The sequence below is a fragment of the Rosa rugosa genome, chromosome 3 (assembly GCF_958449725.1).
Source record: "Rosa rugosa chromosome 3, drRosRugo1.1, whole genome shotgun sequence".
Classification (NCBI taxonomy): Eukaryota; Viridiplantae; Streptophyta; class Magnoliopsida; order Rosales; family Rosaceae; genus Rosa; species Rosa rugosa.
Window position 1 is genome coordinate 47,826,545 of NC_084822.1, and position 140,371 is coordinate 47,966,915.

A 140,371-nucleotide genomic window follows, 5' to 3' on the forward strand; every position below is an offset into this window, starting at 1 on the left:
TTTTGTGCTTTTCCACATTTATTCCTTTTAAGAAACCCGATGCATGCAACATTTAAGAAAAACACATTTATCAACAAATCCAAGATTCTTGTAAAAACACACTAGCCCCGCTGGTTACGATAACATCGAAATCCAAAATTCTCGTGAAAACACACCAGCCCCGCTGGTTACGAAAATAACGGACTAGCCCCGCTAGTCAAGTCACGAAAAAGTATGGGGAAGAAGTTATCACCATACGAGAAGGGAGCCTCCCAGGCTCGGGTCGGAGTGTCCCACACTCTGGAGCATCCCATGCTCTGCTCTTACTCACCCACAAACACATAGTAAGCAGGGAGGAGTACTAATAGGCTAGCTAGCAATAAATATGACGACCCAGGTATGGCGGGTAAAAACCATTAAAATCCAGTAAATCTATAAGGCTTCCCCATGTCCCACGAATAAAGAAAACACGGGTACGATTCCCAACCGTACCCGAAAATTCTCGTAAAAGTCGTATAAAGCAACAGCGTGTCCCACACGCTAAAAGAATAACTAGATTAACAATAAGGCATTCCCAATGCCAAAATCGAAAGTTAATAAATAACAAGAAATATAATTCCATCGAAATCCCATTTCGAAAAATATTCCAGAAACCTCAATATCGACGAATAAAATATATTAATAAATTCCGGAAATCACCTCGGAAAATAATTCGTCGAAAATGACTTAAATCACAAGTTCAAATCCGAGCGAATAAAACTCACGTTCCAAAAATCATGATGGAAAATCCAAGCAATATTCCAAAACCGAAATCATATCCGAAACTAAAATAATATGATAATTAATAAAACATTAATTCGAAAAATAAATGCATGCATCAATATTCAAAAACAAACGTCCACTCACAGTATACGGCTAGCGTGGTATCCAAGTGTAAGGATCCTCGTCGAGCGATGAGTCAGTATCTCGTCCTGTACACAATTGTATTCCGTAAACAACAATTCGATAAAACAATACGATTCTATATTGAATCCCGAAAACCCCTCGTAAACTAGCAACTCCAACTCCAACTCCTTTCAACTTCAAGCCAAACTTCACCATTTATATCAATCCGTCGATTAAGGTATTCCATGACGGAATAAGGGAAATCCGAAGGCCGGATTCCCACAAATCAACAACCGAAACTCCACACTTTCAAAATTCACAAACAATTCCAAACTCCTCCAAAAATTACCAAACTTCATAAACAAGCTCTACTCAAATTATAGGATTTAATGGGCTAAAAATTGGAATTAAATGTCAGCCCTACGCGCCACCACGCGCCACCCACAGTGGCGGCGAGTGGGGCCCACGCGCCGGCGGCCACCACCTCCGATGGCCACCAAATTTGGACAGTAGCTTCTACTCAACAAGCCTAATCTCTTTCTCAACTACAACGTAATCCAATTTTACCTTGAAACAGTCGAAATCAACCGGTGAAGAAAACCCAGAAATTCAAGAACCCTAGGTTGTCAATTCGGCCTCTACACTTCAAATCGTGGTTCGAGGCTAGGGGAAAAATGATCTCCGTGGAAAACCCAAGCTTCGACGGCAAGATGGTGACCGGAGGTGGCCGGAATCGCCGGAGATCGGCAAAAATAGTTAACTGCCACCGTAGCTTCCTCCGCTCCAAATCGAGCTTCTCCAGCCAAATCGTCGTAAAATACCTCCACAGACGTGACAAGGGGAAGAAACCGAGCTTGGGGGTGGCCGGATTACGTCCTGGGTCGGCCGGAGGAGGAAGAAATCGGAAGGGGAAGAGATCGGGCCGAGAGGGGAGAAAGAGTCGGGGAGAGAGAGAAAGGAGAGTTACCCGGTTGGGTAGGTTTCCAAAAATAAAAATCTACCATCAGTAAATTCCCATATATATACAACTTACCATGAACAGTAAATTCTACATTTTTGGCCATAACTCTCGCATACTAAGTCCGATTTTTACGCACCACACATGCACGCGCTCGGTTTAACGTCCCCTACAACTTTCATGAAGAACATTTTCTCAAATTTTGACCCAAACAAAAAGTCAACTTTTGGGGCCACTAAAAGTGCTGAAACGACAGTCAAAGTGAAAGTAGTTGTCGTTTACCGTCCAAATGACCAGTAAACGGGTGAATTTGGGTTCGGGACGTAACAGCCTCTATATATAGGCTCTGCAGCTTCTCATTCCAAATAGGAATGCAATACTATATTTTAGGCCACAGTTATTGGCCTTGAATCAAATCAAAACACTTAATAGTTTTGATAGCTATTGTAAGCAATAAGAGATTGACTCTGTCATAGCAATCTTCTAGGTAAGATTAATTACCTTTTAGAGTCCTGGACGTAATCTTCATCTTGGATGCGGTAGGATATGCACGTATCTTAATTGCCTTCGCGACGACTCCCGTAGCTCGCGGCATGCAATTAACTTGTATATATATATCTTCTTATTGACGTTCACGAGCAAACTTGATTGTATAGCACCATGACTCCTTGCATCTTATTGGCAGCGAACAGTTGATGGGCCATCCTCCCTTAATTGCAATATGTGAGTAGCCTTGATTCTTGCATGGCTCATGTACGTCCATGATCCTTTCCTTAATTAACCCACCATGCCAAAGCAATTATATATATGATATGTATTCCTTGGTGACCACAATCTAAGGTGGTTGATTCCTTCCATATGTTGCACGTCCATCCTTAATTGCATGGGCAATTATATATATATATATATATATATATATATATATATATATATATATATATATATATATATATATATCTCCCTTGATAATCGCTTGATTAAGGTGGTTGATTCCTTCCTAAGCTTGTTCGCGTCCTTGCAGAGTCTTGACAATCAAGCAAACAAATTACTATTAACTATCAAATACTTGATAATTAATAATAAATCAATGAATATCCAGATTTGCTTCACAATTGCTTGGCCTCCAAGTAGGCTTTACTTAGTCTCTAAACAATATATTCCGAACTTGTCGAAAATATATAGCTTGGGCCACAGATATTGGCCCGGTTTCCTTCGAATCCCCTTTGTCGGGAAAAAATGTTATTTTGGGTTCAAACACGAAAAAAAAAAAAAAAAAAAAACTATAGCACAACTAAAATAAAAAAGAGAGAATAAAGCAAAACAGAAATTTATTTCATTATTTGCATGAGTATGATTCATACATAATTGATTTTCGTTTATTTCCACGGTATTTTTATTGTTGAAGTATACAAATGTGCTTGTTACCACAACAATCATTGAAACCTAATCACACCACTTTCACCGTGATTGTGTACATGCAATTGAATTATACATCATTGTTTATGTACAAGTCCTCCTCTGAAAATAAATGTGTAACTTGAAATGTTGGAGAAAACTAATGTAGCTAGACTCATATAATAGATAATTCTAATGTATTGAATGCAGTGGCGGAGCCAGAAAATTATATTTACTGGGGCACAAAAAAAATATTGATAATATCAAAGTATAAAAAAAATAGGGAAATGAGGGAAAAGGTCACATTAGATAGTGAAATGATAAAAAGGTCAGCTAGTTTCCCACTTGATAAAAAGGTCCATAATGAATTGTCAATAATATTAATTTAGTCCTTATGAATAATGAGGTGATGTTAAAAAAGGTCAATTTTTAATTTTTTTGATTCCGATTATGCCCTTAAAGGTAACAAACGTTTATAACTGTTCAATCAAAATTTTAGATCTCAAATTTTCTCTCTCTTTTGATCAGAAAGCTTGATTCGATTTGATCGGAGATTCTCTCTCCGCCGCCAGCTTCCGATTGCGCTTTGTCTATCTACGACGATATGTAATCTCGGTTTTGGAGCTTCAATCCACAGCTTTGTTCTCTTTTTCTCGATCTCTGGCTTCGTCGCTCTTCGCCTTAATCACGTCACTTCTTCTTCTTCGTCTTCCGCCGCGATCAAGCCGAAACACGTCGTCATCGGCAAGAATGGAAGGATTGAAATTGCAGGGATCAGATTCTGAATAAGGCAGGGTCCTACTGGTTCAGCCAGAAGGCCACCAAGGAGATCTCTTCCGGCGATGACATCAACGTAAGCTCGCTTCTCTCTTCAATTTGATTCAACTTGTTTGATCTGGTTTCGCGATCCTGAATTATTGTGTTTCGGATCAGAAGTTTGAATTCTTTAGCTGCTTAATTGAGTCATTACATTAATCATTCATTTAATTGTTGTTTAATTGAATCTTAGGATGATTGATTTCCTTGTTATATGTGTTAAGATGATTGAATCTTAGCTATAACGCATGAAAATTGTATGGTCTTGCTTCCCTTGTGGATGGGATTTTTGTTATAATTTATCAACAAGTTTCTTTGTATTGGCATGCTCTGCCTCTTGGTTACTGTCTGAGATTGTGGCTTTGAAACTGTGTAAACCATAGATGGAATGGAAAGCCCGTATTTGATGCTGCCAGATATGTCATTTATTTAACTCATTGTGGCTTGAGTACTCTTTCTCCTTCAAGCGAAAACCAATTTGAAAATTAATAGGGTTCTTATCATGTGTAGTATCTTGGAATTCAGACCACCAGACTATTTCATCCCTGAACTTGCAAATCATCAAATTGGTACCCAGACTCAAAAAACACTAGAAACAAGTACCTCCGTCGGTCTAACTTCCCAATACATATTTGGAAGGATTGGAAGCTTTTCCTTTTTTGCGGAGGGAATAATATCTACTTTCTATTCTCTTATCAACTATTGTAGCATGTAAGAAGACCTTAAATAATACTGTAGCTTGAGGGAAGACCTACATGGTTCTTAAGGATGGAGGTTACTTTATGATAAGGTTCTTAGAAAACTGAAAAAGTTAAGAGGCTGGTGGAAAGGCTAAATGTTACTTTGAGGTCATAAACTGTGTACTTTATCTCTTGCTGTTTTTTGCCTTATAGTGTTGCTCTGCTACGTGTATTCCATTATCAGGTATCAATGAAAACTGAAATCACCTGGATCCGGGATATGCTTAGAGGTGATGATGCATTCGAGTTGCAAGTTAAACTCCTGAAGCAAGTTCCGGAGGAGTACCCGTACAAAGATGATGAGTAATATGTTTGCTATATGTACACAGTTATGATATTTGGTCCTCTTCTTTCCTTGAAAATCAAATGTTACAGTTGTTTCCTCTTTTTCGTACACATCCATGTAGAACATTAAATAGATAACTTCGTGTTGTTAGTCACTACAATTTTTATGCTTTATTGATTCTGAGTCTTTCTTTGTTGTCTACACTTGGTAATTAGTACTTAGAACAAGACTGTATGTTCTTGTGTTGGCCCAAACAAATGCTTAACATGCAGTTTTCTGGGCACACTAAGTAACTGACTATGTCACTAACCAAGTAACTGTCAGTAGCCAAGTCACAAGTTAATAGCCAAGTCACTGTTAATCACATGTCACTAACTAAGTAACTGACCATGTCACTAACCAAGTAACTGTCAGTAGCCAAGTCACAAGTTAATAGCCAAGTCACTGTTAATCACATGTCACTAACTAAGTAACTGACCATGTCACTAACCAAGTAACTGTCAGTTGCCAAGTCACAAGTTAATAGCCAAGTCACTGTTAATCACATGTCACTAACTAAGTAACTGACCATGTCACTAACCAAGTAACTGTCAGTAGCCAAGTCACAAGTTAATCCCATGTCACTAAGTAACTGACCATGTCACTAACCAAGTAACTGTCAGTAGCCAAGTCACTGTTAATCACATGTCACTAATTAAGTAACTGACCATGTCACTAACCAAGTAACTGTCAGTAGCCAAGTCACAAGTTAATAGCCAAGTCACTGTTAATCACATGTCACTAACTAAGTAACTGACCATGTCACATTACATGTCACTGACAATGTCACTAACCAAGTAACTGTCAGAAGCCAAGTCACTGTTAATCACGTCACTAATTAAGTAACTGACCATGTCACTAACCAAGTAACTGTCAGTAGCCTAATCTCTCCTTGAGCTAATCCTTCCTTGAGGGAATCTGCCGCAACCTAATCTCTCCTTGAACTAATTCTTCCTTGAGGGAATCCGCCCTAACCTAATCTCTCCTTGAGCTAATCCTTCCTTGAGGGAATCCGCCCTAGCCGAATCTCTCCTTGAGCTAATTCCTCCTTGAGGGATTCCGCCGTAACCGAATCCCTCCTCGAGCTAATTCCTTCTTGAGGGATTCCGCCATAACCGAATTCCTCCTTGAGAGGTTTTCGCCATAACCAAATCTCTCTCGGCGGGATATTTCTTCCTTAGCTAGATATTTATTCTCTTGATGAGATACTCGTCCTTGCTCCTTCCCGGATCTTATTCTCGAAATTTTCACCCCCACAGCATGTAAAAAAACCAAAACAAAAAAGAAAACCAACTACAGCATATTTAATCTCACAATTTGAACAAAACTACCCCTTACTGGTTTCCAAATGTCCTACTTTTCACAGATTGTGGGATGAAAACAAGCAAACAGACACGGATATATTTCAAGAGAATCCATTACCAAACCATAAACACAACAAAAAAAAAACTATTGATCTGGCTAGTGAAGTCACAGGCCATGTCACTGACAACGTCAGTTACATGGTCAGTCACATACATTGTAAGTGACATGATCAGTTACATAATCAGTTACATGTTCAGTTACATGGTCAGTCACATACATTGTAAGTGACATGGTCAGTTACATAATCAGTTACATGGTCAGTTACATGTTCAGTTACATGGTCAGTTACATACATTGTAAGTGACATGGTCAGTGACGTGTATAACAATGACATGGAAAGTGACATGCAACTTGGCTAGTGACATGGTCAGTGACTTTGTCGGTGATTTAAGGCTAATAGTAACTTGACCAATGACATAGTTAGTGACATGTGGCCAGTAACTTGGCTAGGAATTGACAGCGACGTCACAGGCCAGCTAGTGATCTGGCCAGTGAAGTCACAGGCCATGTCACTGACAACGTCAGTTACATGGTCAGTCACATACATTGTAAGTGACATGATCAGTTACATGTTCAGTTACATGGTCAGTTACATACATTGAAAAATTAGTCTATAAACAGTATATGTAATTTCACGTTGCATTGACTGAAAAATTCCAAGTGATGTACATGCAACTTTCTCATCTCAACATTACATTCTTTCTTGTTACACAAAGCCACGAGGACAATTAAATACTCCATCATCTGGAAATTGGACCTAACAGGCATACCAGCTGCCTTCTTCACATTCCTAATGTGCATAATCCTATCGGCTCTCAGGGAATTTAGTCTCACAGATATGAGGCAACTGCATGAATGAAGTAATTTTTATCAGAGAGAATATGGAGCAATATCAACAGTCTACCAACAGCCGTGATGACATGAAATTACCATGAAAGTCGCTGTGATCATCTTCCAGCAAACCATCTTCCATGGAGAACTTGTCGAGCATTTATTGCAGCTTATGTGTTCTCAAATCTCTCAAGTACACAAAACCAGCGGTATTCCTGCTCATTAAACTGATAGCTTATTAGGATGTACTCAAGTTACTTGATTATCAAACCCAATCAGAAAAGTTGCTATCTGAGGCAGGATACATTGCCGAGTTTGACTATTAACATCCTAGTACAACTAGTATCATTTAGCCCATCCTTTACGTTTCTATGATTTCACAAAGGTCCACCTGCACTCTCCTAGTGATCCATCAGTCTAAGTTACAGAGAAAAAGAGGAAATAAGAGTTGCATGGCAGTGGTATTGAATATGAAAATATAACCTTTGTCTTCATCCTCATCTTTCTGAACAGTTGGAGATTGTTGAGCGGCTTCTCCATTACCATTGCCATTCGAAGATTCTACAGTCCCATTTTCCTCGCAAGGAATATTTTCATCCAACTTCTCCCCTGCCATACCTAATTAAATGGAAAAAGCTTTTTAAGTTTGAATTCATACAAATCAAAAGAACACCGTATTTAGTGGCGGAACCGAGAGTTAAAGCCTAGCTGGGCTAACTCTCAAACTAGGAAAAATATATATATATATATATTGTAAACCTTGATGGTAGGAGAAAAATTTATCAACCGAAGAGAAAAATAGCAAAACAATAGCAACCCAATTCCTTCGCTGCTGCTTTGATATTTGAATTTGAGTTACTGAAAACGATTTCAGGAAACTTAATTAAGACAAAAGAAAAACAATAATAGAGAAGATGATCGGTGACGAAGATGAGCGGTATAAGAGAATTGAGGAATTCAGATCTGAGAAAGAGAGATATTGGAGCTGAAGAAACGCACCGTTTGGAGGGAATCGAATCTCTCTCGTCCCATTCAATCAAACTACGAAATGCTGAGGAGAGGTCTTGGAGGCTCCGGCGTCGGCCTTAGACTCGAAGTGGTGCTCCTCGTCGGACATGGCTGGCTCCGATCTCACAGAGAGAGATTTCTTTTTTAAGGGTCGAGAGTCCGAATAGGTAAGGGTTCAGACGGGCTTGGGTAACGGGAGGGAGAGAGAGCTGTCAGTGGCAGTTTTTGTAATTAAATTGAACTATAGTGGTAGGTTGTGAACAAGTGACCTTAATTATCATGGGGACATTTGTGGTGTTTGAATTATAATAAGGCACTTCAAAATGACCTCTTTTATCATTATCCCAAAAAAAATTGTATATGTAATTTTTATCTAACAACGGTAATTATCCTCAACTTTCATAATAGTCCCATCATCTACACTAGTAAAAATATCGTTCTCATTCGACTGCGGCAATACATGGGTAATTAATTTTTTTTTATCATTTCCGCATTGGATTGAGAAATTTGTAAATAAGAAGGAAATACAAATCTTTAATTGTAATCAATTCTATGATTGATGTCAAAAAGGTTTGGGAATGAAAGATATTATATAATAATATTATATTATATTATATAGGATATCAAAACCTGTTTTCCATTCTAGATATTGATATATTAAATAATTTTTGATAAGATGAGAATTGATATAATAAATATATATATATATATATATATATAAGAAAAAAGAAGAAAAAAGTATATAGAAAAGAAAAGACAAAAAGAAGCAAAAACTAATAAAAAGAAAAGAAAAGAAAAGAAAAAGCCCAATTGGTAGGTTAGGGCCCTGGTTTCCACTTTCCACAATAAGACCGAACAAGAAGTTCCAAACTTCTTTCCTTCCTCACATACCTGCTCTCTTTGCTTGCATGGCAGCCAGCCTTGCTGCACTGAACTTGTTCTTTGTCCTGGTCATATATATATAAATCAACTTTTGCCAAGAAACATGACTGGGGCACGTGACCCAGGGTGCCCCTTCATCCCTCCGCCCCTGATTGAATGGAATTGTACATCATTGTTTATGTACAAGTCCTCCTCTAAAAATAAATGTGTAATTGGAAATGTTGGAGAAAACTAATGTAGCTAGACTCATATAATAGATAATTCTAATGTATTGAATGGTGTATCATGTATTGAGGAAACGAGGAGCTACGCAATTTATTGGAGGGAACTCAATGCATCGAATATTACATAGGAAGAAAGAGGAGTACGTTGTCCAATTTAATCGAGTGGATGAAACTCACACATATCGAAGATTGACACTCCTATTTTGAGTTCGATGCTCTTTGCACTGAATTTGAGGCCATTTGCATATAGAATGAGGCAGACCTTAAAGTTATGAGTAGGCGAGGAATGAATTTGATGAGGAACATACTTATCATGCTATACATTATATACTCAGCTGCATGATTCTAAAGAAAAAAAATAAATGAGTAACTATAGCAAACTCTACTCTCAGTACATGATCGAAGCTTGTAGAGGCGTCTATGAACTATGACAAGTATGAGCAGTTCTTCTTAAGGTCCAAATGGTATTTTGAGTATCTGAGGTCCCTTATTGTCATTTATCAAAAAAGTCATTACATTCTTTTGAATATTTATTGTCAACCAACTAAGAGTCATTTTTTAAAAGAACGACCAATAGTTTTTCAGTTCATTGACAACAAATTCTCGATTCGTTGACAATAGCTTTTTCGGCTCATTAAAACTTTGTACTTTGTATGTATAAATAAAGGACACGACAAACAGATAAGTTGAGTTCAGAACTCAACCAGCTTGTTCTTTTTCCAGAAGGCTTCTCCATTCTAACTCTTCTCTTTTCCCAGCAATTACCCTATCCTTGGCAAGACTGATTTTCTCCATCTACCTTCCTATAGAAACCATTCCTAGTGACAGTGAATGGACCTCACGGCTCTGTTGTGGTAACCATATGCGACACCTTTTTGAAGAAGGCCTTTGACACATCGGGGATGTGCCTCACGAGATCTGAGCGAGATGGAGATCGGTCTCCTTCGCCTACCGGAAGAAACCATCAAGTTCATGTTCCATCAAAAAGGCACATCGTTTGATTCATCGGATTACAGAGTTTGGCTAGATGCCCACGAAACAGAGAAGAAATCTAAAAAAAAAAAAAGAGGTGGAGGCTGACGAAGTTTGGGTGAGATCGGGAGAAGAGATCTCGAAAAGAAGAAGCACAGGCTGTGAAGCTAAGAGGCTATGAATCTGGCTAACCCGTAGCCGTCTGATTACACTTGAGCAATGCGCAACCGTTCAACTACGTTTGCACAACGCGCAACTAGCTGATACTGAGAGGAAGCTCTGAGTCCTCCGATTATATCCGAGCACACCTGGAGCCATCCTACCTGATCGCTAAATTAGGAGACCAAGTTTGGGCTTACTTTATGGTATAGCTAGGTTGCGTGTATGCAAGTTGTATTGAGCCCAAAGAACAAAATGGACTACAGTTTGAGAGTGTGATTTTTGGTGAGCCAATAAGCAGTGGCAAATTCAGGATCTGAAGGTAGGATAGGCTAATTTTAAGTGGATAGCTTAAATATGAGGCCGCTTGTACTATCATTTGTATTTTGTGAAAGAAGATGAATTATATAATGCATCTCCAAGCATCAAAGAAGAAAAGCACTCTTCTGAATACCAAATTGACTACTTTTGACTTTTGAGCATAATTTATTTAGCAAACTACTCATTAATGTCTTTCTGAAACTTATATTATCAATTAAGCCACTATATGTTTTTATCTCTCATAAAGCCACCAAAATATAAGACATCAATATTTACAACAACAAAAAAAAAAAAGTTTTTTTTTTTCTCAAAAAATAAATTTACAAAAATGTCACCTCACTGCATCCAAACAACTATCATTATAAATTAAAAAGCGACTATCAACGATCGAAAAAGCTATTGTCAACGAATCAAAAATTTACTATTAATGAACTGCAAATCTATTGTAGTTCCTTAGAAATTGTTAATTAGTTGACAATAAATATTTGAAAGAACGTAGTGACTTTTTTGATGAATGACAATAAGGGACCTCCGATCCTCAAAAATACCATTTGGACCTTAATAATTACTGGTCATACTCGTCATAGTAGGACCGGTAATCTTGGATGAGTTTCCTATGTTGTTCATAGACGGCTCTGCAAGCATCCATTATGTACTGAGAGTAGAGTTTTCTATAGTTAAAGTCTATCCGGCACTCATAAAATTTTTCATTAAACTCATTCAGCTGAGTATAGTAATTTGCAGCATGATCCAAGAAAGACTTACGTTCCTCATCAAATTCATTCCTCGCTGACTCATAAACTTTCAGGTTTGCCTCATGATGTATGCGAATGGCTCAAATTCAGTGCAAAGGGCATCGAACTCAAAATAAAGGTCCTCAAATTTAGTTTGACGAGCCTTGACATCCCTATTGAACCTCTCAAATGCATGTCAATTATGAAATGCAATACATAAAGGATAAAAACTCTCAATATCAAGTATTATGCACTATGACAAATATAATCCATGTAAATTATAGGAAGAACTCTCTGAGTTCTCCTCAAATTTAGTTTCATGAGCCTCGACATCTCTATTGAACTTCTCATATGCCTATCAATTTTGAAATGAAAAACGGACGGCTATGGGTTAGTCAGATCCACAACCTCTCAGCCTCTGCTTCTTCTTTTGATATTTCTTTTCACGATCTCAGCCAAACTCTGTCAGCCTCTGCCTATTCTTTTCTTGATTTCTTCTCCATCTTGTGGGCATATGGCCAAACCTGACGAGATGGAGAAGAAATCGAGAAAAAAAAGAGGCGGAGGCTGACGTTTTCTTGACAGTTTGGATAAAGAGATGAGAATCTGACGAATCAAAGGGTGCAGTTCCTCGACGGACGGTATCTTTCGGTAGGCAAAGGAGACCAGTCTCGCTCAAATCTCATGGTCCACATTGCCGACGGTTGCCACAACAGAGCCATGAGGTCCTTCTACCGTTGCCGAGAACGATTTCTACAGGGAGGTAGACGGAGGACACCGGTCTCGCCATGGAGAAGGTGATTGCTGGAAATAAAAGAGATTAAATGGAGGAGCCTTGTGGAAAAGAAAAAACTGGTTGAGTTTTGAACTCAACTTCATCCGTTTCTCGTGTCCTTTCTTTATACATACAAAGTAAAAGGTTTTAATGGACCTAAACAACATTTTACTAGGTCTAAACAAACATTTTATAAAATAGACCATAGACCATACCTTGCCCAACATTTTAATGTGACAAAAGTCCCCAAGAAGTTGCACAAAAAAGCTATCATCGAATTACCAAAAAGCTACTATCGACGCATCGAAAAACTAGTGTCAATTTTCAGAAAATTTATTATCATTCATCAGAAACATCACTACATTCTTTTGAATAGTTATTATCAACTAAGAACTAACTAACGGTCATCTTTCTGAAGAACGACAGCAGATTTTTAGTTTATTGACTGTAATTTTTCGATTCGTTGACAGTAGCTTTTCAATTAATAACAACAGTTGTTTAGATGCAGTGCAGTGGTATTTTTGTAAATATTAATATTTTTTTTATATTTTGTTGCTTTATGAGGGATAAAAACATATGGTGGCTTAATTGATAGTATTATGTTTCAGAAAGACACTTACGGTTATTTGCTAAATAAACTATACTCAAAAGTCGAAACTAGTCAATTTAGGATTCAGAAGATTGTTTTTCTTGTTTGGTGCTTGGAGATGCATGCACGTGCATAATTCATCTTATTTCATGAAGTACAAATTATAGTACAAGCGACCTCATATTTATTCTATGCACTTAAAATTAGCCCATCTTATTTTCAGATCCTGGATCCGTCATTGCTTATTATGTAATGACTTGGATTTTCGTATTAATTTCTTGTATTTTTCGTGAAACTAATCAAGGTCCAAGTTAGTACAAATTATGGTTTCGGTGCCTAGCTTGTTCCTTTGTTCTTATGAGAAATAGAATTGTTTCGGACAATTATTCGTCTAAAATGCTTCAATTCAAGGGTTGACTTTTTATACGTTAGGATTCTGTAAAAATGTCCTTCATGAAAGTAGTAGAGCGTGTCGATACGAGTTCGTGGACATGCAGAACGCGGAAATCGGAGTTTGTATGAAGAAGTTATGGCCATCGAAAAAAGTTTCAATTTTTAGATAAATAGAAAAATTTGAAGAAAAAAAATCAGAAAAATACCTAGTTTCTATTTTGGGAAACTTGGGCTTCATTTTCTCTCTCAACGCTGCGACCAGACCCGATTTCTTCTTCCAGCACGTTCTCCTCCGTCCGGCCACCGTTGGCCACGCCGCCAGTCCTAATCGCTTCGTCTCTCCTCACTCTTCAAGTCTGTGGCACGATTTGAGCTGTAGAAAGCGCAGCAAGGTGGAGAAGAGAGGTGGCGGTGTTGCTTCGGGGTCACGTTGGAACTCACGATTCCGGCCACCTCAGGCGCCAATTCTTGGGGGCTTTTCAAGCCCAGGAGATATACATGCTTCTTATCAAGCGACTTGAAGCGATTTGAAATGTGGAGGTCGAATTGAGGATTTGAAATTCTAGGGTTTCACCGATTCCCTGGATTTTCGAGGTAAATTTCGGCCAAATGACTTTGATTCAGACTTTGCGCTAGTTGTGAAAGTTGTTGTACATGTTGAGATAGATGAACATTTTGACATAAGTTTGATGACCCAATTTGGGGGTTGCCGGCGGCCCATGGAGCCGATGCTCAGCCACTGCCGGCGTGAGAGTTACATGTGTCAATTCGTGATGGGTATTAAGGTGTGAAAACAATATTTTGGTTGCAGTCAATTATATAGTTTTGATTTGGTTTTAGATTGTAAAACCGGTTATTGTAAAGAGTACAATTTTGTTATGGCGTCCATTAATGGTTATGTGTCCTGATTTTCGAGGGAAGAAAATATACTTTGAGAATGTTGATTTACATTGTTTTGAAGGGTATTTGGAATTGTGGTGTAACATTTTAGGTCGAGTAGTGGGACCTCTTTAAATGTTTTGGTCTTCATACCGAGAGAATCTCTTATAGAGATTGGTGTAACATTTTTGGGTCGAGTGAGACCTTTTTAAATGTTCTGTTATGAGGGTCGAAAGGCCTAAGGCCCGGAGGTTTCAGTTTAATCAACGACTTACCAACACATGAAAATTACAAAGATCAATTATATGAATTATAGAGAGAATCCACAAATCCAACCAAATCAAAAACTCAGACCTCCTAATTGTGCACAAATGTCGGAGCTTCAATCACCAATTGCAACCCTACAAATCCCAAATAGCCAACAAACCAAATCAGAAAACCAGCCCAACAGTAGATAAAAAATGTCACAAATTGAAAACAAACATAAACCTTAAAAAGAAAAAATTCATATCCGATACCACAGAAATAACAACAAAGCAAAAAACATGAACCATAATCAAATCCTCAGATACATACTAACACATGCATGAAACAATTTGCTGCCTTCCACTCTGTTGAAGGCCAAACATTCCCACAGAAACCACCTCAAACATAGGCCAAATGCAAACCCACCTTCACATGCACGACCGAAAATTACATGCACCCAAACCCAAAACAAATCAACCAAATAGAAAATTTACCTGAAACTCAAAATCTCAAAGACACCTGAGTGCTCAACCGAACCCTTTGATTTAATCAAAAAGTTGCCACCCCAATCGAAACTGGTAGGTGAAAGCGATAGGCCTGCCTGAATCACGATCAAGAAATTTGACCAATATTTGAGAGAGTTGAGATTCAAGAGAGCAGAAAAGGGAGGGAGAGAGAGAGAGAGAGAGGAACGCGAGAGAAACGAAAGCAGGTCGGGCGCAGGCTAAAGAGGCCTTTTATACCTAGGGCTGAAACGAAGGGAAAAACGGTCATTTCACAGTACCGGCTCGGCTCGAGCCGACACTGTTACTAAGCCGATGAAAAGTTAACTGAGAATTAGTATATAGTAAATGTTTTTCTCCTCACTCGTCGCCATTGCTAGTTCGCTAGCTACTGTGACCTTCACAGTTCTAGAGCAGTTGTGCGATGTGGATTTGATCTCCCCATTTTCTTCTTGACATGCATAATAGAATTTTCTATTGCACTGTTACACATACCACTTGTTTCGATTAATAATTGAATCTGTTTTCATATTGGTGAGCACGTTTCAACTTTTTGAGGGTTCATCTTCTAATTTTGTTAGCTATAGTGTACTGGGTTTTGTTATCTCAATCAACTAGACAAGATGTCTATAACTCTATATATGCCTATCTGCCTAGTAACTAGTTAATTGGTCATACTTTCGATTTTCTTTATATTTACATGTTGTGTTCTCAGCTTTGTGTTCTCTATTTCTTGATTCGATTACATGAGGACCTGAACTTCCTCTAGAATTATACAATGAGAAATTATGACATGGAGTTCCTCACAGGTTATGCAATTAACGAGGGCCAGAAGATCCTCGATGTTATACAAAAGTATATGAAATCACATGTTTCTTGATCAGCGATTATATGAGGGCCTGCAGTCCCTCAACTTCTTCGTTATGTGAAAATTTGGCATAACCAATTGGGTTCCTCCTCCTTGTCACTATGTGAATTTGAAGTTCAATTTTGAACACTTGGCTAAAGCTAGAAGCTACATTCTCCACAAGATAAAATTATGTTCTTGTGTGATTAGAGGAGAGAAAAAAGATTATCATTTTGTGAAGTTAAGCAGACTAGAAGTTCTGTGTAATTTCTTCATTAATGGAACCAGAAGTTTCCACAGTTAATTTTATTGCATAGTTTATCTATTTATTTTTCTTCCCTGCAATTTTCCTATTTTGTTATGTATTTTCATTACAGTACTTATCTTTTAAATTAATTTTTTTTGTTACTCATACGGACCAACAGTCCTATACCTCGAACATATGAATTTCGAATGTAATATTTTTGAATATTTATTATCAACTAACTAAGAGTCATTTTTTAAAGGAACGACCAACAGTTTTTCAGTTCATTACTTCATTGACAACAAATTCTCGATTCGTTGACAATAGCTTTTTCGGCCCATTAAAACTTTGTACTTTGTATGTATAAATGAAGGACACGACAAACAGATAAGTTGAGTTCAGAACTCAACCAGCTTGTTCTTTTTCCAGAAGGCTTCTCCATTCTATCTCTTCTCTTTTCCCAGTAATTACCCTATCCTTGGCAAGACTGATTTTCTCCATCTATCTTCCTATACACTTCCTGCTTGTCCGTTCTTTGGACTCAATACTACTCGCATACACTTCCTGCTTGTCCGACATTGGGGACGGATAGTAAATTTTCAAATTTCAAACATGACATTTCATCTTAGCTGGGGCAAGGAGCCTTTTACTTTCAGTGGTGATGGTGTCTGGAGAAGGCCCTAATTAATTATGCAGGACTGAATCATCCCAAAAATTGGAGATTGTTTGCTGCTAGTTTGTTATATAATTTTGTTGCTATTGCTTCTTGATAATAAACTACAAACCTATCATAGGTCCAAAAATGTCAAGAAGGATACAGATCAAATTTGTTTGATACAATCACATTACTAGAAAAAGTACTATCACACATAGATTAGAATCTGTGTGAAATCATAGTATTGCATACAAAATTCCTGTATATTCGTTAATACACACGATATGGTTTGTGTGAATTACTAGCGTTGCAAATACTACTTGCACACTTGATTGTATATCCGTGTGAATATTTGGTGGATCCCACTTACATCACAACCACTGATCACAACTCTTGCAGCTTTGCATAAATTTTTACATGGACGTCTGTGTATCACCATAATTCATATGGTTGTCCGTGTAAGTTTCTTCACATTTTAGAATATATTTCACATAGAAGACTGTGAATATAATTTTCACACAAACATGTGTGTATTGCAATGTTTCTCATACATAATCCTCTATGTGTGAATATCTTGTGATCCTCGTCTGAGTGGGTTGGCTAGATTTTTAAGTATGATCAGCATATCTATAATCAATTACTAATTCCACACGCAGCCTCATCTCAATTGATTAGCGAAGCAAAGACTACAATTCAAGAATAGTTCATTAGACAACAGTGCATCACCAAATCCCCACTGTACTTGGTTTGATTATAATCAAATATGTCTAGAGAAATAAGACCATAATCACAAATCAACAATAACAATGTGATTAATATTCTAAATTGAAATGTGTGATGTTGAATAGACAATAACTTTGTGAACTTTCGATTAATTTTTAACTCGATCAATTGATATATCTCACCACAAAAATCTAGTCTAGATCTCTATACATTTGAATGTGCTTGAGAGAATTCTTAGTCCTCTTACATGAAAAGCATATCCTATTCCAAGATCATAGGATTCTCATCTCTTCCCATTTCAATAATGGAAGTACATAAACGAGAAATCATGTGATTTTTAATTGTAGCAATAACTCCTACTGTGAACTTATGCTTTTGCCAAGGTCCAAATTAATTAGCTTTACATCTTATTTTAAAGTTTTCGTTGTGATAAATTGGAAATTATGTTTTCATTTGTTGAGTTTGTGGGATCACTTTAACAATAACAACGTGATAAATATTTTAAAATTGAAATGTGTGAAGTTGAACAAATAATAATTTTGTGAACTTTCAATTATCATTAGCGGTTTTGGCTTGGGTTGAAAGGAGTTTGGAAGACTCTACTCTCCAAGCTTCGATGGACAGTTGGTGATGGCGCTTCGGTCAGGCTCTGGAAAGACAATTGGATGGGAGAGATATTGGGGGAAGCATTTCATTTGAGCTCCCAGGAATTAGCTAATCTTGACAATACTATTAGTGAGTTCATTGTTGCGGGTAAGTGGGTACTTCCTGATATTTTTGCTCAAGTGTTTCCTGAGATAGCTGCGTCTCTTACTTCCATTACACTACCTTTAGTGCCAACTAATGATCAAGTGGTTTGGTCTGAATCTTCTTCTGGTACTTTGACATCAAGGGAGGCTTACTTGACTTTGGTCTCTTCATCTCCCCCATGCATTAGCTTGGGGCTCTCTAATTTGGCATGCAGCGATCCAACCACGGAAGAGTATTTGCTCTTGGAAAATTTTACATAAGAAAATTCTTACAGATGCGAGGCTTCAGAGACTGGGTGTTTCCCTTTGTTCTAGGTGTAGTCTTTGTGGGGCAGGATTTGAAAATTGGTGTCACTTGTTTTTGGGATGCCCAGCAGTGTTAGAGGTTTGGAAGTGGTGTTTTGGCATGTTTAATATTGCATTCCATCAGCCGGCCTCCTTGCATGATATAATTAATATAGATTTCATCTCACACCTCTCCACTTCTTCCAAGCTTCTTTGGCGCATAGCGGTGTGCAATGTTTTGTGGTGTGTTTGGTCAGAGAGAAATCGCTTGCGGCATGATGGCGGTATGTTTATCTGGAGTAATTTCATGCATTTTCTAACCTCAGCTTTACGGGAGTCGGCTAGCTTGGCCTTTGCATCATCCAACTCTCAATCTGGGCCTCCTATTTTTGGTCTCCTGCATCTTTCGCCTCTGAGGCCTTGTGCCCCTAAGTTTACTATGGTCACTTGGCTGCCTCCGCCATCTCCATGGATAAAAGTCAATGTCGATGGGTCGTTCAGATGTCAAGACCAGGCAGGCTTTGGCGGCATAGCCCGGGATCATGACGGTGCTTTCATCTTTGCCTTCGCTTCACGTGTGTGTGTTCCCAGTTCTCTCGATGCTGAGGTACTGGCCTTTATTGAAGCTATAAAGGTGGCCATGTTGCAGGAATGGCAGTATGTGTGGGTCGAAACGGACTCAGCAGTTCTCCTGAGGTATTTTGTTTCTCCAAATCTGATTCCTTGGCGGCTGCGTGTACAATGGTTCAATTGTCTAGCTCTTGCTCAACAGTTGCATCTGCATGTTTCTCACATCTTTAGGGAAGGAAATTCTCCTGCTGATACGTTGGCTAATTACGGAGCGTCGCATGTGGGAAGGAGTACGTGGTCTTCTTTACCTTCATTCTTGGCAGTTGACTATGGGCGTGACTTCTCATCTAGGCCAATCTATAGGTTCTCTTGACGTTCCCAGGGTATTCCTTTTCTCTCTGTGCTAACTTGACTTTTGCTTTGTTTGCTTTGTTTTGTATTGGTACGGAACTTTCTAGAATGTTCCTAGTTTGTATTGGTCTTCTTTGCTCCTTTGATTGGGGCTGGCTTTGGTAAAGTCCTCCACCCCATGTATTGTTTCTTCAGTTATCAATAAATTTCCGAGAGAGGACGTTGAGCTTGTCCTCCTCTCGTTTAAAAAAAAAAAAAAAAAAAAAAAAAATTATCATTAGCGGTGATTGTTTTGCTTCGTTTTTGGAATTGCTAGTTAAATTTTATTTAACCCCCTTTATAAAACTTAACTAGAACATAAAGCTTAGTAATTTTATTTTTCATTTTTAAGTGATGAGCAATCCCATTAGCCTTACCACCATTGTGCCTATGAATGACAACAAACTACAACTAATTCCCATGAGAGTGAAAGAAAATATCCTTCCAAGATTTAGTATTCTGGTAGGAAAGGCTTAATATATCTTTATAATTTAAAGGGAAAAATTCACCAACGGTGTCTGGACACTTAGGGGACTTTCAGAATGATACCTGAACTTACAAAGTTATCAATGTGATACCTGGACTCATTTTTTCGTATCAACGTCGTACCTATGACTAATTTCTGTAACGGCTCCGTGACGGAAATTGGCCGTAGGTATCACATTGATACGAAAAAATGAGTCCAGGTATCACATTGATAACTTTGTAAGTTCAGGTATCATTCTGAAAGTCCCTAAGTGTCCAGACACCGTTGGTGAATTTTTCCCAATTTTGCACGTGCGATGCACGTGAGTCACTTAATGAAGACAAAAGGACCGATTTACCCTCAAATTCTTTCTTTCTTTTCTTTTCTTTTTTTTCTTTATTCTTCTTTCTTTCTTTCTTTCTTTCTTTCTTTCTTTCTTTCTTTCTTTCTTTCTTCTTCTTCTTATTTTCTGGTTTCTTCTTCCCCTGATTTGAATCATCAAGATTCAAATCATCTTGCTCGTCCGATTCCCACCGCGGATCGCCGATCAAACACCACCGCTGCGTCTCAATCCACCTTCATGCACCACAGATGTTTCTGGTTCCCCCAACTTCAAATCCTATAGCAAATTGAAATTGTGCATTGAGGCTTCACCTCTCACTCCGAGTTCATCCCCGCCGCCGTCGCCAATGACTTGACCACAACAACCTCCACCACCGCACAACAACTTCGTCCTCCGCTGCTTCTCGATTGGGTTTGGGGATAAGGACTGCTTCTTCCTCCACCGCTAGCGAAATCATGGAGGCTCAAGGCCACATTCTAAGGGCCACCGGCCGGAAGGACCACCACAGCAAGGTTTGCACCACCAAAGGCCCCAGGGACCGCAGCATCAGGCTCGTCGCCCACACCGCCATTCAATTCTACGACATGCAGGACCGGCTTGGATACGACCAGCCTAGCAAGGTCGTCGATTGGCTAATCAAGAAAGCCAAGGCCGCAATCAACAAGCTCGACTAGCTGCCACCGTGGAACCCAAACTAAATTTATGTTCATACAACATTTTCTCCGACGATGCCGATATTCGCCGCGCAGGACACGCAGAACGTGAGCCTCAATTTCTCGATGGTGGAGGCTCCGAGTTCTTTGTCTACTAATCGGTGAGGCACAATGGTGGGTAGCAGCGGAGTGGCGAAGCTGGTGAATAAGAACAGCTCGAATTTTCTGCAGGTGAGGATGGTGTGGAGGCCGAAGTTGTTAATCTTTGTCTGCCTAAAATTGCCTCTGATCGAAGTTGGGCTAGAGGCCGAAGTTGTCGGCTAAACCGATAAAGTTGCAGGTGAGGATGGTGTGGAGGTGGTGTTGCATGTCGGGAACGAAGGAGAGGATGGAGGGGTGGGATTAGAGCTGTGATTTGAGAGTGGAGGGCTGGCGGGGTCTGAGTTTCTGATTAATGGTGTATAAAAGGGGGTCGGAGGAGAGAACGAGAGTGGTGGTGGTCAAGTCATTGGCGGCGGCGGCGGGGATGAACTCGGAGTGAGCGGTGAAGCCTCAATGCACAATTTCAATTTGCTATAGGATTTGAAGTTGGGGGAACCAGAAACATCTGTGGTGCATGAAGGTGGATTGAGACGCAGCGGCGGTGTTTGATCGGCGATCGGCGGTGGGAATCGAACGAGCAAGATGATTTGAATCTTGATGATTCAAATCAGGGGAAGAAGAAACCAGAAAAGAAGAAGAAGAAAGAAAGAAGAATAAAGAAAAAAAGAAAAGAAAAGAAAAGAAAGAAAGAATTTGAGGGTAAATCGGTCCTTTTGTCTTCATTAAGTGACTCACGTGCAAAATTGGGAAAAATTCACCAACGGTGTCTGGACACTTAGGAGACTTTCAGAATGATACCTGAATTTACAAAGTTATCAATGTGATACCTGGACTCATTTTTTCGTATCAATGTGATACCTACGGCCAATTTCCGTCACTGAGCCGTTACGGAAATTGGTCATAGGTACGATGTTGATACGAAAAAATGAGTCCATGTATCACATTGATAACTTTGTAAGTTCAGGTATCATTCTGAAAATCCCCTAAGTGTCCAGACACCGTTGGTGAATTTTTCCCTAATTTAAATGATACCTAGAAATAGACTTGGATCCATTTCTTAACCACTACATTTTTTGACCTGCTAGACAATTGCGTAGCCATTAGGGACTCCTCTTACTAATTTATCAAATAAGTGAGATCGAAGAGAATGTACTCGTTTTTTTTTTTTTTTTGACAAGAGAATGTACTCGTTTCGATAACCATTCTTTCCAATTAAAGGCTGGAATCACGTAGATTGGAATTGAGAAAAGAGGTGACTGTTAGATGGCTTTGGCAGCAGCACAATCACATAAAATATGATCGACCAATGGATTCATACGGAGCTGAGCAAAGAACACAATTCAAATCACCGATATAACCTTTGGTACTTAAAGCTGCTCGAGTTGGAAGGATGTTATGACAAGCCCTCTTAACCAAACAGAGCTACTTTACTAGGCACTTTAGCACTCCAAAGAGCCTTCTAGATAGGCGCATAGGGGTCTACAGAAGAGGTAGAGGCAGAATAGTTTCCCATAGACAATTCTCTAACCACCTTCAATTTATGTAACGCGTTGGTTTTGCATTTGGGAAAGTTATCAATTTGAGTAATTTACAGCTCAAATTGAGTTTTGTCCAGATAAGGGAGTTTGTTGTATTGGGATAAGGGATATTACAAGCAATCCTGAATGGGAAAAAGCTTAACAGTATGAGATACCTGTTTTGGCTAGAGTGCTATCTGATGTCACTGAGGTTAGTTTCAAGTTTCAACTTCAATTTATTGTAATGTTGGTTTTGCATTTGGGAAAGTCATCAATTTGAGTAACTTACAGCTCTAGTGTTAAGCCTAGACAGATTTCTACACTTTATGATTGCACTTTTGATCAATCTCTGAACCATGTTAGAAAAATAATGTTTACTCCACGTAATATCTTATTTTGTATATCCAATACATCACGCGTCTTTCTATTTGAATTGCATTATGCATCAAAATATTTAGAGTAGCTTGTTCTTTTCTTAAATTAGATGAATTGTAAACCATGTTAGATGACTTGTGAATCATATTAGATGAGTCATAAACAAGTCACGTATATTCTAGCGTAGTTACTAGAAAACCCCTAAACCCAAAACCTTTTATACCACCTCTCGTGTGATGAATAACAGATCTGAAACTTTCCCAATATTGTTGTTTAGCATAGTGAAGTTGTCCTTCAGTGTCCAAGAAATGTCCATCAAAGGTGATGAACCACCCCCTGAATACATTGTTAAAGAAAGCAAGTTTGGAGCTATAGAGTCTTCCCCAGAATTGGGTCGAATCCCCATCATTGATGTCAGTCTCTTCTCCCCACCATCAATTGATACTAAGGAAGCAGAGATTGAACTAAACAAACTCAGAGCAGCTCTCAGCTCATCAGGCTGCTTCCAGGTTATATATAATTTTACCTAAGTTTTACTGTAGTGTTCATCAAGTGACTAGGTGAGCATTTTAGATATATTACTATATCATAAGTAATATTTTATCTTTCTTTGTGCATTGTCTTAATTTGTTGCACTTGTTTTTCTCCTTTTTGGGTTTTCAGGTAATAGGTCATGGGATTTCAAGTTCCTTTTTGGACAAGGTACGCGAAGCTGCAAAACAATTCTTTGACCTTCCAGTGGAAGAGAAGCAAAGATACTCTAGAGAAATTTATGGTGGCCGTGAAGGATATGGGGAGGATGCCATTGTCTCAGAGAAGCAAATTCGTGATTGGTCCTACCGCCTAATTCTTCGTGTATTTCCTGAAGATCAAAGAAGGCTCAATCTCTGGCCAGAAAATCCAAATGATTTTGGGTACATTAACTTCAAACATTGTCCACATAATGCATACATAATTTTCTTTTATTGAAGTCATTGACTACTAAGAATATTTTTGTGCAGAGAAGTTGTACATGATTATGCAACAAAGGTGAAGTTTATGATGGATGTTCTGTTTAAGGCCATGGCCATATCTTTGAATTTGCAAGAGAACAGCTTTTCGGATAAGCTGTTTGGAGAGCAAGCTCAGATGATAGCAAGATTCAACTTCTTTCCGCGGTGTTCAAGGCCTGATCAGGTGTTTGGTGTGAAGCCACATACAGATGGGACAGGATTAACTGTTCTGTTGCAGGACAAAGAAGTAGAGGGTCTTCAAGTTTTGGTGGATGGTAAATGGGTTAGAGTCCCCATTGTGACACATGCCATTTTTGTTAATCTTGGTGCTCAAATGCAAGTAAAAAAAGTTTACTTATCACTCTAATGTGTTTCGTTGCTTTCAAAGGTCTAAAATTTGGTAGTAATTTTTGATAGTGTGTGAATTCATGCTGCAGATTATGAGTAATGACATATTCAAGAGCCCACTGCACAGGGTGGTGACAAATCCAGAAAGAATGAGGCTATCTGTGGCCTTGCTTAATGTACCAGATCCTGAAACCGAGATTGGTCCAGTGGAGAAACTGATAGATGAGACAAGGCCAAGGATATACAAAAATGTCAAGAACTATTCCAGTATTAACTATAAGTGCTTTCAGAGAGGAGAAGTAGCACTTGAAACATTAAAAATCTAAATTTCACTTCTCTGTACCTTTATGATACAGAAGTAGATTGTGTAAGCACTATGAAACTTTTTAAATAAGACCAATCCCTTTGATCATAATCATAGGATGACTTCCCTTGTTTGCTCGGGTCACATTTTGAACAGGATGTGAACCAAGACATTTGCTATCCTGACAGGTTGACCCTTATATCTCAAAATAACAGAAAAACAGAAATAATTAACTAAACTTGGCCTGATGACCCTGGATTTGATTTGCTCTCCTGATGGTTCATATCCGTTGAATTGACAAAAAAGGATGACATTAGTACATAATGCAACTCGAAATCTATAATAAGCTACACAAAGATAATATAAGCCAATCAATTTGTTGATATAATGCCATCAGAAAACGGTAAATTTCTTTTTCTATCTCGAAACACTTCTTGTACTCGAGAAACTTCTTCTCATAATCTCGGTACTTCCTTTATATGGTTCAAAATGGATCTCATGAGCTTTATGAACCTCTCGGCTAACCTCCAAGAATTCATCATGTTGTCAATACTCGAATTCCCTACGAACCTGAAATTTCTAGGTAGAAATGGAGTACGTACAAAGTCTGTCGAGCAATAAGGATGTGCTGATCGTATGCTAGAAAGTGGCTCTGATGATCCGAATACTTCATTTCATAAGCGAGAAATAGCATCTCATATTCCTCATATTATGAGTTCAGAGGGTTCTAATCTCTTCTGGAAACCCCCAATTTCACAAATAGGAAATAAATAAATGAGAAATTAAGTAATTTTTAACTGTAGTGATAACTCCTATGACGAACTTATGGTTTGCCAAGGTCCAAATTAGCTTTACATCTTATTGTAAAGCCATATTGTGATTGCTATGTGATTACTTCAACAATAACAACGTGATAAATATTCTAAAATTGAAATGTGTGATATTGAGTACATGATAATTTTATGAACTCTTTTTTTTTTTTACTCGATCAAGTGATAAACCTTGCCACAAAAAATTGATTTTATCCTTGCAAGATTTAGTACTTTGGTAGGAAAGGCTAACTATATCTTTAAGATTTAGATGATATACCTAGGAATAGGCCTGAGGGACTTGGAGGACAGGTATGTTTTCAAATAAAAAACCCCTCTTCTAGGCTTGATTAGGGAATGCTTTGCTTCCCTTATTTGCGCGGTTCATATGATTTGAACCAAAATACTTGAGACACTTGCTATTCTGATTGATTGACCCTAATATTTGAAAATAGCAGTCAAGATGCCCTCAACTGGGCTACAATCCAACATGCCAACATTTCTTAACTTGTCTTACATATAACTTTCCTCTTAATGTAGCACGGGGTTCAGGTTTTACGTCCCTCCCGTTGCAAAATAAATTTCCTCTTAATGGAGAGGGGCACATCGAATCGCGGGCTAAATAAGATTTAGCTGACAGGTCCAGTCTCCAGATGAGTCCGGCCCAGGCCCCTAAACGAGTCATAGAAATGGGCCTACAGTATTTTGCAAAGGGCATCACGGCGGCACCATGGCCATTGCAGGTGCAGCAGCGACAATGGCTCTGGCCAGAGCGACCTCGACTGCTGCTCTGCTAACAACAACAACAACACACAGGGCCAACTGGGTCTTCACTCCTTTCGCTGTTTCTTATTCTTCTTCAAAACCTTCAAGAGCTCTCATTCTCTACTCCAAGCCGGGCTGCTGTTTGTGCGATGGCCTCAAAGAAAAGCTTCAGGCCGCCTTCTTACTCTCCGGCCCTGATTCCATTCACGATGTGGATTTACAGGTAACCCAGCTCAGTCTCTGAATTTCAAGCTCCAAGCTTTAAGCTTTGTCTCTGCTTTTAATGGAGTTTGTTGTGTTCAGATAAGGGATATTACAAGCAATCCTGAGTGGGAAAGAGCTTACCAGTATGAGATACCTGTTTTGGCTAGAGTGCTATCTGATGGCACTGAGGTTAGTTTCAACTTCAATTTTTGTAATGCACTGGTTTTGCATTTCGGAAAGTTCTCAATTTGAGTAATTTACAGCTCTAGAGTTAAGCTTAGACAGATTTCTAAGCTTTATGAGTGCCCTTTTGATCCATATTTCATACTGAAGTTCATGTGTCATTGTAGGACTCTTGAAACCGTTAGGCTTAGCATTCCTGGAATAACCATCTAATTTGTTGAGATAAGGCCAGGATGATGTTCCTGTTTTATCCAAGAAATTGCGACCTAAAACTTGTGAATTGTGATCTAGTTTTCAGTAACAATACTATATATAGGACATGCCTTTGTCCAATTTTAATAAGGTATTTCCTCACCCAATATCTCTAGGGATGCAAATTGGGCTAGCTATCCTGCCAAAGCCTAGTTTGGACCCTGGTTGGAATCTTACAACGTTGTGCTGAGTTTGGTTTGAATAATCCCTGCTAGAATTAGTCTGGGCTGAACTGGGGATAAGTAAGCCTGATAGATAACCAAACATTAAGTCTAGTTCCAAAACCCAAATGAATGACATTTTCTTATATTATATTGCTTTCACTTAATTGTAAAATCCTATTGAACAATGATTGTATGCTTTTTTTTTCTTTTCTTTTTTGGTTATTTGACTTGTTTGTGATCCTTGTTCATTTTATCTTTATTTCCCAATACAATGAAAAGTTTTCAAGCTAGAAATATAAAATCTCTTTCAATAATTGATAGTGCTACATTTTATTGGACTGATCATTATCCTTTCTATTAAATTTTGCTCTGTCAGCATTGTCCAATTTGACATCCTTTTATTTAAAGTGATTATCTGGTTTGAATCTTTGAAGAAGAATCTATTTTATTGGTGGGCTCTATAGTGCAGTTAAATGAGAGACAATAAAGAAGCCATCAGTAAGATGATGCTTGTCTCTGGATGTTGGCATTGAATGGTTATGATGTGATAAATCAAAATAAAATAGGTCTTATGTATCCTAGGACTTGCGCATTTTTAGAAATCACAGTAAACACTAGATCCCATTAAATTTTACTGTAAAGTTACTAGGTAAACAATGTCCAACAGTGTGTCATGACTTGTGATTGTGAACACTGAGCTAGTTCTAATAATTGATGCAAGGGCTTCAGAGAGTCTGTTGATGTTTGGCTGAGTAGTGGGTAAATGTAAACGCTTCCTACGATTCTTTCTTTTTGTTCTGGTACATGGATCTAATTAACTGGTTTGGTTATCATTGCATTCAATCAAAGAAGATTAATTAGATACTGAAACCAGTTATCCATTGTTGAGATTGATTGGAATATTACCTGACTAATATAAATGTTCCATTATCCTCTGATATTTGGCTGACGTTTGAATCAATGCGTTTATGCCTTCACGTTTCCAACTTGGTTATGGTTGGAGGCCCCAGACTATGTATTACCTTTTCTTATTAATTCTAATGGAATCCTTTTCGAATTCCATGGTTCTTCATTAATTTCTGTTTTGCTTTTTTCCTGCTGATGTGACCTATCTTCTGTAGATTTATGATTCTTACTCCTGAGTGCTTGCTGATGGATGCAGAACCTCTTTGCATATCTAATGTTTCAGTCATTTGTTAGTTTTATAATATCCATGATTAATTTTCCAAGTCATACATCTCTGATTGAGTTTACTTTTTTTTTCTTTTCTTTTTTCCTGTGCATGATTGCAAGGATATGGATTTAGTTGCTAGTCTGTTTAGAAAAAAAAATAAAAAATGCTTCGTTGCATTGCCAAGTATCAAGAAAACATTTTGCATTAGATGGTGGAATTATAGTTCCATACTCAGATCAACAGCCAACTTGAAGCATTTCAAGTTTTCTGATCCTTTTTGTTCTCTTTATTAAGACTGGAGTTCTTTGTAGATTATAGATAGTATGGTACTTGCACTCATTGCTGACCCTGCAATTTTATTAGCATGTTATAAAACATTCTTTTAGTATAGGCCAGAATTAAGATTTTATTGTTTTCTTGGGTCACATTTGTAGTTTCATCTAATGCAAATGTCAATGTCTGGTCCAGGAAACTCTACCTAGATTATCTCCTCGTCTTGGAGTGGAAATGGTTCAGAAGAAAATAGCTGCAGCCTTGAAACATTAGTGGGTTCTGGCTTTCCTTGTAATCAAAGTTAAGTATTCTTCTCTGTAATGTAGGTCTTCAATTGTAAGAAATTATATTTTGGAATATTCAGATCAACTTTTGTAGCCAATACTTTAATTGAATGGTCAGACAAATTGTTTTGACTTGTTCTCCCGATGCCTTTTGTTCTTCTGCATTTTGTTTGCTTTACATTGAAAGGAGTTTCTTCAATGAAAATTCTGGCTAATTTCCATATCTGCTTATGCAAGACAAACACTCTTCCTATACAGATTCCAAAAGTCCTTAACCTTTATTGAAAGTTGAAATAGACGGCTCTGTAGTTATGGTGCTCTTCTTTCCATGATAAAACATATCAATTACAGGTCTTCCTTGCGTGCTTTTTAGCAACAATTATCTCACTTTGAACTACCACTTCTAAGCATTATTGAAAAACTACAAATCTACAATACATATAAAGTTTACTCCACTTTAGTCTTTGTTCTTGCTTGCTTTGTCGTAAGAAGACAGATTTTCCACACTTTATTTTTTCCTTGATATTTCCCTTTTATATAATATGTATCTTTTTCTACAGCATTACAAGGATCATATTGTCATCATCTTCAATCAGCTATCGATTTAAAGTTCATTCTTTTTCAGTGGATAAATAAAGTAGAATTTCAGTACATACTACTCCAATAATTTGACATAAAAAACTTGCAAAGAAATTATTTATATTAAAAAATGAGGAAAATTTTTTGGACAAAAGTTGTTGCTAAAGTTTTGAAAATTCTTTACCCTCAAAAGCTTCATTACTTGTTCTACTTGTGCAGGCATGCATATTCATAGTTTGAATCATTTGTATATTGCTATAAGCAATTGATATACAGAAATCAGACAGATTTGATTGTATAGATCTCAACCAATGCTAAGTTTCTAGCATGAATAATCAATAATGGTACTTGCACATACAATTGGCCAGTGCCCCAACTGGGCTGGCTGTACAACAAGAGCATTATGTTTATTTCAAAGGAAGAACTAAAGGAATCAATCATTGATTTCATTGCATAATAGTAGCTGATTGATCAACTCTACTTTGCCATCAGCACGTCAAAAAGATGAGAAAAAGGGGATTGATTACACAGAAAGGTGCTTTTTCTTGTGTATTATGCAGGCCAGGAAGGTTGCATGGTCTAAGTTTTAAATCACTTCACCTTCAAAACCAAAAGTAATGGAACATGATATTTCTTTGACCAAGTACTTTTTCATGAACTGTCTATAATTGTAATGTATACTTTCTTTAATCACTCACTTTTTCCTGAAGTTGATGAGGATGATTTGTTGATCTCAATAATTCACAGGGTAGCTATAACCAGGGGGATATCTGATTCCATAGCATGTAGTCTAAGATTCTGATTTCCCTTTCTCCGTCTTTAAACATGATAGCTCAATGTGTTTTGATCGCTTTTAGTTCTTGCACACTTCGATTTGAGATCTGCCAAAATTTTCGATAGATGTATCCATCGTACTTTTGTAAAGATTATGTAGCACTAATCTGAATGCATGCATCCAAAATTTAGTGAGTGTACGTACTTGATTTGTTTCGTTCATCAAAAAACGTTTAAAAGTTGGAGATGTTGAAGTATAAGCTTAGAGCATCTCCAACAGTGATACTTATATTCATAGCTAAAAGTAGCTAAAAGTGAAATATAGCTAGTTAACTATTGAGTTATGCTCCAGCAGAATACCTAAATCCTAAGTTAAATTTAGGTTTTAGTTAAATTCTCTCTCATCTCTAGCTAAATATAGCTAGAAAATTTAGCAAAAGTTAAATTTAACTTTTGTTTAGGTATTCTGCTGGAGTAGAATTTTAGTCTAAAATTAGCTAAATATTTAATTTATTTTGAAATAAGTAGTCTGTTGGAGATGCCTTTAGTTCCAATTGATTTTCACAAATCCATATGATCTATTTAACAAAATATTGATAGAAATCTCAAGTTTGAATCCTTCCTCGTTTGTTATTGGGAAAAAAAAAAATCCTATTTCTAATATTGGACGGAGTCATATGACATGCAGAGGAGGTAGTTAGGTTATCACAGGAAGAAAAGTGGCAATAACACGTCAAAATCAAGTTGAAGGATCAAATTTGATTAAAATTACAATTGAGGTTAAGTGAAATAACTTTTTTCAACTATAACAGAGGTATGGTCATTAGCATTCATAAAATGCTCTCAACACTATAATATTAGTCCACAAACTATGCTCTCTCCTTTTTTGGCATTGTACAATACAATGTTACGTTACACGACACTTATATTTACAGATATTATTGATTGATAGTAACATTCTACTAAAAAAAAATTGTGTTCCTATTTGTTCTTACCGAAAATTACTTTTGTTGTAATTTATGTAGAAAACACCCCAAGTTTAATCCCCAATGAAGTTATGAGGGAGGTTGCTTTACCGAACTCCCATTTTGATAATAAGGCAGAATCCCCCAAATAAAGAAAGTGTTCCCTTTGCATCTTCGCCAAACCATGCCTTCTTCATTAACATAAAGCAAACTCCCATTTTGATAATAAGGCAGAATCCCCCAAATAAAGAAAGTGTTCCCTTTTGCATCTTCGCCAAACCATGCCTTCTTCATTAACAAAAATAATGTGGAGTTCTCTAATTGTTGATATAAATTCACTAGTTTGTGTAATATGATTATATAACTGGTACTTCTGGTTCTTTTATAAAAGGGATTTCAAGCCTTAGAAAAGTATGCAGAATCATAATTATATATCCAAATAATGCTACTCTTAAAAGGCTCAATTGGTTAATCAAGGAGCATGCACTAGAGAGCTGCCCTAATCATGCTTGCTGAATGGGAAGCAACTATATATTTGCACAGAAAAATTATATTTGTGAACGATCCATGGGTTTTTAGCAGAGCCATCAGTTGGAAAAACTTATAAAATTAAGAGTTAAAGTCTGTTTAGTCCCTGTACTATGTCTCTCTCATCGTTTCAGTCCCTGACATTCCAATTTAATCTGAAAAGTCCCTGAGGTCTCAATTTCCGTCTAATAGGTCCTTTCCGCGGGAAATTAGCAATTGGCCTTGGGTGAAATGTCCAATATACCCCTCAGTTATTTCTTTTTTCTTTTTTTTCCTTTTTAATTTATTTTTTTCTTTTTTTCTTTTTTTCTTTTTTCTTTTTCCTTTTTAATTTCATTTTTCCTTTTTTTATTTTTATTTTTTTCCTTTTTCCATTTTAATTTCTTTTTTCTTTTTCCTTTTTAATTTCTTTTTTTCCTTTTTTCTTTTTCTTTTTCATTTCTTTTTTGCTTTTTAATTTCTTTTTTTCCTTTTTTATTTTTCCTTTTTAATTTCTTTTTTGCTATTTCTTCTTTTTTTCTTTTTCGTTTTGCCTACTTTCTACTTCCTCAACCCACCAATCCCATTCCGATCAAACTCCACAACCCATCTGTTTCCCAATCAGTTCGGAAATTCGCCGCTAAACCACTCCCCTCTTGTTTTCACAGCCTACTTCTCTCTCTCCCACTCAAATCCCACTTTCTCTCTCCACATCAAGCCTCAATTTAGAAACTTTTCACTGAAAATTACCATTTTTTAACTTTTCACTGAAAACTACCATTTTTTCAAATTCTGAAGTTTTTGGGTGTTGCTCAAAATGGTGATTTGGATTTTGAGTTTGGTTGAAATGGTGGTTTTTGATGGCCAAGTTGACAAAAACCAGAAGTGAAGAAGAAGAATAGTGATGGAAAAGAAAAATGGCCGCTGGCGTGGAGAACAAGAATTGGGGTTTCGGATCGATCTGGATTGGTTCGCCGACGTGGCGCTACTGATGCAGCAGAATACGATGGTCATTAAAAAGGAAAAAGAAAAAAGAAAAAAAAAAAAGGAAAAAAGAAATTAAAAAGGAAAAAAGAAAAATAAAAAAAGGAAAAAAGAAATTAAAATGGAAAAAGGAAAAAAATAAAAATAAAAGGAAAAAGAAAAAAAAAGAAATTAAAAAGGAAAAAGAAAAAAGAAACAAGAAAAAAATGAAATTAAAAAGGAAAAAGAAAAAAGAAACAAGCAAAAAAAGAAATTAAAAAGGAAAAAGAAAAAAGAAAAAAAAAGAAATTAAAATGGAAAAAGGAAAAAAATAAAAATAAAAAAGGAAAAAGAAAAAAGAAAAAAAAGAAATTAAAAAGGAAAAAGAAAAAAAGGAAAAAAAATAAATTTAAAAAAAAAAAAAAAAAAAATAACTGAGGGGTATATTGGACATTTCACCCAAGGCCAATTCCTAATTTCCCGCGGTAAGGACCTATTAGACGGAAATTGAGACCTCAGGGACTTTTCAGATTAAATTGGAATGTCAGGGACTGAAACGATGAGAGAGGCATAGTACAGGGACTAAACAGACTTTAGCCCTAAAATTAAGTTAGCTCAAGATTGTTATCCAAGTCATAGTTTAAACCCCATACGTAGGGGTGTACTCAATTCCAAACTTAAATTATCTTGATCCATTTTAGCAAACCGTGTCGTAGTAAATTGACTACCATATGGTGTCGTGCTATGTACTAGGAATTGCAGCCACATGATTTTGTTTTCCTTTCCCTTTACATTATAAAAACTATCGTAGGTGGGGTCTGAACTTTTTCGACCGGACAGAATAGTACCTGGATTTTTAAAGTGATCAAATAGGTACCTGAACTTCCAAAACCACATCAATAAGGTACTTTTGTCTATATTGTGTTATTCCTCCGTTAAGTGCAGAGGCAAATCAGACATTTTACTCAAATTGACCACTAAAATGACTGTCATAAACCCAACACTATTCATGTGATGTTTACCTCCAATTATTGTTTCCCGATAAATAATAACGGTAATCATTTCAGCATCGTGTTTTCTTAAATAATTTTTATTGTTCCCTTTCAAAAATTATTGCAATTAATTTTTACAAAGTAAAATTAAGGAACAAAAAGTGATTATACAACAAATTATTTATTAATCTTTATTATAATACTGTTTTTATATATAAGAATTTGGTATGTCTATTTGTGTTAAGATAATCACTTGGTTGAGTTACCGTAATTTTTGTAATTTTATTATTTTATTGTCAGTTAATATGCATGCTTGTCTATTAAGGTCATTATGCTTCATTTTTTCATAATATTTTGTTGTATAATCACTTTTTTTTTGTTTCTAAATTTACTTTGTAAAAATTAATTACAATTCTGGCTAATTTTTGAAGAACAATAAAAATTGTTCAAGAAAACATGATGCTGGAATATTGGATATTGTTATTATTTATCGGGAGACAATAATTGGAGGTAAAATATAATGGAAAGTTTCACATGAATAGTGTGGGGGAAAGGGTAAATTATTTTTGGAGGAAAAATAAGATCAAAAGGATGAAAATGTGTTTATCACGTAAGATGAGGTTATGATAGTCATTTTAGTGGTTAATTTGAGTGAAATTTCTGATTTGCCCCTGAAATGGAGGAATAACGGAATATAGACGGAAGCACCCTTATTGATGTGGTTTTGGAAGTTTAGGTACCTATTTGATCACTTTGACCATTCTGTCCGGTCTGAAAAAGTTCAGACCCCACCTATCAGGGGCGGAGCCACGTGGGCATGCCCCACTCACATTTATATTCTTTTTTACTTTCTGTACATGAAACAAGAATAACTTGGTTAGACATCGTATATTTCATTGACAACCAACTTAGCATGGTGGAAAGGCATGCAAATATTTTTCAACTGGTCCCAGGTTTGACTCAGCAAGATGAGAGGATGGGTTTCTAAATATTTTTGGTTCTTTTTAGGGACATTACACACTTTTCCTTTATAGTTTTAAAAGTTAAAAATAAATTATGTCTCTATGAAGAAAATTGTCTAATATCTGACGCTATAAATTTTACTAATAAAATATGTAATGTTAAGAAAAATATTAATCTTACCGCAAATTTTATTCTAATTTTTTATTTTTTATTAAAGTGTTGGTATATATTTTAAATTTAATTTAAATTTTTTTTTTCTAAAACTTCTGAGTGCCCCACTTGATATGAAATTTTGGCTCCGCCACTGCCACCTATGATAAAAACTCTAAAAACTAAAGTAAAACAAACAATTAATATAAGACTCCATGAGAATTTGTAACTCCAGTAGTTAATAGTATTTCATTACGTCCGTATTTAGGGTATGAATTTCAACTCCCGCTTACCTATATCTATCATTAACAAAGAATAACCAGACAATAGAGATAGATCAAGAAAAGGAAGAACAACATATACTACTCATGATCAATTTTCTCTATTTCAATATAGACAATATACTATCCATTCCAATTAAAATCCTTAACAATGGAGATCTCTCTCTCTCTTACCAAATTGTGCATGCGTAAGGAAAAAATTTCAGTGTAGCCGTCAAACCCTACATCCACCCAATCCCATAAACTAGATACCTCCTAAATATCGTTCTGAACCAAATTGAGTCGTCAAAAACATGTGAAACTCCTATATTGGTGTAACTATATTGGCTATTGCATTTTGAACGGTTGAACCAATCAACAAGAGCACATGAATCAACAACATGGTTTGTTTGGGTTTGTTTGGGCTGCAGTTCCTACTTAAGAAATGAGCACGAAATACTTCACCTCATGATGTTTCTCATTGTGATATTAATGGAACAATACAAGGAAAAAAGAAATTCCTAAAAGCAAGCACCGCAGCAACGTATACGTTTGCTGATTAATGACCAAAGCAAGCACAAATTAAACAACTGCATATATTATTCTCTCCAATCTCTATTGCAAGAAGATAAGAAACTTTATGTTGAAGTGGGTTTTATCTCATCACACTGAACTTTTTAGCTTTCTTTGATCCCTATATATAAGAGAGCTATTGCATTGCACCACTCAATTAGTTTCATCCCCAAACAGTACTAGCTAGCTAGCACTTCCAGTATTTCTGATCACCTTCACACTTTACACTCTCAGAGACACAGAAATGTCGAGTAATATGTGGAAGAAGGCGAAACCCTATTTGCTGACGATAGGTTTGCAATTCGGAAGTGCAGGGATGTACATCATAAGCGCTGCGACTCTCAACCACGGCATGAATCGATATGTTCTTATTGTGTATCGCAATGCTATTGCAGCTCTTGTCCTCGCTCCTTTTGCTTTGGTTCTTGAAAGGTCGGTACATACTCTAAAAATGAATAGAAATGATTGCTTTTGTATATTCATTTTAAGTTTTTTGTTCTGATAAACATATTTCTATTTGCTTTTTTTTTTTTACAGGAAAACGAGGCCCAAAATGACGCTTTCAATCTTTTTCCACATAATGGTGCTGGGATTTCTAGAGTAAACATCTATCACTTACTACAAATTTTATTGATCGCTTATCTTCTCATATATATAAAATTGAAACCCGGGCATAAGAGAACATGACCAGTAAATACCTATGGTAGAATAGTTTTACCTGTGCAAATTGTGATTTCATGACTGCAAGGAGTAAACAGAAATAGGAGATTGAAGGACAAGTAGAAACATATTATATCCTAATTAATTAATAGCTATTAGAAGAATGGCCCTAATTAACTAGACCATTCATAACATTTACTTTTGTGTTCAGGCCGGTCCTTGATCAGGGCTTTGCTTACTTGGGAATGAAATATACTTCGGCATCATTTACTTCTGCCATCATGAATGCCGTTCCCTCTGTTACCTTTGTAATTTCCGTCATTTTCCGGTAAGAATTATCATTAGTCAAATCTTCTTTTGTATGTCGATCATGTTGCAAGACTGATAAATTTGAACAGTTTTCTAGGTAAGACTCTGAATCTAACATGTCAGATACCTTCTAACAACTTAAGTCCTAATTAACATCTTCAGACTGAAAAAGATATCATTAAGCCTCTGCTGGGACATGAGGAAAGTGAAAAGGGTATCCTAATACCTGGAACTAACTAAGTAAACAAGACCGCGCAAGTACCAAAAAGTCCAGTAGTCTCACTTTTACACGTCCGAAATTGAAAGAGCTAATTGGAGTATACGGTTTATACCATACTTTGCTTTTGGTGATCTGCATTAAAAGAAACTAAGAAAGTGAAAATGACTTCATCATCTAATGGCGACATCAGTTAATTCCAATAAGCAGATACTAATTCTATATTATGCCAAAGTAGTGTGTTTGATGTTTGGCAAGCAGTAGCATATATACCCATTAATAGTATTTGAAAATTGAAGATTCGGTTCTACTTTCTAGTTATAGTGAAAACCACGTAATACTTATCTGTTAAAAGGGTTTAGTTATTAATTGTTGAACTAATGCTAAGTTGTATGAGCTAATTAATCTTAATCTTATCTTATGATATATTACAGGATAGAGCATGTAAACATTAAGGAAGTCCGGAGTCAAGCGAAGGTGATAGGAACCCTAGTGACCTTTGGGGGAGCTTTGTTGATGGCAATGTACAAAGGCCCTGCCATTAACATAGTAGGCTCACATGATGACGGAGGCCACCATGAAAGTAGCAGCCGCACCTCGAGCACACACTGGGCAATGGGGACGCTCTTTATCCTCATAGGTTGTGTGGCTTGGTCCTGCTTCTACGTGTTACAAGTAAGCAAACCCGTCGTCCTTTAAAAGCTTAAGTTGAAAGGTGTGAGCAACCAACTGGTTTATATTAATCTAGTAACATCCATGCAGTCTGTAACACTGAAGAAATACCCGGCAAACATATCCCTTTCCTGCTGGATTTGCTCGATGGGCGCAATGCAAGGTGCAGCAGTAGCGTTTGTTGCAGAGCGCCATCCTAGTGCTTGGGCCGTCGGCTGGGATACGAGGCTCCTAGCACCTCTCTATACAGTTAGTAACACGCACATTAAGAATATATATGGAACGTCACAACAATTAGTTTTGTGTGACATCTTTGCTCGTTCACGTACAATGAGTTTTGTGTATAAGGTTTTATTTATTTTATGAGGCCTATCATTTCTTCTTTAATTAAATTAAGTTGTATTTTCAATGATGCAGGGAATAGTTAGCTCTGGAATTACATACTATGTGCAAGGGTTGGTAATGAAAACTAGAGGACCAGTATTTGTAACAGCTTTTAACCCTCTCTGCATGATCCTCGTCGCAATTCTGGCTTCGTTCGTTCTAGCTGAGAAACTCCACCTGGGCAGGTAAAAAACACAGGCATCTAGTTATATATCTCATCAAAGTAACTTTCAGAATTCAGATTATGTCTTTTGGACATACTTTACGTTAAATAGCACATATCTTATGAGGAAAAAATACTTGATATATATATATATATATATATATATATATATCTAACTTTCTTTTGGTTACTAATTTACCTTGATTCATATTCAGTATCATTGGAGGCTTTATAATCGCCATCGGCCTTTACGCTGTGGTGTGGGGTAAAAGCAAGGACTATAGTACTAGTACTAGCCCAACCAATGATCCCACTGATCTCAAGGATGAGAATGAAGCTCACAAATTACCAATTACTACAACCAATGGGACTAAACTGACCATTATTGGCGGCAAAAATAGCAGCAACCAGCCAGCAGAGATGCAATTTATGACGGTCCAAAAATAAAGCTTCCCATTGGAAAACCCTAGCTTTTCTTTCGGGACAGCTCTACTATCAAGTTGTGAAATGAACTGTTATCAATCAACGAAGCCAGAATAAGATCGAGTATATGTTGTGGTTCTTCTTTTCTCAATGAAATATGTATGTACGTATAGCGGTATCCTGCACAAAGTTCTGCAGTCGGGTCTCCTTTTGTCTTTCACAGTTTTGTGGGTACAAAAATTAGTCATATTTATCTTTGAACGTACAATAGATCGGTCGATCTTGAATAATATTATTGTACATATCAGATTTTGTAACCACATTATTGGCAAATTATTTATCTCTAACAAAGTTAGGGTTCGCTTGCAGATAAGTAGATCTCTCATACATAAGTACCCTACCCTTTGCATTATGAGGAGTTGATTGCAAATTTAGTCGATATGAACATCCTCCTAAAGAAAAGCCAGAAAAGTAATGATATTACCATTTCAAAGAGTGTAGCTTGTCAACTTTAGGTGAAAGGTATTCTAAACGCCCAAGCAAAGTAAGGCATGTATATATCGATCTCTTTACACTGAGACTACATCTAACTAAGGCATGCATAAACCGATAGTTGATAGATCCAAATACAAAGTACCAAACTATATATCAATATCGCACATTCGCACATGCCCATGCCATACAAGAATAATTTGATTTGTAAAATATATCTCTCCATTAATTCTGCCGTTTATGGTTACAATTATATTCTTTTACATCCCACAATTCGTGACTTATGGAGTTCGCATCTAAAACCAATTGGCAATGGATGAAGTGGCCTAAACCCTTATAAATCCATAAGCAAAGTTATATTTTTCCAATGTGGGAGTTATATTTATACACATTCTCAACATGCCCCCGCACGTGTGGCGATTTCTCAAGCCATACACGTGGACAAGTTATAGTGGGTGACGGTGAGCACGTGTGGCCATCGCTGAAACCAAACACGTGGGTAACCCGCTCTAATTATCTGGAGTTCGCATCCAAAACCAATTGACAATGGATGGAGTGGCTCAAACCCTTACAAATCCATAAGCAAAGTTATATTTTTCAATGGTGGAAGTTATATTTATACACATTCTCAACAACTTATTCAGAAGAATATTAATAAAGCCTTTTGCAAGAAACAGGGAAAAAAAAAACTTTATCCACATGCACACTGATTGTACTTGAAGATTTGATTTGATGAAATGACCCAAGTGAATTATCTCTTGCTCTTTTGAACCCCAAGTCATATTCTTTAATTCATACATAGTCCGTAGATCTATAGCCCCACGCTTTCTTTAGTTAACTGAAGTGATTAGGTAAAAGACATAAATCCGATCAAAATCATGACCTATTTTGATCGTAATTTATTTAACTAGCAACCATCTCAGGTCTACTGTTACCTTAGGGGACAATTCTTAACCTTGTCTACACCATTACAATTGAAAGTTATGACACAGCAACGACACCAAACAACACTACAAAAAGTCGACCAATGAATTTCTTCTCCATTTTTTCTCAATTTGCAATAATATTGTAACCACGTTAAAATCTCTTTTTAGAGACAGTATCCGGGATTGTAAGGTGAGATTCCACCAAACCCTGATTTAATTTGTTCTATTGGAATCCCAATACGAAACCACAAACTTTATATGTTTGGACTTTGTCACCCCAAGTGTTCTATACTCATCCAGAAAATAAAATTAATACTGTTAGTTCGTATTAGTTATACTAGCAGGGCCTACCCACTATGTGTGTGGAGATAAATTAAAGGTAGTGGAAAAACTTTCCGTACAACTACCACATTTTATGTTTTTTTTTTTTAATTTTTAATTTTATTTTACAATTTATCATATTATCCTTATTGATTAATTATATTTCATAGTTTTTTAATATATAACGGTTAAATTGGTTAAAAATTTCAGTTTTGGAGAGCAAGCTCTCTTCTCTTAATAATAGTATAGATGTATCTAGCTCTCACATGATCTCTTATATGTTGGACATGATTGGTCATTTTATTCTTTTATATTATGAACCTTTCTTCTTCTTCTTTTTGTGGCTGATTTTGGATTACGAACTTGTGGTGCATCATTTCTGATTGATGCCTAGTAAGAAAGTCTCATCAATCAAGTATCTCAATTAAGAGCTAGCTATGATTGTACGTTATTGCATGAATACGTAGGAAGCATATTTAACATATTGCAAAAAGAAGAATTTAGCATAAAATGATGGGACACCCTAACATAGTAACATGGATCATTTTGTTAGATATACTTAATATTTCCTGAACTTTTCCATGGTCACTATTCCAAAAAGGAAATGACATCAAACAATATATTAGATCTCTCATACAAAAGCCATGGAACAAATTAGTTATATATTTTAAGTGAGGGAAGAGTAAACTAAAATATCTCAATGTAAAAGGGTTTTGGATGATATGCCTTAATTTAATTTCTGTTTGATTTAAATATAAGAATCATTAATGGCTCGTTCATTGGCAAAGTTATAATTAAAGTAGAATGCATGATTACTTAAAGCCTAACCACGTGGTGTGGTGTGTTGGTCGAACGGCCTAGTCTGGAACCCCCAGGTCTAGCGTTCGAATCCCAGCTCCATCCCGTGGCCAGCAGATTTGAGGGATCCTTTGGATTCGTGCGTCTGCGGTGCAGTGGATTAGTCTGGCTTTGCCTGGCTTTCGCCGCAATGTCGGTGCAGGTGTCCTGACGCTGGGATACCACTGCATGGGTGTGTGAGTTACTAACAACTAACTACCTAATCAAAAAAAAAAAAATGATTACTTAAAGCCTAGCTATGAGCTATGAAATTAACCTAAGCTAGCTTAACCATGTTTTTATTTTTATTTTATTTTTTATATATATATTTGGGTACCTGCTAGCTAGCTTTACACATGATTGATATGATAAACATAATATCAGGGCACTGGTTAATGTACCAGACCTTGACAACATTAAGTTGATCGACTTCCTTAGAACCTTATTTTCTTTACTACTAATGTAATATCCAATATTGGGGTGGACTTAATTCCAGCACCGATAAACTGAAACGTCCCGAATCGCACCACCAATTTTGGCTATGTTTGGTCTTTAGACTATCCAAATATTGGCCGGATTATTGTTTATGTGTAAAACCATTTGATGTTTCGAGGATTTTGATTATGTAAATGTGAAAGACCTTGACAACACTTACCATCCACGTAAATTGCACTAACAAAATGATGAATGGGGTCATAAATAGAAGTTAGTCGCATAAAGAGTCCCAAACCAAAACGGTAGTGATGGATGGAATTACCTATCGGCCCTATGTCTTAAAAGTGGTGTCCACTCTTCATAGCACCGAACTCCGCCTAAACACCACATACGCCTTGCATGAATCATGCTAAGGCACTCAACCTAAATTTCATTTGGTGGTCAATGAATCAAATCCCCACTTCCCCTATAAAATAAGTTAAAGAAAGGAAAGGGGAAGCATTATTTTCATAGAGATCCACTTAATTACTACTCTTCCCCCTCTCTATCTCTCTCTCTCTCTCTCTCAATCTTTTTTGTTTTTGTTTGATTCTCTCTCCATCTCATGCCTTTGCAAGTGAGCTAGCTAAGATTAATTATTTGTAGTTGCTTAAGTTTTTGGTTAATGGATAAGAGAATCCATATCCAAGAGTGACAGAAAGAGAGAGAGTGAGTGGCTTTGGACATGTACGTATGGTTTTGAAATATTGGCCGAGCTACTATTCCAATTTTTAGCTTTTTTATGCTTATAAGAGGGGCATTTCTCAGTTTAGTGTTGCCAAGCAGCAGCCTAGTCCATAATACAAGTATTAACTTCAATACTTGTGTTATAGTGTGTGAGTGCTAAGGTAGCTAGAGGTAACGTGGTACTAGCTAGTACTAACACTAGATAGAAAGATGGGAGACCAAAGTCCATCTGGGTCTAAGTTGAGTGTGTTTCTCAAGAAGATCAAACCTTATTTGGCTATGGTCTCCCTGCAGTTTGGGTATGCAGGCATGTACATCATAAGCATGGTCTCGTTTAAGCATGGCATGAGTCACTTTGTCTTGTCGGTGTACCGTCACGTTGTTGCCTTCTGTGTCATTGCACCCTTCGCGTTGGTTCTTGAAAGGTTCGGATACGTTCTTAACATATTAGGTTGTCATACTGTCAAACTTTTTATCGTACATTAAGCAAACGTTGATAGGAGATGTTAAATTATTTAACAAGGAAAGACTTGCGTTAGAACTAATAATTAGTCTCCTTTTTCCGTAGCTACTAAATTGATTGCATTGTTTATATATCTTTTTACAGGAAAATAAGGCCAAGAATGACTCTCCCCATATTCCTCAGAATAGTGTTGCTTGGATTTCTTGAGTAATGCTCTAAGAAGCTCTCTCTTATTAATTTTTTTTCCCTCCTTTATCGTTAAGAACGAGTTGAAGTTAGCAATAAATTGAAGTAATCAGCACCATGGAAGGACTTAATTGTTAATGCTATTACCATTGCTTTACAGGCCAGTTCTTGACCAGAACTTATACTTTCTGGGAATGAAGTACACCTCAGCAACATTTGCATCTGCAACTGTTAATGTCCTTCCTGCCATAACCTTTATACTGGCACTTTGCTTCAGGTATATATTTAAGTTGATAACCTTTTAGATTTTTAATGATGAACAAGCATTTTCTATAGTGTTTTAGTGCGCTTATGCAAGCAAATGAAAAGGTTAATGTATGCTTATCAGCCAACACCTCGGAAAGCATTACGGAAATTGGGCAGAGACATCATACTCTTGATTTTCTTATTTTGTTTTTGATATCATGGTCGGCATATATTGATACGAGGATACTTTCAATTAATTTCTGTAGAAAAATGACGTAAGAGAATTTAGTACGTCTCATTTTTATTTTTTGTTTGTCCTAGGATTAGGATGATATCATATATAAATTAAGCTAACCACTGCAAGTGGCCTAATGGTTCTTGCCTAGTTGGGTGTGCTCCCCAACCTAGGTTCGAATCTCGAAGTTGTCAAAGTGGCCAAACACTGTGCTGCAATGCATAGTTGAAGCATTTTACATGCGCTGAAGGGGTTTATTTTGGGCCTAGGAAGCCTTTGAGTTTCCCTTGACAAAGTAAAAAATATATATAAATATATATATATATATATATATATATATATATATATATATATATATATATATATATATATATAATTAAGATGAAATTAACAAAAAAAAAAGAAAAAAGAATAGCTCCTTACATTAAATGAGGAGGAATGGAGGATCAAATTAGTATTTGATCATCCGAGTGACATAAGATGCTGGTTCTCATATTACATGAATCAATTATCTTCTAGGTCTTGACCTAATGATCGATACCGTATTTGGTATTTGATTAATCGTCAGGTTAGAGACTGTGAACGTCAAGAAGCTACATAGCCTAGCCAAGGTCATCGGAACGTTGGTCACCTTGTCTGGAGCAATGATCATGACTTTGTACAAAGGCCCCATTATCGATGTTTTTCGGGGACACTCAAACAGCACCCAAACTAGTAGCACCGAGTCAAGCGATCAGCATTGGATCGCTGGCCCCTTGATGCTCATAGCCAGCTGCGGCGGTTGGGCAAGTTTCTTTATCTTACAAGTGAGTCATCTTACATACATTTATATGATATTTCATATTGATAGTCTGACAACATATATCACATGTGAATATTTATACGTGTAAACTAAATGTTTGTAATTGTCGCTCTATTTCAGTCGTTCACATTGAAGAAGTACCCAGCACAGTTGTCTCTCACAGCCTGGATATGTGTAATGGGTGTGCTGGAAGGTGGAGTAGTGACACTTGTGATGGAACGCAAAATGAGTGTGTGGGTTATAGGTTGGGACTCAAGGCTTCTTGCTTCTGTTTACTCTGTGAGTACTCGATCAATTCCAACCATTTTAATTACAAGCCTAATTAATTTGTAGCAAAAATTAATAATTGCAAAGCATCAATTTGACACCTACGATTTTGTCTATCGTTAGGGAGTGATTTGTTCTGGACTTGCATATTATGTGCAAGGTGTTGTGAATAGAGAACGAGGCCCCGTTTTCGTGACATCTTTCAGCCCTCTTTGCATGATCATCACCGCCGTTCTAGGTGCCATCGTTTTAGCTGAGCAAGTCCACCTCGGAAGGTTTGAACGCTTAGACTCAACTCATACATTTATTTATCAAATGATGTTTCAGCATACATGTCACCGTTACTGGAACGACTATGAGCAGGAAATGTACGCGGGTTTTACAAAGAGAGCCATGTACATTGACGGCCGATAAGTCTTCTCAATATATGAAGTCGTGGTTTGCAGCGCAAGGAACTTATGTATTGTTCTTTACCTTTTTTGTGCTTTTTTTCAGTATACTTGGAGCTATTCTCATTGTGTTCGGACTCTACACCGTGGTTTGGGGCAAAAGCAAAGACCCTGTGGCCTTGGACGAGCCATTGAAAGATGAGAAAGGTGTTAACCACGAACTGCCAGTCACTGCTGCAAATAATAGCATCAAGGGAAGTACCTGATCAGAAGCTTCCATTTTCAAGATCGATTCGAATCAGAAGCACAGGAATATATCATGAAAGATATAAATATGTGTCTGTTCTGATTCGAGATTCCTAGCTAGCACTGAGTCATCTTGCATTACCTACATGGGAAGATTATGTCGAAAATAATCTTTCTGGGAATGAAATGCAGTTCCTTATGTCAGATTGCACTTAACTACATGCATGTAATTTTTGACTTTTCGATAATGAATTATGTACTATCACTTGTGTTTGTCTACGTTTCTCTCTCTATATATTCTTCCTCTTTTTTCGTGTTCTTTCTTCTTTCCGGCCTGTTTTATTTGTTTGATCGAACAATTTGCATGTGCTATTCTTACCTGTGCAATATATATACCTGAAAAGCAAGCATCGAATATTCCAGTTTTCAGAAGTAAAAAGAATTTTGTTTCAAATCCCAGAATAACACTGGCTGCATGCATGCCTAACTGTTTAGGTCCCACGTACCAACATCAGGATCGATGCCTATTGTTCATAATAGCATTTCTGGCCGGCCTAGTTAGTCGCATAATTGCAACGTATGTGGTTGAACGGCCTTTTGAGTAATTTTTGTGAACATTTACCGTAACTTTACAAATCGACGTATAAGATATGAAGCTCTTTCATGCCTGACCAAAAAACAATTGGCATGGCAAACCTTGTCTATGCTCACCCTCTTCCGAATTTGCCTTTGTATATATGGAAATAATTATACGCTTGAGTAAAGTTAAATAAATTATTTGAAGAAAACAAGTAACCAATTATTTATCTTCCGATTGCTTATAAGATGACTTCAAAAAAAAAAAAAAAAAACTTAGCCCACCACTCCCTTACATATATCATCTTCCGATTTCTAAGATGACTTAATTTGGAAAAGGTTTGGATTTAGCTAAAATAACTCGAATCTTCCCAGAAGGAAATTTTGGTTTAGTTGAAAATGAGAACTGAAACACCCACTATCGGTGAGTCGGTGACATACTGACATACATTTTTTTTTTCATCCCAAATTAAAAATACGGTGACATACATGATAAAAGAATGATGCAACGGCTGGTTGGTGCGGCAGCAATGGTGACAACTAATAGGTGGTGGGATCGATGTGTTGCTTACTTGCTCATACGCATAACGACATCATTCATGTAAAGTTGATCGAGGAGTTGTACTCGTGGTGGTGGTGAGGTTGGCTGCACATCATAGTGGCAACCCATAACAGTAGGAGCCGGGCCGCTGTTCGTTGATAATGATAGATCAAATTTGTAGTGGTGGCAATGGTGGTAGTCACTGGTAGAGAATAGAGAGTAGGCAATGTGGAGACTAGAGAGTACGTTCATTCGTGAAGTTGGAAATAGTGATAGTAAGGGTGGTGGTCAATTTTTGGCCGGGCAGAGACGCACAGTATGTAGTGCGCCGATAATGTCGCCGATCCGTCGGCAATGACAAGGAGTACGGCGGTGCAGACTAATTAATTAAGAGTTTTTTTTTTTTTTAAACATTTCTCAATTGAAAATTCATATTTATCTTGTTGTAAATATTATTATCTATGTGGATGTCCATGTAAATACTCATTAGTTATGTACTTTGATGTAAACCCTACCTCTATATAAGGGAGGCTAATGAGACTGAATGATAACACTTCTACTTCCTCCTAACTATTCTCTTTTTATCTTCTCACTACTTTATAACACGTTATCAGCACGCTTGCTCTATTTTTTAGACTCCATGATGATCTAAGACGTCTTCGTGCAACGTTTGTTGTTTTTGACCATGATTCATGATCTATGAGATTTAATTCGTCATTCGATTTGATTATTCGAAACCCATAATAATATGCATCATTCTTAATTCAAAAGCGTTTATAATTTTTTCTTTCATTGTGCGATGTGGATTTCTATGAGACCCAAACCGCACCGTTTGCTCTGAATGTCTTCGGCCAGTTTTTGGTGGCCAGTTATAGAGCTCCTTAAAGGTTGTTCCCTTCTTTAGTATTAATGTTTTTCTCCTCACTCGTCGCCATTGCTAGTTCGCTAGCTACTGTGACCTTCACAGTTCTAGAGCAGTTGTGCGATGTGGATTTGATCTCCCCATTTTCTTCTTGACATGCATAATAGAATTTTCTATTGCACTGTTACACATACCACTTGTTTCGATTAATAATTGAATATGTTTTCATATTGGTGAGCACGTTTCAACTTTTTGAGGGTTCATCTTCTAATTTTGTTAGCTATAGTGTACTGGGTTTTGTTATCTCAATCAACTAGACAAGATGTCTATAACTCTATATATGCCTATCTGCCTAGTAACTAGTTAATTGGTCATACTTTCGATTTTCTTTATATTTACATGTTGGGTTCTCAGCTTTGTGTTCTCTATTTCTTGATTCGATTACATGAGGACCTGAAGTTCCTCTAGAATTATACAATGAGAAATTATGACATGGAGTTCCTCACAGGTTATGCAATTAACGAGGGCCAGAAGATCCTCGATGTTATACAAAAGTATATGAAATCACATGTTTCTTGATCAGCGATTATATGAGGGCCTGCAGTCCCTCAACTTCTTGGTTATGTGAAAATTTGGCATAACCAATTGGGTTCCTCCTCCTTGTCACTATGTGAATTTGAAGTTCAATTTTGAACACTTGGCTAAGCTAGAAGCTACATTCTCCACAAGATAAAATTATGTTCTTGTGTGATTAAAGGAGAGAAAAAAGATTATCATTTTGTGAAGTTAAGCAGACCAGAAGTTCTGTGTAATTTCTTCATTAATGGAACCAGAAGTTTCCACAGTTAATTTTATTGCATAGTTTATCTATTTATTTTTCTTCCCTGCAATTTTCCTATTTTGTTATGTACTTTCATTACAGTACTTATCTTTTAAATTAATTTTTTTTGTTACTCATACGGACCAACAGTCCTATACCTCGAACATATGAATTTCGAATGTAATATTTTTGAACCAGAAGTTCAAAATTTCATAGTAGAACCTGAAGTTCTAATAGTAAAACTCAAACCTGAAGCTTTGAGTATAAAAGTGAACTTGAAGCTTCACTTTAGTCACCTCGAGCCTGAATTTTCGAAGACCAAATTTATTTGAACCCGAAGTTCAAATTACGAAATCTTAGAACTTGCAGTTCGTAGAAAAATTCGAACCTGAAGCTTCGATTACACATATGATTCATTCATAATTTATTTGACTTTATGTCAACTCGAACTGGAAGTTGAATTTTCGTATGTCGATTGATACATTTTTTTTATGCTTACTTAAAGCATTCTTATTGTTTTCTTACATTAATTACTATACCATAAGTTCACTCCACCTTAGAACCTGAAGTTCTAATTGTGCAGACTCGAGCCTTAATTTCGAGCATATGGACAACTGATCGAACAACTTTGATTTGGGTCAACCTCAAACCTGAAGCTTTGAGGGGATTATTTTGACACCAATATAAAAGTAAGCAGATATTTAACCGTTGGTTTATGACAAACGAGTATGAGTATACCCCAAATTTGTTATCGTGGATTTTGTAATTAAAAGAGATCAGAACCTGTAGTTCCTTGATCCTTAATTACATGTGGACCTGAAGTTCCCCAATGATCATACTAACTAGATGACCATCTAAAGTCCTTCACTCATTTTGGTCATGAAGTTTAAACTCGACATTTCGAGTATATTATTTTGGCCAGAAGTTCAAAATACATTTGATGTTAATCTACATCAAACAACAATATAATAATTGAACATCATGTTTCAACTGTATAACACGGACCAGAAGCTTCGTGTATATCCTATGAGATCCACCGTTCAATTCTTACAAATTTGATTTGTGTCATCTTCAAACTTATGTTTTGAGTGATTTTCAGGCAATGCAATTTTATACATGGTGTCCAGAAAACATTATTAAAGCTTATGCTTATGGGGCTAATATAACAAATCATCTCAGATCTTACATATCTGATTGATGGCTCCAGAAGAGCACATATTATTGTCTCTTTGCATCATGTGCCTCCAATATTACCAGAGATGTATAACCTCTCCCTCTCATGGATCTCATTGATAAGAAAGTCGATTGACATGGCTATACCATGAAATACCACCAGAAGTGGATCATGGCAAGAGAGAAATCAAGAGTCAATGTAAATACTATCCTAACATCCACATATGTGAGAAAATTGTTAATTGGGTGTGTGTCGCCTATGATACACTATATGGTGGATGATTATCAAGCCACTTTCGAAAGGGCACTGGTCAAATTAAATTGCATTGACAAATAAGAACATTGAGATTCATCTCACATGCCTGACGTCTTTTACTTACAATAAGCAACTTGAAAGCACTATTGTGTTATTCCACAGATTTATTGTAACCTCTTGAGTTTTCATTGAAACTAAATGTTTCTAAATCCGATTATCTAGGAACCTGATGTTCCTTAAGAGGTTGTTATAAATTGAAACAAATTGAAACCTCAATTATATAAGGGCCTGAAGTCCCTCCTCTTTATGACTACAGATTTATATGTGACGCGGAACTTGAGGTTCTCCACATGATAAAGTTACTTGTTCTTATGGATTGTAGTCTCTAACTCGAAATTTTGAGTATATCATTCTGGCCAGCAGTTCAAAATGAATTTGATTCATTCCAATTATCAGTATTTCACAATAAATGATTACTAAAGCTAAGATAACACTCATATCAAGAGTTGTAGATCTTGATCTATGACTCCAAATGAGCTACTATCATGTTACCAAATTTGAAATATTGATGTACAAAGTACCTTAAATATGGTTGGAGAAGATTTTTTTTGCTATCTGATATATACCGTGTCAATTATACAGTAAATTTAGGCATATAATGTCATGAACCAGAAGTTTATTGGACCAAATACACTCTTTTGGCTTGACCGGTTACGTCATCTTTGTTGACCATGTTGCATGGAATCACTTACAAGTTTTCATGACTGCTAACCTTACTCACAAGCAAATTGTTTATTTACTGCATATTTGCGAGTTGTCACTTTAATGAGATAATCCTCCTGCAATGAGGGGGAGAAATATTGTTCCTGAAGAACGATATGAATTTGTGTGAGATATTTATCCACCGTCTCATTTTGATTTTGAGAAATACCTAAGTTAGTGAATTGATAAAACAAAGTGACAACTATATGCTTAATGCAAAGGCATATGCATGCTTGGGTTAAAGTCCCTAAAACCAACCATATTAACACAAACAATCTAGACCCCATTTGATTTGTGGGATGCATGTATATCCAAGTGACATGGTTCTACGGAAGAGAATGTCATTAAACAATATCAAAGCTCCTAATATGGCTACACATACAAAGGGTGTAAGAACGCCATTAGGAAATGATGTCTTAGTGATACAATAATAAATCAATATGGTTGATGCTAATGGACAAAATATTTTTGACCTAAAATTTGGTTTGGGTTCACCACCAACCAATGAAGATCTTCACTCCAAAGAAAGTGATAGATATTTAAACACATCTTTTGCGCATGGTCATAATAAGACAGTCTTCCCGCCGTTAGGGGGAGGAAATAGTACTTTCATTTGAATAACGGCGTGAATTTGTGTGGAATGTATACAAGCCCTATAATGCTCTACATGAGATTATAAGTAAAAAGATTCACATTCTCTACGTAATTCACCTATGAGAGATGATTGTCCTAGAAGTGACAATATATGCCCCGGAAATGGCATGGGTACCCAATATCAATAAGCTTCTTACAGCTAATGCATACATATAAGAATGTGTGGGATCTATGATTAATGATCATCGATGATAATTTACATATGGTAGCTACCAAAAATGATTAAGGACTGTATGGACGCTATACCACGTTTCATTATGAATGTCGACAAAGTATATTATTGGCCAAATTGGAAAGAGGCAATTCCAATGAAATTGAATATTTGAAACGTGATGAAATACTTGGACCTTTAACCCTACATGTACAAAAGGGTATTTATCAAAAGTGAAGATAAATCACTATGACACAATGTCTATTTATAGAGACATGAGATTGTGAACATCTTCCCTTATACGAATGACAATTTTCTATAAGTACAGTGTTACATATAGCTGTTATATTGACGAGAGATTTATGGCACATTGTCATCAAATATTATGAAGATCTTAAAGATATATTGCTAAAAGAAAAATCTCAAAAGTAAAGTGTCATTATAAGCCCATTGCTTATCAAATCCTTGAAGGATTCAAATACATGAATGATTCAAGTTCATGAAAGGTTGAAAGAGCCTGAAGCTCACTCATGGAATCAAAGAGTCTAAGCTAGCTCATATGTACTCATTTCGTTATAGTCAACGAGATCTAAATTGCCTTAATGAGTACTATGACAAGACTACTATCGAATTCAAATTATGATTATAATGTTGCAACATATTCTAACTTTCACAAAGTTATGAATTACTTAGAGCTCTTGAAGAGCTTATATGAGACATATCAGTACACAAAGATATTGATGTGTATGGCTAGGTATGCCATGATGATTTTTCAATGTTTTAAACTATACAAAGTTAAATGTGTCAATTTTTTTATATTGTTTAGCTATTACTTTGTGTATGATTTTGAGCATATGAGATTGTTTTCTAACCTTATCATATGAGGTAAGGCTTATTGAAAATCGTCTAGCTTTGTTAGTATTGCTTTAACTTTGCAGGTATGAATTTTTTTGATGAGCCTCTATATGCAAAGCATACATGGTCTCACTTCAGTGATAGACACATCAAACCACTATACATGTTACATGTAGCTTATCACATACATAATCGAGGCTTGCAACAATCAGGGGGGAGACTCTCATCAGGGGGAGCATCCGGAAGTATGCTACCTAGGACATATGCGCGTTGTGCTCTTTTTGTCCTTCGACCAGGGTTATTTTTGTCCCACTGGGTTTTTGTTACCTGACAAGGTTTTTAATGAGTCAACAATAAGCGCGTCCAATACCATCTTTCATTGGTGGACATCCAAGGGGGAGTGTTGTAAATATTATTATCTATGTGGATGTCCATGTAAATACTTATTAGTTATGTACTTTGATGTAAACTCTACCTTTATATAAAGGAGGCTAATGAGACTGAATGATAACACTTCTACTTCCTCCTAACTATTCTCTCTTTATCTTCCCCCTACTTTATAACATATCTCACTATATTTCAACCCATACTATTTTTTTTTTTTTTAATGTAAGATACTAGAAGCAATTAAATAGAACGAAAGTGAACGTCCATGATGTTCATCTGTAATACGTTGGACTCAGCTATTACCAATTTAACCAATGCATAACAACTACCTTTGTCAATATACCTAACCAACATTGACTAGTGTAAGTTGTTGTCTAATTAACAACTTATTAGGGGAGTAACTATTTTTCCAACCGGTTAATACCCTCTTCTTCTTTTTTTTAATCTAGAATTTACTCGAATTGGGATATTCGGCTCCACACCTGATTTTATTTTAGTAGAGATAAAATTATTCATCGAGTAAACCAATTAATACATATTACTTATTAGAGAGATTAAGACTATATTTATTTTACATGACTGAAGAACATGGATGCAAATTTTCTGCTCACATTCTCATGCGTTTGCAACTAGTAGTTTTAAATTTAATTCAAAGAAAAGAACTACCTAGCCCATTGAGAATCAATTAGAATTTGACTAGAATTTCCAGAAATCCAATTGATGATTAGCAAATCTCCTATATCCATCTACATTTGAATGACAAGAATTAAGATTCAGCCCTTATAGGTTGAGAAAGTCTCTAAATTTTTATTAACAACTAGAAACCCATCAAAAATTCATTCATACTTGGTCATGAGTCTAACATATATACAGTCTCATATTCCACGAACAAAAACAAAACCAAAGAAAAAAGGCATACAAAACCGCCTTGCCAGAATTCTCTAGCAGAAAATGGAGCTCTGACTGTCAAAACGAGCTTCAACCAATGGACCGCTCATAATGAGAGCCGACTAATTTCTCTCCACCGCAGCTCCCATTGTGTGCCTATATATTCAACCCACATCTGCAAATTGCAATGACCATCTCTTCCATTCCATTCAGCTTCATGTCTTTGGTCGAGGAACAACCCTTTGATTCACAGTGAGATTGGAAAAAGCGCCAGGTTTTGCTTCGCACGTATGGGGAGACCGGTGAAATCTAGCTAGTTAACCTTTATAAATTGTCGCCACGTGCCGTGCACGTGGCTCTTTACAAATTGTCACCACATGCCGTGCACGTGGCTATATAATCAATCTGCATATTATGCAGATATGCGTAGTAGACGAATCCATTACAATAATTAGTATTCCGTGAGTCGAACTCACAACTTCTCACTTATAAAAGAAAGATTTATGTCATTTGACCAAATGGTACGGGACTGCAACTCAATATTGTTATCATGCCAAAATATTATATAATAAGATAATTATTGATTTCTAGAAGAAAAAATACCCTGATATGAATCAATTCTTGATAGTTCCTCGCTTCCTCCGACGAAGACCAATTCTTTTCTTTCATAACTTGATGAAATTTTTTTTTTTCCCAAGATATATATCTAGAAAGAGAGAGATGGAGCTAATAACAAGATTCTCCTTCAAGCTCAGAATTGGTTGCGACTTGCGACTTGCGACGCGACCAAAACTATATACACTGGGCCTAACAATTGGCAGGTATTGGCCAGTTACGTACCTAGCCTTCCTACCCAGTTAACTTTGATATTAGGCCCAGCAAAGCCTCATGTAGCCCAGCTACATCACCAGAGTTCTAATTCTAAAGAACTTCTTTGTTAGATCGGAGAGAACTTTATTGGAGCTGCTAGTTAACTTAATCATGTAGCTCTCGTAACTAATTAACACGCTTATATTAAGTGGAACAGATTAATTAAATGTTCGTATACGCATAGATCTGATCTTAATTACGTCTCATATTGGTATAATAATGAAATTAAAGTGAAGTTAGTTCCATCATATGAACAATAATAAAACATGTACATGTAATCTGTTCGTCAGTCTCACAATAACATTAGTACATTACACACTTTAATTACCAGATTTAATTAGATCGTGCTTATGACTCATCAATGAGAATGATGTCGACTGCCTAAACAAGTTATCTAGTAGCAGAACATTGGAAGAGCTTCTATACAATTCTAATGTCTTGATGTTGTGAACTCGTTAGAGTACTATATCAATGTTAAGAATGTCAGCAAATTATTCTAACGTATCAATACTGCAAATCAAACTAACAGTTTAACGAGATAATTAACATATCGATGCAAGACCCTAAAAGATATTGTCATGAATAAACGTTGGAAGCGAATTGAACATATGCTCATGTGCAAAAGCACCAAGTTGCAAAGTTGAAGGGAACATAACGTGAATGTGGATACTGATGCCATAACTTTTGTCTTCATTGGCTGGCTTGCAGTTGGCTCCTTATTATCTACAGTAGAAAGATCATCTTCTTCTTGAGTTCCAGCTCTGTGATATTCTGAACGTTTTTCACACACTATCCATATCCAACTATTATAAGGAAAGAGTAGGTATCTTTCGCTTTGCATATATATAGTGGAAGAATTAATTATCATTATATGGGGTGTATAATTTTGCCTTTTTCGTCTTATATGAAGAAATTAAATCATTTTCCACGAATGGTAGGTAACCTAGCTAACTAAGGAAGCATCCACTTAATAGAGAAATCAATTAGTTTGTACTTTGTAGTCTAGTTATAATTTGTTGGTAAATAGGCAAAATCACGTATCTCAAATTCTTAATATGTATTATTTAATCTAGATATAGCTAGTGGATTACCTGGCGCAGTGAAAAATCACAAACTGGATATAATTAACCAAAGTTTAGAACAGAAGTATACTAATATAATTAGAGCGAAACCCTGCCTCTTCTAGGGTTTCGAGTTCACAGCGGCGGCGCCATCCTCCCGGATCCCGACCTGCATAGCGACGCTTGCCGTCGAGTACCTTCCCCTGACCTTTTTCTTCAAGGGTTGCGGTGTTGGCTGGCCGGATTTGGTTGAAGTCCGACAGGTGTAACAGATCGAGGTCGAGGTTAGATCGAGACTTTGGTGTAGCAGATCGGCGCTGGGATCACGTGTTAGCGTTCCATTTCTGTTTGGGTTGGTGTGAAGATCCAGCCGCTGGGTTTGGATCGGAATTGATCATCAGTTGGTGGTGATCGGAAGATTCTTGGTTTCCGGTCTCAGTTGTGGTGGATCATGCCGTGGAAAGGGAGGCCGCCGGAGATGATGATTGCAGTTTGGCAACGGAGGCGTAAGGGTGCTCTTGCCAGCTTCGTTGCCTGGGTTTGGGCCTTAGGGTCTGGGCCTGGGCAATGTGGGTTCAGTCTCTGGGCCCGTTTGGTTAGTTCTGATTATCTTCATAATTTGGCCAGGATGGAGAGTGTTTTGACACCCTCATCCATTACTTAGTGCTTTATGCTGGCTTGACCCGAGAGTTTGATCTCCTTGGGTGTTGTTGGGCTTTATGGTATTTAAAGTGTCAGTCGTAATTCAGATCATGGTTCTACGGAATTGGTAATTATCTCGAGTTGGACTGGAAAGAGCGGCTTATGGATGAGGAATTGACTCCTATTTGTTTGCTGGGAAGTAGCTTTCTATTTCGTACCACAATTGCGTGATTGGCGGATGGTTGGCTAGAAGATGATTTTGCCTCAGAAGACACGGAGTTGTTCTTTGTTTATGAGTCCGCTTTAAAAGTGGGCTCCATTTGACTTGTAATGAGTTTGCAGTACTTAGATAGGAGATTGGTTGTTACCCCGCCATTTTTCTGTCTTTTAAGGGTATGTAGACTCTGACTTTTTAGCTGATCATCTATGAAATGAACCTTCTATTTCAAAAAAAAAAAAAAAACGTATACTAATATAATTAGTACTCCAGTCACTAATTATGTAATCGACATAATATATGACTAATCAAGCAAAGCACGTCATCATAATGATGTAGCCATTGTAGCGTGTACAATTTCGCTAGAACATTAAGTTTGTATTTTTAACTTCTAATGTCATAAAAAAAAACATTAATTATTCTAAAAAAAAGTTAATCATTAATTTATGATAAAGGTTCAAGCTAGATAACTAGCTAGCTTGGAACTTTACCAGTGCAAAATATGTATCGGATAGGATCTCCTTGCGGTATATTGCATGTTTCTATGCTTTTGTCTAAAAAAAATTTCTCAATCATTTCAAACTTCGATGAATACGAATACTCAATTGTCCTCAGTAATGATATATCGAACAAATCATGAACGACCTTATTTGAGAAAGCACTTACCCTCACGTACGTACACCTCAGCTTGATCTCGTCCACTTTCTTTGGTTTACCTAATTTAATCATCCATATCTTCGATTACAATTTTCATATCTAACTAGTTTACCACAAATCCTAACTCATCATCAAAGGACTTTTTATGTATCTGGATATGATATTTGGAGGTGATCATAAATTTAGGAAGAAGACAAAGGAGGCGCTCACCTAAGCAAACACTTAATTCCATGATCCATCCATCACTTGCATGCTTCCACTTCTGCACTCATGAGAATGCAGAACAACAACTTTCACAAACAGTAGTAGGTAGCACAAATTAGAAAAGCAAGGGCCATCCTTATGTTGCTCCGCGTAGGCAAAGTGAGATTAGGTCATTTCTTTAATCACATAATTAATCAAATCCCTCCTGTAATAAACTACAGATTAACTTGTATATTTAGGGTTTACGACAGCGATTCCGTGCTTATCAACCCACTGAACATAGCCGACCTCATCCGGCATTACCGCAACGCGGCAACATCTCCATCGCTGATTCCCTTTACTTTTCCGCAGATCTGGCGACTCCCTGCATCAGGTGTTCCGTGTTCCGCGTTCCGTACGATCTGTTTCAGACCAGAAAGTACTGGTACGTACACCTGAAGACTTCTGCAGCAGCTGCCTGATGACCTAGCTAACTAAGCTAGTCAGCTTCTATGTCTGTTCATTATTTGTCCGTACGATTTTTATATACTTGAGTAGTTGGAGGCCTCATATTCCATTCTGTGAGGTAAGATCGCACCAATCTGAGTTCTTGTTGGGATCCAAGTACGAAAGCACCCAAATCCCCAGTTGTTATTTTGTTCGGTCTTTGTTTCCTTACCCCATTTAGTTTCTTCCATGGTAGTGATCAATATTAGTCCTGCATTAACCACAACATGTCATCCACGAGTTTATCATTATTGATTAATTGCTTTAATATGAGATTTTCTGTTTTGATAAAACTTCACACTCGCCCACCCACCCACCTATAATAGTACGTAAGAGGATGAGTATACGTAACACTAGAAACTCGGATATTTTAATTAGGTTCCAACTGGTAGGGATACGATACTGAACCTTTCGAATTTACTTGATTTGTGAAGTTGCTTTACATGGTAAGTTTTGTATGCATTTATTTTTCGAGTTGAAATGAGTTGTTAGAATTACGTAAAGACACCAATTGATGTGACTTTTATCATGATTATAACTCAATGTCGAGAACCTAAACAAATAACCATCACTCTAGTAGTTTTCTTAAAAAAAAAATATAAAAAAAAGATTGAAAATACAACGAGAGGACATTTTACCAGAGACGGAACTAGAATTGAAACACTGGGTGGGCTGCAAATTAAAGTTAATTTTACGTGAAAATTGCTACTAAAATTTAAACCAAAGTTCTTTAATTTAGAGCCATTTTCTTAATTGATGACTAAAAATTAGATAAAAATGAACTGAAAAATAGGGACAGAGGCTAAAATAAGAGGATGGGAGGAGATTTTTGACTTTATATATAGAGGCTACACCCTATATAATACCTATATTTAAAATACTTTTTCCACAAAAATAGGTGGGCTGCAGCTCAATCCAGCCCCCCTCTAGTTCCGTGCCTGCATATTACCAGTCAATATCTAGCTATGGATAATGAAGCCTTGCACCAAACCAAACATACCAACTGATGTGAGATAATGGGATTTATATTGTACTATACCTTTTTTGTTGAATAATTTACCCTTAGTGATGGTGAAGCTATTTATATAACAGCAAGAATATACCAGACACAAGACACAATCTTGCTCACCTAATTAAGGTATAGTTTTAAGGGACTATGAGGGACAAATGTATCTCAACCACTTATATTATATTTAAAATCTAAAATGATAATAACCTCAAACTGTGTATTTGTTTTCAGCCATCAGATTTACTTGTTCCTCACAATTTCTTAAAAGCTGTTCCTTAAATAAACAGACCTCATACTAGACATGTCTTATCATCCAGTTCAGAAAGCCATTCAAAGAGCTCCTCCTATATGGTTGTCATCGATCCAAGATGAATAGCTAGGCAGCGCACACAACACTTTGCCAATATAAGGAAGCTAACTTTGCATTTTAATGATGGACAATGGATAAGATATAATATCAATGAACGTAAGACTATCTACATTTCCTAGAGACCCAAAAGTGCTTAACGTTCCTTAAATCACAAGATCTGTAATCTAGATCTCTCTTAGTTAATGCAGAAAACAGTAGTCGATTAATTTATGGGTATCATGCATAGTCAGTCCTCCACTGAGCATACCAAGTTACATTCACACTGCCTAACTATATATGTTAACTCCCAATAAAAATTAAACAGTGAGTCCCTCTTGCCCTCTTGGCCATGTTTTCCCAGTGGTGGCCACTCTTACTAGCACCAATATCCATATAAACACCAACCACACATATATAAGCCTCTGCATACATCATATATCATGCAAAAGAGCACTTATTCTATGTTTCGTTTGATGGGTCAATCAATTCCCCACTTATAATTCTCAAGAAACAATGAAAAGGAAAGTAAGGACAATTCCATATGCCAATGCGTACTCATGAACTCATGAGTCACATTGTGAATGTTGACAATGGAACTCTCAGTTGTAAAATCAAGCTAGCTAGCCCATTAAACCTAAAATTAAACTTATTAGATACACAAAATAGTGATATCATTCTAATTAAAGTGATTTAAATGCTTTTAACTTCATACATTTTCTCAGTAATATTGGTTCATTATCATTGATTTGATCTAAATTATTATTATTATTTTTTGATAAAATTTGATCTAAATTTACAATTAAATTTGTATATAAGTAGAGACAATAGAAACAACCCCTTACAATTTCACATATATATCTGACCCACAGATTAATTCTAGCTAGTCATGGTAATCTTAAACCCTACCAGCTCCCATGGAGTTAGGAAGTGAATCCCAAATATTCACCAAAAAAAGGAAGTGACTCCCAAATTGATAACGTAGGCAACCTTTTCCAGTCGAGGATCCAAATAATTGCTCTTTGGCAGGTAGGCCCCCAATGAAAAGCCAGAGGCCTTATTTCGTAGGAATCCACATTCTTATCAACAGTAATTACTTGGAATAGTTTTGTTTAATATTGTTAATGGGATAAGATAATGCAAGATGAGTAGTGCCTGTATATGCAAAAAGTTGAAACAGCTAACTAATGTCATTGCTCTTAATTAATTTTGTTTTTCTTCTGCTTTTTGGGGCTATAAGAAGGCCCTCTCTCATTTTAGAGTAGGCAAGCATAGACCGAGCAGTGGCTAGTAACTTGTTTGAGAGTAATAGCATTGTGAGCTAGTTAGGTATAGCAAACAGAGGGTGCTTTTATCACATCTGATTTAAGATGGCAAACAAAGGTTCATATGAAAGACTGAGTCCGTTTCTTAACAAGATAAAGCCTTACTTGGCTATGGTGTCCCTGCAATTTGGATATGCTGGGATGTATATTATAAGCATGGTTGGTTTAAAGCGCGGTATGAACCACTTCGTCCTGGCTACCTATAGGCATTTCATTGCCTTTGCTGTGATCGCACCCTTCGCACTTGTCCTCGAAAGGTTTGGCTCCCGTCTTTCTCTTCTATCGCACATTATCATGCATGAATGCATATTGTTTACTAGGTCAATATCACTTGTTAGGTATCTAGCACATTATATTGTTAAACTATATATCAGTTTCAACCAATCATATACACATGAACTAATAGTATCGTTGTTTTTTTTTTTTTCAGGAAAATAAGGCCAAAACTGACTCTCCCCATCTTCCTAAGAATAATGGTGCTTGGTTTTCTCGAGTAAGTCACTCATTAGATTAACCGGCAGATGATCATCCTATTGTTTGAATTGAACGGCATTAATTTGACTATACATATGCTATTGCATGCAGGCCTGTGCTAGCTCAAAACTTATACTTCGTGGGAATGACATACACCTCAGCAACATTTGCTTCTGCCACTGCTAATATCCTCCCTGCCATTACCTTCATTTTCGCACTTATTTTCAGGTAATTAAAGGTTGATATACAAATAATCACTATTTTTTCACCATATATATAGTTGGTGGGTTTATTCATCGATCATCATGTCATTTATAGGTTGGAGAAAATCAATTTGAAGAAGATCCCTAGCGTAGCAAAGGTGATCGGAACTGTAATCACCGTCAGTGGAGCAATGCTCATGACGTTTTACAAAGGCCCGATCGTTGAATTTATAAGTGCACAAGCTAACCACCATGCAACCACTGCTGCCGCCACCGACAAGCATTGGGTTCTCGGCACTGTCATGCTCCTAGCTCGTTGCTGTGGTTGGTCCGGTTTCTTCATTCTCCAAGTAAGTTACACCCAGCTAGCTAGGGTTTTATTGTATACACGATTTTTTTCTGGTGTCTGTTACGTTGAGCTAATCGATTACTACTATACTTTGCGTTTCAGTCGTTTACTTTGAAGGTGTACCCAGCAGAGCTCTCTCTCACTGCTTTGATCTGCTTCATGGGTGCTTTGGAAGGTGCCGTAGCTACACTAGTTATCGAACACAACATGAGTGTTTGGGTTATAGGCTGGGACTCTAGGCTCCTTGCTGCAGCTTACTCTGTGAGTTATCATTTCATATAACTAATTCTGAAGAGATTAATATGATAAAATAAGTGTCTGACACGATGACTCTCTTTGATTGTGATCAGGGGATAGTTTGCTCTGGAATTGCATTTTATGTTCAAGGGATTGTGATGAAGGAACAAGGCCCTGTGTTCGTCACAGCTTTCAGCCCACTGGCCATGATCATCACCGCCGCTCTAGCCGCCATTATTTTAGCTGAGCAAGTCCGCCTTGGAAGGTATACATTAATACGCATGTTAACTACTGTACCACACTTAATGAACCACTTTAAAGACCACATCTCTAATTTTCACTAACTTTTGGTGCAACTATATTATGTTTCTATGACTTAATGGTGCATTTTTGTGTCATCTTTCAGTGTAATTGGGACCATTCTCATAGTCATTGGCCTCTATGCTGTTGTGTGGGGTAAAAGTAAAGAACGTTCAGCCTCAATGAAAGATGTGAAAACTATTGATCATGAATTGCCAATCACTCATGATACTGCAAGATCATCAACAACTGTTGATAGCAAGAATGATACTACTGGACTCGAGGAGAATGTTGTCAAAGTTCCAATTAACCCACAAGAATCATGAGAATTCTGTCCATGATTCCAATTGAGGTTTAATTTACAATTTTCAAATCACATTATGTGAGATCGTTTTTTTTTTTTTAGGATATATTACATAAGGCAATTTAAGGGTATAAATTGGGTTTAAACACCTTATTTGGTTACGGGTTTAAACACCTTTGTAACAACAAGAGAAGGTGGATTTCCTATCAACCATCTCATCACAAGGAGATGACAAATTAATGTATGTACTTTTTGACCATATCTTGAGAATGTGGGAAATATATGTAATACTATGTTTGGCTTTGTTTATGTTCTTTGGTTTCCTTTTTTCTTTTATTCGTTGAGTGAGGAAGATGAAACTAGAATCACCATAAGATCGAGGACAACGGGGTAAAGAATCACTACAAATGGTGAAGAAAATCATAATATGAGAACGGAAAAGGCTGAAAAGTGAATTTGAGATAAAATCTCTTACTTCAATCTAATCCTTAGAGCAAATATTTTGATACTATAATTTTCCAAATGTACGTTTTGTTCCAAAAGGTTTGTGCAAAAGTGTACTCTAATTTCAAATTGAACATATATTACTAATAGTATTGTATTTGTCACTTAGTGATTATGTTGTAACTTGTAATTTTCACCTTCTAATATTTTTGTAACTATTATAACTTTGTCGTCAAATGCATTAGTTTTGTCATTGTACATGCATGTCTAAGTAACTGTATTTATGGTATAAACATGTGTTAGTAAATACGTACGTCAACATGTGTTAGTAAATATGTGCGTCAACTATTAACATCAATAATTAATGTGTTTGGTAAATGTATATATTAGATATTAGTGTCAAGAATAAAATGTTTTAAATAAAAATTTAAGAATGAAGTTTGTTTATATATATATATATATATATATATATATGAAAATAAAATATCTTCTAATTGTTGTAGAGAAACTGAAATTGAGAGGAATTTGCTGTGTATTCTCATTGATAATAGGGGCCTCTTTATATAGAGGATTACAATGCATAAAATCTCAATCATACAAGGAAAGGAATTCTACATTGATTAGGATTCTAGATCCTTCTAATTAAATCCTATTACCACTAAGTCAAGTAACCTAGAGTTTGGGCCAAACACATAAAAGAGAGATTTCCTTAAACACTCCCCCTTGTGTTGCCCAAACGCGGTGCTTCTCTCGTTGCCTCGTTAAAAACCTTGCCGAGTAACAAAAACCCAGTGGGACAAAAATAACCTCGGTCGAAGGGGAAAAAGAGCACAACACACCCTTCACGTTTCGAGACCATACATGTAGACATCTCCCCCTGATGTCTGCATCTCCCCCTGATGACTACGGTCATGGGAGTTCGGATAACTTCCGTAAACGATGCTACCAACATGTTTCTCGAAAGTGGAATTTAGGCAATGACTTAGTGAGCAAGTCTGCCACACTGTCCTCAGATTGAACCTAGTTCACTTTGATCTTGAGGAGAGTCTGTTGTTGCTGATTATGCTTGGCATCGTCGCTTTTGATGTAGCCTTACTTCATTTGTTCAAAACAAGCTGCATTATCCTAAATGCTCGTAGGCTCATTTGTGGTAGACTTCAAACCACAATTGTTCGAACATGCGTAATTATGGATCCAATCCATATACATTCAAGAATCTCTTCGTGAAGAGCAATGATTTCTGCATTGTTCGAAGATATAGCGACTAGGGTCTATTTCTGTAGACATTCAAGATATCACAGTCTTTACCCATGGTGAACACTTAACCATTTTGGGAATGACCTTTGTGTGGGTCAGAGAGATACCCAGCATCAGCAAAACCTTCCAAAACGCTAACTTCGTTTTGGGATGGGGAGAGGGGACGCAGGCCAGTGTTGGCGGCGTTCCTGGTGTGTGATGGGTCCGAATCCATCATCTCTCTGTAGGGATAGAACAAGCCCATATCAATCGTACATCTCAAGTATCGAAAGATATCTTTTACACCAATCCAATGGCGTCGCGTTGGCGCAGAGCTATATCTAGCTAAGAAGTTCACAATATATGAGATGTCCGGTCTTGTGCATGGAGCTAAGTACAATAATGCGCATATTGTACTTAACTAGGGCATTTCTGCCCCTAACGCATCTTCGTCATCATCCTTTGAACGAAGAGGATCCTTTTAAGGATCAAGACTACGGACGATCATGGGGGTGCTTGAAGGTTTGACCTTGTCAAAATGCCTAAGCATCTATCAACACGATGCTCAAGTTCCAAACCGAGACATAATCGTGTTCTCCCAAAATCCTTCATCTCAAACTCGGATTTCTAGTGTTCAGCGGTTTCCCTTAACTCTTTAAGGGCTTCTAATGAAGATCATGTCCAACATGAACCGCGATAGAATCCGAAACTTGTTATGGAAACGCGTGGGCATATCCCTTCCCAATCAAGTAGTCACTTTAGTGAGCGTTTCAACCTCTTTGTAACGCGCTCCGTGGTCTAGAGCCACTTGACTTGGGTAAATGAAGTTCACCATGAACCTTCATGTATATTCCGTATCTAGATCCCCATAGAGATACGTAGTGACCACATTTGTAAGCTGCATGTTCAGTTATTCGAAAACTACCAAACTGACAAGGTAGTGGAGTGCAATGACATCCATTACGAGAGAATATGTCTCATCGTAGTCGATTCTAGGGCGTTTTGTGAGAAGCCTTGCGCCATAAGGCGAGATTGCCATCTCTTTTTCTCATCACGCTTTCTAACGAAGACCCATTAGTCAATAGGTTTTATGTCAGGAGGTGTTGGCATCACTAGCTCAGAAAACCTTCCTCTTCGTTAGAGAATCCATCTTAACCTGGATCGCATCTTTCCATTTGGGCCAAATCTCTCTACGTTGGCATTCATTCATCAACGGAGCGTGGTTCGATATCATCAGACTCAACAAACTCATGCGCATGCGCAACTACATCATCATTATGATGGAGTTTCTATCCCACGTCTCATGTACACTAGTGTAATTTTCATAGAGCTCTATATTCTCAGGAATAGGGTTCTAACGTTGAGGCGTCCCCCAACGATAACCATAACCCGGAAGATTCTCATGAGACGGATTATGAGTGTCGATGATCAAAGGATTGGAATGTGCCAAAGTATCCTTCGAACCCACGGGCCTCCCATGCATCCTAGCTGGGGCCATGGCCTGTAACGCCAGAGTGCCACTCTCTATGGCGTTGGCGCCATGCCTACCTCTGTGTAGGGTGGTGCTACGTCCTCTCGTAGGGACGTCCATCCTTGCAGGCATGTTTGCAGCATATTTGTGTGATCTCGTCACTTTAACAGGGATCGAGATGAGACATAGTGGGGACAGACTACGACAATTCCTGTCGTTCCTGTTGAACATTCGTGTTCTTATCTCCCCCTAACGACGGGAAGACTGTCTCATCAAAGTGACATCCGCAAATCTAACGGTAAGGAGATCGCCATGCAAGGGCATTAAGTGGCGGACGATTGTTGGAGTCTCAAATCCAACTGAGTTGCCCATTCGTCTGTAAGGACCCATCATAGAGCGTTGTGGCTGCGCAATTGGCACATAAATGGCTCACTTAAATACGCGTAAGTACGATATTTGTACCCAGTCACTAGCTGTAACGCAGAGAGACATTGAGTGGCGGTAGGTCGTAGACGAATTAGTATTGCTGCATGCGATATTGCATCGCCCCAAGCGAATATAAGGCGGTTGGTGCGCATTACTAATGTCCGGACTACCATCGTAGTCATTTCCGCGAGACCATTTGGGTGTGCTCATGGAAATATGATATCCAACATCAGTCCCAAATGCAATAACTATCGAAAGTCTTCGATGTAAACTCACTAGCATAGTCAAATCCAATTGACTGAATAGGATGATCTGGGGAGTGAGCCCGTTGTCATATGATATGTGCTAGGAGTGGAGCATAAGCAGCATTACAAGTGGACAATGGCACAACACGTGACCAGCGTGTTTGCATATCAACCAACATCATGAGATATTTAAACGTTCGCAAGTTGGTTGAATCAGTCCACAGAATCCCTATGGATTCTATGTAAGAACATAATGAGTATTTTCATATCCTTTGCATAGGACGGTCTCAGTCCTAATTTTCCTAAGGAAGTGGCTTTGTAAAATGAGCGAGAGGCCTTAGAAGCAACCAAGGAGAGTTTTGGTTGGGCCTGAGCGTTTGAAACGCATATTGAAGCAAAGTTTGTGACTACATCACCCATCATGGTGTCATGACCATGGGAAGTGGCATCCATGGCGTTATAACCATGGGGATTGACATCCATGGCGTCATGGCCATGGGTAGCGCCAAATATGGCGTTGTCACAAGGGACTTGGGCGGCCATATGGCGCTCCAAGACAGCTGCAGCGCCAGATGCTGCAATTGTTGCGGTCTTGCTAAGTCCAGGAATCAATTTTTGGTTCTTACTTCATTTCGCTCGAGGGTGTCCATGTGAAGTCTTTAGTAGACGGATCACCATATCATGACCAGGGTGACTTATCCTGTCGAGACAAAGCCAATATGTGTCTAAATCCAAGAGATCTTCTCTCATAACTTTATTGGATTTAATAGCTCGAATAGTGACATAGAGTCCACTAGAGAGACACATAAACTTCTCTAAGATGCGCCATCATTCGCAATCATTAGAGGCATTGCAAAGGAACTCATTTTTGTTCTCTACATGTGTTTTCGCATGGAATCCGTTGGCTATCCATAGGTGTGAGTTGCCCTAGGAGCGTAGAGAGTTTCTGTGACATTAATCAAGGTGCCATTTGGCAAAGAGAACTTGGGCTATTCCATGTCCTTGAATTAATACTGATGGCCCAGCCATCGTAGTCACAAGGTAACATGCTCATGAATCAAAATGGAGTCATAATGAAAAGAACTCAAAATTTTATTCATAAGCCAACGGAGTACATCATTGTCTCTTAACCATTAGGAGAATCTAATCCAAATGCTTAGCTAATGCAAAACAATGGTAGTCGTCTAACTTCTTTCGGTAATTCCAACGCAAATGTGACCAGGTGAGTAGGGAGATGTCGGTGGAGCAAAGCTCGCTTAATTACCACTTATCTCAAAACCTTCCTAGACATCACATTTACATTGAGTACGCCTACTTTGAAGAAAGACTAAACCATAGGCATCTACTACAAAAATAATATGGCAATTGCCTACATCTCTTGGAAAATAAAGACTTAAACAGAATTGGCGATCTATTGATCCCAGCCAGATTCGTAGTCTTCAACCCTTCACTCTAGATCATCTTCTTGATCTTTTTGTTCTACATAGTGAGCTTCTCTTGCTTCACAAATATGTTTTGTAGGCGGTGACAAGTTCTTCACGAGCTCTACAAATGTGTGCCCAATGATCAGATACTCCACATTGAGAACATACATCTCTTTGCTCAAACTCCATTGATTGAGGCGCTATGAAAGCGTCATTTAGATGGCTCTTAGTGTTGGTGGCGCCACCAACATGGCCAGAGGCGTTGCCTCCCTCTCTCTTTCCACGTTTACCTCTTCGGTTCCGTGTTCGCCTATTTTGGCAGTTACCTTCCCAAGTAGAGCGATTATATGGACCAGAACGTCCAAAAGTATCCCTAAGATTAGGGTTTCGCTCTTGGCGCCTTCTCTTTGGGGCGCGACTATAATTAGATTCCGGAATATGCTCTGTTCCCACGGATCTCGAATTATAGTTCTTCACAAGGATGTTGTCATGTTTTTCAACGACATTCATAGCTCCAATGAGCTCATGAAACCTTGTGATCCGTCCTGCAGTAACATCGATTCGATAGTTCTTAGCAACCATTAATGCAGAGACGGGGAAGGTAGAGAGTCTTCTCAATCAACATCGCATCTGTGATCTCTTTACCACAGAATTTCATTAAGGATTCAATGCGAAGTGCTTCCGAGTTGTAGTCAAGAACTGACTTGAAATCACAGAAGCGGAGGCTATGCCATCTCACTTCTAGGTCAGGAAGCAGGGAGTCACGGACGTTGTCAAATCTTTATTCGAGTGAAAACCCACAGCTTTCTGGGGTCTTCTTCATTCATACACTCGTACTGGAGCGAATCATCCATATGATGAGTCATTAGGATGATGGCTTTCGCCTTATTTGCCTCTAAGGCTGCTCTATTTGCTTCCAAAGCTTGAGCTTGCTCAACAGTTAGCACGTCCTGGCTAGGCTCGAGAATCGTATTCAGGATTCCATCGGCCTTGAGATGCTGGCGGACATCACGAACCCACCTGTGATATTCAGAGCCAGTTGTTCCCAATGGAGCAAAGTCCAATTTGTTCAGGTTACTCATCCTGAAAGAGAACAAGGAATTAGGGTTAGTTTCGGAGCGTGTAAGGCTACCACGAAAACATATAAAATTTCTAAGCGTAGTCGCTTCCAAGAAATTCGATTCCAAGAGGGATTGGATTAGATCGAAACAATGATGTAAGTGGTCGATCATAGATTCTCTACAAACTCTAAGTTTGGAGATCTCAACAAGCTCCAAGCTTGGAGTGAGCACGAACCCCCACAGTTCGGCTATTGGTCTCCCCTATGAAGAAGAAAGGGGGGTAGAAGAAGGGAGGTTGCAAGTCCCCGAGAAAAGAAGAAGAAAAGTAATAAAAACTTCAAAAACGGGAACTTTTAGAAAAGTTTACCTTAAAAGATGGCCGGAAAAATGTTGTCCGGAAAAGATGTTGGTTGGGCTGTGCAGTGATACTGCAGGGTCGCTGCGAGGATGTCGCGAGGACGCTACGGAGATGTCGCGAGGACTGTTGCGGGGCCGCTGCGGGGATGTCGCGAGGCCGCGAGGATAGTTGCGGGGATGCTGTGGAGATGCCGCGAGGCCGCTAGTGAGTTGCGGTCGCGAGGGCAGGCGAGCGCGCGCGAAGGTAGAAGGCAAGCAGTGCTTGCGGGCGCTACAGGGGCAGCGAGGCTAACCTGGTAGGGTTAGCGATGAGTTGCGACGCGGGGGCTGCAGGGGCAGTAGTAGCGTAGGCAAGGAAAATCTGGTGGAGCTTGATCAATTTCTGGGGTTTTGGTTTCTAAAGCTAGGGTTAGGGCTCGTGCTGATAACGTGTTGTAGAGAAACTGAAATTGAGAGGAATTTGCTGTGTATTCTCATTGATAATAGGGGCCTCTTTATATAGATGATTACAATGCATAGAATCTCAATCATACAAGGAAAGGAATTCTACATTGATTAGGATTCTAGATCCTTCTAATTAAATCCTATTACCACTAGGTCAAGTAACCTAGAGTTTGGGCCAAACACATAAAAGAGAGATTTCCTTAAACACTAATAATATTATAATTTTATATTTTGATATAATAAAAAAGTTAATGTAAAAGAATAAAAAATTATCGGTGAGCCGTGACTTGTTGGTTAGCTAGTTTAACTAACACCGTAGAAGTCACGGGTTCAAATCTCACTGACATCAGGGATGAGATGAGGAATTACATTATAAAAAAAAAAAAAAAAAATTATTGATACAAACTGAAAGTATAGAAGATCATCATCTTAATATATAAAAAGAGGTTATATGTTAAATTGCATGCTATATGAACAATTTATAAACTTAGATTATTGAAAGTCTCTTTTTGTTAATATGTTTTGATAAGATTGTAATTTTGGTATGTGAGCGAGTTGTGACTTGTTGGTACGTTGTAATTCCAACATTATAAAGGTCATGAGTTCAATTCTCACGGACATATGTAAGGTTAAGGTGAACTAATAATTTAAAAAAAAAAAAAAAAAATTATAATTTTGGTCCTGTATTTTGACATACAGTAAGACAGTTTTACCATCAGATACATTGTAGGCACTTTTTTTTTTTTTTTTTGAAATAAGACTGGTGCGGCTGCCCTCAAGTTTTGATTAATGAAATTGTAGAATACAAGAGTGGGACATAGAGCATGAACCCCAGAATTTTAGGAATAGAATGCCAAATTGTCCATTTGAATTTTGAAGACATCCGATAAAATTAGAACGATACAGGAAATAAAATGCCAAATTTCCATCGGAAGCTATAGCTAGAAATGAGATGGCAAAGTAGACAAATAGTAGTAGCATCGTGTCGCTTAGTAATTGGTTATTTGGGATGCACTTGCGCTTATATCATTGAACCAAGTCACCAAACACAATGTTCGGGCCCCTCTCCTTCGTCATCGCCCCTCAGCTTTCCGACAGAAACTCATTGCTGAAAAAGCTGTAAGATTCTGATTGGGGAAAAAATGGTCATGTGGGTATTTGGTTATGGTTCTTTGATATGGAAAGCCGGCTTTAACTTCGATGAACGCGTCGTCGGATTCATCAAAGACTATCGCCGTGTCTTCTACCAAGGTCTCTCTCTCTCTCTCCCTCTGTGTGTTTTAGTTATGATTTCTTCAATACATTCATGTTTGCTGATATGGGTGTGTTCTTATTAGGCAGTACTGACCATAGAGGGACTCCTGAGTTTCCAGGAAGAACAGTCACATTGGAACCTGCAGAGGGGGAAGTCTGTGTAAGTTGTTTCAATAACTTCAATCGCCCATTTACAGATTCAGTTTGGTGTTTTGTATTAGTCAAACATATTTATCGTCGTAGAAATCATAGTGCTTGGTTCTCATGTCTCATATTTGTTCTGTGTAACTTGGTACTCAAACATAAAACATGTTAATGTCATTGATTTTTTGATGAGAAATGTAATGCTGTTTCTTCAATATACCAGGAAAGATAACAACTTCTAATTAGTGGATGTATGTTACATTTAGTTTCTAGTTTTTAGTGGCGGTGTGATGATTTCGTTGTGAATTTCAAATTATTAGCAAATTAGACCAGGATACAACTTCAATGATTGTTTTTACTTTTGTAAGTTTAGTGGGGAGCTGCCTACAAGATCTCAAAGAAGGAAGATCAAGAGATTGCTTTAGAGGTAGACTCTTATCTTAAGGTTAATCTTCATTGTAAACTAGTTCATGTTTTCTAGCTACAAAAGCTGCTATCTTTCTGTTGTAAACATGTTTTTGTGCTTGTGCGCTTGCGTGCCTGCATTTGCTATACTAAAATTCTTCTACATAACACCTATAGGTAACCAAATTTAACAAAACCCACTTACATCTTAAACCAGCACATATTGAGTCACATATTCGGTTGACATCTACGGCAACCTTAAATATTTATCAAAGCTGTGTCAAGGTTATCTTTGTTACTTGAAGCTTGATAACATCAAATGGTCCAAATCCTTCTGGTGACTTTGATCACTAGAAATCTTGCAATGATTTATCAATTTGTGCTTGTTACTGTTGTTTTGCTATTTCTTCTTGTGGGAGTTTGAGAATGGTGATTTGACTGATTTCCAATGCATAATTTTTCATTCCGTCACTCACAATTATGGTCTCCTTACCCAACTTGATTTCTATGGCATTATTACTCAGCACTTAGAAGTGAGGGAGAAGCAGTATGACAAGAAGGCTTATCTTGATTTCTTTACTGTAAGTCTAATAGTCAAGAACCCCTTATGATCACACCGTGTGTACTCTAGCATTTTGACCATTTACATAAGTTGGATTATTGAAATTTCTTCCAGGAGCCGACGGCTACGACTCCAGCTCTTTCAGGAGTAATGGTGTAAGTACCGAAAGTCACCAAAAACTTAAACATGTTTTTGATTTGCTTTATTCAAACCATAAGGGAACTGACACTGTTACATTTAGATACATTGCCTCTCCAGATAAAAAGCTTAATGTGAACTATTTGGGTCCTGCATCCATTGAAGATATTGCCAAGTATGTAAATTTCATCTACCAAGCTGTTATTTGGTTAAATATTAATCCAAGTATTCAAAACCTAAATGAAGTAAGGAGCATTTTGCTTCTCCAAATCTAGCTTACATTAGAAATTGAGACTTCATATTATGATGGATAGTTATTTGAAATTTGCTTGTTGATGGATGATCAGATACCATCAATCTTATTTGGGTCACTGTGATGTTGATTAATTAAGTAATCCATAGCCTGAGTTTTAATCAGTTGCCAATCATAAGCTAAACACTGGCTTTAACTATAATTCATCCTTTCCAGTAATTTGGTGTTTCCTTCACTCTGGAAGTCTGGAGTATGAGCCTCAGATATAGATCATTCTTGATATTCTTAGTTTTCCTATTCTGCAGACAGATTGTTCAGGCGAAAGGTCCCTCAGGACCTAATAGAGAGTATCTTTTTAAACTTGAAGAGGCCCTTCTTCAATTTGGTACTGTTAATTTGGTGCCCCATGAATTTATCTTAGTTGTGTATGCTACATTAGAACAACTTCTTTTCCTTTGATTTTTTCTTGCCACAGAATGCAAAGACAAACATGTATCGGATCTTGCAAACGAAGTGAGGCGGATCATTTCAGAGAGGGAGCTCACTGCTTCATGAGGCCGGGAACAAATGGGAACGATGATTTTTACAGGCCATCACCCAACAGAGCAATTGTTCATGTATAATTCTTATATAAAGTGTGGTTAGAGTCTTGGAGAAAACAATATCTGTGGTTATGTGTAGCCTTTCGATTACTTATGATGGCACTGTGATTATCTGTGGTTATGTGTAGCCTTTCGATTACTTATGATGGCACTGTGATATTCATAACCATCATTCTTGAATTCTTGTTCATGTTGAATTGTTATGCATGTAACAAGAGTCATCCCATCAGTATAAAACTATAAATGTATAATAACAGTTGGCTGAAAAGAGTCACCATCTCAATTCCACACTATGTTGCAGGGGCACATTGTCTTTTCGGCTTTTCACGTAGATTACTTTTTACTTTGGTATTGAATGTAAATTACGTCCTTTTTTCGGAAGGCTTTCTCTAAAGACCTCTCCAAGTCATACGCTTGATGATTCTTCACAAAAAAAAAAAAAAAATAGGCTTCTTCTTTGGTGTGCAAAATCTTCAAGACCCTGCTAGATGGAACCTATCTGTGCTTTAATTTTACGTTTTGAGATGTAATGCAAGCCAAGGACTAGTGTTAGGAAAAAGTCAGAGAAGAAAATTAAGCAAGGGTGGCAAGAGAAGGTGTAGAGGGGAGGCAGAGTTGTGAATCAAACTCTGGTCCACCGTCCATGATGTATCATACTTTGATTTGAAACTTCAGGCAACCAATACCAAATACCACAAGACCCAAGTACAACCGGGGAAATTGTTTATAGACTCATTACAATTTACTACACAAAAGTAAAAGATCAAATTGAGTTTTTTTGTTTTTTTTAGGAGAAACAAGAACACTTTTCATTACTTCGACCAACAAAGTTACAAAGGAACCTGCCACGTATGTGGCCCCGATAAAATGAGTACCTAGACGTAACACTGACTTGATAAACACAGCACGCTCAAACGGTAGAGAGCAAGAATAGGGGAATACTCAAAACAAGCCTCAAATGGACCCCTAATCTTTTCCCTACCGAGCTCTGTTTCAATATTAAAATTAAAATAAGAAAATTAAGGAAAACAAGAACTAGAAAATAAACTTCAAGGAGCAGAGAGAGCCTCATCTTCAAGCCCAAAGAGCAATGCTCGACGTTTATCAGCTAAAATAACCTTGGGCTTGTGCTTCTTGGCTTCTTGCCTGCTCCAAACTTCCCACCTGAAGAGGATGACTTCTTCTCCACCCCAGATTGCAAATTTTTGGTAGGGTATGTGGATTTTATTTGATATATTTTCTTTGCATGGGCCAGACCTGGATGATCTATGCCATGAAACGGTTCGCCGCCAACTTCACCGGCTCCACCGAAACCAGTGGTAGGTTGGTTCCGCCAACACCTAAACGGCATCCTCACGCTGGGAATCATCCCCCCGATAGCCAGAGCAGCTGCAAGCTTGGACGTGACATCATCCACTACAGTCATTTGGATCAAGGGAGAAGGTAAAAGAGATGAAAGGAAAGAAAAAGGAAGAAATTCGGCAAAAAAGGGGAATTCGGCCTAGCGGCTACTGGGAACGACGAGAAGAGAAAAGTCTCTTTTCGGAACGTAGGGTTAGTCTTAAGATACTTTTTTTTTGTCTGAAAAAAAAAAGTATCTTAAGACTAACCCTACGTTCCAAAAAGAGACTTTTCTCTTCTCGTCGTTCCCAATAGCCGTCAGGCTGAATTCCCCTTAAGATACTCCAATGTTAAAATCATTGAGTCTTAGAAAGTCATTCCTGTGTTTCACAAGAAACAACCCTATATCACAACTTTACAACAATTACAGTAGCAAAGCATCCCAGGTATTAAATTTTTTGAACACACTTGAACTACCCAATGTACTACCTCTTAACTATTCAATGTACCTGCCAATTGTGTCATACCAACAAAGGGTTTCAAAGTGATACAGAAATGTGAAACCAGTAGAGATAGAAAATACTAAAACTACAGCAACAGTTATGCATTCTTATGGCACATGATCACGAGGGTGCACAGTCCATTTCATAGGCAAGAATCATCATTGTATATCACTTCTTCATCATTCACAATAACCAAGAAGGGTGCAAGGTCCATTTCGTACGCGCACACTCCGATTAGTAAGATGAGGAATATCTTCCAATCTACCAGCGGTTTCGGACACTGAGCCTTTCTTGTTACTGAGAATGATGAAGAAATGCCATACAATGATGATTCTTGCCTCTGAAATGGAAGTAAACCAAATTCTGGATGTTGATTGTTGGCCCTCCTTACACATTCTCTTTGCCCAAAAAACGCATGACCATCTTGTGGAGTGCACAAGAATTTGAATCAACGTGTGGATACACATTGCCAACAAAGTTCAGTGCGCCATCCACTCTCACTTTTTCCACTTTTATTGGGTACCCAATTGGGACAATAGGCTTGGGATAATGAAATGCCTCAGGCGGCTCCCTTTCTTCCCTCCTCGAACATACAGCAATGTCCTTCTGCCCATCATTACAAGAAATAGAATTAAAGGAACAGAAAAGTAAATAGGTTTCAGCAAAACACAGAAAGCACCAACCAATACAAAACTATAATATAAACACTATAGGAGATATACAAGATTGTAATGGTGACCGGAATCCATAATATGTCAATGATATGTAGATGTAAACATGTATTTTATTGAAACAATTTAAAAGATAAAATTTTTAGGTCTTAACAATATACTAAACTTGGAAGCACAGTGAGCCATCAAAAAGCAAGTCATAGACAAAACACTAAGGTAGTGTTCGGTAACGTTTTCATGACTATCTTTTCATTTTAGAAAATGAAAATAAAGTGAAAAGATGTTCGGTGACTTATTTGAAAACGTGAAAATAAAAAATATTTTCAACTTTTACTCCGAAAAACTGAAAACAACAATTTGACATTTTCACTTTTGCGTTCTCATAGTTTAGAAAATATGGAGAATTTTTTCCACACTAAACTATCAAACACATTTTCAAATTTGGAAAATACAATCACATTTTATCATTTTTATTTTTAAACATTGTTTTTAGAAAATAATTTTTTAAAACGTTACTGAACAGGGCCTAAACAATTCACTAACCCCTAAAACCCAACAAAATGATAGGAGACAAAACCAATTCCCTAAAACCCAAACCCAATATCAAGAAAATCATACCACAAAAAGTAGCTTGATCAGCCCAACAGAAAAAGCAGATACTTCATCTTCTTGCTGCCCACGTCCCAATCATCCGCCAACTTGTACTTGAACTAGTAAAAATCAACCCTCTTTTGAACAAAAATTGTAAACTCAGACAAGTTTTGTTGAATAGGCTCTGAAAGCTTACCCGCGAGCCATGGATGTGGAAACACTGAGGTCCTCTACGATGAAATGGCTCAAGGTCTCAGAATCCATAGACTCGATAGCGAGGGAAAGATCCTTGAACTTCATGCAGGGTGGGGAGAGGCCTACATCCGCCATGGTCGGTTCGTTCTTGTGGGTCGGTTTGTGGAGGCCTAAACCACCATGACTCATTCTTTACCGATTTTAATATTGACCATGACTATATCGATCACGAAGATATTGACATACATTGAATAATTTAAAATCTTAGAGACATCAAGTTTTTCAACTTGAAAAACAACAAAGATAATCTTCTAGCGATATACCAACCTCATTTATATGAGAAAGAATAAAAACAATTAGTAATTACCATATTAATATGTGCCGAAATTAATTAGCAATTAATTCCACAATAAAGCAAAAAGAATGTATTAAATAAATATTTGTGATACATAGCCTACATATTTTTTTCCTTAAGTTTTTCTCATTTATTTATTTGATGAGGAGGGGCATAGATGGAAGTTTGATGAAAAAATGTTACAAAAAAATATAAGGGATGTGCATTAAGTAATTGAATTTAAAATTTCTCTGTGTTTTTTCCAAATAAAAATATTTCCTTAGTAATTTGTTATTTCTGGAAGATAAAAAAAGGAAAAATTTCATTTGACCTCAAGGTCCTCTTGAAGTTCATAGTCTTTTATAGCATGATTCAATATCCAGCTTTTGAATTCTTTTTCTTTGTCGGTCAATACTTGTACAGGTTGATAGTACATCTCGCGATCTTCATTCTACTTTTCATATTTTTCTTTTATTTATTCCAGGTCTTGGCTATTGTATGGGAATGTAATTTTCAAAAGGTTCACCCAAGTATATGTTTGACATTTTTTTTGCAAATTAGAAGATTAAAATTAAAATTATATGTTATTTTTTTCTTATAATTTCTCTTCGATATTGTAAACTTGGGATGCTCGCATGGCTTCCATTTCTAATTTAGATGTAATCTTTTTCTTATAAAAAAAAAATACATAACAAGTTTTCAAATAAGGGGTGGTTCTATTCAGAGTTTCATATCTCTCAATTTAGCATTTGGACATCCTCCATGTTTTGTACAATTTTAAACCTTATCCCACCCCTTTGCAAGTATTAAAAAAATTTACAGTTTAAGATCAGATCACAGAGTTTTCTTTTGATAGAGAATGAACTAAAGTACTGAAGATCATCATTAACAAAAGTTAGATAAGACTGGGTTCATGCAATAACTTAGATCAGATCGTAATTAACTGAATACTCTTCCATCCTTACCAATTTCAATTCATAGTCCCTTTGTTTTCCTTGTCTTTCACCCGAGTGGTATCTCTGATAGAACCCCTTAAACCCATTCAATTAACTATACCATAAGACAACTTCAGTTACATAGGCTTCACAATATAGAAATAACATCAGTAAAACAATAATTGTAAAATCAAGACTGTAGCTATATCGTAATTCTTTGCAAGGTTGTGTTCAGGCCAGAATTTGTTTTCCAAACTCTCTTCTTTGGAACTTCAAATTCTTGACCACCATTTTTAAACGAATGCTCCAACTATTTTAAGAATTTATTAAACTCGATATATGAATAAGTATATGTAGTTACGAGGTGGAGGTGGCCTGGGGTGTTATGAGAGGTGGAGGACAGCGATGGGGTTGATGGAGATGGCTTGTCTATGAAGGTGGAGTAGAAAGATAGGGGTAAAATAGAAGAGGTTCAAATACTAAATTGGAAGGTCTAACTAGAACTACCTTCAAAAAAATTATTGACTTTTTTACCACTTATTGCATCATTTTTGTTGTATCTTTCATTTTTGCAGAAATTTCTCGATCGAAGTGAGTTCATGATCCACCAGCAACAGAGTGTCGTGGTTGTTTTTGGGGTGGTGGATCAGAATGTATATCCAACTGCAATTGAAGATTTGTCAGAGAAGTTTCTTTAGGTACTTTTCAATTCCACCTCCATAGCTTTTGAACTCTTCCTCTTTTTTCTTACTCTTCGACTTTTTTTAGCTTCTCTTCCTTCATTTTGATTTTTGCATCCAGAGTTGCAATGTACTGCACAAAGAAGACAACAAAATTAATATAATCAGACAATTGTTTTAGTTTGCGGTGCAGCAGCACGCTGCTATTTATGTTTTCTTACTTGTTCCTCCAAGTGTTGTGAGGAATCCTTGTTCTTCAATTTCCTTTGTATCTAAATCTTCTTTCACAATGTCTGTATATCTCAAGCATTAGCCAATTGTCCATTTCATTTTTGGTAAACATGATCTGGACTAAATTTGCTAAGACAACAAGGGCGTATAAACTAGAAAGGAGCAGTGATTCTATAGGAAACCCACAAATCAGACGGCTTTCATTTCACATCAACTCAGGCCACATCAATCTTTCCGTTCTGTGAAAATATAGTCTTACAGAAGTAATGGGCATTCTTCTTAACCACCAAAGACAGCAATTTCCTGCCTGTAGTTTACAGGTAATGTAACTGAAAGTTGCCAGTGAAACTTCACCACTGCTATTTGGTCTCACAACCATAATAATGCTATACTGGGTCTACATTGTACATCAATAGTACAGAAACTAAATCTCCTTTGCTATTATTCTGCAAATCTACTCGCAAAATTTAATCACTGTCATCACCACCATCATCTGCATAAATAAAGGAAATATTTTGTAAGATTCCAGTGGTGTTAGCTAAAGAATGCAACTGAAAGACTAAAATCCACTAACAGCACAGTAATGTATATGTATACTAATAATACCACTTCAAAATAGGAATTCAAAACTGGTAATTACAGCTATAATTAAAAGATAATTCCCAATCTAAAAATTGTATTTACTCTGCAGAAGCAACATATAAATTACTATTATCCTCATAGCCCTAGATGCCATTTATAATAGGAAACACATGATATGAAGTTATGAACCAACACTTACCCTTATCACTATGGTTGTCATCACTACTACTATTATCCTCGTCCTCAACCTCATTCTCTTCCTCATCATTGTCATCATCTGTATCTTCAGCATCAGAATCACTATCAACTGGTATTTTGGGCTTGGGAGGAGGTATAAAACTAGTCGCGGACCTTCTACGTGAACTCGTTACAATATTACTCATGTCAATGCCCTCAAGCTCTTTAGCTTTCTCCTTTTTCTTTTTGACTTCCTTGATTTCTGAGATAAGATGTGCAATTGCAAGAATGTGCACGTCAGACAGTAGATGGATGGTAAGATACTACACCACCATGAAAACTTGAAAAGTCATAAGACCATAGTCTCTAGAGTTAGATCCCTGACCAAATTCATGGAAGTTGAGTAACACTACTAGCATAATGTCTAAAATAGTTTTAAGCAAACAAGAAACAACGACAGAGAACCACTAGACCTAAGACCTTCAAAATTTCCATAGCGTATGAGAAGTTTGATTTTATGTGTTATGTTGTACCAGTCCTAGTCCATGTCACCCCTATCCACAAATACTGATGGCATCTACAGGGATTTATGTTGGCATGCACAATATATGAGAATGAACCAATGATTATGATTCAGCCTTCTTAAGTACTTCAAGGAACATCATGCCACAACATCCATGTTAATACCCTATAAAAAATTCCAAGATGAACACACGTAAACTGCCCATTTCAATTATTGGAATCCCATTTTATAGCATCTTGTATGTTTAGACATGATTTGATCCACACAGCCCACATAACCACTAAAGGCTACATTTCAATAATCTCACCTTTCTCAGTGGGACTGGAAGATAACCCTTCTCGACCGAGTATGTCCTCTAACTCCTTTATCAGGTGAGCTTCACGTTTGTTCTCGGGCACCTGCTTGACTTTCTTGTAAATTGAGGGGGGAACGCTATATAAGAGAAAATAAACATCAGAACAAAAACAGTGAAAAGGATGCAATTTTTTTAAGAAGCAAGTCAAAGGAGAAAAACCTCATTCCACAAGCTTTGATAACTGATCTTAGATGCTCCACCCGTTTACCGTATGCAGGTGTTGAAACTTCTTTCTTCTGCACTTTGATAAAAAGTATGATTTAATAAATAAAAAAACCCAACACCCTTTTAACGGACAGAGATATGCAAAGTAACGACCTTCACAGGTTTTTCAGCAGATGACTGAGAATCTTCATCTTCAGACACATTTCCACCGTCCTTTGCATCACTTTTTTCCTCTGAATCTGCCTTAAGAGACTTGATCCGCTTCTTTCCAGAGATGTTGGTCTCCTTTGCCAATCTTTTCCGTTTCTTCAGGCCATCATAATTCTGCATCTTACCTTTTGTAACACTTTTTTTTCTAGGTTTCACTTCATCTTCTTCCTCATCAGTTTCACTATCTGCAGGACCAGAACTCTCTTCACTTATCTCCTCAGGAGTTGTTTTTCTCTGAGGTTTCTTAACATTTTTCTTGACATTTTTGACAGGTTCAGGATCTTCACAAGATTCTAAAACCTGCAAAAGAAATATATCTAGACAATGCCAAAATGGTAGATAGTAGATGTATAGCAACTCCTGGCAGGAAAAAATTATCTTACCTCGTCTAATTGCTGATTTATAAACTTCTTATAAGGATCAAGACTATATGTCTCAAGTTTAAGATCTTTCTCTAAAACTCGACGAAGTTCACCCATAGTAAGCTTCCTGTAGAGAGAGAGGAGAGAAGTGGTGATGATCGTATAGATGCCGTTGCAGATTAAAGCAAAAGGAGATGGAGCATACACAAAGAATCAGTATAGTATTGCAATAGAAATCAATAAATTATAAGCAGTTTAAAAAAAGAAGTAACATACTCAGTATTAGCTTTGATATATGAACCTCTTTTTCCAAGGGCTAACTTTATCATAGCCTCAGTTGGAGCCTTTTTGTTGATGGAGCTTTTAGATCCCTCAGTTTTTGATTTGGCTGTTTTATGCCCTGTTAGAAGATCCGAAGCAGGAGAGTCTTCGACCTTCTCCTCATCTGCTGAGCTAGTTTCCTTCATATCTTTATTCAATTCATGCCCTTCAATAGAATCTGCTGCTTCCCCTTTAATCAGACTTTTTTCATCAGTCTGCCCAGAACTCTTTGAGGTATTGTCCTCACCAGCGCCTTCTAAGCACTAGAATTTTAGAATAGAAGAAATAAAATGAACAGTTAACAGGTTTGAATACGTTAAAGCATTACTCCCATCAGAAAATGAAAAAAAAAAAAAACTCTAAATTATAACATAGTGAGGTAAGGTAAGGAACTCTTGGCTATGGTGATAGAATCAGCCAATGACATTTGAAGATGCTCATATTATCACAATCTTGGTTAAACATCACTTGCCTATAACTCAACTTTATTGGTCTCCTAGGTCGGCTTGTTGTGCAAATTTTTTTCACTTGATTGGAAGCCTTATTAATTGTTGACTAATTAAAGGGAACTCTAGAGACAGCCACTATGTGCTCTCTTTTTTTTTTTCTCTTTCTTTTTTAACAAGAACAACCACCACATCCTAATAAACATAGCAGAAGAACTCCGACCACGCAATTAGTCTTTCCAACACTCCTAAACTTTACACTTTTTTCAAAAGATACGAAACTAATTTTCCTATGTTTTTTGTTACATATTGACAGAAAAGCTGTGGGCCCCAAGTTTCTCATTTATCTAATACTGCATATTGTTGAAATTCTGAAGTGAATCCAAGAGTCCTTGTAACAAATAATGCATGTTTCTTCTAAACCAAATCCCTGGAAGAATTAAAACACCCAGGTAGTCTCTCCCGGTCTCCCCCTTTGACGACTATTAAATTTCTGTGTCTTTTTTTTTTACAAAATGATGTTACCTGATAAAAACTAAGGAGAATATTCATACATGCAACTTTTTCTACTGACACAAGTAGGGATTAAATGAAAAACTGGGATTAAAACAGTATTATCAAATCTCATGAAAAGGGAACAAATTAAACTACTTGGAAGTCTCAACCAAATTAGGGTGCTTGAAATAAAACAAAAGAGGTGTTGGATTTTATGGCTAAGTAAAAGAGCCATAATGAATTAAGGATAAAATGTTGACAAATGATACCTTCAATAAATGTTCCTTGACAAATCCTTTGTGCGCATCCAATGCAGAAGGCTCCAAACCCAAGTCTTTCTCTAATACTCTTCGTACATTCACAAAGGTCAAAGAACTGCATTTAAGAAGATAGTAAATTAATAATTCAACCTTAGACCCGCCTCGCATGTTCAATCTCATAACCAAAATTTTAAATGAACCTTTAATCTACATGCATCCATTTCAATTTTACTGAACATATATACAGTTGAACCGATTTCCAAAAGCATTTATACAATTCTAACGAAACCATTAATCCTTTCAAGAGCCTAATGTTTGAGTAATGCATAGCTAAAAGAAAATACCAACAATTAAACACTAAATCCACTAGTTGTCCTAAACTAAATACACATGCACATCACTTCACTTTGATGTTCCAAGGGAACTGCAGACCTTCTTGAGCTCCCCTTTAAAACCGTTTCAGTCACTGGTAATCGTTCAATGATCCAAAGGTATGGGTTTAAATGCTATAATTCAAGGCACCGTCTTACTTACCTACAACTCTACAAGCAAAAGGAACCGTCTTTACCATTGGTATTTAGGCAAGAACTGTTGAAGATTCATATAATCCACCAATACTGGGAAATGCTTGTGAGGATTCAAAGTTGGTTTTTTGGAATTGGTAAGTGTAGAGAAGAGCGTATTAGTGGTGAAAAATGTGTGCTTTGATTTCACCAAAATTCAGAGTTGACCTAACCCGAGTACACAAATGCACTCTCTTTACCCCCAATATATGAACCTCAATAGCATTTAGAAAACGCAACAGCTGCAGAATCCCTCAACAACAACACAAATCCATCTCTTAATCAAGTCAATGATACTCATAATTAAACCCTAAAACCAAACAAATTCAACAATTCAGTACAGAGTCCCAGAGTTTGTTTTGCCCTATACTTCCATCACCGAAACAAAAACCCTAACATTTCCAGCAGCAAAGTGGAGAGAGAGAGAAAAGAGAGACTCACTCTGATTGTTCCTTGAAGTGTGGGATTCGTGCCCGCATAGCATCCAATATCTTCGACTCCATATCGCTCGTCTCCTCCTCCTCCTTCTTCAAAGGAGCCTCGCTGTCTTCTACCACCTCCGCCATTCCTCTCTCTCTCAATTTCTCTCTGCGACTGATTGAAGCTTCCTCTTCGTCTTCTGTGGCTTTTTGAAAAAGCAAGGGGGAGACTGAAATGAAAAAGGGGTTTTTGTGTACGAGGCCGACGGGTCAAAACGGTGCGTTTGGTTAGTTATGATAAAAGCGTCTCCCGCACGGCGTCGTTTGAAGGGAAGCAATAAAAACCGCGGAGTTGGAGTAAATTGCGAGATTACCCTCATATTTTCCAGCGAAGAGTCCTCATCACATCGATAAGGCAGAGAAGAAGAAAGGTCGTCCCGAATTTCAGAGAGCGGCGATGGGAGGACACGGAGCCGTAGAGGTCGCCAAGACGGTGCTGGAGGTTGCTGACGTGGCGTGGAAGGCGATGGAGTGCGGCCACCACCACCTCGACCACCTCCGCCACGAGCACGAAGAAACCAAGGCCGGCGCGATTTCCGACGAGGAATTGGAGGCGCTGCGAGCTGAGAATCGGCGGCTGAGGAAATCGCTGGAGCAGAACCTGAAGCTGCTCGAGAACCTAACTGAATCGCCTACTCTACTGAACGATTGCCCTCCTGACGTAAGCATTGATTTCCGATACTGTTTCAATTCAATCTGTATGAAATTTGTGGAATTCTAACTGTAACTGTGGTGGTTTAGCTGTATGCCCGCCTTGTAGCTACGGTGAACTCTGAAAACTTCTTGACGAGAATTAAAGCTCTTCAGCAGAAATCTGTGGATTGCAATCACTTTCCTTTCAAGGTTGCTACAGGTAGATTTTCCATATGCCTAAAAAACCCTAAGAAGCCATGGTTGTTGCATAGCTTGCATTGTGACTTGTTTTAATCTGTGTGTTTGGGGTTACTTAGGGAGTGATTTGGAGGAAGCTGAAATTCTCATCAATGTTGACCAGAAAGAACCGAGTTGGTGGGTTTGGGTGACAGAAGATATGCTTCCGGGGAATGTTGAGGAAAGGAGTGGAATTGACAATGATAGTTATGTGGTTGTTAGTGAGGAGCATGTGGTGGATGGGGTTGCAGATTTTATGGCCAAGTGTATTATGTCGAACCCTAAAGCTGGGGTATGTATCCACTTAAGCTCTTCGCTTGCTATCCAGATTGGTTGTTTGTTTGTATGTCGTCTAACTTTTCTTCATTGGAATTGCAGAACATGACACCGGAGGAGTTGCAGAAAAGTAAGTTTCTTCAAGTTCTTTCTGGATTAACTGGCTCTGTGTTTGAAATTTGTTTAGTGTGTTAAACCCAAAATATATAGGTTAGCAACTTGTTATTCCAACATGGGGTAGTCATGTTTCTACATGCTCAACAACGCCCTGCGTTGGTAATCCTATACCTTTCGTAGATATGGAACCATGTGCCATTTGGTTTGTGATTTGTCCTTGTTGCATAGAATGAATAAGATTGATGTATCAGATCTTATTCTTGGAAGATGTATGATCAAGTAAATGGAATTCGTCTTTCCTACTAGGAATTTGATGTCTCTAATCTAATGTGGTGGTGATATCTTTGAAACTAGACATCATTTCTAAGTCTGATCTGTGCCATTTATCTTCATTCTTGAGAAAGGCTTATGAAAATGTGGTCTCGTCCTTGATGATTTTGTTGACAGAAGAGAGTGAGTCTATGTAACTCATCCTTGTGAATCTAATTTGCAGTTGTAGCAAAAGCAACGGCTGGTGTGAGCAAATTGGAGAAGGTTTTGGGTATTTGGCATGCTGGGAAGCTGTTTTATGCCCTGTCCACCTGGGGACTTGCTCTAGCCGGGTGAGCTTTTCTTGCCTACATTAAGATTTGCAATTGATTGAGATGCTAGTATTAGCATTCCTTGAGCATTGTGGTTAGAGAGAGAGCATTTACATTTGCTTGGAATATTTCATAAGACATGTTTCCTAACCATTGTCAAATCAAATTGTATCTCATTGACCGTAGTGTTTTTTCTCCCCCCTCTCAAGAATATAACATCACACCAATTTTCATTGCAGGTTGTATAGGACCCGTGCTGTAATAAGGCTTGCTGCGATGGGGGTGCATACAACAAGCAAATTGCTTATGAGGGCAATGTGAGGGGCTCCCTTGCAACTGAATTGTACAATATTTTATCCTTGGCATTGTGTCTAGCTGATATAAATAATTGTAAATAGCGCTTGCTCTTGTATTTGCAACATGATTGGTTTATGGCATTGAAATGTTGATTGATTCTACTCGTACGGTGATCCAGTGCGAATGTGTTCTTTGGAGATCCTAAAAGAGTGTTGAACTATTTGAGTGACAAATTGCAATTCCTACAACGCAAAGCAATAAATTTGGTACTAGAGTACAAAAAGAGTGGGTTAAGATCACAATAAATCTGTTAATTGTGTATACATTCTCTGTACTTCCTCTTAATATGAGGCCAGGTACAATAAATCATAAATGGGTCTAACTTCACTTTGATGGCCGGATCTCATTTTGCCCCCCAAAAAAATGCTCTACTTGGGCTCTGTGACAGCTCTCAGAAATATCAGATCACTACCGGTAAATGTGAACGAAAATGATTTTGTGATAGCTCTCAATATCACTGGCAGCAAATGTGAACAAAAACGATTTAGTAATAGACTAATGATAACTCAGAGACCATAGACAAAATCCAATTAAGATACCAGGAATGTTTTTGGATACAATCATCAGGTGTCTGAAGCCTTTCTTTTTCTGTTGGTTGATGAGGGAACTTCTGACTGGGCTTGACCAAATACTGACCTGCAAGATGCCCAAAGCCACAACTCAATCAAGAGAAAATGAACAGTTGTAAACGCATCTCTGCATCGCTGGATTCAGTCAATCTTCTTAACAGATAAACCAATGAATTGTTGACTATACAAGATAAACATTTGGTTACACATTGTCAAGTGTGTCATTATGTAGTGACTTTTATCTGAAACTAAAAACAATTAAATGAACATTAAGTAACAGTAACTGTCTCTTGTGATTTGAGTTCCTAGTTTTTGGTCACAAGTCATTACCAGCCTCAGAGAAAAACAGATAGCCAGATACTAAGAACACCAGAGGAAAATCGGTTTAACAAATCAACTCTCGTACTGTAGTGTATGTTGAGAAAGTAACTTACCCACAAGTTGAACATTTCTTGTGATGCTTGCAAAATATGGACAAGCACACAGAACAAATGTAGCCTGTGTCTATTGTTTTTTTATGGCAAAAGCACCTGCAAAATTCATGCAATTAATAGATGAGGCAATACACAGGGTATGTATATCGAAATGACTCTTTCACGTTGTAGCCCTTTTTTATAAGTGTACCTACATTGCAACTAACCAATAGGTACAGCTCACTAATCCACCATATCAGAAAGCAAAATTGCATTTTGCAGTTTCCTGTAAACCAGGCCTGAAGCACGTCTGAAATCCTACCAATTGTAACACAAAGTTTTGGGGACATATCATGCCCTCTTTGCTCCTATTGAATATGTTAAATGTTAATAATGATACTAGCTCTTTGCACACACCTTAATTTCCAGATTTTATTATTTTATTTTACTTTGAAACTTAGAGTTATTACTTCTGAGTAGGACCAGAGGTCAAATTTCAATTAAATGACATAATTCCAACTTATTTTCCTGATTTCATAAAAGAATAGTCACCACAAGGAGAATACTCGTTATACAATAACATGAGAGGTGAAAAACCCCATGTTTCTAATAAGTAACATTATTAAAACAGTAAAATGGATGAACATAAGTAGTTTACTTACGAAGCACGAAAATCCACTCCAGCAGACTTGGGAAGCTGTAAAAATGCTCGGGAATGCAAATCAGTGGCAAAAACTGTCTGCATATGAAAAAAATACATTAATCTAAATAGTTGAAACCAAAAGGAATAAAAGACTGAATATAAACTGAAAATAGTGACACAAAAGAAAAGAGGATTAATAAGCTGAGTCCATAAATAACAAATTTATGCTTATATTCAGCAGAAAGAGAGATGAAGTTGTAATGTTTAGTTCCGCTAAAAAACTAAAATTAGAAAGCCTAGTTGATCTTATACCAAATTCATGACTTTGTTAAAATTCTTACTCAGCTTCAGCCAATTTTGTTCGGCCTAACTCAACAGAAGGTATGAAGCAAAGTATGTTAAAACAACATATTGCACATCACCCAATTAAGTTCTTAACCTACCGTAAGATATTGAAGCAGTCCATCTGGTTGTTGGGGCTTCAGATATACACCACCAGTAATGTATGAAGCCTGTTACTCATCAATCAGAAGCATTCAGTAAAACCAGCATAAGAATAGACATAACCACGTATCAAAATCTGCAACAATCTATCACAGCTACAAAAACCCTCTCTACCTGCTGTAGGAAGGCAGAGTTATGAGAGCCCATATAGCAAGAGTCTATAGGAACCTGCAAATGACTGATACATTAGACTGCTCCTAAGCTGCAAATTCAAGAATCGAATGTTGCTAGTAATGGAGAAACTAGTTAAGTATAGGCAATAACATATTACAACTTTAGGGCAAAGTCTAGATTTCTGAAAAAGTAGAACAAAATTAACATTTTCATTTCATCAAAGTGAGACACCTAATGATAAGAGGGACAGAGAGAGAGGGATGGGGGCGGGCACATGGGACGGAAGGTCAGACGATTATGACCATCTTTGGGTTTAAATTCATTTCACTGATATGACCATCTTTGGAAAAGTAAATTCAAAGATCATACATTATAGTAAGTCACTACTTTACATCAGTGGATAAAAATGAAGTTATTACTTGCTTCATTTTCAGAAAATTCATAAGAATGGCTGTCAAAGCCAAGTCAATTGTAAAATACTAAAAAAGGGTTAATATGGTAAACAACAATAAAAAATATATATGCTTTGCAACCTAATAAACTTCTTAAATAGGGATTACTAAATGATGATAAAGAGTAAGTGCATTACAATCAAAATTTAATGTATAAAAAATAAATAAACAGATACAAAACTATATGCTTTCAAGAAACAAGAAAGGGATCAAACGCATACCATTGAACGCTGTGCAGAAAATATTGCATTCATAATCGCAACATATCTGAAAGGGGCATTAAAAGAAACCTCCGATGTAAGAGTTTTGATGGGAATGAAAATGAGCAATGCAAGAGATTGGAAAGAACATACTGATCAGGTCCATCTGACGATCCCTGCAAGCATAAAATCTGTCTCCCATATGTTAGTAAGACAACTTATAAGGTAAAAATTTGTGAAAGGAATGTAAAATGACATACAAACACAATGTCACATACATCTATTTTGCAAAGCTAAATGTCATAACTATCCACACTTAGCAATCACCATAGATATGAAAGAGTTAACATCTTAGAGGCAACAGCAAAAAATAGTATCACAAGGCCATTCTAATACGTAGAACAGATACATGCTTCAATAGACCTCATTTGCATACAATTCATGACTCTGTTATTAAAAAGGACACTTCCATGTGTGTTGATCACTTGCAACGAAGTGCAGCATTATATCACAACCTGGTGACTAACAATTATAACTATGAGGCTTAATATAACTTTTTTTTTTAAATTTCAATGTCACTATCTTGCTGACAATGATGAAATATTCCCACCAAACAATCCCTCATTAAACATGTTTCTTTGCATTGCAGAACTATTATTGAGACCAGAGAAGAAGAAAAAACTGAGCTACAATGTACATGGTATCAGCTCATAGATTGACATCAAATCAATAGTGTTGCATAGTTCTATAACACATTTGTGAATCATCAAATCATGAACCATTGATCAGCTAGAGAAGTTCACAAACAAACTACAGTAGTACTTACCCGGGGTTGAGGATGCATTGGTCCTGATCGAAAAACCTTCTGTATATCTACAAATCGAATATAGTTAAGCAAACTTTAAGACTAGATGTTCAGACAAAATAAAATAGCACTGGCCTTACTAGCTCAAACATAACTCTCATATTCGCAATATGCACTACCACAGACTCTCAGGGCTACCATTACATCCAACACAGAACTCTACTCGTAAACTTATAATGCAACAAAAACAAGCACTGACACAAAGGATACAGCATAGAGCCATTGACAGTGACCCCGATAACAGCGAAGAAGGAATCCCTTCGGCTGAGGCTTCCTTGAGCAATTGCTCGTCTTCGGTCACAAATTCCTCCAACTTCTGCAACAAGTTAGAGCAAAGCGCAGGCATTCTTCCTTGATCAGAGCCGTGGCTCGGAGCCGAAGCAGAATCGTAGATGTAGCTACATGAACTGTACCCGGTAGCAATAACCACTACTTGGTTGAGCTGATTGAGTAGTAAAATCGAGTTCAAAAATGTAAGCACCTGTAAAATCAAAAACACTTTTAGAGTTCTTACTCGATTCAATTTTAAATCATAAAGCAAACAGAGGATTAGGGTTTAGGGAATGGGAGGGTGGAGATTACGTGGGAGAGGAACTTGGAGAATGGGAGAGAAGATGAGCTCCAGAAGAAAGGGTTGGTGTCTAACAAAACCATCAGAAGGCTGACGTCATCTGCAACAACAGAATCGAAAGCTCAGAGATTAACAATGGAAGAGTTCCTTTGTGGAAACTGAGGGAGTTAGTGAGAGAGAGAGACCGGCATAGAGCTTTGAAGGGACCGAAGCCATTGCTGGGTTGGCGACCCGTCGGAAAAGTGATCGCTGGTGTTAACGGTACCGGAAAGTTGGTTTGGGCGATTGAGAATTTTACAGGAGCGCGCCGTTTGTTAATTTTGTGTGCTTCAGATACTGAGACACACCATCTATATATTTAGGAAAGAAAAATAAAATTCGCGTAAATACATAATTTCACATCAGAATTTTCCAGTCAAATTTAAATTTAATTTACAACATCTTTTTTTTTTTTTTTTTGACATTAGGGTATCATGTCATGTTTTATTTTGTCCTTTTAAGAGTTAATTAGATTAAAGTCTAAAAGTTAGACCCCATATTGATTGTAGTCCGCATCAATTTTTCTTAACGTCCAATGACTCAACTGTCACCTCAGATTTATTTCATTTTCCATCTTAACGTCAAATTCTTCTTCTTCATTTTTTTTTTTTACATTTCCTTCTTTTTTTTTAAATCGAAATAGGTCATCCAATTTTATAATATATATTCAGCAAGCAGTACCAGAAATGACACATTCCTGAGGGGCCGACAGAAAGAGCCGTCCTTTTGGACATACAAATGACCTATTTTAGAGAAAACAAAACCTCGCACTCCCGGATACACCCACCTTTCAAGAAAGTTCACGCACATTTATATTAACAAAACCTAGAAAACTTAGAAGCAGTTTAAATAAAGGATTAAATATTCGTTACTCCTCATACTTTTGCATGAAAAACAGTTTAGTCCAAAATTTTAAAATTAAACAGTTTAGTCCTTATTCTTTCTAATTCTAACACAACAGGTCCTAAAATGACTATTATACCCCTCACTTTTTTTTTCTCTTTTTTTTTTCTATATATATATATATATATATATATATCTCTACATATACACACACACACACACACACACACACATATATATGTGTGTGTGTGTGTGTATATAGAGAGAGAGAGGCAGAAAAAATAAAAAATAAAAAGAGAGAAAAATAAAAAAATAAAAAGTGAGGGGTATAATAGTCATTTTAGGACCTGTTGTGTGAGAATTAGAAAGAATAAGGACTAAACTGTTTAATTTTAAAATTTTGGACTAAACTGTTTTTCATGCAAAAGTATGAGGAGTAACAAGTATTTAGTCTTTAAATAAATATAACCGAGCAACTAGATTTTGCGACCTAAATGAAATTTAAATAGAGAAAATTACATAGTAGCACATGACCAAAGATATAAACACAGAAAACTCACCTTCAATTTGTTTTATACAAATAAGGACATAAGCCCAGGCCCAAAACCAAATGAAGCAGACCTGGCTTCAAATTTTGATAGAAAATGACTAAAATGCTCAGTTTTTATTATAATTTACGCTCATGCCACTGCCATAATCCTCACCGACCAAAACCTGAAATCCCCAAATGCAAAACGCAAAACCCCCAAACCCAAATTGGAAAACCTAAAAACTCCAGCGACAGATCCAAAACGCTTTGCAAAATCTCCGTAGTAGCAGCGCTCAGCTTGAAATCTCAGCCATGTCCATGACTCTCAAAGCTTCGCAACTGTAAATATAATGATCGAGTCGTTGTGGTGAGGCCGAGGACGAGGTTAGCTGTGAAAAAGCTGAAGGAGGAGGCGGTGCTGCCGGAGCCGGAGAAGGAGAACTAGAAGGACCGCGTGATTGTGATTTCGGAGAAGGAAGACTCCGATTCGGAGGGTAAAAGGGAGGAAGAAGAAGAAGAGAACAAAGCTGTGATGGCTGACGATAGTGGTGGCTTGAGTGCTAGCAAGGCTGCTGGGCAAGAAGAAGAGAACAGTACGGCGCCGTTTCCTGAAAAGGTATATCAATGTTCTTATCTTGTATTTGTGCTACTGTGCTACTGTGTTAGCCTTATGTATTCTTATTTTTGTATTTGTTTTAGAAGAAGATGTCGGTGCCCAGATGTATTCTTATTTTTGTTTTGTTTGTGAACTTGAGCGCCTTTCCTTAAGCAAGATGTTAAATGAATTTGTGGGCTTTTTCGGTTATTTTATGTATGAGAATTGTTGTTTGTTTTGGTGAGGTTGCTGAGTTTCTCTGATATGCAATTGTTTTCAGTGTAGTTTAGGTGACTTTAGCAGTCGCAGAGAGTGGGTTAAGTAGTAAACTTTTTGTTTTTCAAATGCTTGGATTCTTCACCCCATTGCATTGCAACGTTATGTGGATTAACTGAATTGCAAAAAGATTAGGCTTATTTGTTGTGAGGTATAGGTTGTGTTAGCCTTCCCATCTATTTCTTTTATTGTGAATTGTGTTCAGGTTTTAGGTTTAACTTTTTATAACTATAATATCTAAGTTTTCTTTGTTAGTTGTTTTAAACTACGACAATGATAAAGGACAACAACATATTTTGTTGGTAACTGGTCTGGGTTTTTATTCAACTTAGGACTGACCTGTTGTTATTTTATTAGGCAGCTAGTTATTGTCCTGCAGCTCTTTTAGCACTAACACTCACGGCAGAATGTTAATGCTCCTTTTTCTCTTTATCTGTAAGGTGGTTGAGGATTTGACAGTCACTAGTTTGTTGTAATCATGTGCTACTGTGCTACTGTGTTATTGTTGTTATGTGCTACTGTGCTACTGTGCTACTGTGTTATAGTTGTATTTGTGCTACTGTGCTACTGTGTTATTGTTGTTATGTGCTACTGTGTTTATTTGAAGTTTCTTTCTGCAGTTTATTGTTGTTATGTGCTACTGTGTTTAGTTTATTGTTGTTATGTGCTACTGTGTTATCGTTGTATTTGTGCTACTGTGTTATTGTTGTTATGTGCTACTGTGTTTATTTGAAGTTTCTTTCTGCAGTTTATTGTTGTTATGTGCTACTGTGTTTAGTTTATTGTTGTTGGAGATTTTGTTTGAAACCAAACATGGAGCCTAAAATATGATTTTCACTTCTGTGGGATCTCTATTGTTTCACTATCCCATCACTCATAATGTGCATGTGTGAAGTACATATTATTGTTATGTGCTACTATGTGTGCAGTACATATTCTTCATGAACTGGACGAGTGCAGTAGCAGAACTGGACGAGTATGAGTTCAGCGAGTGCAGTAGCAGGATTAGGTGATGATGAGTGCAGTAGCAGAATTGGACGAGTAGGAGTGCAGCGAGTGCAGTAGCAGATTGGACGGGTGCAGTAGCAGGATTAGGCGATGACGAGTGCAGTAGCAGAACTGGACGAGTATGAGTGCAACGAGTGCAGTAGCAGGATTAGGTGATGATGAGTGCAGTAGCAGAACATGAGTAGCAGAACTGGACACGAGTACAAGTGCAGTAGCAAAAATTGACGAGTATGAGTGCAGCGAGTGCAGTAGCAGGATTGGACGAATGCAATAGTAGGATTAGGCGATGAGATGAGAGTTCATTCTCTTAGCAACATATATATAGAAGAAAGATATATATATATTTTTTTGCTTTTGAGAAGTAACATAAATGGATTATTCTCAAGAAAAAAAAAAGTAATATAAACATATTATTCTCAGAAAAAAAAAAAAAGTAACATAAAGGGATTAATCTCAGAAAAAGAAAAAAAAGTAATATAAAGGGATTAGAAGTCAAAATGAGTAGTTAAGGGGGAAAAAAGTAACATAAATGGATTATTCTCGAAAAAAAAAAGTAATATAAAGGGATTAGAAGTCAAAATGAGTAGTTAATGGTAAAAAAGTAAATTAACTCATGACATGTGGCAAGTGGAGAGCAAATTGTCCTTATTTGTAAGATTTAATCCTTATAAAATGATTACAAGTCAAAATAAGTAGTTAAGGGTAAAAAAGTAAATTAACTCATGACATGTGGCAAGTGGAGAGCATATTGTCCTTAAGTGTAAACTTTTGTCCTTAAATGTTCAAAACCAAATGTTATGGAGTTTTTTGTGTTTTGAAATCCTATAAGGGGGTATATGTAGTTTGCTAATTTAAATATTGGTAGTAGAGGACTATGCTCTTGCATCTTCCATAGCTCCACCATCTTTTAGTAACTCTTCCATTTGATCAATTTCAGCATCTCCACTTACCAGAAAAGCCCTACTGATCATTTGGATTCGAAACAGCCCAATCCAAAAACCAAAAAAAGAGGCCCACATTCACAGCAGCCCATTTGAAAGCCCAAATGGGAGAAACCCTAGCAGAAACCACCATAGCATAGCCGCCACCGACCTTCTTGCTGCATCCACCGCCGACAGCAACCTTGCCTCTGCGAACAGCATCCTTGCCTCCGCCGGCGTCCACCCTAGCCTCCAGATCAAGGCCGTCAACAGGCTTGCCTCCGCCTGTACATACTCTATCAAAACTAGTTGAGCCCACATCCTCAACTCCGGTAACCCAAGTCTCCTCTTTACCACCAACGCCGACAAGCGACGTGACAGCAAAGCAGAAGGTGAAGCTTTCGCCTTGCTTAGTCCCACCCGAAGCCAGCAAGAAGGAAAGCGAGAAGCCTTGCTCCGTCGCCTCTACAGCCTCATCAATTGAGACCCCTCCGAATTTCCAAGCCTGAGAGCCTGACACAGTCACCCAGGCGGTCGCTCCGCCTTTCACTGCCCAGCCACCATCCAAAAGCTTCCGGTCCAAAACTAAGAGATCCCGACGATCAAAACCGCCGTCATCTACGATATATAGACAAGAGAGAGATGAAACATCCTTCCCGGTCAAAGGTACAGCGCCGCCGCCATCCGAGATTTGCCCCGCCGCAAGTTCTCTCTTGCGAGAGTCAGAGAAAGCATTTTTTCTTTTTTTGGGATTTGTGATTAGTTGATCACTAATTTACATTTCCTTCTTAACTTACCTTTAACTTAGAAATGAATGTGTGTGTGTGTGTATTTTGTTGGTTGACAGATTTGAATTTTAAATATTATTAAACTTATTAGTCATTTTGCACTTGGGTAATATAATCGTTCAATAATTCAAATATTTATAGGGTGAACCAAGAAAGTGGTAGGGTGGCAATCCCTCTTTAATATTACCAAAACTATTTTAAATGGCAGAAAAGGTTTCCCAGAAGAAGATTGAGAGGTCTTTCAGTTCTTGATGAAGGAAACTAAGATTACAATGTCTCCATCAGTCTCTTTTGGGAGTTGGGAAACAGTGGGATACAAACATTTATAACTAGACTCACTACATAAACTCTATTTCTGTGATCAAACCAATAAAGAGATTGACCTACACAAAAGTTAGTGTTCAATTTAAAATCCTATCAATATAGTAAGAATAAGTAGGGATCGTTCTCAACCGGGGATTAGGGATTATTTATTCCTGCAAAATAAAACGTTAGACAAAATCAAGCAAAGTATATATTTACAAAATTTACGATTTACACAAGAAAATGGGATTTTTAGATTTAATTCTAAATTAACAACTAATTATATACATGTGACACATCAAAACACAAAATCAAGTAGATTTATATGAATGGAACGACATTAGATAGAGTTAACCACTACTAACACGTTGGCAAGGTTTCAAAGTCCAAATCACGAATCAAAACATGTCATATCAAGGAATCAATCAAGAACAGAGATGAACGCATACAAAGTCCTTTTTACTTCCCTTAATTAAATTAACTAGATGAACGCACCATAGTTAACCCTATCAAGCATGCAATTAATAATGGTAGCTAATCACTAACAAGAACACAATCAACGCATTAAGCACATATGGAAGTTTGATCAATTCAAGCCAAGAACACAAGTTGGAACGCCATACAAGCATGCAAGACTCATTCTTAATTTACCTAAGGAATTATAGGTTTTGCACTTCGATTATTAAGACCTAGACCGCTAGCAATCTTAATATGGATTCAATTACATGCTCATCAATCAAAGTATGCATCCTAAGATCAATAAACATATAAACGGTGGGATTGAAGCACAAAATTAACAAACATGCATAACATCATTGAAATCGCAAATTAACACTTTAAAACCTAAAACATGCTTCATAGTATTCGAAAACTACATATCAAAAATCAACACTTCATCCAATCATGAAATCGCAAATCATATAACCAAAATAAGAATCGAAATCAAAATTGATTTAGGATTTGAAATCAAAATTTTTTTACAAAGCAAAACCGAAAACATTAAAAGGTGTTCATGGTTATACTTTTGAATTCTTCAAGAATGCAATAAGCTTCAAAGGTGGTGGAATGGATGAGGATCACGGCAAGGATGCTTGAATGGAGATGGAGATGCTTCACGGTCTTGAACCTTGAAGAATGATGAAATTGCCGAAATATTGAGAGGAGAAGGGGACGAGTTGTGTTTATGATTCTGAATTTTTGTGGTGTGTATAATGTCTTCACAAACCTCCCTATATATAGTACACGGCCTCTCCAAGTATCACGGTTGAAATGATCTTGCCATGCATTCAACTTGATTTCTTATTCAAGAAGCTTTATGAAAACCATTCAAAACCAACAAACCATGAGAAATTTACAACCACCAAAAACTAAACCACAGAGATCAAAGCAGTAAACTTTCACATTCAGAGCCAAAGTAACCAAAATCACCTGCTTGTGACTATTCGGGGCATCAGAATTTAGAGATCGTTATAATTGCAGAGAAAGAATCTGCCAATCAAACCCAAAATGAACCAAAATGATTAGACCAAACACCAAAAGGAACATTGATTTCCCAACAATAAACAAAAACCAGAAAAACCGATTTCGCCAAAACCCCAAAATTCTTGAAGCCAATGAATAATCAGCGTCATCACCAAATAATTTCCACTTGGAGTCTACGAAGTTCAGCATGCTCTCCCTATCTGTCTCGACTTGCACAGAGAGAAGAAACAAAAGGAACATCATATCCATTTCGTCCTCTCCCGCTCTCTCACGTACTCTCTCTTCGCGCAGATCAAAAGAGCAAACACGCAGAGGTAAATCAACACCACTCGGCGAGAAAGGCTACGGATACCTATCTAATGGCAAGGCTGTAAATTATTTTTAAAAACCGTAATTTCTAGCACCAGCTATATGAAACAAACACGGCTTCTCATCTGCATCTTTTGGGGTGGAGAATACTTTCCTAAAGTTATTATCTCTCTGTTCTGCTCCTATATGCTTATATTGCATACTACCATTTTTTATTTTTTATTTTGGCAATGGGGATCAATTAAGCTGCCCCAAAGCTAGCCTAAAAGGCTGAAAATAGAACCAACTAGTAAGTCTGATGGACAAGCCCAAACAAACAATAAGGAAAATGAAATTTAATTTCTAATTGGGCTCAGAAAAGCCAGTATAAGGAAATTAACCCTTGTAAAAAAACTAATGCATAGGCCCAAAGAACAAGCCCAATCCAAAACAGAAAACCTAGCTACTGCAGACCACCTAGCGCCGCCGACCATATAGAATCGCCGATGTGTCGCCGGAAGCAGTACACCAAGCAGTTCCATGTTGAATAACCTGTGCCAATCAAAACCTAGAACACAAATCATATAAAAACCAACAACCCAGGGAAGAAGATCCCTCAAAACAACCTTATACTCTCCAACATCAAGACCCAAACCAAGAAAGAGTCGTGGCTGCCAAAAGAGGACCGAGAACCATAACCATGGAGAATGGGGGTGATGAACCCATGCGTGAGCACCCAACCTCCCTTAGGTAAGTGTCTTGCACTTTATCATTGCAGCCACAGTAGCTCTCATGGAGATTGAGAGTGAAATGAGAAGACTTGTTTTGGGGTTGGGTAAACAAAGATCTGGAAAGATGTGGGATTGATTGACACTGAGAAAGAAAGAAAAAAAGAGGTGAGGAACAATGTCCTCCTGATCTGGACAGTGTCAGGAATGAACTGGACATTCCAGAAATACCACAAAGGGAGCAAAAGAACACCACAAAGGTGAGACAAGAGCAGCAGATTCTTGAGGACGCTGAAAGGGATGAAGGAGAAGGGACCTCCCCCCAACTCTTAAGCCTTCAATCTAGATCCAGAGGGATTAAGATTGGGCAAAAGAGAAGGGGGAGGGGTTTTTTTTCCAGATCTACTTTCTCTCTCTAGTGTTTAGAGAGAGAGGGTCTCGGTTCAGACCAGAAAAGTTAGAATTCTGATTGTTTAGCTAACCATTCGCATATGGTGCATATTACCATTAGTACTGTGATCCCTAGCTACCTTGGCTTTGAAAGACTGCAAGTTTCTTGTGGCTTTAATTGGTCGTAAACGTAATTGTTACTTAATTGTTATAAATTGAGGAATTTAAATCAATGTCCAATTTTGTAGTTCAATGGTGGATACACTTCGGTCACTTTTTCTTTGTTAATTGCAGTCCATTGACTATTTATTTTGTCCAATTTGCCCCTTCAGGTCAAGAAATGAAACAAATTTAAATTACCTGATTTTGCGAATTTTCATTATTATTATTTTTAATTTTTCAAATATTGAAATTTAAATTATTAATTATACATAATCATTCCAAAAATTATGAATAAATAAAACTTATGTCACCGTCGTAATTGAGTTACATATCAAGTTATCTTTCCGTTATGTCACCGCTATGTCGAAGCAAATAGAGTCGCCAGTAAAGCGCTCTTTGCTATTTGGTAGAGACTCATGATAGGATTTCAGGATGTTCTCTATATGTTTATTGTAATCAGGGGTTTAGGCTTAATGTCCCCCCCTTGTATTCAACAGTTTCATTAATCAAGGCTTGAGGGCAGCCGCACCAGCCCTTTATTCAAAAAAAAAAAACAACATAAAACTTAAAACATCAAGTCAACCTAACCACGAGGTATAATTAAGAATTTGAAATCAATTTAACCAAAAAGTATGCGAGCATGAGTGTTTTACCTCATGCAGAGACATATATTTTCACTTTGCAAAGAAAAAATATGGTATTATGCTATTCTAGTATAAACCTAACCAAAAGTTTTTTTTATTATTTGTCAATCACACGGTGTCCTCAGAGGCTTCCTATGCCCAGAGACTAATCCGTGCTCGGGGGATCTTGTCAGAACGCTTCCTCCCCCCTGACCACCAAGAATATATTGGAATTTAACTCCAATAAGCGTCGGCGGGGTTCGAACCTGGGTGTCGGGGTTCCACACCTGGAGGCTCTTACCAACTCGACCACCTGTGGTGGTTAACCTAACCAAAAGTTAGAAAGTGAGGAACATTAAATCAACCTAACTACAAGGTACATATAATTATTGAACACGAAATCAACATAAAAAATAATATGCAAACTAGAATGTTTAACCTCATATAGAGGTATAATTATTTTCACCTCATAAAGAGGTATTTCACCATAATATGTCTAAAATAAAGGTAAAGTTTAACCACGCACTATATACACCTCACATGCAGATACATAAACAAAAATTATATTTACACGATAACAAATCATCAATCCATTGATAAAAGAGAAATGGTTCGTGTAAGAGAGTAATGAAGACAAATTAAGTCAACAATTTTAGTACACACACACATGAAATAATAATATTTACCTCAATGGTGGTGATAAGAAAGACGAGGTAATTGATTCTTTTTTTTAAAAAAAATAAGATGAGACAATTGATAGGAGATAAGAAGAAGAAGAAGAAGAAGAAGAAGAAGAAGAAGAAGAAGAAGAAGAAGGAGAATGAGAAAGAGAATGAGGGAATATGTATTAGGCAAGATCAAGGAAGAATAATGTCTTATTATATATAGATTTTTTCTTTTGAATTCAATCAAGAAACTAATAATATAAATTAATGTTAACATATTAAATTTCTTGATATTACATTAAAACATATTGCAATAATTTAGGATTACAGTTAATATATTGATTTTTTGTGCAAAAGATATTAAATAAGGGTATATTATGAATGAAAAATTTAGGTGTTGAGTCAACAAGATAGAAAAGAATTAAATCCAATATAGCAGTTGAGTCATAGGAACGCGATTAACAAAAAAATTCATCCAGACTACAATCAATATAGGGTCTTGATTTTGGACTTTAATCAAATTAACTCAAATTTTAAATGACGGTGATACGTAACATGTTCGACTCATCAATCAAATTTAAAAACTTTAAATCTCATAACTAAATTATCATTTGTTCTTCATGCAAAGGCAAAACCCTTTTCTTTGAGGTGTATCTAACATCGTTTGGTGGTCTTAGGTCTAAGAAACATTTGGGTTCCCCTTGACAAAGTCAAAAAAACATCGTTTGGTGGTCGGTCAAACAAACTTGATGATCTGACCGCCGGATCCAAAATCCGATAAATGGATTAAAAGAAAAAACTACTAATTTTGACAAAGTTGGTTGACAAACTCCTGTGTTAAGTGCGAGGATTGATGCGTTTGTTCACCAAAATAAAATAAAAATTAAAAAAGGTTGGTGGTGGTGGCTGGTTGGTCGGAAGCATTGTAGATTTATAGGTGAAGAACAAAAATTGTCCTTCAATTCGTCTGTGGAGAAAGATGAATAGGGTTGCTGGTTTATTCAACATGTTGCAATTTGCAAGAGAATGCAATCATGTTATAGTACTTCTGAGTCTTCAGTAGTGATAGTGGTAGTGAGTTGAGGAGTTTCTTTCTCCTACATGTATTAGATGATTGAAAGTCCACATGTGATAGAAGCGAACACTGATATATTGATCATGAATCATGATTCATCAAGTCGATACATAATAAACAAACTCTGCACAGGCAATATTTTAAAGCCCTGGAAGACGATAACAAGAAGAATAGATTACAGAAATGGCAATACCGCCCATACCTCACAGTGCATAATCTGGCAGCAGAGCTGAACAAAACCCATCGGAAAACCAAAGCCCCATGGTTTGCCAAATCCACAAAATTAGTTTTAACACTAAAAATAGATAGAAGGGCTAACATACTAAAGAAAGTTTTGGACTGTCCAAATACTGAAGCAACTGTGCAGAGCACAAAACCAAAACTATCATAAGTTGGCCATCATGAACTTGACACACAAGAGTAACAAAACTGCACTTGGCAAATTGGTCAATGGCGTAACCAAGGAGCAAGCAGCAGAAGAACTCCCGGAAGGACCACCTATGGGCGCTAATCCTGGAAGTGAACTGGATGTCGTTGAAGGCACCGTAGACTGGGGTGCTCCTGCTATCGAGCCATCAGACTGGGGTGCGGGTGCTGGTGCAAATGTTGCATCCCGGATTACTGAAGTGGGTGGGGCTTTGAGCGGTGGAAATTGTTGTGGTCCTGTATAGTGGCATTTGAAGTAACAATGTTGTTAGAGAGTAATTACAGAGTCCAAGCTCTATGAAGCATTAAATCTAAAGATTTCACAACGTAAAGTGCAGGTGTTTTGATTTGGTTCTATCTTTATGTGAATAAGTAATATGCCACCAGCCTACAGGCTTTAAAAAGCTACGCAACCAACTATAAACAAAGCAGTCCTCAAACTGAAATGGCATTTTACAGCATTATAAAGAAAAAATTCAAGAGAATATACCAACTTTTGAAAAAGAAAAAGAAAAAAAAAAATTTGTTCAAGTATGAGAATCATTCCAAACTTCATGTTCCATGAAAAATCTAGAAATCTAAAATGCAATCACAAGCTATATATGAACGTAATGTCCCCTTCTAAGTTCTAAGTGGATATATTAAAGAGCATCTAAGATTTTACCTGGGCAGCGAGGCCGAAGAGATGTGGACAACCTGCAGAGTGGAATGGAATCAGTTTGACATTCAAACAGAACACGATACATGTCAAAATGACCATAAGTAACAAGTACAATCAGAAAGGAAAACCATACGTCGTGATTATGGAGCCATTCACGAAACCACCATAGTTGCAAGAACTAACATTGCAACCAGCACTAGTTTGCTGCGCTGTAATGTTGCCCACCATGAGGTTACTGTTTTTACATTGCATGCTTGAACAGGAAACTGCTAATGAAGCAGGCTCACAGTACAAACTGTAACAAATGCACAATGAAGCTGATTAATACTAGATCCATACGAGAAAGTAGAAACAGATACAGAAGTAATCTCATCACTCACTTTAGACTCCCAGGACCACAACTGCATTGAAGGCAGTGACTTGCTGTAATGGCATAGCTCCCGTTGGGCACAATCAAGCCGTGATCTGCAGCATAGCTAGGAAAGTTTGATGCACAGGCTGCAATGGAGAGAAGCAAAACTTAGACACCACCATGGCTATCTCATAAATACACACATTAAAAGAACAAGAACAAAAGCTTTAGTTACTAATCCACCCGAAAAGAAAAACTCAACATTTCATGATATTTGAACTTTGAACAACTTAACATCCATTAGCATGTACATGCGTCGTGATCCTATGAGTGCACAAATTATAACCAAATATAATGAGTTAGACCATCAAATTAAAATGGAATGCTGATAAAAAACTAGCACAATCACTCTACAAGCTACAAAATACAGAAGAATTGCATATCATAATCAAATTCACATAGCAATATTCGAGAAGGACTACCCTAGAACATCATACTTAATGCTAGTTTCGAAAACCAAATTGTTGGTGCAATGTGCAAATTAGAGATTTTACCAGGCAATGGAATTGAAATAATATCAGAAGCCTTAACAGCCGAGCTCCCCATGGCATTAACATTCATCAAATCCGTCAGCGTAGTCAAATACCTCGCCGCAATCCCCGCCAGCGAGTCCTCCGGGGTCACCACATACGACAAGTAAATCGCCGGCAACGAATTATCCGTCCCATTGAAGCAAGTACACGGCAGAGGCACCACAAGCGACTGTCCCACATCCAGCACCGACGGGTCCGAAATCGAATTAGCCTCCCGAATCTGGTCCGCCGACACCAAACCGGAGTAGACCGAGTCGGCAATGGAGGCCAAGGTGTCGGAGGGCCGGGTCTTGTAGTGGGTCGACACCGATTTTCGGATTCCGTCGACGCAGGAACAGTTGATTGGGATTTTGAGGAAGAGGTCGGAGGGCAGAATGTGGTTTTCGACGTCGGGGTACGAAATGTCGATGGCATTGGCGGTGAGGATAGAGATGGGGTCGACCTGGAAGAGGGAAGCTACTTCGGAGACCTTGAGCTCGGTGTAGACCTTGTAGCCGAGCATAGCGTTGCAGGAGTCGGAGTTCGAGCAGGGCTCGATTGTGGACTTTGAGGTCGCGAGAACAAGTACATTGCTTAAAACCCAGAGGAAAATGAAGGACTGGGTTTTGTAAGAGGGTTTTCGGTGCTGCATTTTTTTGGCTATAAAACCCCGAAATTGAAAGATGGGTTTTAGGAAATGTGGTGTGGTGAAGCTTTTACAGCCAAAAAGATGGGTTCTTTGGATTTGTAACTGAAACAAATTGGGGAGGGGGGGTTTTGCTCTGTTTCTTTTGAGATGGGTCTGCAATGTGTGTGTAGCTGAAGACAAAAATGGCGGTTTTGATTGCTGTGGAGGTGAAATTTCAGGGTTAATTCAAATGGGTTTTGTTCTGGGTCTGTTAGGGTTTGGGATTCTTGCTCTCGTTGAAGAGAGAGCACAGTGATAAAGATGAACAAGGTAAAGTAGTGTCTTGAAAATGAATGGAAAAGATGAGAGAACAGACAACTGTTTTGTATAGAGTGGAGTGAGCAGAGAGACCGGTCAGATTCTCGAGGTTTGAGTCTGGCGACATAACTTTCTTGTGGACCAATTTAGCCTCGTCAAACCTACAATCACCAACATTTGAAAGGTGAATCTTGCCAGGTCATGCGGCGTCGTTTTGTCTTAGGGATGTCCGCTAGTGTATCATTCACGTCGCTTTTAGGAGCGGGGAGTTCGGGGGGGTTGTTTGGTAATTTTGGGTATATGCTTTTCAGATCGTGGGGCATCCGAGGGAGCCCCACATTCAAATAGTAGGGAGGTTTTATCCTCTGCTTTGCGGGTATGCGGGAGAGAAGAATTTCTGGTTTTGATGCTGGTTGGATTTGGAATGGTGGTGTGTTTTACGCCCAGTTTAGAGATTGCAGGACACGGTGACATCTTAGTGGTGCGTCGTGTTTTGCATACTAGGTGAGGTCTGGAATTTGAATCTGCAAATTTTGGGTCGCGACCCGAACGTATGGGTCGTGGGCCTGATGCTTCAAAACTTATGGACCCATCGAGAAAACGTTATGACTTTTATCAGACCTATTTATTTTCTTATTAAAAAAAAAAAAAAAGGATTTTTTTTTTTACCTCTATATGATAATTATCCATTATTTTGTTGGAAAAAAAAAATCTTACCGCTACAAAAAGAGAGAATTGTATGTTTTGCTTGGTTCAATGCTAAATTGTAATTATTATATTAGAATTATTTGAAATTTAATCAAAATACTTCTCTAATTTGAAAAATAGCAAATTATAAATTACGACATAAGTCAGTCTAATAAGAAAATTGTTGAAGTTAAAGAAATCTATATAGTACTCGTATGCCGGCATAAATCAAATAAGAGCCTTTGCTATTAACTTGATCCAATGTAAAATCAAGAGACTCATATGGCTTGGGATCTAGTGCTAAGGCATGGGACAAGTTGCTTTCTAATAGTATTAACAACATAAAATGTTGATCTCAAGCAAGGGTTGCTACAATCACAGAATTATAACATCCACAATTCTAAAATTAATAGTTGTTTAGAGCTAAGAGTCCTGTGCGCAAGATAAAAAAATATAGGCTATATACGCTATCGAATAATCGCTTTGGAAGGTGTCACTGTTACCTAAATAGTCGCTCTCAAATATAAGGGTCAAGTTATAGTGTAGGAGATTATGAGTAGAGGATATCATACCCAAGAGATTGGAAACCCACTTTAGCTAGGGAAACCTAAAGGATGCTAAATGAAAATGCGAATTGTACAAATCACAAACAAGAGGCTCACAAGTGAACCAAAGTTCATGGTGATTATATACAAGATGGAGTAGCGATTTGCTTTTGGTTTTACTGTTTTAGAGATGATTTGATTTGGAAATAACTAAATGAATACTTAAAATGTAAACTAGGCTAAGTTAAATTAGATGTGATGAAATAGATGGGAGTTAAGACTTAAGGTTTCCACCTCTAGCCTCTCTTGCAAATAATGTTGCTTATGTAGTGAATGATATCATTTTAATTAGCCAATTTTTCTCTCATTGCATCCCTCTCATGTATGACAAGGGACATGCTCATTTTGATGATATCAAGTGTAGTACTTAACTACTTAATTCCTCTAAAAAAAAAGGGCTAAATACTAGTTAGTACCTTGTGGTTTAGGTCCAAAATCAATTCAGTCCCTGGACTTCTAATTTCATCAAAAACACCATTGCACTTTCAATTTTGATCTAATAGGTCCAATTCGTTAATATTCTGTTATGGGTTCAAGTTATAGTTGGATTATTTATTGAAAAACTAATTATTTTTAATAGTAGGACTCACTCCTAAATTGACTATGCAGACCACCTCGATACCACATCATAAAACATAGGCTATATATGAGCCACATTAACAAGTTAAATAACTCAATTGTCAGAAAACTAACAAATTGGACCTATTAGATCAAAATTGAAAGTGCAGGGGTGTTTTTGATGAAATTAGAAGTTCAGGGACTGAATTGATTTTGGACCTAAACCACAAGGGCACAAGGTAGTAATTTGTATTTAGCCAAAAAAAAAACTACTTAAATAACGCATTTCAATCCAATAGGTATCTAGTGCATTACTCTAAGTGCGTAAAGCTTGGAGATGAAAAAATTATGCAAACCAACCATGCTTATCTATAAGTGATGGTAGTTCACAACCCTAACATGCACATGTGATATGTTATGATGCTTCAAATAACCAAGGTTAATCAAGCCTAATTGTTTCTCATGTCGTGGCAAATATTCATATCCAAATTTATTAAGTTTAAGCATAAATATTCAACTATTGAACTAGCATGTTAAGGTGCTAATGAAAAGTGCATCAAACATAATATTTACATCAATGTCATGCAATATTGGCTAGGGCTTTTAATCCTAGCCTTAACAAACTAACTACCCACTCATAATCAAATACATAAGCTTCAACATGTTTATGAACATCAAACTAAAGAGTATGGTTAGAAAAGTGACTAGTGATGATCAAGTTGAGGATGATGTAGATGAATTCATGGAGGCATTGACATGATGCTAACGGTGATGGTGATGATGATTCCTCAAGTGATGCTAGAATTCTTCTTCCTTCTCCTTGCTCGATGGTGGAGTATGAGATGTAGAAATGATCAAATGGTGAAGCTTTATGTATATGAAATTGAATGGCTAGATAAAAAAGATTATGAATTTGGTGGTGGTGGTAATAGAGGTTGTGGATTGAAGGTGGTGGTGATGGAGGTTTGTGGAGAAGATGCTAGTGGATTGTGTATAGAATAGATAGAGAAAAAGATGTAATGGCTAAGTGTGAGTGATTATTTATTCCTTGTGAGAAGGGATGCGTAAATAGATGGAGAGAGAAAGGTGTGAAATGATGATTATAAGCCAAATGGAGCAGCTCTAGCCTTGTAAGAAGTAATAATGTGGTAATAGATCCTAAAACCAAGGGAAAAAGGGTATGCGAGTGATGGTGTAGGTTAGAGTAGGTAATGATGAGTGAAAGATAGTGATTAAACCCCTAAAAACGTAGCAGATTTTGTGTGTTAAATGAAGACTTTTGGTGCACATAGGGAGTAGAGATGGTGCTAGGAAAGAGGAAAGAAATGTATGGTTGATTTGGAACAAAAAAGTTTAAAATTTGATTATGATGGAATGATGGTGAATGAGTGTGATGGAATAAGTACAATATTACTCCTTCATGAATATGACCGAAAAAACATGGTACCATCGTGAGTGGTGGTGCGCCACCACTTGTGCCACCAAAAGTGGTGGTGCATGGAAATTTCGCTGGAAATTCACTTTTTTCTCCTCTTGTCAAGATTTTCTATAATATATGGAATTAGATTAGTCAACACTAAATTGGACTTTAGAACAAGTAATTTTCATGTTTTAGGACACAAATACATATATGAATAATGATCCAACAGTCACCAAACCATATTACGTACTTGAGTGTCAAGAAAGATTGTTGCATTCACTCCAAAATAGTGATTATCAACCCTTGTGCTTAGAAAACCATATTGCCCCGGAGCAGTGCAACTTCCAACAAATACAAATGTACAAGTACTAGCTTCAATAATCTTATTGATCATTTTACACACACTCTAGCGATACATACATTCGAATTGTGTGCTAGTCTCATTGTGTTAATATCTCACCGTAAAACATAACATTGGTCTAATAAATATATAACAAAATTAACAAGTGATGGAGTAAATTCGTTTTCTTCGATTAGTTTTTTCACCTACGCAATCCCACCGTTAAACTTGATGAATCCATAAACTCATCAATAGTAATAATTGAGATATTAGGAGACAAATATCTGGCCGGTAAAGAAATAAATTGAGGCGGGTTAAATTGAAATAAATAAAAAGAACGCCCAAATCGAGTTTCACACCTCCAAAGGCGGGAACAAAATCTTCCTTTTCCCTCCATAAATTTCCTTTATTTCTCTCTCTTACTAACCACGTTTCCGTTACACACAAAAACTCTGCTTGGACCAAAACAAAAAAAAAGGACGAGACTAGACTTTAGCTGGTCTTTCTCCAAATCCCTAAAATCTCTGCAAAAACCCCCAATTCCTCAACCGAATCAATCCGCTCAATTACTCGATTCACATGGACGAATCGCCGCAGAAATCTCCGGCGACGCCGAAACGGCGGACCCGGCGGAGACTGGTGCAGTCGACGCTGGTGCTTGTGAAGCCGGCGGAGCTGGTGGAGAACGGCGATCCGAAGAAGGAGAATAGCGAAGAGAAGAACGATCAGGATGAGGAGTTCTGCGGGAGTCAGAGCAAGAGGAAGAGGAAGCCGGCGGCGGCCAAGAAGACGCCGCCGGTTAAAGCTCCTAAGAAGGTGAATTTTGAAGCTTTGAGTTTCTGAATCATATAGTACATTATGTAATTTCGTTGCTGATTTGTAATGATTTTGTTTGAAACTAGAACGGTAAGCGATCGGCGAATAGTACACCGACCAAGAAGAATGGAAAAGATGTGGTGGTTGAAGATGGACCTCTGATAATGCCTGATTTGAGATTAGAGGCCAAATTGAGAAGCGAGGTTAGTCATTGCGTTTTCTCCGAGGGCTGTGGTTTTACTGTTCTTTAGTCTTCTTACATGTAATGTTAGTTACGTTGTGCTTCAGAGTTTTATGGATTATGTTTTGGTTTAAGTCAGCTCAGCTCAAATAAGCATCAGATTCTAATTGAAGTAGCTAGTTTTGTGATCATTATATTGCTTAGATTTTAGTAAAAGAAAAATTAGTAAACTATGGAGTGATTGTAAGTTTTGCTCATTAACTTTGCTCTAAGTGTATTTCCTCATATGTTTCATTAGGAAATCTCACGGATCTGGACGAAGGAAGGAAGGCAATTACATCCCTTTTTTGCATGTTCGAAAGCGGGCAAGAAAAGTCAGGAGGCAACTGAAGTCGAGGGCAGTTCAAGCTTCATGGGGTGTAAGGAGAAATATATTACTTGTGCCCCAATTCATGTGTTTGACGATACTCAGGTATGGTTCGTTTGGTTTAGACATGTTTACAATGTTTTACAATATTCAGTATCTAATGGCATGAGCTGTTTATAAATTTTAGTGTTTGCTTTTGTCTTTCTGACCTCTAAAATGAATCCAATCTGCGATGCAGGACGATGCTGTGTTTCTTGATTGGAGAAATTGGACATTTTGTGAGGAAACCAGTCTGACAAGTGGTCCTCATCATGAATGTATGCCGTCCTCAATATTTGAGGGCTCTGTTGAGTGCTTAAATTTTGATAAGGCTTCTAGTGTTTCCCAACCGTGCAAATCATCAACTTTTCAAAACACAGCCTCTTTAGATCAGTGTCGTATTCAACAGGAATGTGCTCAGGAAACATCATCCACAGTCCCTCAGTTTTTGCCTAATGAGCAAATGAGGTGCTATCAGCACTCAAAGGAAGTAGAGGTACATATTTCACCATCCATGTGAATAACATATTTTAAGGAAGTCAGTTTCAACTCAATTAATTCTGTCTTTTGTCAGGATTGTGAGGTTGGTTTGTTTTCTGAGCATACTGGTTGCATGAAGGAGTCAGATATTGAGCAGCAGAATACATTTCTGGAGGAAAGGTTGAACATGCTTTATGTCAATGGTCTTGGCATTTATGACTTTTAAGGCCAATTGTTTAAAACAAAGTAGTCTCGACTTTCATCTGCATGGTTAAAGACTATTAATATCAATTCAAACCAATGTCTATCCAAAGTTTATATTTAGCCTATCTATATACAATGAGATCTTGTTCACTTTTCTGATTAATAAATTTCAGGATGTCAAACAATCCTGGTTGCTGTGATCAATCTGAGAATAGCTTATGGACTTATAAGTACCAGCCAAAGAATGCCAGGGAGGTAAGAAATCTGGGTTCTGTATCTTCTTAATATCACAATTGTGCATTTAACAGTATCGACCTTGAATTTTCTATCCTTAAAGGGTTCTTCTTCTGAAAACTTGATCATGCAGGTATGTGGTAATAATGAATCTGTGAGGTTTTTGAGTGAGTGGCTTCGTTCTTGGTATGAACGAGATCTTCAAACTAGTGAAGATGGTGACAGGCAAGGCATTGATTATAAGTGCACTCAAAGTGACTCAGAAAGTGAAGACGATGAGATCTTGAAGAAAAAGAATGTTCTGTTAGTTACAGGGCCAATTGGGGTATGACTTTTTATATTATTATTATTATTATTTTTTTATCTAGTTGACATTTCTGTCCATGTAATTGTGCGTCAAAATATCCAAAACTTCTGTTGGGAATGATATTAAGGAACATGTGTTGTCAATCTTTACGGCATGTTGGTTTTGGGTAGTAGAATCTTTAATTCCAATCAATGTTTCACCTTGACTCTCAATTTATAGGAATTTCTACCATCAGGCGAGTACTTTCTGGCATAAAACTTGTTAGGCACACATAAATGTAAATTCAGTGTTGATCCTTTTGGTTCATTGTTTTTTGGTTAAAGTATGCCCCTCATCTTGCAGAGTGGAAAGTCTGCAGCTATATATGCGTGTGCAAAAGAACAAGGGATTAAGGTTTTGGAGGTACTGAAATTTTATCCTGACATGTATTCAATTTGATCAAGATTTGATTTGTGAATAATAATTACATTGATTTAGAGAGGAAGAGAGAAGAAAGTTGTCATGTGGTAGTCAATGAACTCATAAGAGGAAAATTAGAACATATTGCCAAGTCACCCTATGGAACTGTTTATCTACTCTGCTGAAGGTTGCAATTGCTCGTATCACTTCCTAGATATCACTGCCATGTTGGACCATGATTTTAGCTTACGGTTGCTGGGACCCATATTAACATATAAATTATCAAGATTTGGACCTTTGGATAAGCTATGGCTACAAGTTTGGGCATAGATCTGAATACATCCCCTACCTGATGTCTCTTTGTTTGTAGTGAAGTAATCATCTTTAGATCTAGAAATATATCCAGAAGTTAGGTTGTTGGACATAGGACCAATATGAAAAAAGATGCTTGTCAATTTTCATTGGGTCATTCTAAGTTAAACCTTACCCTTCAGTCCAAATTCTAAACAATGGAACGGGGATCCCGGATGATGCATGGAATTCAAGGCAATCACGATGTTGTTTCATCCTGTCATTATAACATATTTATTTTTATTAATACATGCAACTTTGGGTATATATTCATACTTATATTGATAACTTCTACATAATCTATGACCATCTCCCGGCATTTTGATAGTTTTGACAAAACAATTGATTTTTTTATATCTTGTCTAACCAGCTCAGTGCATCAGAGTGTCGGACTGGAGCTACTGTAAAACAGAGGTTTGGAGAGGCGTTCAAATCTCGCAAGTTTCAAAGGTGTGCCTTATTTATCTTTCAAAAGTATTGGTTTAATTGTTGTTTCACTGCCATGAACTAGATGATTCCCTTTAGATTCTTTATTTGAGCAGGTCCACATCGATCTCTATGTTTCTTCTGTTCGAGCAAGTTTACAACTAATACATTACCTGATCCCAGTTTTAACAATTCTGGGTCAATTTTGCCAGAAAAAAAAAAAAAAAAAATTCTAGGTCAAATGGTCTCAAAACCATAAGACTATTCCCCTGATGCCTGATGCTTATATTATAAATGGTTTGCCTGTCCTTGATTGTGTGAATGGACTATTTAAGTAAGATATGCTTGTCTGGCTTGTCCAAAGCTACTAAATGCCAGAGATGAGAATTAATGAACTGCGCATTTATGATTATTTGGCCAAGAGATCTGTTCACAATAATGTAATGTGAAATAGAGCATCGACTCTGAGAAGATTAATATCACCTCTAAATGAGGGTATTTACTGCGAGTCTGTAACTTATTAGTGGTCGAAGCTTTCATATTTCCAAAACTAGCTTCTTTTATTGTCTTTTCCACAATGTTATATTGCATATACGAATGGTAATATAAGCTTTTAGTTAATTTTATATATTTATATGTACGTTTTATTCAGAAAGCAAGTTCTTGTGTTTGAAACTGTTGCTTGTAAATCATGTTGATAGCTGGTCTTGATCATTATTTATGAACTAGAATTTGCCAAGTATAAATTAATATATTTCTGCCTTGTTATTTATCGACTGTTTATTTCTTTCAGATCAGTGACCAATGCTGCTGGTTCACAGAACAAGCTTATTATGAAGTCTCGCTTTGTTGAGGCTACTGGTACGACAGGCCAAGACTTGGATGATGATGTTGTTGAACTGATACCCATATCAGATGAAGAAAGTCATGATGCTACTGGAACTTCTGGAACATTTGCCTTCAAGGAGGACTGTTGCAAAGATAAACTTGTTATACTTTTTGAGGATGTGGACATTACTTTTCAAGAAGAACGTGGTTTCATTGCAGCAATTCAGCAGATAGCTAAAACAGCGAATGGGCCCATAATATTGACCAGCAATAGTAAGAGGTTTACAGGTTAAAATATATGTACTCCTTGAATTTGTGTTTTGAATTGTGCGGGGACTTATTAGAATTGTGGAATATTTTAGGTCCAAAACCTGACCTGCCAGACAGTTTTGATAGATTACAAGTGCATTTCATGTTGCCATCATCAGCGGAGCTGTATTCCCATGCATATATGGTATGTAGTTCTGACGAGTCATTTTCTGGTTAACTTTCTCATTGTCTGCACTTCAAACTAGATGTTCTTAAGTTCATTCTGTAATTATTCCGCAGGTTTGTGCTGCAGAGAGAGCCAGCATACAGCCCTATTTACTTGAGCGATTTATTGAATGTTGTGGAGGAGATATTCGGAAAATTATTATGCATCTTCAGTTCTGGTGCCAAGGTAGAAGTTTTAGAAAAGGTCAGTTGGAGGACACATGCATGCATATTAGTTGTGTTTAGATCTACATAAATTATTCTGTAAAGACTCTGGAATTCTGTGCACAGCGAGTTGACTTTTATTGAGTAAGACCCCCATGACAAATTTTTAGTTTATATTATAAACTGTTTCACTTGAAAAATGATTTTATGCCATCAAATGCTTTTGGGAACTGACTCAAATCTGTTTAATTGCTTGCTTTGTTTAGAGCCTTTAGTTGAAGTATGTTGTTTTGGTGTTTCCTATGTGTGTTATCATCCTTTCTACCACTTTTATTAGGAAAATTATTTTGTACATCCATTGTTTTGCTATAACAAAATTAATCATATATTTGACCATGCAGATACAAAAATTATGCGAGAGACATATGGTTCATTGCTATTTGATGTTGAGGCTGGTCATCAGATGCTGCCAAAATTATTACCTTGGGATTTACCTTCTCAGTTATCTGATTTAGTAGAGAAAGAGATAACCAAGTCATTATCAATGATGGAAGAAGGTTTAAGCCCAATGGAGGTAGATGACAATATAGAAGTGCAATGTAGTTTGAACATGGCTTATAGTGAAATGGAAAATATGGAGGCCAAGAAGGTAGCAATGCTGAGCAGGAATGGCTATACTCATGAGTGCAGTGAGTACACAGCAACTGATACTGCTCCCGACTTTTCTAATGATTCAAGTACCTCATTTCCTTTCCCCCGGCGACATGTTCGGAGGATGCATGGTGTTGTATTGTCTTCTGATTCTGAAGATGACTTTATGAAGAATGGATATCCTACAGTTACAGATAAAGATACTAACCATGAAATCCTTGGAGTTGACTCATTATCAGAGATGCTACTTTTTCCTGGAGTGACGAATATAGATAGAGGACTTTATGACTGTTTAACTGCAGATGAATTTCCCACAAGTGAAATGTGCAACTTCGCAGATATATCCTGTGTGCCAGAATCGTCTTTTGTTCCCGAAACTCAAATGGATAATGAAACAGATTTCTTATCTCAAACAATGTCTTCTGGTCACTTTGCTACAGCTATAAATGAAGTATTTTTGGGCGATGAATTACCAGTTGAAGACAATAATGGAATAGATCTGTTGTCTCAAACAGTGTCTTCTGGCCATTTTGCTAACACCATGAATGAAGTACGTTTCGATGAAGAATTACCTGTTGAAGACAACAATCCTGCTCAATTAAAATCAGGATTACAGATAAATTTTGATAATGTGGGAAATAATTGTGATGCCATTCTAGAATATTCTCATCAGGAGTTGGAAGATTCTCAAAGTGAACATGGGGAGACTGTTGCAAGAGCTTATCAATTGATGGATGAGTGCAGCCGCATGGATTTTAATAAGGGCTCCAAGTTTATACAGGAGAAAAAAACCTCAGCAGTCAGTGATCTTGTTCAAGATTCATGGAACAAAATTCGTGGATGGCGCAATGATCTAAGGCAGTATGCTGCATCAGAACAAGAGGCCTCTCAGATTGTTATGCTTGCTTATAGAACGAGCAATTTGATCTCGGAAACTGACATGTTGTTTTCTAAATGCCAACCACTAATGAGTGTAAGTGTTGTTATTCTTGTGTTGGATATTAGAGCTCCTTTTGCATTTTGTGTCTTTTAGTTCATGATGGCAATTAGAATTTTATGCAGGATTCTGTGGAACCATCAATGATCTCCTCTGATGAGTCGGATTCATTCAGCTGGTGTGATGAGCGGTTGCTATTGGCATCCACAATTGCCCAGCATGGATTTTGCTTCTACGCAAAGGGCATTTCTTCAGTAGGATCAAATGTAGGTTGTGTGAGGAGGGTGGATATGGATATAGCCTCTGAGATGTTGGCTAACACAACTAATATGATGGCCTTATGTAAGTTAGTTGGACAGGGTATGAGAACAAGTAAAACATCATATGCTGGAAGAAATTCAGAGATTAGTCAGCCAAATGTGATTACAAGGTATTGTTTCCTTGCTGGGAGAATATTATAAGAGAATCAATTTTCCAATCGTAAAAATGCTTCCTCTGTTTATATATATATATATATATACAGTCCGGCTACACTAAGGATGTCCTTAGTTTTTCTTAGGTACGAATTTCCGGTTTTCACCCACTTTCCGATCAAATTTTCACATCTTAACCGTTCAGTTTTTAGGTCCTAATGTATAGATCACCTCTGCAAAATTTCAGCCAAATTGGTGATCATTAAGGCATCCAAAACTGCAAATTACAACAATGTAAACGAACGGTTCCGGTTCGTTCGTGTAAATTGCAGTTTTGGACGCCTTAACGATCACCAAATTGGCTGAAATTTTGCAGAGGTGATCCATACATTAGGACCTAAAAACTGAACGGTTAAGATGTAAAAATGTGATCGGAAAGTGGGTGAAAACAGTAAATCCGTTCCATAAGAAAAACTAAGGACATCCTTACCTGAGAAAAATCCTATATATATATATATATATATATATATAATTAAATATTAGTCAAGGATCTTCTACAGTTGCCTATTCATCATCTAGAATGAATTTTAATTCATAGTCTCAAACTGTTTTATTTGTTTACTTTCACATCGGTATTGCCCAAGTTTAAGGGGCTTATTTTCTCTCCATTTTCTATTGAAATGAAGCATTTTGCAAATTATTCTGTAAACTCAAGTTGGATATATTTTATTTTATGGTATTTCAAATAACCAATTTACTCCTTGTGTCTACAATGCAGTGAAATCAAGTCGCATATATTTGATGCAATCCAGTCAATTGTACCTTCCAGATTCAACTTGACATTGAGAGGCAGTGCATACCTCGAGTATCTTTCCTCACTTCGCCACATTTCAAGATCAGAAGCTTCTCGTTTGTCAAAAGGCGTCGAGATGACCACAAGAAGAAGAAGGTAATCAACCACTACAGTCAATTTTGTTTCTTGCAGCCTTTAAGTCAATCCCCTTGCATTGTTGATATAGTAGCATGATTTTCTAATGCAGGAGGAGGGTTGCTCCACACTACCTGAGCAGTGGTGCAAGAATGTTGTCTGCTGAACAGTTATCATTGCTAGATCAGTATAACTTACGTGGGAAGACCACCACCTCTTCCGATTAACTCTGATGCAATTCATCAGATAGAAAACTAACATAATGTTATAGTAACTTCTGAATCTCAATAAGGTAGTCAGGTTCAATAAGGCTGCTCTAGAAAGACCCGAAAGGAATCACTATGAAGGCTTGATATTCACTTGCAGGAAAGGTGAGTGTCCTAATGTGCAAATCCCGCTATGGTTCCTTCCCATTTCCCTCATTGTAACGCTTAGAGTGATTATATTTTATTATTTTTTGGAGCTCCTAGGTATTGTTTATGTTAGTATGTAACGCGTATATATTTAAGTGAAAATAGGAAAAGAGTAACCAGGCAACTTCAGTACAACTACAGTATAGCTTAGTGCTTTGGGTGGGATTTGGGCAAGCTTTGGGTCAAATAGTTTTGTTTGTCTATTAACAGCAGGGTTGAGATTGCAATTGCAGGTTTCCTGTACCTTTCTAAAGAGTATTACAAGTAGTATGCTTAGCACGGTAAGTGCGATTGGGTTCTCAGAAAGTGTTGACTTTTAATGGTATAATTATGCGACTCCAATTTTTATTGGAACATTTTGTCGACTCAATGAACAGAAATAGAACTGAGCTTAATTGCCTTTGCAATCAAATGGATGATTAATTGAAACCATCTCAATTCTCTAAAAGAAAGCAAAAACCAAACATAAATATGCACATACAGGTGCTTAATTTATCCAGCAAAAGAAATCCTCCATTAGGAACGAGGTTACAAATTACGCACCCTATCCCATATGTGTGGGAATGAGGCCGCACACCAGAGAGAGAAGCTGTTCTACTTACTCAACAAGGACGGAGGAAATGATATATTAGTCTTAATGAGAGAAATGGGTCCTCAAAACCAGGACTTGAAAGTTGGAACAGCACCAAAAACCATAAACAAATTTGATAACAAACGAATGTTAGATTTTCGTCAAAAAAAAAAAAAAAAAAAAAACGAATGTTAGATTCTTGGATTAACCCCAAAAGTAGGCATAGAAAATAAGATTAAGAACATGGGCCACCGGCACCGTAGAAGATTTACGTTATGTTTGGTATTGTTTATAGGATTTCACGAGATGCAAGGAGGGTGCTGCTGAATGCTAATTCGTCTTTATGCATGGAGTTTGTTTAGACTTTAGAGACAATAGAGTGGAACAAGATTCACTGTTTTTCATTCTGGGTGTTCATGTTGACTCTTTTACAGTTTTACTTGCCTTAACCTTCTTTCATCTTTTGACCCAAAAAAAACCTTCTTTCATCTTATATATACATGAAGCTAGCTCAAGTTCCAATGACCTGTTTGTGCCTGGTGCATACTTCGATGCTAGTACTAGTCACAAATAAGTTGTTCTTTCACTTCTTTGCTTGAAAGATAGACATGTTATGTTTCACAAGATGGTCAATTTTAAATCACTTTCTAACAAGAACATGTTGGATAAGGTGGCAATTTGCACTCCAGTTTTCTAATGTATTTGATTTGGAGCAGCTATTTCTAACAAAATAACATTATAATGTTCATTTGGACGACGATTTAGCACATTCGTAAACCGAATGAAGACAATTACATCAAACTCATCTTCAAAATTGAGAATTAGGCTATTGATGGATTCCACCTGAATGAAAGTGAAGGCACACCTCCATGGCTCCATTCAAGTAAAATTATCAATATCCATTAACAAGCATGTGCAAATTACCTATAATCTTTATATTGAGAACAATATTTGTCTATAATTTTTTGATCACTCATGCCATGAGATGGAGTGCATGAAGCAAATAATAGTTCTCAAGTGTACGTGGATAGCACTATTGTTGTTGTATCAGATTGAAGCAAAGGTCAGGATGGTAAGTTAGATTGAGAAGAGAGAACAGTGAAACAGTAAAGGGATCGGCGAGTTGCCCGGGAGCAATTATTTGAAAGTACCTCTCCTTCTGACTGACTGGATCAAAACACCAAATAAACCCAATTTACGAGGGGCTCCATCTTCCTTTTTCTCCTCACTTTTGGCTCAGAACCCAGGTCCCAATTTCTGACATTTCGTAACCTCGCTTATTCATCATTCATTATATATACAAACAAAAATACAAAACCACCCTAATTTTCACTATAAAAATTGATGCTATTATAGGCTGTCTGCAGTCGGTTCCACCATGACGTGCAGTATTTTCTTTGCTTTTGCTGGATGATGATGATGATGATGATGACTGACACAGTAACGAGGGGACCCTTCGAACCAGAACCAGAAGCAAAACCCAGAACTAAAACGTACATGCAGAAGGACCCTATTTACTCTTTGGTGGGGATCTTTAGGACAGTACGTGATAATGGCTTCCCTCTACGGCTCTACTTGCCTCTGGCTTGGTTTATCATTTATAAACTCTTCATTTCAGTTCACTAATTAAGAGCCTCATAATATATCTGTCGGTCACAAACTCTCACGGGGTTGATGAACAAGTAAGAACAATAATATTATTGATCGAATGGTCTGCACTGAGACAGAGTTATAGAGTTGCACCATGCCACCATCACACACCTCTCACCAAAATAAAGAAAAATGCAAGCATTCAAGGGGATTCAAAGTATTCAAACACAACCTAAAATAAAGATTTTTCGACCAAGATGATCCTAGGGAGTTGGGGATGATATTCGATAGCCACGAAAGATGAACAAGTCCACATATGTGCTTGCTTTTCTTGTCTGGTAGCTTATATTGTATAAAAAACAGTTTAATTTATAAGTTAGTCAGTAAAAAGTATTTGCAAAATGCAATAAAATAATTTATTTTAAAAGTTTAAACAATTGAGCTATTGTCTATTAAAGTTGGTAAAATGCAGTTTTTGTAAGCTAAAAACTACGGCGGCTTATTGTCTAAATTAAGTTATTTTAAACTAAATCTTAATCAACAGCTCTTTAGTTTGTTAATGAGCTTAATCAAGAACTACAGTACGTTCTTGTCTAAGTCCATGTTAGTGAAGTAGCTAGGTATAGTTGTGGTCCAAAAGGCCTAATTTACTTGCTTGGTAACTTGTTTTCCTACCTAATATGGTGGGATAGGATAACGAAGATTCAGTATAACATTTAAATCCCTGTGTCCTAGCTAGATGCATTGATGCATTACCAAACTGAATAGATAGGTCAATTTCCATTACTGAGTCTCAAAATACAATTAATGTGATATTAACACTTCAGCTGAAGACATTAATTGCCTGCTTACACAATGAGAAAACTTATGCAAACCTGTGCACCTTCCATTGGAATATTTTATAACTAGAAAATGAAAGATGGGAGGACAGAAGTTGAAGTTAAATGCAGTTCAGTTGAGCACATTAATGGGGAGCTTATACAATGACAAAGTAATTTAATCCCAGCCCCTTCAATGAGCCAGAAAAATGAAGTGGAAGTTAAATGCTCATGTGAAGATCTGAATTTTTTCCCGTTTTTAGCAATTGTAGGTTTGGAAAACATAAATGAAATTAAGATGAGGGACACCCAATGATTGATCTATCTTAACATATATCTAAGTTTTGATCGACAACTTTGATATATGGTAAGATGGATCAATCAAAATATATCTAATTAAGCTTTGGAGATTGTTAAGCATAAACACCCAGGAAATGTAGGGTTGAGTTCTTAATCAAGCGTGTACATTTGGTTTGAGTCGATCAAATGTGGAACTAGTACTGGCGTACAAGTCTCATTTGAAGCCTGCTCCTCAATCATTCAAAAGTTCTTTACAATTGAAGAACTCTGGTCAAATACTAAAATTTGGTTATGCATTGGTAGTTGGTACTGTTATATGGTAGGGTTCAAAAATCTACAAATAATAATAGTATTTTGGGTTCAACTTTCTTTTTATATCCACAAATCAATTTGTAATCCTCTAGGACCTCTATACCAACAAAATTGTAACTCTAGCTTAGTCAAACCAAATCAGAATTAAGTTTCCCAAAACAAAATTTTCCAGTTTTTATTTTTTCTTCTATCAGAAAATTTTATAATTGCCTAGAGCAGTAAACTGGCCCCCATGTGAGATACACACTCACAAACTCATCCAACCAGTTCACCACCTCCAATAATCAACTTATTTAATGAATTAAATATTATAATCCCAGTTAACTTTGCCAGAGCTTAATGCTCACCACGACTGTCACAAAAAGTTTTTTTTTTTTTTTTCCTCTCATTGTTTCACTAAAATTCACATGTAGGTTCCAGAATTAGCCCCCTGATAAAATTACTTGGTCTTCATTAAAAACACTGATTTTTACTTTGTACCTCTTCCATTTCCTCATTTGGAACAGGTTCATAAAAAACTTGAGAAAAACTGGGCAATGCATTGGGTTTGGTGATGGTGATCATCCAGAAAAGGGTTCAGCCCAGGAAAGAAGAGAGGGCTCTGGATAATAGTGCATAGCCTTGTGACATGAAATGCCAATATTATTCCAATAAATTGTGATTCCCATAGTTTATTTTGTGATCAGATAAAAATGCCATGATTCATATCCCACACAAAATCCAGAGAAGAGATTGGAAAATGACCTGAAAATGAATCTGAAATAGATATTATGTAAGAGACAGATATATTAGGCATAGTACAGAGAGAATCCTTCCTTTCATCATCACACATCAAACAAAACCGAGCATAGTGATTGTTTCACCGCATCTATTCAGAGTAAAGTCACTGCCAAAAGTGATTCCCGTGACACTACTTTTACCTGCAGAAAGATAAAATCTTGGCTTTGCATTATCAGTATTTTTAACCCCATCCTCTCTCTCCTCTCTCTTTCTCCCTCCCCATTATAATAACCAAGAACCCATCAATACCTAAACCTCACAGTACAGTCTCTCTCTCTCTCTAGTGGTAGAAGTAGTACTAGTACTAGCTAGTGGGCTGAGTGTTGATCTTATAGAGCAATAGGGTAGCATAAAATGCCAGCTTCAAGTTCATTTCTGGGGCAGATGAGTGTTAGGGAGGCTTGGAAATCAACTTCAAGAAGGTGGGGAGGTGGGAATAACAATCCTTGTGGTGGCAACAGTGGTGGTGCAACTCCACACTCTGAGGGAAGCTTCAAGAAGCAAATGGAAGGGTTTAGCAACATGTATGGTAGCGGTGGTTATGGTTATGGTGAGAATGCAACAGTGAGGAAGAGAGTCATGGTCGTGGTGGATGACTCATCTCATTCCAAACATGCAATGATGTGGGCTCTCACTCATGTTGCCAACAAGGGTGATTTGCTTACTCTTCTTCACATCATGCCTTCTAGTTCACATAGGGACTCTTCTGCTGGTTCTCCATACCTTGCAAACTCTCTTGGGTCTCTTTGCAAGGCTTGCAAGCCTGAGGTTTGTTAATTTTCTTCATGTTTTTTTTTTTTTGTATTTTGCCTAGAAATCATGTTAGTTTCATAAAAGAGTTTTTACAAGGTTCATTGGATTCAGATCCTGGGTTCGAGTCACCATGGGAGTAAGAGTGAAATCCTTTGATCATCTTTAAAACAAGAAGAAGGCATTTGATATTTTATTCATCTACCTTGTGATTTTTTCAGTTTATGTTTATTATTTACCAAGAAAGATCTTTTCCAAGGATCAAATGGGTCTTCGTGGATTCTAATTTTTTTTCTTTATGATAGATCCCTACAAGTTGTTAAAGATTGGGAGTGTGCTAGCTTATCTTGTTTGATAGATCCCAACTGATCTTCCCTTTTTACCTTTCAATGCTGTTCTTTCTTGGTCCAACCTGTCTTGCCCTCTTGAATAGCTCCTCTCTTTTTTCCCTCTTTTCTTTGGATGTTTTATTTTAAAATTTTAACTATTTCTTTTACCATTTTCTTTTATTTGTCTTTCTCTTCTTTAGATGGAGAATGGTAATGATTTGGATCAGAGACGATAGCTAGGCTAAACTTTTCTTTTTCTTTTTCCAGTGAACTGACTTCTCATCAGTTGCTTTGCCTTTTCCCAGAAAAAGAGAGGGGACATGGGTTCTGTGTGTATGTTACATTATTTATCTAACAATATTAATATTATTATCTTTGGGGAATATTCAGGTTGAAGTGGAAGCACTTGTGATCCAAGGACCTAGACTAGCCACGGTGATAAGCCAAGTGAAGAAGCTAGAGGTCTCAGTCCTAGTTCTGGGTCAGAAGAAAGCTTCTCCCCTCATTAGCTGGTAATCTAACCTACTCAATCATTTCCTACAACACCTTCTCATGAATCTCAAACTTTTAGATCCTGATCTCTGTTAATTCTAGGGTTCTTATCATTTTATGCAGCTTATATGGAACAAGCAGAACTGAGGAGTTTGTGGAACATTGCATCAACAATGCAGATTGCTTGACTATTGGAGTCAGGAAGCAAAGCAAAGGTGTGGGTGGCTATCTCATCAACACTAGATGGCAGAAGGATTTCTGGCTCTTGGCCTAGTTTGGTTCCCCAACAAGGATCTGGATCCCTCATATGAGTCATATCTAATAAGTAATTAAGTATACATTGATTAGCTTGTAATCTTTTAGTCTAACTAGAACTACTAACTAGAACTAGAATCACTAGCGGATCTTTTCTTTGTATTAATGAAATGTAGTCTCTCCTAGTCTCCCTCCCTCTTAATAAATTGCCTCAGTTGAATTATTGGAACCTCCAACCTTTAAAAGCTTTTTGTTTTATGTAACCTTCAACCAGATCTAAATCCTATTAATGCATGACTGACGGTGTTATGAAAGCTTCCATTTCGAAATGTCAACTTCACCATCAGAAACTTAAAGAGGCTCTGGTAGTTCTAGTTTCTTGAAGCGGCAAAGTAGTTTGGGAAATGACCCGTGCTGGTGAAATTGCAAAGTGCTTTTGGAACTGCTACATAAATTGATGTATTCATTCACTCACAAGAAGAAGCTGACGTGTACTCTAGTTTGGCAAGGGGAAAAATAACTTATATTAAAAATCTGAGTCTGAACCAAGATTACAAGCAAAGAGCCAAAGTGAATAGTAAGTTTTGTGTACTCAGTTTCCTATAAATAATTTCCCGACTGCCAAGAGCCTTGTTCATGACTTGAACCATCAGACCTTGTCATCTAACTTATCATTTACTAGAGGGTGCAGCTCCATACGACCTCGTGGAGTCTTGGGTGGAGTCCTGGGTGTTCGAGGAGCTCCTGGCAGCTGTTGGGATAGCAGGTGTCTTATGTACCCATAGAAAGTACATCCCACGAGGGTTACTCCACATCCAACAGCATTCATACCGGAAATTGGGTTTCGGAATATCGTCCATGAAACAAGGACAGCAACAGCAACCTGTGGGCAGAGTTCAATACAGAATATGTGACAGATGACAACATATTTGCCCATTTGGTATGGCCTAATAGCGGATTAAAGCTCATAGGAGAGAATTCAACCAGCAAACTACGGGTTATTATAGCTGGATCCACTGTAATTCAAGCTTTTAGGAAAAATCCAGCCCAACAACTTAATGAGTAGTTGCAACAATGAATTAAAACTCAATGATATGATGCCCAAGGGGAGCCCCTAGGGCAGTAGAAGCTTTTTCAGCTGAAAATAGTTGTTGCATGCATGAAAAAAAATGAAAATCAATTGGTTCGTGTGTGATGGATATCATATTCTAGGCATGGACTATACGGAGCATTATGAAATGGGATGAAACTTGTGCGTACAAGACAAGGACCGTATCATTTATGAGCCCAAACATAACTACTTGGCCACTTAGTTAACAGATATCTATTATTGCACCAATATTGCAACGCAAGTCACTGTGTTTAATATTTACCTTGAGGTTTCCAGCAACATTGAATGTTACAGCAGTTGTGGAATGAATCACATAGAAGATGGAGAAGTTGAGACAAAATGCCAATACCCCAGAGCTGAAAATTATGGTGAGGGATGGAACAAGAGTCTCATGGGTGTGAAGCCATTCAAGAACTCCATTACCTTCGAGTAGCATAGCAGGTACTCCCAAGATCATGGTTGCAAAAGGTGCCATGTAGTACACAGTGTTTATGCTAAATTGTATGACCAAAACATTGAAAAAACAAGTATCAGCATGAATCACGGAGTCATGAACACTTCATGCACACAAATACAACTGAAACAGTGAAATTTTTTATAGCTTTCTAAGTTTGAGTGAAAAATTAAGCAAGAACTACAAAAACAAAGACCGCTGAAGCTAGAAGCCACATGGCAAGATCTCCAAACAGAAAAATGAGAAATAAATACATGCGAGGATGTAAAAGAAATTCTAATATGGAAAACTAAAGGGAAGAAAAAGGCCCATGTTCATGCTCAAAATTCTGAAAAGGTAAAGAGCAGATAACAAATTCCGGATTGTCTACAGTACACGGAGACACAATATCAGACCTTAATTTATTTCTCACAAGGGTTGGAAGCCAAACCTATTTGAAAATTCCACGACTTCTCAACAATTTTAGTCATTATGGCCACAACACCCTACAAACTGTTTTCTGTATCCAATAAATTTCCAAATATTACAACATAACCTGCTTTCAGAATGAACATTCTGAGACATTTTTATACATCACAATAAGTATACAGGTCTGAGTCAATCAAGTTTGAAGACACTGATATGGAAAGGATTGCATTTTTTCTTTATACGGACATTCTTTTTCTATGTGAGGTAAAACCCTCTCTTTCTTACAAAAACACACTCACACGTATCCTAGGCGCATAAAATGGAACCTGATTACATATTTATATTGTCAATATCACCGGGAGATTAGCATGTAGATATAGTAAATCAAAATAGCACTGAATCTGGAAAATCATGCATATAATAAAGCCTGTTATAGCTAAAAGAAATGGATTGAGAAAAAATTATGAAAAAGGTGATGAAATTTTAGGCCTTGCTATACGAGAAATGAACAAGGAAAGGGAAGAAGAATGAATAGGATATGACAATTTAAGCCTTAAGAACAGAAAGACTACCTGTCAAACTTGTATCCATGCAACAGAGACTCTGCAAGGATAGTCTTCGTGGAAGTAGCCAGACAACCAAATAAGGCAGCACAAAATCCAAGCATATTAAAACTAAGCTCTGTAACAGAAGTAAGAAGAATTCCTCCAACAATGGGTATCAAGGAAGCCCAAATTCGCCAGTCAAAGCTCTTTCTCCAAACCAGCCACTGCAAAAAAACTGTTCAAATTCTTTGATCAGATAAAGCTAGAACGCAGTATACAATTTCATCAGGTCATCAGGACGACCGATATATAATATTAGCCATTTCTGGATCTGACCTGTGGTCGCAGGAGTGAATGACTTAATCGTTTGCATAAAAGAAACTGGAATGTAACGTAAGCTCACATTCCCCAACACTATGTTAATACAGAACACGAATGACATAGGAAATATCCTTTTCCAGCGATCTTCAGGCTCAACTGCTATTAGTGGTTTAAGCTTCAACACCTTGATTACCGTGTATGCCCCAATTGCCGAGCATATGAAATGCACACATGATACAGTTAAGGGAAACTTAAAATCCAGTTTCTGTTCAAAAGAAAATGATTCACAATTAGGAACACAGTGTTGGCCATGGAGCAAACTTACAAGACTAATGCAAAAGACATCCCAGTGTAAAAGAACAGTTAAACCCCAAAAGTAACACTGTGACACCACTTATGTATGATCTTATCACCATAATTATAATCTCTGTCACGCAAGCTGAAACCAATAATTCACCCAAGTACAAAGGGAAAAGAAATTTCCCTCACATGAAGAATTATTAACTATATTCCATCACAAGATTCCCCAAGTCTAACCTCTCTATTTAAAAATGTCCTTAATCATCAACAAGCACCAAGGAAAACCTATTATGCCTATAAATTCAACAAAATTCTCCCCCCGGAGATTGGGCCTAGGTTTACCAAACTCATATGTACTAGTCAATAGTCATAAGAATGAGAGTTAAGAGGAGAAAGATAACCCCGGTAACGAGGTTTTATGCCAATAACACATGAAGCAGAATTCAAAGAGCTGCACATTATCTCATCAGTATGTCACCTTTGAAATCCCCTCCCTAACACAGTAGAGCTGAAAATTATTTCGACCAGGCAGCATTGGTAGAATGGTAGGGTATCATGATTATAGTGTCCCTAATCTAATCTAATCTAATCACTCCAATCTTAAAGATAAACAAAATCAACGCAGCAAACACCGGAGAATTAAACATTGCCAAACACAAAATCATCGGAAAACCCGAAATTGAGCTCACCCCAGTTGTCACAAATACACAACTGGCGCACGTAATGCAACACACAAAGCAAAATAGAGGAATTATGGAGAGAGAGAGAGAGAGACCTGAAAGATCCACTTGTTCATGACAACAACGGTGACATTGAATCCCCACCATTGAAGAACAGCCAGAAGAGATCTAATGACGGTCCACTGGCACAGCCGAGACTCCTCCATCTCAGACCCAGATCACACACACACACACACACCCACAAAAACTCTTTAACCACCGACCTCGATCAATTCCCAGAAACCCAGAATGTAAAGAAACAAGAAAAACAGAGTCCTAAAATGAGCTAAAAGAGAGAGACGAGAAGAACCCTAACAACAATAGCTCCTTTTGATCTATGATGAGTTCTAGTCCCATGTGATTTGTCCCTCAACACCTTCCATATTGTGTTTTTATCTTCTTCTTCTTCTTCCAGCTTCCTATAACGTCTTTTTAACTCTCTCTCTCTCTCTCTCTCTCTCTCTTCCTCACACCATGAAAATCTTATGCGCTTCTCTTCGTTTCAGCTTTTTGTACTAACAGGCCTGGAACCGGCCCAACTCTCTCTCTCTCTCTCTCTCTCTCTAAAAGGTCCCGGGGTTGTGGGTCCCGCGCGGTTAGGAGGTCCAAGGTTTCGTCCAGGGGATCAGGAAATCGCAGCCCTTAAATGAATATACTTTTGTTTTCTTTGGAGTTTGGCATTGACCAGGATTCTCCACGGTCCCTTTTTTCTATTTAAATCATTTATTAGGTTTGGGATTTTTTTTTTGATAAGGACGTTGTTTAATTTTGATTAACAAGGTTTGTGGGGAATGGCTTAAACAGTTGATACTTTTGCTTGAGAGGTGTAAGCGGGGTGGGTTAGTATTCATTGTCTTCTGTTAAAGTATACATAAATGTGGGCTTGGTATATACTTTTTATCAAAATCAATCAAACATTTATAAGAGATTGTTTTGTAAACAACACGCTTGCTTGTTTGTGAGAATTAGACTTTTCTTGTTAAGAGGAAAATTCTCGTTTGTTGAAACGATGTGATAGTTAGTACAAGCTCTAGTACTGTAGTACATAATGCTATAAAATGTCTATTTTTCATTCAACAAAACAAACTCTTATACTCCCAACATACATTGTAATTAAAAATTTAAAAACATAAACTGCATATTGAAATTCATTCAATATTTAGAATCTCGCATCTTGCTTCTTACAAATTCATTTAACCAAAAAGAAACCTTATAAATTACACTTGAAAATGGAACATGTTTTACTATAACAAGTATAAACCCTTGATTCTAGGTTTTTTTTTTCTCCCTTTCTGTACCTAGTCGACTTCTGCTGTTCCTAATCCAGATTTGCCATGTGGTGGCTGGCAACAGTGTTGACCTTTGGTGTCGCCGCTGTCCTTGGCTGCTGCCGGACGGGTGATGATGGCTCCTAAGGCTGGGTTCTCTATATGGCTATGCTCGGAGGCCTGACGGTGGTGTTCTGGCTTGAATCTGTTTTCCCTGCTTTGTGGCAAGTAAAGTCCGGTGTATTGGTTTTCAATTTGTGGTCAGACGCGCGTGGGCGAGGCTTTAGCAGCGGAGCTCCTCTGTTGGTGACGTCAATGTGGAGGACAGTGGGGCGCCTTGTTCTGACAGCGGTGAGGACGGATGTAGTCTGGTGTTCCTGAAAAAGTTGCACAGAGGGTTGAGGCACACCAATGCAGCTTGTTGTTGGGCTTCATTGGGTCTGGGCTGTCCGTTGGGCCATTTGGGCTGCTATTTAGATAGATTTTTTTCTCTTTCTAACAATTCCCTATTTTTTTTAGAGAGCTATGCACTGTTTTTTACTTTTTCATGCCTATTTTGCTATATCTTGTGTCATAGCGGATAGGCTCACTTTTCCTAAGTGAGCACTGGTTGTATAATGAGTGGTCTATCCCTATGTATCATCGTGGTACCACCACAACTTCTTACCTATCTAACGAATGGCAACAGAATGATATGTAATGGTCATTCTAGCTTAAAATCAATATACTGGCTATGCCTTGATTCAAAATTACACTTGAAAATGTGTTACATTATAAACTAGGAAATTATTCCTTCAAGTCTACACATCACATATGGCTTATTTATGTGGTGAACAAGGGGTTGATGCCCGAGTATGAAATTGTCAACAAGCATTTTATCAAAATGTTGGCATTAGTCTTTAAAATAACAAAACGAGTAGGAAGTTCAAATCTAACCTTGTAACATATTATAATACATTTCTTTTCTCATACCATTGTGTTGCTAACATTATTATTTTTGTCTATAGCAAGCGGCAAATAACTTACGTATGCTGGGCAGCTGGGGCAGTGTGGCAAGACTCGAGAGGACAAAAGTGCATATGATTTTTCCGTTTCCGTTATGTGTTGGTTGTCGAGAATGCAAAATTAAATTATTAATCTTGTCAGTATTATTATGCGCGTGACTGAACTAATCAATCTTATTTGGGTCAGTGTTCATGTCTAAACGGCTGGCATTGGCAGTTTAAATTAATCTCAGTTTTGTATTGTCCTCTGCATATGAGGACTCATGAGAATGTTCCTTTATTGAGTTTATTCAAACACTTGATTCAGTTTTGCATGGTGTAGGGAGCTGGGGGTTTTAATATCTCATTTTTGTTTCATGACAAAGATATATAGAATCTCGTAATTATCGAAAATGGTAAGATCATGTAGACATATTGTAGAAGTCTTGTTATGAGTTTGTGAGTGCAAATACGTTTTCACTTTAGCAAGTAACATACATACACACTAGGGCGATTGTCTTATTCACTAGGGCAGTAGGGCTTGTCCAAAACTTTAGTAAACAGATTTTTATTCCTAATAAGAGTTTGAGGTAGTATGTGGTTTTTTCTTCTCCATTTAATTTGCTTCGGGGTTCGTATTAATGAATTTAGCGATACAAAATTTTGGTAAGGCTACGAGTCTACGACAATTGCCTGTCAAACTTGCAAACTCAATTGGATCTACAAAGATGTGACATGCTTAGAACGTTGATACCAAAATTTTGGTATCCACCCCATATTCAACGCCAAACATTTGGTTTGCGACAAAAAATTTGACACCAAATATTACTACACACATCAGAAGTTAGCAACCTCATTCCTAATTATTGACAAGTCAGCCTCTTCAATTTCAGGTATGCTTGCATTTGCAGTAACCCAAAGTTAAATTAGATAGCACAAAATAATATGCCAAAAAATATACTCTTGCATGGTTGCAGCAGCCCCACCTCAATGTTGAGCCTCTAAACGACAACTTCCACCTCTCCTTCTCAAGAGAACACCTGTTATTTGTTTTTTATTTGAATTAGATCTTGAGTTTTTTTTGATACGGAATTAGATCTTGAGTTTCAGAAGAGGAAGACCGAGAATTTGAATCGGAAACTCTGCGGGTGCGTCAGAAGTCTGAAATGTCATGTTATTAGATTTATATAGAAAAAAAATGAAGATCGAGATTAATATTTGAAACTTTATAGTATACAATGTGGACATTATCACCTTGAAGTCTAACATAACATTTTATCGAGTCAAATAGGCTCTGAGCCTGCTATTTCTTGTGTCCGAAGGAAAGAGCAGATGTCTTTTGAGGGGGCTAGCTAGCTATAGAACTTGTTGATCGGCACCATATATGGATCATCACACGCTTACAATAAAGACGAATATATAAGTTGAACAACGTAATTTGGAGACAGTACGTTCTTGGGGTGCATTGCAATTCTACCAAGCACGTAAATTTTGTTTATGTACGCAACAAGATATCTAGCTCAATCGAGGTCAAGCTCATGCATGCATGGTTAATTCAAAAGAGTGATAAAGACTACATTAGTTGAAAGGGCACGTACGCTACTACTGAAAACTAGCTATTTTGGGCGCATGATACTGCATATTTAATTTTCTCATATATTCTCTTATATCAGTGAACAACTATTCGAACAATATAAAATATCTGAATTTACATCTCATTTTTTTGCACATTTTTTACTGTCAAAGTAAGCATTTTACATTTTACATCAGTACATGTACATCACATAACACAATTCGTCCTATATGATATAATCATAGAAGAGAAGTGCACCACGACCAAACACCAAGAATCCAAGATCCACATGATTCTAAATCCCTTCAAGACTTGAAGTTGAAGGTGGCAACCATGGAAAGCAACTGGTCCATAGCTAGATGATACATGTGTCCACAAGTCAATTTGTCTTGCTTCATAAAAGCGATATATACTCAACCTTCCACAACCAACAACGCACGCATGCGCTTTGAACGTACCCTTGAAAAGTCTAGACTTCGCAGTTTCCAGGGCACTTTAGTTTACTATCACCGAAGCATGTGTTATACGTTGGACAGGTCATGAGGCATGACCCCTTTTTCTTGTTTCTATTGGCTTTTGAATCAATTTTGTATGTCGTTATTTTTATTTTCTTGAAATAAATGAGGTTGAAGTCGGATAAGCTGGAAGGCTCAACTTCTCGGCTATATTATTGTTTGAATAAAAGGTTTGAATCCGCTTTTTGCAATGGCATATATGCCTGTTATCAGCCTCTATTTGGAATACGTATTATATATGCCGTGTTGCATTATTGTAAGGAAACCTAGACAAGAAGAACAAGCGCAATTCTTGGATATGGGTTTAGGCCAGAATGCACGTCTCTTTCAATATGAACATTGCTGGTTAGTAGCATCTCAGCATCAGAGGCCATTGAAGAGCTTGAATGAATATACGGATGGAATATGACCATACATGGGATCTGCTTATTGCAAATTTGAAATCGATTCCCTAATCCTCAACACACAAAAACAACCTGTTCATTCCCTTCCCCTTCAACTTTTCCTGTTTTTCAATGTAACTGGTGAGATAGCTATACTTCCTATTATTAAAAAATAAAAAGCAAAAGGGCACCAACTTTGAAAGGGCAAGTAGAGTTATAAAGTCCTTGTCCATCTACTAATGTCAACAAATTGTATTCTGTCATAAACCCTATGAGACTAGGCTCTCTCCCCAACCTTGCAGTTTCAGTCTCTCAATCAATGACCACAAAAGACGGAATATAATTTGAGATTCAACAAACGCAACAAATATATATAGCTTGGAAATTCTGAGAGGAGAATTCTCCGTCTTATACTTCGACGTTTTAGGGTTTATATGAAAATGATGAGAACAGCATACCAATCCAACAAAGTTTGCTTGGAATACAATCCACTTCAACCAAATGTCATTGATCTAGAAAACAATATGGGCTTGTTGCAAATGCCACATAACATTGAGACAATGATCAACATACACATAAGGTTCACAAAAGGCTAAACTCTAGCACCTTGTCTGAGGCATTTTCACAAACACCTGGTGGGCAGAACAAAAACGCAGGCAGCCCTCAGACCACAAATTTAGCGTCTGCAGATTTCGAATCCTCCTTCACAGCTGCAAAAAAATGCATTGAAACAAATCAAATAACAAAAACCAATCGGACCCTGATTCCCTAAAATCCCTAAACCCAAAACCCAAATGCCAAAGAGAGCAAAGCAGTGAGACAGTACCGATTGGGGGAGTTGGGGCTTCGCCGTAGATGGCCTTGAGTCTGGCGAGAGGGACGAGAGCGGAGTCGGTGCCGGCTTCGGCATAGAGCTGTTGCTTCCAGTCCCACATGGTCTTCTTGGTGGCCTTGTTCGATTTGATGAGGGAGTCCTTCTCCGCCTCTAGAGCTTCGATTTTGTTTTGCTGCTTCACTGACCTTGCGCTCAGAGCAATGAAGGATCCGACTAGGCACACGCTTATCACCGTGCTGTTGTTCGCCAAGCGCATTCCGGCGCTCACCACCTTGTTCGCCACCTCCATTTTCGAAACCACCGAAGCAAAAGCGTACGACACGACGACGACGACGGATACTAGATGACTAGCGCAAACAGGCTTTAATTTTAGAAGGATCTTTTTTCTTTTTTTTTTTGTTGTAAATTTTTTTGAAAGGAAATGATAATTCAATTTTTAGAATGAAGTTACTATATTATATTTTATCAAGAATACTGTAAGAACTAAAGCTCGTGAACTGAGCGTTAGGGTTAGTCTAAGCGGTAATGATACATGAATTAGATTAAGTCAAAAGTTTGATTCTTTCTAATGCAACTAAAAAGGCTCATCCAAAGATCCACTACTTGAAAATGAAAACAAACATAACTACATTGTACATGATAGTGATGATACAACTCCATTTGATGTTATGCAATTTGATAGGGAACTTGAATTATTTGGATGAGCTTTTTTAGTTATATTACAAATGATCGAATTTTTGATTTAATCTAATTTTAACTCAATTCTTCTACCATTTGTCATCACTTATTTCACGAGGTTTAGTTGCTACAGTTAACATAGTTTGTTTAGGGAAATGTTTTTATCACGGTTGTTATTTTTCGGATTAATTGAAAAAAGAAAGAAAAAAAAACCAACTTGCATATGTGGTAGAAAATGGTTGGAGTTTGAAGAGAAATTAGAGTTTAAGGAAACCATCAGATAATTTTGATCTCAATAACATAAAAATGATAAACTTTATTAACATTAGTGAAGTTTAGTTGGTAGGACAATCGTGTGATGAACCGTAAAAATCATACATTTTAACGTTAGTGGAGTTTAGTTGGTAGGACAATTGTGTGATGAACCGTAAAAATCATACATTTTAACGTTAGTGGAGTTTAGTTGGTAGGACAATTGTGTGATGAACCGTAAAAATCATACATTAGCCGGTCGAATTCTTCCAGCTTTGCGAAATTGCTCGACACATTGTAGTGTTGTACAAGTTAGAATTTCAGTTTCTGTGATAGAAGTTTACACCAATTTTAAAGTTTTTCAAGTTCGTAACGTTTCTAATTTTTATCAGCTCCACCGTCTTCAAGTGAATTGGGCAGCCCAATTCATTTACAGAGCCTTTCGTCTTCCAAATCTGGCGCGTATCGTCACGCGCACCAAAGGCGGGAGCCTCTCCGCTTAATCAAAGCCCACTACAGTTTCAAGTAATTCTTCTCACTGAGCAAATGCCCTTGCAAAACCCCAATCCTCCTCCCAATTAGGGTTTTTCTCCGATCACCGTCGCATCGATGGACGAGTCTGCCCTTCAACTCGTCGCCAAAATCGGCAACCAGCTCCGCCGTCAAACCCGCCCTAACAAGGACTCCGTCGTCAAATCGCTCCGAGTAAGTGGATTTCAACTCTTCCTTTTCCCTCTAGATTTTGAATTGCTTAGTTTCGCCGGCATTGGAAATTGTAAATGATCGAGGTTTTGTTTCTGTGTGTGTGTGTGCTTGGGTTTCATAGGAAGCTACAGTGGCTTTGGCAGAGCTAGAGCAGCCTTCAGGCTCCACAAAGAGGGAAGCCACCAGGAAACTAGAAGCGGCAATAGAGCCTCTGAAGGAAACCATTGTTAAAGGCCTGCTTCGGCATCGAGATAAGGATGTGAGGCTTTTAGTGGCCATCTGTGCCACTGAGATGATGAGACTCATGGCACCGGAACCGCCTTTTGAGGATAGAGATCTCAGAGTAAGTTCTCTTGCTGTGTTTCGTGTACCGATTTCGCTGTGTGCTCAAGTTGTTTATACTACGGGTTTCGTTTTCAGGATGTGTTTAAGCTTCTTGTGAGTGTGTTTGCGGGGCTAGGTGATACCGCAAACTCGCTGTTTTCGAAGAGGGCTAAGATAGTGGAGATTGTTGCAAAGTTGAAGTGTTGTGTGATCATGTTGGACATTGACTGTAATGATGTTGTTCTCGACATGTTCAATACTTTCTTCTCTGTCGTGAGGTTAGCATCCTGCATTTCTTGTATATCTTTTGGGATCTATATGTTTCATTGTTCTTTACAGTTAAACCCCTAGTGTTCATTTTCGATGGTTTGGGCTCGTCTTAGTTTGATAATTTAAGGAGTCAACGCTTCTTGATATCATCATAGCGGAATTATTATTTTTACTGGCATGCTTGTCCTGCAAAGTAAATGGTTAAAACATGCTTTGTTTTTATGTTTACCAAGTTATATGTAATGGCATCAAGAATCATGACTTGCAATTTCTTTTCTCTGTAGAGAAAATCATCAGCAGACTTTGATCAAGGATATTTTGTCTATAATGGCTGAGATACTAAATGAGGAAGCTTCTCACCCTCTTTTGGATGTGCTGCTCCGTAATCTTGTGAAGGAGGGAACGGTGAGTTTTAGAGATGCTTGTTTCCATGATAAACTATGTGCCAGTTGATAATTGTTATGAGTGCATATATATGTTTGATAGCTCATGTTATCAAAATCTCGTCGTTAGTGCTGGACTGCTGGGACAATGTCCCATATAGTATTCTGTGGTCAAATATGTGATATTACTGTGTTTTGTGGTAACATCTGAAAAAGTGACATCCAAAATCATGGATTTATGGATAAGCATGCAGATACAGGAAATAAGTAATAACATGATACTGTTGTATGTCTTTTTTTGCAGGATACAGCCTCTGCTTCTTCCCAGCTTGCAGTTTCTGTGATCCAAACCTGCGCAGAAAAGCTGGAAACCTTAGTTTGTGGCTTTTTGACATCTTGTATTTTAGATAGAGATGCTGTGGGGAGTGAGCTCAAGGAATTTTACCATGAAATCATTTTCAAAATTTTTGAGTGTGCTCCTCAGATGCTTCTTGCTGTCATCCCTAATTTAACTCAAGAGTTGCTGGTATGTCTTCTTGTCTTCATTTTTTTTTTCCTCAGCCCATCTAGCTTCATTTAGTTTTGCTTTTATCCTTTCACCCTAACATCTGTGGTCATTATTTGGGATCTCTGCAAAGTTGTCTTTAGCTTCTTAGTTCTGTGCTTTCAAAGGGATCCTCATATATCTTTTGACTCTGATTACTTTTGTAGACTGATCAAGTCGATGTCCGAATAAAAGCTGTTAAACTAATTGGAAAACTCTTTTCACTGCCTGATCACCATATTTCACGAAAATATGATGACCTCTTCAAAGAGTTTCTGAAAAGATTCTCGGATAAGTCTGTGGAAGTTAGAGTTAGTGCTCTACAATGCGCTCGAGTTTGCTATGTAACCAATCCATCTGGGGAAGAATCACAAAAACTTCTATGTAAGCTAAACAATATATATATATATATATATATATATTTTTTTTTTTTTTCATCTCCTGTATTACTGATTCTTGAATCTGGTTTATACTTCATTTGAGTAGCTTCCCTTGAAGGTCGATTACGAGATTTCGATGATAAAGTGAGAACACAAGCAGTAATTGTTTCCTGTGATCTTGCCATGTCTAATCTGAGATACTTTCCTCCCAAACTAATATCTCAAACTACTGAAAGACTTCGGGACAAGAAGGTACTTTTACAAAAAAAAAATGTTTCATATTGCTAATTACAGTTACTGTCTAGCTATATTTTAGTTATTCTTGCATTGGTAATATTGGTTGTTTTATTTACAGATACCTATTAGAAAGATGGCTCTGCAAAAGTTGATGGAAGTCTACCGGTATTACTGTAACAAATGTTCTGAAGGTTACATTGCAATAAGTGACCACTTTGAACAGATTCCATGTAAAATCTTGATGCTCTGCTATGATAAAGAGTGTAAGGAGTTCAGGTCTGCTTGCTCTCATGTTATAGCTTCTTAAATTAAATGCAATACTTTACAATGTTGTATTTGACTATAACTTTTGTGGTTATTCCTACTTCAGGTCCCAAAATATGGAGCTTGTTCTTGCAGAAGATTTATTCCCGGCTGTTCTTTCGATGGAAGAAAGGACAAGGCACTGGATCCATTTGTTTTCGGTTTTCACCCCTCTTCATTTGAAGGCTTTGAATGCTATTTTGTCTCAAAAACAAAGGTACTGTCACTAACTTGCTCTTGCTAGAATCAACGTGAAAATCTGGTTTCTTTACAAAGTGCAAATGTTTTATAGGTTGCAAAGCGAAATGCGAACTTACTTAGAGATAAGAAAGAAAGAGAAGGTACATTCTTATATAGCTATTGAAATACCTTTTGCACTATCTCAATGTTTTAGTGTTGTTTTCTTTTCCTGAGCAGCTAATATTGTTATCACTGTTTATTAGTGGTGCTGTGTATGAAAATTAAGTTTAGAGTAGGTGTTAGTCCCTTAATGGCTGTTTTATTAGAATTGAAAGGTGAAAAGTTTTGGTAAAGCAACATTTTCTTTAAAAGCCTTTTCTGCCTATTCATAATATTTAGGAACATAGGTGCTACAAGCAGTTCCTCCTCCCTTTTATGAATATAGGTTTACCTTGGAGAATCACCATTTTTTGTTTGGAATTAATTTGGTTTTTTCTAGTGAACTATATGTATGTTGAAGTGTTCAATTCAGTATAATAACATTATTACCGTTTCAAATCCAACAAAGTTATTCATATTTCTAAATGCCAAAAATGTCGCTTTGCCTAAGTTTGGACTTCTTTTTTTTCATGCATAAGTTTGTTAATCTTATAATGCCTCCTTATGAGCTCTTCACTGGACCTATTTTCCATAGCTTTCGGCATACATTATTGTGAATGTTGCAATTGTTAAATCCTCAATTTCGAGCTTCTTAGAAAGCTGCTTACATTGTTCCAAAGTTCCTAATATTCTGAATTTCAAATTTTGCTAAAAATTGGACCGAGTGTAGTTGGATGGCAGCTTTACATTCTTCTCTATATGTTAATAGTTTGAAAAGTGAAACATTGGACTTTATGTTGCAGGGAAATGATCCAGAAGACATGCAGAAGAGATATAAGATTTTGTTCTTGAAAATGGCAGTCTCTTTTGCAGACCCTTCCCATGCAGAAGAATGCTTTCATAAATTAAACCAAATGAAAGTTAATAACATTTTTGATTCGCTGGCTTTATTATTGGATGAAAGTAGAGATGCCCGGACAACCAGAGTGAGTTTGTTTTACCTCTACTGTTAATTAGTCTGCCCCCTGGGTTCCTATGTTACTCTTTTAAGCAGTTGTGCATCATTCTTCCTTGCTTTTTTAAGGCGATCTTTGGTTGTATATAAATTTTATGAATATTTATACTGAGCAATAGCAGTCCTTAAACTTTCAGAGCAAAAGCTTAATAAATGAAACAAACAACTTCTACTTGTGTACCAAAAGCAGCTGGAAATATTTTAGTGGATGCTAAACGGTTTAGGCCTGTGAGAAGTCTTCGGTTGAATAAAATTAATTCAAGTGTCAAACACCATCTAATATTTTAACCTGAGCGCACGTCTTTCTTTGAATAGAGCCATGAATGTTGGTCTGTTTCTTTTCATATTTAAATATATTTTATATTGTTTTACTTGTCGGAGATCAAATTTTTACTTGAACGAATTAGTTTCATGTAATTTGCTTCCTTGCAATCTTGATAGGATTTGATCTATTTGTGATGGGAACTTGGATTTTGGTTTGGTTTTTCAAGTTTTTCAAACAACAATATAATATACTGCCTTTTTTAGTGTTCCTCTTCTAAATTTATTGTCTTGTGCACTTATTTATGGTTTTACTTTCAGGACAAATTTCTGCAGATCATTGGAGAGAAACATGAAGATTTTGAGTTTTTACAAACACTCTCCTCAAAATGCTCTTATAACATATTCAGCTCAGAACACGTTCGCTGTATTCTAGATTTTCTTTCCAGTAACACTACAGGAGACAAGCACCTTGAGGCTTCTTGTGTCCAACTCCTTCTGGTAAAAAGATTTCTTTTGCTCTCTGGATCTGAGTAGTGCTTTTCATCATAGACAAATACCTTATAAAAGTGATGTTTAAGTTAGATCGAGTGTTGCGTGCTCGAAAAGACAAAGCTGAACATGCAAGGGAATGGCCATTAGGGGTTTGTGTAATTGTGTTAGCACTTAACATTGGTTGAGGACATAACCGTAGTTCATAAACTTGATGAATGACCATGAATTATCGTTGTTGTTATGGATACCAAGCATCAATAGTGGCAAGTACAAGTAGGATGAATCTCAGAGGACTATGCCAGGCCTTAAGCTAAGTTTCAAATTACCCAAGGCTGTGGTTGGTAGTAGGGTAGGCTTTTGGTTGTTTTTCTCTGTCACTGTATCAACATGAATTGCCAACTCGAATTTCTCATTGAAACAGCTAAAGAGAATGGGCCAATTTCCAGAAGAGCATTAGATATTCTTAAAGCTGGAATCAGAATTTTTTTAATAGCTTTCAGTAAAATTTAACCTTCTGTGTGTCTTATAACATAAAAGAAGATTGTGGAAGGAGGATGACAAATTTGGATATTTAGATATTTTTGTATGACCAAGTTTTATGTCAGTGCCACTTGCAAATGAAGAAGCATATTTGGTTACTGGAACTTTTTGATTGAAGTTTACCTCCATTTTTTACCTGGTCAGGCAATTACCAGCTTTTTCCCCACTCTCCTGAGAGGTTCCGAAACCCAATTTCAGATGTTACTACAGGGAAGCAACCCAATCAATGATAAGTTGCTTGAAGTGTTAGCCCAAGCCGGCAAGCATATATCAGTCAACCTCAGGTAATTTCTGCGGTCTTTTCATATTCTTGTAATGATACCTAAAGTTTTGAGTAGGATGGAGCTTAATGCTCTGATTGAGATTTTATTTAGTACATTTCCACAGTTCTGTATTTTCTTATGCTAATTTTGATCACTCTAGATGTTCCCTCTTTGTTGGAACTGTTGTTGTTTTAGTAAATTAGAAAGAGCTTGTGCATGGGTGCACGTAATCCCTGGAGTATATAAAGAGCTAGGTGCATGCCTTGTTTAAATGAATAATTTTTCTTCTCTAACATGTACATGGATTAACAAGTTTTGTCAATTATTAATGTGGGGGTGGGGGGTTTGGTGCCTGCCCATTTCTTGTAATATAACAAAAAGTAACTAGGGTCTAGGCTTATACATGCTATTTTTTATTTTTATTAATTTCTTTTTTTTGGGTGGGGTGGGGTTGGTGCCTGCCCATTCCTTGTAATATGACAAAAACGTAACTGGTTGACTTGTTCAAATTAGGCTTATGCATGCTGTGACTTTTGGGCTTCTAAAATTGTTCTCTGTTTACACCGTAACACTTCTTGAAAATAAAAGGTATCATTCTTTTATTAAAACAATCAAAAGTTAAGTTTGATTTATTTGACGTGATCCATATATTTGTGCTCAAAGTTACTGAGTTAGGGTTAACAGTATTGCTAGCTTACTTCTTTCCAAATCAGTGATTTGTATCTTGCGAATCTTTTTGGGACTTCATCATCGAACTTCCTCCTTTTGTTTGACATAAAGCACTTGTAATTGAAAGTCAAAATCTATCTCTGATTATGGTCTGACTGTAGCTTAAAATGTATTCTTCCTTCTTTTTAGTGAAATCAATCCCTTTTTGGCGAGGGTCTGTCTGGAGGGGACTCGTTCGCAGGCAAAATATGCTGTTACAGCGATTGCTGCTTTATTCGATACTTCTAAGCAATTATCAAGTCTATGCAAGGTATGCTTAGAAATTGCTACTAGCTACAATATTAAAGGTTAAGGTTAGACGAAAACTGGCCTAGGTCATGTGGGCCCATTCTGCGCAGTTTCTTAATATCATACAATTATTCTTTTCTTAGCCAATAGCCACAAACAAATGGAAGTTCTTATTCGACACCAGACTCCTTTTAGTTGGGCTCCATCAACTACTCTAATTTTCACTTGGGTCTACCAAGTGTGAACTTTCTATTTTATAGTCACGTGCATGCTTAAATAATTGTTGCCGTTTTTTTTTCTTTCTGAATGGCGTTTACTGTTAACATGAAGTGTCAATATACTTGGTTTCACAATGTGCAGAAACTTGTGGAATCTCTAATTAGTGAGCAGAACATACCAACAGTGCTGCAGTCCTTGGGGTGTCTTGCACAGCATTCTGTTTCAACATTTGAAAGTCAAGCTGAAGAGATCACTCCTTATATATATCAGAATATTTTCCAAGTAATTGAAATCACCTATGAGAATTCTATATATTTGTGTAGATTTACTCACAATTTCTAATGTTGTTTAGTAACAGAATGTAGTAGATCTTGGATGTTTGTTTCATGAAGTAGTTTTAAGTTCTTTTGTTGAATTTTTAGTTGCTTCAAGATGCTTGCTTTATATCTGTGAACTTCTCTGGTGTAGGTGGACTCTTCGGATTATATGAATTCATTTGATGATGCGTCTGGTTGTAGCAACTCTTGCAAACTGAAGGTGGATTCTTTATAGTCTCAAGTATTGTATTAGTTTTTAGTTCAGCTGTTAATGGCTTTTTCCATGAATGACCACATTTGCTGGTGTCCAGGGAATGTTTACTTTGATTGTACCGTCTGATTCCAACGACGTTCCATCTTATTTGAAAAAAATTGAATAGAATAAGTGAGGTTATTTTGGAGTCTCATATGGTTAAACGATTAAATTAATGTGAGACAATAAGCTTGTTACACATATTGATGGCTAGTCTTTCATTTTCATGGCTTTTTGTACAAGCAGCAACTATTGTTGAGCTGAGCTGCTGATGGGATTTGATGCTTTGCATGAAACATATGTTTTTATATAACTTTAAACTTATACAATTATGTTAGAGATAGATTACTATATGTTGAATGTGACAAAACGTATGTCATTTCAACCTTCTATTACCAAAGTGATCTGGTTGGCACAAGGGATGTTTGTTTTATTTCTTGTTTTAGTTGCTTTGGTACTGGTTTAGTTTTTAGGATTGCCTATAGGTAGCCTGAATCATTAGAGTATGTTAATGAACAAACTAGAATTGTTATTTGAGGTGGATGAGAGAGAAGATGCGTGAATCTGAAGCAAGGATAGATCAACATATTAAGGATCTAGATCTCCTTAATTGCAAATATCTCTGTTGACTGCTCTGGTTTAATGGCTTATTCTACAGATATATGGGCTGAAAACACTTGTCAAGAGCTTCTTGCCACATGGTGGAACTCGCATCAAACGGCAAGTTAATGAACTCTGGGACATTTTGTCAACAATGTTGCTAAAGGGCGAAACAGTTGATAGTATTACCTCATGGTATGATTTTCGATTCCTTCATTGAATGAAGAATTAACAGTATATGAGTTCATACTTGAGCTTTCAAATGGCGTTAGTTCTACATTTGGGTCAGCCAAGTGATTTTCAGAATGTAAAAAACAATTGAATCATTGACTACAGCTTTATTATTAATACTTCTATCCTTGTTTTGAAGTTTCATTGCCTTCTAGAGCTTGGATATGATTTAGACATTGTTTGGCTTTTAATGCATCTGTGTGCTGCTTAAATGAAACAATTGAAAAGGTTATCTTCTTGTTTTTGGAAGCATAAATTAAGTTGCAATTTGTTTTTCTGAAGAATTTGCTAATCATTTGGAAGAGGGATGCTTTTGAGCCTCTAATGAAACTTTTTAACTTCATACTATGGTTAAGTAGGATGGACATGCCCTTGGTTTGATCCCATATGGTTTAGGTTTCAAACCTCCTCACAGTACCCTGCCTAGCTAGTTGTTAGAGTTTCCTGTCTCCTAAAGATTAGGGTTAAGCAGGAGACTCCAGCTTCAAGCACTGGTCTGCAAAGCAGGTGTGGGGGGATACTTGGGTACCCCAAAAGAAAAAGTATCTTTGAAAATTT

At 37.3% G+C, this 140,371-nt stretch overlaps 15 protein-coding genes and 1 long non-coding RNA gene across 23 annotated transcripts in view; 10 read left to right on the top strand and 6 right to left on the bottom strand.

Moving 5' to 3' along the window:
- Nucleotides 1–7,090: 7,090 nt before the first annotated feature.
- Nucleotides 7,091–8,438, bottom strand: LOC133741220 (uncharacterized). 2 transcript variants are annotated; one of them, XR_009861691.1, is made up of 3 exons: nt 8,294–8,438; nt 7,394–7,912; nt 7,091–7,310 (listed from the first exon to the last, which is right to left on the bottom strand). It is a non-coding gene; the product is annotated as an uncharacterized LOC133741220 (long non-coding RNA). The 2 variants fall into 2 exon arrangements; XR_009861690.1 differs by lacking the exon at nt 8,294–8,438 and adding an exon at nt 8,054–8,263.
- A 14,669-nt stretch (nt 8,439–23,107) lies between these two features.
- On the top strand, nt 23,108–25,186 carry LOC133741036 (protein SRG1-like). Its single transcript, XM_062168969.1, has 4 exons — nt 23,108–23,407; nt 23,562–23,812; nt 23,900–24,230; nt 24,328–25,186. The coding sequence occupies exons 1-4, from the start codon at nt 23,135–23,137 to the stop codon at nt 24,562–24,564; spliced, it is 1,092 nt and encodes a 363-aa protein (XP_062024953.1). The 5' UTR covers nt 23,108–23,134; the 3' UTR covers nt 24,565–25,186.
- Nucleotides 25,187–26,038: 852 nt separating this feature from the next.
- On the top strand, nt 26,039–28,795 carry LOC133739087 (uncharacterized). Its single transcript, XM_062166810.1, has 3 exons — nt 26,039–26,339; nt 26,420–26,509; nt 28,562–28,795. Exons 1-3 carry the CDS (start codon nt 26,082–26,084, stop codon nt 28,637–28,639), a joined length of 426 nt encoding a protein of 141 aa, XP_062022794.1. The 5' UTR covers nt 26,039–26,081; the 3' UTR covers nt 28,640–28,795.
- Nucleotides 28,796–35,510: 6,715 nt separating this feature from the next.
- On the top strand, nt 35,511–38,572 carry LOC133739233 (WAT1-related protein At4g08290). The gene is made up of 7 exons (XM_062166970.1): nt 35,511–35,808; nt 35,914–35,976; nt 36,248–36,364; nt 36,997–37,237; nt 37,325–37,483; nt 37,652–37,803; nt 37,997–38,572. The coding sequence occupies exons 1-7, from the start codon at nt 35,621–35,623 to the stop codon at nt 38,226–38,228; spliced, it is 1,152 nt and encodes a 383-aa protein (XP_062022954.1). The 5' UTR covers nt 35,511–35,620; the 3' UTR covers nt 38,229–38,572.
- Nucleotides 38,573–41,921: 3,349 nt separating this feature from the next.
- LOC133741134 (WAT1-related protein At4g08300-like) lies at nt 41,922–45,054 on the top strand. The gene is made up of 7 exons (XM_062169084.1): nt 41,922–42,366; nt 42,549–42,611; nt 42,751–42,867; nt 43,640–43,877; nt 43,994–44,152; nt 44,264–44,415; nt 44,636–45,054. Exons 1-7 carry the CDS (start codon nt 42,152–42,154, stop codon nt 44,793–44,795), a joined length of 1,104 nt encoding a protein of 367 aa, XP_062025068.1. The 5' UTR covers nt 41,922–42,151; the 3' UTR covers nt 44,796–45,054.
- A 14,420-nt stretch (nt 45,055–59,474) lies between these two features.
- LOC133739518 (WAT1-related protein At1g21890-like) lies at nt 59,475–61,693 on the top strand. The gene is made up of 7 exons (XM_062167303.1): nt 59,475–59,774; nt 59,948–60,010; nt 60,103–60,219; nt 60,310–60,544; nt 60,646–60,804; nt 60,894–61,045; nt 61,187–61,693. The coding sequence occupies exons 1-7, from the start codon at nt 59,563–59,565 to the stop codon at nt 61,404–61,406; spliced, it is 1,158 nt and encodes a 385-aa protein (XP_062023287.1). The 5' UTR covers nt 59,475–59,562; the 3' UTR covers nt 61,407–61,693.
- A 7,835-nt stretch (nt 61,694–69,528) lies between these two features.
- On the top strand, nt 69,529–72,163 carry LOC133738094 (gamma-glutamylcyclotransferase 2-3). Of its 4 annotated transcripts, XM_062165533.1 has the most exons (8): nt 69,530–69,743; nt 69,830–69,906; nt 70,264–70,317; nt 70,820–70,876; nt 70,972–71,012; nt 71,099–71,170; nt 71,554–71,633; nt 71,724–72,163. In XM_062165533.1, exons 1-8 carry the CDS (start codon nt 69,635–69,637, stop codon nt 71,801–71,803), a joined length of 570 nt encoding a protein of 189 aa, XP_062021517.1. In that variant the 5' UTR covers nt 69,530–69,634; the 3' UTR covers nt 71,804–72,163. The 4 variants fall into 4 exon arrangements, with proteins under 4 accessions (XP_062021518.1, XP_062021520.1, XP_062021519.1 ...); XM_062165534.1 differs by lacking the exon at nt 71,554–71,633 and having other exon boundaries at nt 69,529–69,743; XM_062165536.1 differs by lacking the exon at nt 71,099–71,170 and having other exon boundaries at nt 69,529–69,743.
- A 5,337-nt stretch (nt 72,164–77,500) lies between these two features.
- On the bottom strand, nt 77,501–82,464 carry LOC133735379 (uncharacterized). Its single transcript, XM_062162791.1, has 9 exons — nt 82,232–82,464; nt 81,237–81,342; nt 79,982–80,289; nt 79,727–79,832; nt 79,287–79,643; nt 79,128–79,204; nt 78,921–79,045; nt 78,113–78,352; nt 77,501–77,824 (listed from the first exon to the last, which is right to left on the bottom strand). The coding sequence occupies exons 1-9, from the start codon at nt 82,354–82,356 to the stop codon at nt 77,799–77,801; spliced, it is 1,470 nt and encodes a 489-aa protein (XP_062018775.1). The 5' UTR covers nt 82,357–82,464; the 3' UTR covers nt 77,501–77,798.
- A 105-nt stretch (nt 82,465–82,569) lies between these two features.
- On the top strand, nt 82,570–84,571 carry LOC133735381 (uncharacterized). The gene is made up of 6 exons (XM_062162793.1): nt 82,570–82,930; nt 83,011–83,122; nt 83,220–83,431; nt 83,518–83,545; nt 84,026–84,134; nt 84,353–84,571. The coding sequence occupies exons 1-6, from the start codon at nt 82,667–82,669 to the stop codon at nt 84,432–84,434; spliced, it is 807 nt and encodes a 268-aa protein (XP_062018777.1). The 5' UTR covers nt 82,570–82,666; the 3' UTR covers nt 84,435–84,571.
- Nucleotides 84,572–84,680: 109 nt separating this feature from the next.
- On the bottom strand, nt 84,681–89,138 carry LOC133735380 (general transcription and DNA repair factor IIH subunit TFB4). 2 transcript variants are annotated; one of them, XM_062162792.1, is made up of 12 exons: nt 88,987–89,138; nt 88,813–88,901; nt 88,441–88,711; nt 88,192–88,238; nt 87,519–87,556; nt 87,387–87,432; nt 86,714–86,767; nt 86,539–86,607; nt 86,115–86,191; nt 85,474–85,569; nt 85,010–85,106; nt 84,681–84,927 (listed from the first exon to the last, which is right to left on the bottom strand). In XM_062162792.1, the coding sequence occupies exons 1-11, from the start codon at nt 89,015–89,017 to the stop codon at nt 85,034–85,036; spliced, it is 891 nt and encodes a 296-aa protein (XP_062018776.1). In that variant the 5' UTR covers nt 89,018–89,138; the 3' UTR covers nt 84,681–84,927; nt 85,010–85,033. The 2 variants fall into 2 exon arrangements, 1 of the variants encoding a protein (XP_062018776.1); XR_009858982.1 differs by having other exon boundaries at nt 84,681–85,106; nt 86,115–86,187.
- A 10,431-nt stretch (nt 89,139–99,569) lies between these two features.
- LOC133736845 (lysM domain-containing GPI-anchored protein 1-like) lies at nt 99,570–102,575 on the bottom strand. The gene is made up of 5 exons (XM_062164440.1): nt 101,509–102,575; nt 100,983–101,100; nt 100,736–100,897; nt 100,606–100,637; nt 99,570–100,178 (listed from the first exon to the last, which is right to left on the bottom strand). The coding sequence occupies exons 1-5, from the start codon at nt 102,176–102,178 to the stop codon at nt 99,901–99,903; spliced, it is 1,260 nt and encodes a 419-aa protein (XP_062020424.1). The 5' UTR covers nt 102,179–102,575; the 3' UTR covers nt 99,570–99,900.
- Nucleotides 102,576–106,505: 3,930 nt separating this feature from the next.
- On the top strand, nt 106,506–114,830 carry LOC133737007 (uncharacterized). 2 transcript variants are annotated; one of them, XM_062164638.1, is made up of 16 exons: nt 106,506–106,898; nt 106,985–107,101; nt 107,378–107,551; nt 107,685–107,981; nt 108,060–108,145; nt 108,343–108,424; nt 108,507–108,728; nt 109,053–109,112; nt 109,831–109,910; nt 110,680–110,987; nt 111,077–111,168; nt 111,264–111,393; nt 111,755–112,977; nt 113,067–113,371; nt 114,133–114,303; nt 114,395–114,830. In XM_062164638.1, the coding sequence occupies exons 1-16, from the start codon at nt 106,662–106,664 to the stop codon at nt 114,507–114,509; spliced, it is 3,699 nt and encodes a 1,232-aa protein (XP_062020622.1). In that variant the 5' UTR covers nt 106,506–106,661; the 3' UTR covers nt 114,510–114,830. The 2 variants fall into 2 exon arrangements, with proteins under 2 accessions (XP_062020622.1, XP_062020623.1); XM_062164639.1 differs by having other exon boundaries at nt 108,537–108,728.
- A 4,460-nt stretch (nt 114,831–119,290) lies between these two features.
- LOC133738101 (uncharacterized) lies at nt 119,291–121,115 on the top strand. Its single transcript, XM_062165546.1, has 3 exons — nt 119,291–119,834; nt 120,536–120,657; nt 120,761–121,115. Exons 1-3 carry the CDS (start codon nt 119,421–119,423, stop codon nt 120,909–120,911), a joined length of 687 nt encoding a protein of 228 aa, XP_062021530.1. The 5' UTR covers nt 119,291–119,420; the 3' UTR covers nt 120,912–121,115.
- Nucleotides 121,116–121,392: 277 nt separating this feature from the next.
- Nucleotides 121,393–125,275, bottom strand: LOC133738100 (UDP-galactose transporter 1). The gene is made up of 5 exons (XM_062165544.1): nt 124,807–125,275; nt 123,747–123,996; nt 123,438–123,645; nt 122,266–122,497; nt 121,393–121,775 (listed from the first exon to the last, which is right to left on the bottom strand). Exons 1-5 carry the CDS (start codon nt 124,915–124,917, stop codon nt 121,542–121,544), a joined length of 1,035 nt encoding a protein of 344 aa, XP_062021528.1. The 5' UTR covers nt 124,918–125,275; the 3' UTR covers nt 121,393–121,541.
- A 4,569-nt stretch (nt 125,276–129,844) lies between these two features.
- LOC133739614 (uncharacterized) lies at nt 129,845–130,698 on the bottom strand. Its single transcript, XM_062167395.1, has 2 exons — nt 130,299–130,698; nt 129,845–130,182 (listed from the first exon to the last, which is right to left on the bottom strand). Exons 1-2 carry the CDS (start codon nt 130,594–130,596, stop codon nt 130,136–130,138), a joined length of 345 nt encoding a protein of 114 aa, XP_062023379.1. The 5' UTR covers nt 130,597–130,698; the 3' UTR covers nt 129,845–130,135.
- Nucleotides 130,699–131,679: 981 nt separating this feature from the next.
- The window catches only part of LOC133738755 (sister chromatid cohesion protein PDS5 homolog B), a 12,841-nt gene continuing 4,149 nt past the window's right edge, over nt 131,680–140,371 (top strand). The window contains exons 1-17 of one of the 2 annotated variants that reach the window (XM_062166352.1): nt 131,680–131,942; nt 132,064–132,285; nt 132,363–132,544; nt 132,821–132,941; nt 133,224–133,445; nt 133,631–133,847; nt 133,950–134,095; nt 134,199–134,356; nt 134,451–134,600; nt 134,676–134,724; nt 135,466–135,648; nt 136,260–136,439; nt 137,118–137,257; nt 138,095–138,215; nt 138,554–138,694; nt 138,881–138,949; nt 139,641–139,777. In XM_062166352.1, coding sequence (XP_062022336.1) covers nt 131,847–131,942; nt 132,064–132,285; nt 132,363–132,544; nt 132,821–132,941; nt 133,224–133,445; nt 133,631–133,847; nt 133,950–134,095; nt 134,199–134,356; nt 134,451–134,600; nt 134,676–134,724; nt 135,466–135,648; nt 136,260–136,439; nt 137,118–137,257; nt 138,095–138,215; nt 138,554–138,694; nt 138,881–138,949; nt 139,641–139,777 — 2,534 coding nt within the window. In that variant the 5' untranslated portion in view covers nt 131,680–131,846. The remainder of the gene's footprint in view (nt 131,943–132,063; nt 132,286–132,362; nt 132,545–132,820; nt 132,942–133,223; nt 133,446–133,630; nt 133,848–133,949; nt 134,096–134,198; nt 134,357–134,450; nt 134,601–134,675; nt 134,725–135,465; nt 135,649–136,259; nt 136,440–137,117; nt 137,258–138,094; nt 138,216–138,553; nt 138,695–138,880; nt 138,950–139,640; nt 139,778–140,371) is intronic. The other variant, XM_062166351.1, reaches the window with a different exon arrangement.

Coding starts and splice junctions, on each gene's coding strand:
- LOC133738094 (XM_062165533.1), top strand. CDS start 69,635: ATGGTCATGTGGGTATTTGGTTATGGTTCTTTGATATGGAAAGCCGGC. Junction 69,744..69,829: donor TCGCCGTGTCTTCTACCAAG/GTCTCTCTCTCT, acceptor TGTTCTTATTAG/GCAGTACTGACCATAGAGGG. Junction 71,634..71,723: donor AGAGGCCCTTCTTCAATTTG/GTACTGTTAATT, acceptor TTCTTGCCACAG/AATGCAAAGACAAACATGTA.
- LOC133737007 (XM_062164638.1), top strand. CDS start 106,662: ATGGACGAATCGCCGCAGAAATCTCCGGCGACGCCGAAACGGCGGACC. Junction 108,146..108,342: donor AATACATTTCTGGAGGAAAG/GTTGAACATGCT, acceptor AATAAATTTCAG/GATGTCAAACAATCCTGGTT. Junction 109,911..110,679: donor AAATCTCGCAAGTTTCAAAG/GTGTGCCTTATT, acceptor TATTTCTTTCAG/ATCAGTGACCAATGCTGCTG.
- LOC133735379 (XM_062162791.1), bottom strand. CDS start 82,356: ATGGCGGAGGTGGTAGAAGACAGCGAGGCTCCTTTGAAGAAGGAGGAG. Junction 79,644..79,726: donor TAAATCAGCAATTAGACGAG/GTAAGATAATTT, acceptor TTTCTTTTGCAG/GTTTTAGAATCTTGTGAAGA. Junction 78,353..78,920: donor TTCCAGTCCCACTGAGAAAG/GTGAGATTATTG, acceptor ATCTTATCTCAG/AAATCAAGGAAGTCAAAAAG.
- LOC133741036 (XM_062168969.1), top strand. CDS start 23,135: ATGAATAACAGATCTGAAACTTTCCCAATATTGTTGTTTAGCATAGTG. Junction 23,408..23,561: donor GCTCATCAGGCTGCTTCCAG/GTTATATATAAT, acceptor TTGGGTTTTCAG/GTAATAGGTCATGGGATTTC. Junction 23,813..23,899: donor GAAAATCCAAATGATTTTGG/GTACATTAACTT, acceptor ATTTTTGTGCAG/AGAAGTTGTACATGATTATG.
- LOC133735380 (XM_062162792.1), bottom strand. CDS start 89,017: ATGGCTTCGGTCCCTTCAAAGCTCTATGCCG. Junction 86,608..86,713: donor ACTCTGCCTTCCTACAGCAG/GTAGAGAGGGTT, acceptor GATGAGTAACAG/GCTTCATACATTACTGGTGG. Junction 85,570..86,114: donor GGAGTGGATTTTCGTGCTTC/GTAAGTAAACTA, acceptor TGAATTTTGCAG/GTGCTTTTGCCATAAAAAAA.
- LOC133739233 (XM_062166970.1), top strand. CDS start 35,621: ATGTCGAGTAATATGTGGAAGAAGGCGAAACCCTATTTGCTGACGATA. Junction 35,809..35,913: donor TTTGCTTTGGTTCTTGAAAG/GTCGGTACATAC, acceptor TTTTTTTTACAG/GAAAACGAGGCCCAAAATGA. Junction 37,484..37,651: donor TCCTAGCACCTCTCTATACA/GTTAGTAACACG, acceptor TCAATGATGCAG/GGAATAGTTAGCTCTGGAAT.
- LOC133738100 (XM_062165544.1), bottom strand. CDS start 124,917: ATGGAGGAGTCTCGGCTGTGCCAGTGGACCGTCATTAGATCTCTTCTG. Junction 122,498..123,437: donor CATGGATACAAGTTTGACAG/GTAGTCTTTCTG, acceptor CATACAATTTAG/CATAAACACTGTGTACTACA. Junction 121,776..122,265: donor ATGTTGCTGGAAACCTCAAG/GTAAATATTAAA, acceptor CTCTGCCCACAG/GTTGCTGTTGCTGTCCTTGT.
- LOC133736845 (XM_062164440.1), bottom strand. CDS start 102,178: ATGCAGCACCGAAAACCCTCTTACAAAACCCAGTCCTTCATTTTCCTC. Junction 101,101..101,508: donor TATTTCAATTCCATTGCCTG/GTAAAATCTCTA, acceptor TCTCCATTGCAG/CCTGTGCATCAAACTTTCCT. Junction 100,638..100,735: donor AATGGCTCCATAATCACGAC/GTATGGTTTTCC, acceptor TCCACTCTGCAG/GTTGTCCACATCTCTTCGGC.
- LOC133741134 (XM_062169084.1), top strand. CDS start 42,152: ATGGGAGACCAAAGTCCATCTGGGTCTAAGTTGAGTGTGTTTCTCAAG. Junction 43,878..43,993: donor CAAGTTTCTTTATCTTACAA/GTGAGTCATCTT, acceptor GCTCTATTTCAG/TCGTTCACATTGAAGAAGTA. Junction 44,416..44,635: donor GAGCAAGTCCACCTCGGAAG/GTTTGAACGCTT, acceptor GCTTTTTTTCAG/TATACTTGGAGCTATTCTCA.
- LOC133738101 (XM_062165546.1), top strand. CDS start 119,421: ATGCCAGCTTCAAGTTCATTTCTGGGGCAGATGAGTGTTAGGGAGGCT. Junction 119,835..120,535: donor GCAAGGCTTGCAAGCCTGAG/GTTTGTTAATTT, acceptor GGGAATATTCAG/GTTGAAGTGGAAGCACTTGT. Junction 120,658..120,760: donor GCTTCTCCCCTCATTAGCTG/GTAATCTAACCT, acceptor CATTTTATGCAG/CTTATATGGAACAAGCAGAA.
- LOC133739614 (XM_062167395.1), bottom strand. CDS start 130,596: ATGGAGGTGGCGAACAAGGTGGTGAGCGCCGGAATGCGCTTGGCGAAC. Junction 130,183..130,298: donor AGCCCCAACTCCCCCAATCG/GTACTGTCTCAC, acceptor ATTTTTTTGCAG/CTGTGAAGGAGGATTCGAAA.
- LOC133735381 (XM_062162793.1), top strand. CDS start 82,667: ATGGGAGGACACGGAGCCGTAGAGGTCGCCAAGACGGTGCTGGAGGTT. Junction 82,931..83,010: donor TGAACGATTGCCCTCCTGAC/GTAAGCATTGAT, acceptor GTGGTGGTTTAG/CTGTATGCCCGCCTTGTAGC. Junction 83,123..83,219: donor TCCTTTCAAGGTTGCTACAG/GTAGATTTTCCA, acceptor GGGGTTACTTAG/GGAGTGATTTGGAGGAAGCT.
- LOC133739518 (XM_062167303.1), top strand. CDS start 59,563: ATGGCAAACAAAGGTTCATATGAAAGACTGAGTCCGTTTCTTAACAAG. Junction 59,775..59,947: donor TTCGCACTTGTCCTCGAAAG/GTTTGGCTCCCG, acceptor TTTTTTTTTCAG/GAAAATAAGGCCAAAACTGA. Junction 61,046..61,186: donor GAGCAAGTCCGCCTTGGAAG/GTATACATTAAT, acceptor GTCATCTTTCAG/TGTAATTGGGACCATTCTCA.
- LOC133739087 (XM_062166810.1), top strand. CDS start 26,082: ATGGCCATTGCAGGTGCAGCAGCGACAATGGCTCTGGCCAGAGCGACC. Junction 26,340..26,419: donor TTCACGATGTGGATTTACAG/GTAACCCAGCTC, acceptor TGTTGTGTTCAG/ATAAGGGATATTACAAGCAA. Junction 26,510..28,561: donor TGCTATCTGATGGCACTGAG/GTTAGTTTCAAC, acceptor TGTCTGGTCCAG/GAAACTCTACCTAGATTATC.